At 47.1% G+C, this 111,367-nt stretch overlaps 3 protein-coding genes across 5 annotated transcripts; 1 reads left to right on the forward strand and 2 right to left on the reverse strand.

The window, feature by feature from the left end:
• Window positions 1-29,788: 29,788 nt before the first annotated feature.
• On the forward strand, window positions 29,789-71,830 carry ADORA1 (adenosine A1 receptor). Of its 2 annotated transcripts, XM_055581680.1 has the most exons (3): window positions 29,789-30,079; window positions 30,418-30,815; window positions 69,617-71,830. In XM_055581680.1, the coding sequence occupies exons 2-3, from the start codon at window positions 30,475-30,477 to the stop codon at window positions 70,254-70,256; spliced, it is 981 nt and encodes a 326-aa protein (XP_055437655.1). In that variant the 5' UTR covers window positions 29,789-30,079; window positions 30,418-30,474; the 3' UTR covers window positions 70,257-71,830. The 2 variants fall into 2 exon arrangements, with proteins under 2 accessions (XP_055437655.1, XP_055437654.1); XM_055581679.1 differs by having other exon boundaries at window positions 29,789-30,815.
• A 264-nt stretch (window positions 71,831-72,094) lies between these two features.
• MYBPH (myosin binding protein H) lies at window positions 72,095-80,270 on the reverse strand. 2 transcript variants are annotated; one of them, XM_055581677.1, is made up of 11 exons: window positions 79,947-80,270; window positions 79,705-79,839; window positions 78,815-78,982; window positions 76,308-76,396; window positions 75,756-75,951; window positions 75,464-75,603; window positions 74,747-74,906; window positions 73,408-73,544; window positions 73,112-73,298; window positions 72,754-72,804; window positions 72,095-72,233 (listed from the first exon to the last, which is right to left on the reverse strand). In XM_055581677.1, the coding sequence occupies exons 1-10, from the start codon at window positions 80,191-80,193 to the stop codon at window positions 72,788-72,790; spliced, it is 1,476 nt and encodes a 491-aa protein (XP_055437652.1). In that variant the 5' UTR covers window positions 80,194-80,270; the 3' UTR covers window positions 72,095-72,233; window positions 72,754-72,787. The 2 variants fall into 2 exon arrangements, with proteins under 2 accessions (XP_055437652.1, XP_055437653.1); XM_055581678.1 differs by having other exon boundaries at window positions 72,156-72,291.
• Window positions 80,271-83,230: 2,960 nt separating this feature from the next.
• CHI3L1 (chitinase 3 like 1) lies at window positions 83,231-93,331 on the reverse strand. The gene is made up of 10 exons (XM_055583531.1): window positions 93,235-93,331; window positions 92,982-93,011; window positions 91,878-92,079; window positions 91,303-91,359; window positions 90,383-90,533; window positions 88,319-88,440; window positions 85,400-85,523; window positions 84,654-84,836; window positions 84,036-84,152; window positions 83,231-83,863 (listed from the first exon to the last, which is right to left on the reverse strand). Exons 1-10 carry the CDS (start codon window positions 93,281-93,283, stop codon window positions 83,723-83,725), a joined length of 1,176 nt encoding a protein of 391 aa, XP_055439506.1. The 5' UTR covers window positions 93,284-93,331; the 3' UTR covers window positions 83,231-83,722.
• Window positions 93,332-111,367: the final 18,036 nt, after the last annotated feature.

Below are 111,367 nucleotides of genomic sequence, written 5' to 3' on the forward strand. Positions count from 1 at the left end.
AGACCCAAATCAAAATGACCGTGTGCCTCCAGACACACCCTTACCCTGAGCTCCTCATGTCAGCCACTGGATCCACTCAACCTCTGAGAAGGAAACCGGGAAGTCATCCTAGAACTCTCCTCCCTCCCTTCTCATAGCCCATTGATTCCTAGTCTCTCAAGCCTTCTCCCTCATTGGTCTGTAACTGGCTGTCTACCCATCCAACTTTCTCTCTTAAGACACTCTATTTGATCACTGACTGACTTGTCATTCAATTGCTAAGTTAGGTCTGACTTTTTGTGACCCCATGATCTGCAACATGCCAGGCTCCTCTGATTTCCACTATCTTCCAGAGCTTGCTGAAATTCACGTCCATTGAGTCAGTGATGCTAACCAGTTGACTCTCTGCCCCTTCTTTTGCCTTCAGTCTTTCCCACCATCAGGGTTTTCCCAATGAGTCAGATGACCAAAGTATTTGGAGCTTCACCTTTAACATCAGTCTTTCCAATGAGTATCAGGGTTTATTTCTTTTAGGATTCACTGATTTGATCTCCTTGCAGTCCAAGGGACTCTTAGGAGTCTTCTCCAGCACCACAATTTGAAAGCATCAGTTTTTTGGTGCTCAGCCTTCTTTATGATCTAACTCTCACATCCGTACATGACTACTGGAGGAAACCATAGCTTTGACTATATGGACTTTTGTCGTCAAGGTGATGTCTCTGCTTTTAAATATATTGTCTAGGTTTGTCACAGCTTTTCTTCTAAGAAGCTAGAGTTTTTAAATTTCATGGCTGTATTCACTGCCATGGGGCTTCCCATGTGGAACTAGTGGTTAAGTGGCACTAGTGCCAATGAAGGAGACACAGGTTCGATCCCTGAGTCAGGAAGATCCCCTGGAGGAGGGCATGGCAACCCACTCCTTTATTCTTGCCTAGAGAATCCAATGAACAGAGGAGCCTGGTGGGCTACACTCCATAGGGTCCCAAAGAGTCAGACACAGCTGAAGCAACTTAGCACAGCACAGTCACCGTCCAAGTGATTTTCAGTTCAGTCGCTCAGTGTCCAACTCTTTGTGACCCCATGGACTGCAGCACACCAGGCCTTCCTGTCCATTACCAACTCCCGGAGTTTACTCAAAATCATGCCCATTAAGTTGGTGATGCCATCCAACCATCTCGTTGTCTGCCAGCCCCTTCTCCTCCCGCTTTCAATCTTTCCCAGCATCATGGTCTTTTCAAAGCAGTCAGTTCTTTGCATCAGGTGACCAAAGTATTGGAGTTTCAGCTTCAGCATCAGTCCTTCCAATGAACATTCAGGAGTGGTTTCCTTTAGGATGGACTAGTTGGATCTCCTTGCAGTCCAGGGGGCTCTCAAGAGTCTTCTCCATGGTTCAAAAGCATAAATTCTTTGGTGCTCAGCTTTCTTTATAGTCCAACTCTCACATCTATACATGACTACTGGAAAAAACATAGCTTTGACTAGGTGAACCTTTGTTGGCAAAGTAATGTCTCTGCTTTTTAATATGCTTCCTAGGTTGGTTATTGGAGAAGGAAATGGGAACCCACTCCAGTGTTCTTGCCTGGAGAATCCCAGGGACGGGGGAGCCTGGTGGGCTGCCGTCTCTGGGGTCTCACAGAGTCGGACACGCTTGAAGCGACTTAGCAGCAGCAGCAGCAGGTTGGTTATAACTTTTCTTCCAGGGAGCAAGTGTCTTTTAATTTCAAGGCTGCAGTCATCATCTGCAGTGATTTTGGAGCCCTCCAAAATAAAGTCTCTCACTGTTTCCACTGTTTCCCCATCTATTTGCCATGAACTGATGGGACTGGATCCCATGATCATAGTTTTTTGAATGTTGAGTTTTAAGCCAATTTTTTCACTCTCCTCTTTCACTTTAATCAAGAGGCTTTTTAGTTCCTCTTCACTTTCTGCCATAAGGGTGGTATCATCTGCATATCTGAGGTCATTGATATTTCTCCCAGCAATCTTGATTCCAGCTTGTGCTTCATCCAGCCTGGCATTTCACATGATGTACTCTGCATATAAGTTAAATAACCAGAGTGACAGTATACAGCCTTGACGTACTCCTTTCCTTATTTGGAACCAGTCTGTTGTTCCATGTCTGGTTCTAACTGTTGCTTCTTGACCTGCATACATATTTCTCAGGAGGCAGGTCAGGTGGTCTGATATTCTCATCTCTTTAAGAATTTTCCACAGTTTGTTGTGATCCACACAGTCAAAGGGTTTGGCATAGTCAATAAAGCAGAAGTAGATGCTTTGCAGTGATTTTGGAGCCCAAGAAAAGAAAATCTGTCACTGTTTCCACTTTTTCCCCATCTACTTGCCATGAAGTGAAGGGACTGGGTGCCATGATCTATTTTTTGAATGTTGAGTTTTAAGCCAGGTTTTTATCTCCTCTCTCACGCTCTCAAGAGGCTCTTTAGTTCCTCTTCACTTTTTGCCATTAGAGTGGTATCATCTGCATATCTGAGGTTGTTGATATCTCTCCCAGCAAGCTTGACTACAGCTTGTGAGTCATCCAGTCTGTCATTTCACGTGATGTGCTCTGTATATATGTTAAATAAGCAGGGTGACAATATACAGCTTGTACTCCTTTCCCAGTTTTGAACCAGTCAGTTTTTTCATGTCAGGTTCTAACTGTTGCTTCTTGACCCACATACAAGTTTCTTGGAAGACAGGTAAGTGGTCTGGTATTCCCAATCTCTTTAAGAATTTTGTACAGTTTGCTGTGATCCACACAAAGGCTTCAGTGTAGTCAATGAAGTAGAAGTAGATGGTTTTTCTGGAATACCCTTGCTTTCCCCATGATCCAATTAATGTTGGGAATTTGATCTCTGGTTTCCTTTTCTAAAGCCAGCTTGTACATCTGGAAGTTCTCAATTCATTTACTTCTGAAAGTCTAGCTTGAAATATTATAAGTATAACCTTGCTAGCATGTGAATAAGAACTGTATGATAGTTGGAGCATTACTACTGGATGAAGCACAAGCTAGAATCAAGATTGTCGGGAGAAATATCAATAACCTCAGATATGCAGATGATACCACCTTTATGGCAGAAAGTGAAGAAGAACTAAAAAGCCTCTTGATGAAAGTGAAAGAGGAGAGTGAAAAAGCTGACTTAAAACTAACATTCAGAAAACTAAGATCATGCCATCCAGTCCCATCAGTTCATGGCAAATACATAGAGAAACAATGGAAACAGTGATAGACTTTATTTTGGAGGGGGCTCCAAAATAACTGCAGATTGTGACCGCAGCCATGAAATTAAAAGATGCTTGCTCCTTGGGGAAAAAAGGTATGACAAACCTAGACAGCATATTAAAAAGCAGAGACATTACTTTGCCAACAAAGTTCTGTCTAGTCAAAGCTATGGTTTTTCCAGTAGCCATGTATGGATGTGAGAGTTTGACCATAAAGAAAGCTGAGCACCGAAGAATTGATGCTTTTGAACTGTGGTGTTGGAGAAGACTCTTGAGAGTCTCTTGGACTGCAAGGAGATCCAACCAGTCCATCCCAAAGGAGATCAGTCCTGGGTGTTCATTGGAAGGACTGATGTTGAAGCTGAAACTGCAATACTTTGGCCACCTGATGCGAAGGGCTGACTCATTTGAAAAGTCCCTGGTGCTGGAAAGATTGAGGGTGGGAGGAGAAGGGGACGACAGAGGATGAGATGGCTTGATGGCATCACTGATGTGATGGACATGGGTTTGGGTGGTTCCAGGAGTTAGTGGTGGGCAGGGGGGCCTGGTGTGCTGTGGTTCATGGGGCCACAGAGTCTGGGTGGCTCCAGGAGTTGGTGGTAAGCAGGGGGGCCTGGTGTGCTGTGGTCCGTGGGGCCACAGAGTCTGGGTGGCTCCAGGAGTTGGTGGTGGGCAGGGGGGGCCTGGAGTGCTGCGGTCCGTGGGGCCAGAGAGTCTGGGTGGCTCCAGGAGTTGGTGGTGGGCAGGGGTCCTGGTGTGCTGCAGTCCGTGGAGTCTCAAAGAGTCGGACACGACTGAGCTGTCAACAGCAACTCAGAAGTTGCTCACTGAATGAATTAATGGATAAAGTTTTATTATTTCTACATAAAAATTTCATGGGTTAATTCCTCTACTCTTATCCCATTAATTGCCCCAGTTTAGGGTCTCACTCTTTCTCATCAGAACTCTTGCAGTGATGCCCTCATTTATGCTCCTTCTCCACTTTGTCTTACTGCCACCCAGTTTGCTCATTGCCGCAATGGTCATCATAAAGCACAAATTAGAGTATGATGTTGCTCTGATTAAATGTTTTAATGCTTCCCATTGCCCTTAGAATAAATTCAAGGCCTCATCTCTTACCTATGTTTCTCCCAAACCCAAAGTTTAACTATGCTGAATGATAGTGTGTGTGTTTAGGCCCTGGTGCCTTTGCACTTGTGCCTTCTGCCTAGAATGCTGCGCCCTTTTCTCTGTCTGATAATCTCCTGCCCACTCTTTGAAATGCAGCTCAAATGTCCCTTGCTTGTGAAGCCTTCTGGGACACTGCAACCTCCGCCTACAGAATATCAGACCTCTATTTGAGCTTTTGTTGACTGTCTATAATTGTTTGCTCACACACCTGTGCCCTCATCTCTCTCTAGACACTAGAATCTGAGTTCTTTAAAATCCTGTGCTTGGTATCCCTAACTTCTTCACTGGCTTTAAAAAATATCAAAGAAAAGAGGGTGGAAGGTAAACATCTGTGTACAGTGGAAACTGTTTTCCATCCAAGGAGCCTGGAAGAGCCTGAGTCAACACTATCGCTGACATTGCTTCTATGGCTAAAGATGGCCCAGCCTTCAAAACATGACTCCAATCCTTCTCTCCTCACCTCTCTTCTCCTTTCCTATTTCATCTCCCATGCCCTTCTCTCCCTCTCTTCTTCACCATTTTCATTTTATTTATTTTCCTTTCTTCTTTTTGTTACTATTTAACATCAAATATGCCCAAAATACTGTTATGACAATATTAATGTAAGTAAGCAATAATAATAGTATACCCACAATTCTGTTACTATAACAAATCAAATTGTTTTGTCTGTATTCCCTTTCCATCTTAATATGTCTGCATCATTTTACATGGTGGTTATTATTATATGGTTTTAATTTTATAGTCTACTTTTCAACTTTTTTAAAATTTATTTACTTTAATTGGAGGCTAATTACTTTACAATATTGTAGTGGTTTTGCCATACATTGACATGAATCAGCCATGGGTGTCCATATGTCCCCATCATGAACCCCCCTCCCACCTACCTCCCCATCCCATCCCTCAGGGTCATCCCAGTGCATCAGCCCTGAGCACCCTGTCTCATGCATTGGACCTGGACTGGTGATCTGTTTCACATATGATAATATACATGTTTCAATGCCATTCTCCCAAATCATCCCACCCTCACCTTCTCCCACAGAGTCCAATAGACTGTTCTATACATCTGTGTCTCCTTCCCTGTCCCACATATAGGGTTATCATTACCATCTTTCTAAATTCCATATATATGCATTAGTATACTGAATTAGTGTTTTTCTTCCTGACTTACTTCACTCTGTATAATAGGCTCCAGTTTTATCCATCTCATTAGAACTGACTCAAATGTATTCTATTTAATGGCTGAGTAATATTCCATTGTGTATATGTACCACAGCTTTCTTATCCATTCATCTGCTGATGGACATCTAGGTTGCTTCCATGCCCTGGCTATTATAAACAGTGCTGCGATGAACATTGGGATACACATGTCTCTTTCAGTTCTGGTTTCCTCAGTGTGTATGCCCAGCAGTGGGATTACTGGATCATAAGGCAGTTCTACTTCCAGTCTTTAAGGAATCTCCACACTGTTCTCCATAGCGACTGTACTAGTTTGCATTCCCACCAACAGTGTAAGAAGGTTCCTTTTTCTCCACACCCTCTCCAGCATTTATTGTTTGTAGACCTTTTGATAGCAGCCATTCTGACCGGCATGAGATGGTACCTCATTGTGGTTTTGATTTGCATTTCTCTGATAATGACTGATGTTGAGCATCTTTTCATGTGTTTGTTAGCCATCTGTGTGTCTTATTTGAAGAAATATCTGTTTAGTTCTTTGTTCCACTTTTTGATTGAATCGTTTATTTTTCTGGAATTGAGCTTCAGGAGCTGCTTGTATATTTTTGAGATTAATTCTTGGTCAGTTGCTTTGTTTGCCATTATTTCCTCCCATTCTCAAGGCTGTCTTTCCACCTTGCTTATAGTTTCCTTCATTGTGTAAAGCTTTTAAGTTTAATTAGGTCCCATTTGTTTATTTTTGCTTTTATTTCCAATATTCTGGGAGGTGGGTCATAAAGGATTATGCTGTGATATATGTCAGAGAGTGTTTTGCCTATGTTTTCCTCTAGGAGTTTTATAGTTTCTAGCCTTACATTTAGATCTTTAACCCATTTTGAGTTTATTTTTGTGTATGGTGATAGAAAATGTTCTGGTTTCATTCTTTTACAAGTGGTTGGCCAGTTTTCACAGCACCTCTTGTTAAAGAGATGGTCTTTTCTCCATTGTATATTCTTGCCTCCTTTGTCAAAGATAAGGTGTCCATAGGTGTGTGGATTTGTCTCTGGGCTTTCTATTTTGTTCCATTGATCTATATTTCTGTCTTTGTGCCAGTACCATACTGTCAATGACTGTAGCTTTGTAGTATAGCCTGAAGTCAGGCAGGTTGATTCCTCCAGTTCCATTCTTCTTTCTCAAGATTGCTCTGGCTATTCGAGTTTTTTTTGTATTTCTATACAAATTGTGAAATTATTTGTTCTAGTTCTGTGAAAAATACCGTTGGTCGCTTGATGGAGATTACATTGAATCTATAGATTGCTTTGGGTAGTATACTCATTTTCATTATATTGATTCTTCCGATCTATGAACATGGTATATTTCTCCATTTATTTGATTTGTCATCTTTGATTTCTTTCATCAGTGTTTTATAGCCTTCTATATATAGGTGTTTTGTTTCTTTAGGTAGATTTATTCCTAAATATTTTATTCTCTTCATTGCAATGGTGAATGGAATTGTTTCCATAATTTCTCTGTTTCCTCATTGTTAGTGTATAGGACTGCAAGGGATTTCTGTGTGTTAATTTTATATCCTGCAACTTTACTATATTCATTGATTAGCTCTCGTAATTTTCTGGTGGAGTCTTTAGGGTTTCCTATGCAGAGGATCATGTCATCTGCAAACTTGAGAGTTTTACTTCTTCTTCTCCAATCTGGACTCCTTTTATTTCTTTTTCTTCTCTGATTTCTGTGGCTAAAACTTCCAAAACTATGTTGAATAGTAGTGGTGAGAGTGGTCACCCTTGTTTTGTTTCTGACTTGAGGGGAAATGCTTTCAATTTTTCACCATTGAAGATATTTGCTGTGGGTTTATCATATATGGCTTTTATTATGTTGAGGTATGTTCCTTCTATGCTTTCTGGAGGGTTTTTATCATAAATGGATGTTGAATTTTGTCAAAGGCTTTATTTGCATCTATTGAGATAACATATGGTTTTTGTCTTTCACTTTGTTAATGTGGTGTATCACATTGATCGATTTGCAAATGTTGAAGAATCCTTGCATCCCTGGGATAAAGCCCACTTGGTCATGATGTATGATCTTTTTAATATGTTGTTGGATTCTGTTTGCTAGAATTTTATTAAGGACATTTGCATTTATGTTCATCAGTGATATTGGCCTGTAGTTTTCTTTTTTGTGGCATCTTTGTCTGGTTTTGGTATTAGGGTAATGATGGCCTCATAGAATGAGTTTGGCAATTTACCTTCCTCTGCAATTTTCTGGAGGAGTTTGAGTAGGATAGGTATAAGCTCTTCTCTAAATTTTTTGTAGAATTCATCTGTGAAGCTGTCTGGTCCTGGGCTTTTGTTTGCTGGAAGATTTCTGATTACAGTTTTGATTTCTGTGCTTGTGATGCATCTGTTAAGATTTTCTATTTCTTCCTGGTTCAGTTTTGGATAGTTATACTTTTCTAAGAATTTGTGCATTTCTTCCAATTGGTCCATTTTATTTTCATATAATTGCTGATACTAGTCTCTTATGATCCTTTGTATTTCTTTGTTGTCTGTTGTGATTTCTCCATTTTAATTTCTAAATTTGTTGATTTGATTCATCTCCCTTTGTTTCTTGTTGAGTCTGGCTAATGGTTTGTCTATTTTATTTATCTTCTCAAAGAACCAGCTTTTAGCTTTGTTGATTTTTGCTATGGTCTCCTTTGTTTCTTTTCCATTTATTTCTGCCCTAATTTTTATGATTTCTTTCCTTCTACTAACCCTGGGGTTCATCATTTCTTTTTTTTCTAGTTGCTTTAGGTATAGAGCCAGGTTTACTTGATTTATTTGATTTTTCTCTTGTTTCTTGAGGTAAGCTTGTATTGCTATGAACCTTCCCCTTAGCACTGCTTTTACTGAATCCCATAGGTTTTGGGTTGTTGTGTTTTCATTTTCATTCATTTCTATGCATATTTTGATTTCTTTTTATTTCTTCTGTGATTTGTTGGTTATTCAGAATCGTGTTGTTTAGCCTCCTTATGTTTGAATTTTTAATAGTTTTTTTCCTGTAGTTGACATCTAATCCTACCACATTGTGATCTGAAAAGATGTTTGGAATGATTTCAATTTTTTTAAATTTACCAAGGCTAGATTTATAGCCCAAGATGTGATCTATCCTGGAGAAGGTTCCATGTGCACTTGAGAAAAAGATGAAATTCATTGTTTTGAGGTGAAATGTCCTATAGATTACTTTTTAACTTAATATCAGAAGCTTTTTCATACTCTTACACAGTCTTCAAATTATTATTTTAATGCTACATAATATTCTGGTGAATATATATGACAAGTTTTATTTGTTTCTTTTCTGCTAGACATTTCCAATTTTACTCTGTTGCAGAGAGCGCTATTGTATACATGTTCTTTTACATCTTTCTCTTTCTTACTCTTTCCTGTTCACTTTCTTTCCCTTTCTACTCTCTTCATTCTCTTTTGAAACTCCTTCTACCTCCTTGGGTGCACTGTCTTTCCTAGAGCAGTGATTTGTCCCCAACTGGATGTAGAAATCATTTTAATGGGACCTAGGGTTTTTAAATTACTAAAAATGTGTTATATAGAGTTCTTAAGAACACTTCTACTATTTTTGCACACTTAAAACAGTATAAATGATAAATTTTCCCCTTTACAAGGGGTAGGAACATAGGACCAGGCAGGACAAGGTTGGAGAAGGCTCAAGCATGTGACAGAATACAATGTTTATAATGAGAGAAAATGACAGAACCTGGATGTCTGTCAACAAGGAGGTGGCTAAATGAACCATGATATGTCTATTCTAAGAATATCATGATATAAATCTATATGTACTGGTTTAGATATGACCTTTTTTTAGTGAATTTAGTTGTGAAATATTTGTGGTTTGCAATTTATGTAAAAAATAATAGCAAAATCCAAGTCCACATGACAGAATTATATATTTTCTATGTATATATTAGGCAAATATATATTCAAGCTGGTAACAGTGGTTACCTCTGTGTTGAGGGGAAATAGTCTGGATTTAGGAGACTGATCAAAGGAAATCTGAATCTGAAATGCAATGGTTTCATTTTTCTATTCAAGGAAAGAACATTTACATATTTCTTATATAACAAAAAAATTCATTTAAAAAATATTGCCACTGTGTGTCTTTCTGTTTACATTATACACTGAAACCCCTGATTCAGGTCCTGGCTACAAATAAATGAAATGTAATAAGAGAATGCTATTAAATATGCAAGTATCCTTTTGAGAAGAGTGGGCGTCTTGCTTTTTTTCACACTGCATTGGCAGTTTGTTTCAGTCAGTGTTGGTGGGTCTAGAATAGAGAAGAACCAGGCCTGCTCTTCCAGGAGATGAGGGTGCCCCTAACTCAGACTCTGCCTTTCAGCCAGTGCTGCCTACCTCAATCCTGGCAGGTGAAAGTTGGGGATTTTGAAGTTTAGCCTCTTGCCCTGGATTCCAGATGGAGGACAACAGATGAGGCCACATAGCCCTACTATTCACACCCAGTGAGACAGATGGAGACTCTGGAGCCAGCGTGTGAATGGTGGCGATTCATAAGGGGTACAGGCAGGCAGAGTGCCTAGCTGAGGGCCAGTGACAGCTGAGCAGCACATGGGATGGGGAGGGAGCAGGGGCGTGGGAGTGGGGTGAGTGGGCTTAGCCATGGGGGAGGAGGCAAGAGAGGGCAGAGAACAAGGGAGGGAAAGAGGGGGAACTCCTCCAGTCCTACCCCCAGGGTGGAGCAGGCTTGAGGTCAGAGGTCCCAGGCTGACCTGGAAAGCTTACAAAGTTGCAGGGTAGGTGGACATAATGAGAGAGAAGAGTGTTCCTTATCTGCCCCGTCGCCCTTCTCCCCCGTCCCCAGCTGTCCTCTACCTAGCTCTAAACCCAGGACATTCGGGCCGTTCCAGCAGCAGCCAGTCCCTTGGCTGGACCAGGGCCCGGGCAGGCGGACGGGGCAGCTGCCACCCCTGCCCGGGCAGACAAGGGGTCGGAGCACAAGGAGGTGGCTGGATGGCGGACATTTCAAGCACATGACTGGGCTCTCCACACTTTCCTTTCCATAACTCCTACCTGCCTACTGTACCCCTCACCCCATTCCTCTTAAGTAGAGTGACAAAATAAGAAAGGTAAAAGAATTATGAAAATAATCATTATTAATAATATTTACTGAAGTCACTATATGCATAGTGCTATTGATTTAATGATGTATCAATGAATCATCCCAACAGCCCATTATGAAAGTAAGGCCTATTTTATAGGTGAGAAAAATGAAGTTTCTTGGTTAAGCAATATGCTCAAAGTCAGACACTAAGAAGGGACAGAAGTGAAATTTGATGCCAATTTTTTTTGACATTACAAATAAACTCATAACCCTTGAGGAGGATTGAATTAACAAAATATCCAGCAGAAAGCCAGCAGACCCACATTTCCAGGAGAAATAAAAGGTGGATGCCTCTAAGCTAGGCTTTCTCACTGTTGGAACTGGCAGCTGCTGGATGAGGTGGGTGGGAAAGTAGAAGAAGCTAGAAAACCCTCCTCTCTAGAGATTTTGCTAAGTAGGAACCATCCCATCTTTTTGGGCTGCTTTAAACAGCTCTGCCTGGAGAAAGAAGAATAAAGGAGAGCAGTCTCTTCATTCCCTCTGGGTGGGCTCTCCAGAGGAGATCCGGGTCAAAGCCTGGAGAGAGAAGGGACTAGACACAGGCTGTCTCCCACAGGTCTGATCTGTTTTACCGTGCAATGTCCCACCTGAAGCCTTTTATAGTGTATTCAATCGTCCCCCTAGCCTTGAGCCTCCTCCCAGCCTTCGGAACTCTAGCTCAGAGCAGGCTCAGTGAGGAAGCCGGCACTCCGCAGCTCCTCAACCAACACCCAGGCTTTGGGCTGCCAGCAGGGGGACCCTGAGCCCCAGGCAACAGGGCTGAGCTGGGCAGCTTCTTCTGGATCTGGATCCCTTCTCTGAGCAGATCCACATGCTGCCCTGAGCCACAGTTTCCTGCTCTGAAAAAAGGAAAAATACGCTTACTTCACCAGCAATGCTGTGAGACTTAAATGAGTTCTAAATAAACAATAAAGCATTGCTAGACTTTTTCCTATTGTTGTACTCTTGTACAATTACTATATTACACTGAAAATTCAGCATTCAGCAAATGTTTCTTGAGCTCTATTATTCACCAGGAGTAATGTTTCTTGAGTTCTATTATTCACCAGGAGTAATTTTAAGCCCTAGATGGAATCTCTTAAACCCTTGGGTCAGGGGCTATGATTGAAATGGAAAAATCCAGCAACTGGAGGGTTCCACTATGTCTCCCACTCCATCTGATCAGCTGGATAGAATGGATGGCTCTTAGGTATAATTGGATACTTCTGGAAAGCTCCTGTTTGTTGTCCTGGCCTGGAATTTGGAACTTTTGGGTGGGATCACTGAGGAACCCGGGAACCCAGGCCAGAACCTATTTTTCCATCCATCCTGACTTCAGAAAATGTGCTTAGTGCAGAGTCTTTTCACACACCCAGTGTTCTCTGGTGAAAGTGTTTTAGACTCAGGATAGATGGTCAAGGCAGATTTGAATAGAATATTGGTATTCTTCTTAAGATCAGGGAATTAGCTTTCGGATAAAACTGGAGCTGAGAGAATGAGCTGAAGCCAGAAAAAGGTCTCCTGTCCAGTCTTTCCCCAGAATTATTTCCCGGGAATGTTTTCTCCTCAGTATGATGGGGTGCATACTTAGTGTTTTGACTCTGGTTCCATCCCTGCTGGGCAGGGCTTCAGTCAGACAAATCAGTAGGAAAACCTGTGTGTGGAAGGCTCTCTGATAGGCTCCCAGGGCCCCATAGGAGGAGAGGGGCCATTCCACTAGCCAGCACCTAATTAGGAGTTTAGACTGACTCTTCACTTTATGTTGCTTTTCAAAATTCACATGTTTCAAAGTTCTTGGAGAGTCATTGCTGACTATCTGAGAGGTATTCACTGTGCTGTGTTGGAAAGAACCCTAGACTGGGTTCATATTTCAGCTCCAGCATTTGGTGCTTTCAGGCCTCCCTCTGAGCCTCAGTGTTTTAATCTATTAAATGGGATCATACAATAGCCTCCCAGACAGGCAGCATGATGATATATGGAAATAAATGTGAGAAAGGGTGAGGCACATGGTTCTACTTTTCCTTCTCTCTGGATAGACTCAAAACAAATGAAGATATAGATTTACACAAAAACTAGTATCAATACATGAATGTTCATATTGGCATTATTCAAAGTAGTCTGAAAATAGAAACAACCCAAATGAACATTAACTGAAGAATGGATAAACAAAACGTGAGACATCCACACAACAGAATATCATTCAGCCATATTACGGAATAAAACACTGACAAGTGGTGCAATACAGACAAACTTTAAAAACGTTTTGCTAAGTGCAAGAAGCCAGAAACAAAGGCCTGCATGTTGTTTGATTCCATTTATACAAAATGTCCAAAACAGGAAAATCCATAGAGACCAGAAGTAGATTAGTGTTTACCTAGAGCTGGGTAGGGATGGGGAGGGGCTAGGTAATGACTGCTAAAGGGTTTAAAGTTTTGGGGGGAGTAAGAAAAATGTTCTAAAATTAAATTATGGTAAAGTGAAAGTCGTTCAGTCATGTCCAACTCTTTGCGATCCCATGAACTATAGAGTCCATGGAATTCTCCAGGGCAAAATACAGGAGTGGGTAGCCTTTCCCTTCTCCAGGGGATCTTCACAATCCAGGGATTGAACCCAGGTCTCCGGCATTGCAGGCGGATTCTTTACCAGCTGAGCCACCAGGTAATGGCTGCAGAATTCTGTAAATACACTAAAAACCATTGAATTGTACACTTTATATGGGTGAACTTTATGTTATGTAAGTTATATCTTATTAAAGCTGTTAAAAAATTTAACTGTTCCTAAAATTAATCTGGCAACTCTAGTTTTATCCTTCCTTCCTCTTTGCCCCAGTCTTTATGGACTTCTTCCCTTCCTCAGAACATACAGAAGGTAGTAGGCATATTCCTTTCTTGAGGGGACAAGAGCGCTGTTTGATGAGTGAGGAGTAAGGGAGGCATCAGGGAATCTGGATACCAGTCTGCTTAATCTCCAACAGAAGTCACAATTCCCCAGTCTTGATCTTTCTTTCTGCCCACTGAGAGGAGGGAAAGCAGAGAATCCTTGCCTCACACCCTTAGAGGTGATGTTTGAGGAGTCCAGGGAGATGGGTGTGAATATTCTGGCCAGGATAGGGTAGGCTGTGCAGGGAGGTGTGAACGCTAATGAATCTAGTGCATGGTAGTGTCAACACCACATCTTCCAGCCTGGCAGATGGATTGCCCAGAGGCACCTTTTGGGCTGCAGTCAAGGACCAGAGATATCAAGAAATTCATAGCCAGTACCGTGTGGGCTGGGGTCAGGAGTGAAGGCTTTGCCATGGGCCCAGATGAAGAGGAGCTGGTGCTGGGAGAAGACTGATTGCTTAATGGATGTGCAACAGGGCCAGGCAAACTGCTGGCCTCCTGTCAGGGGCGGGTGGGGTGGAAGAGTGGAGGGGCTTTGCAGAGAGACTGGGCTGGGGCAGAAGGCCTGGGCGCTTCCCCTCAAGATTCACTGGGGCTGGGAGAGAGGGCCTTGGAGCACTAGTGCTTCCAGGTTTCTGAGTATCTAGAACCTCATTCGCAGCAGTCCTAATCATTAATCACTTAGAAGTTTGACAAGTAAGGTGTCTTCTCAGTTTCTGATTCATCTCTTCCTTGCTACTACTTCCCTCCCTCTCACTATGAGCATGCTCAGGTCTCCCCATGTAAAACCAACTTCTTTTTGATGCCAGTCTCTTGCAGCTGGCAGTCCATCTTTTATTCTCTCCCCTGCGAAACTCTTTCAAAGCCTCATCTGCACCTACACCCCGTATTTCCCTGCCCGAGCCAGTGTTAACCTGTGAGATGGTACTTCTACCCCACTCCTCCTCTTTCTTGTTACCAAATCTTACCATTGCCCCCATCAGACCATTCAAGCTACTCTCCAGGCCTGAACCCCCCAGAACCTTTCTTCCTGAAATACCTGCTAGCCAGCACCTCACTTTGGCTGCTCCCCTTCCCAGGTGCTATAGGCACAGCCCTGCTTCCTTGCAGCTGCTCTTCTGAGTGATCTCTTCTCTACCAGACCTCAGTTGAGATGACTCAGATGGAGCTCAAGTTGTGCCCTTGGCCTGTCCCACAAGCCCACTGGACCCTGCACCTGAGTGTCCCTATTGGCACATCCCACCAACCTGTCCAGGAGCAGATTCCCATCCTTCCCCAGCTCTCATAACCAGCAGCTGCTGCTCCCTATCTCCCTTATAGGCATCAGCATTTCCTCAGGAGCCCACGCTTGACATCCAAGAGTCATCTTTGCCTGGTTGTTCTGCTTGACTGTCCAAGGATCCCAGGAATCCCACACATCTCTCTTGCTCATCTCCTCTGTTCTCACGGCTTCCTTTTATGTTTGACTTTTAATCTTCTTGGACCAAGACCGTTGTTACCTCTGACAGGTGTCCCTGCTTTTACCCTCTCCCTCCTCCAGTTCCCTCTGCACAGGGTCATAGAATTATCTTTCCAAAGCCTCATTCAGATCTGTCAGTCTCCTGCTCAAAACCTACAAAAGCTTCCTGTCACCAATAGAAGAGACCTCGATATCTATTTAGTGATTTACAACCTGAAAAACACTTCCAAATAAGTAAAATATGTTATGTGATCACCCCTCCTTTATGGATAAGAGAACTGAGGCTCAGAGATGCTGTGCATTGTTGGGGTTCACCAGGGCTGCAGGGTGGGCACGCACCCACTCCAGTCACCTCAGCACCACCCCCCACCAAGAAGCCTCAGAAAGGTGAGCCCTCAGCGTTGCCCACCAGCTCAGCTGGAGGCCAGTGCTCTCACTAAGTCCCTGACCTCGCCCAAAACATACCTCCTTTGCTCTGAACAGGTTGAGTTGAAGCTCAGATTTTCAATTTTTTTTAAGTCACATGGCCAATAAAATCTTATGTTTAAATAAAATCTTATATCAGCAACCCATATGTAATATAAGTCAGAACAGCTAAAGCAGGGGCAGCTCTCTGAGCCCCAACACCTGACCCTCCTTCCCAGCCTTTAGAGCCTCTTCTGCCAAGTCCTATGTATGGGGGGTCATTTATGCCTTCTGTCCCCCTCCTGACTGGGAGCTTTTCTTATCTCTATATCTGCAGTGCTCAGCTCACTGATACAACAACAGGAGCTCAATAACCCTCTCTAGAATAGATCAAGTGGATGGATGAATGAATGAATGAGCAATGAGTTTAAGAAGAAATGAAAGTGATATCTTCATTTCAGGATTTAGAAACAGTTCCATGCTGTCTGGAGGGACTAATTGGCCCTGGCCTACACCACAGCCCCCTCTCCTCACAAGCACACCGAGCCACAGGGAATTCTCCGCCTGTCTCCTTCCCATAGACCTAGCATCTCCAACAATGGAGCCTCTGATCCCAGAGAAGGGAGAGAGGAGGAAGGAGGGAGAAGGAGGCAGGGAGACCTAGATTCCAGATCTGAAGGGAGGAGGGTAGAAGAAAGAAGGAGAGGAAGGGAACTTCAGGAAAGCCGCTGCAGAAGCAGGCTTGGCTTGGGGTGGGCCCCACTGGAGAAAGGCCAGGGGCTTCCCTGCAATCTAGAAATTTTTTCCTTCCAAACTGCTTGTCCTTGCCCAGTCCTGTTCCTTTTCCTCCTCCTTGTATACATGATACTCAGAACAATCCTGAAAAATAAGGCAAGAACTGAAATAACCTCCTGCTGTTGGAAAGAGGAGAATCCTAAAACCTCATCTACCCACCCAGTCCCCTCAGAGCTAAACAGAGCCTTGACAGCCCCCTTTCCTGCTGGTGTCCTGGTAGGGGGTGGGGGGTGACTGAGATGGCTTCAGCCTCCCTGGGAGGCCCTTCCTGACTTGGGGTGTCTAACCCAGTCTGGAAAACTCCAGGAAGGAAGACATGCAGAGCTGCCCCTCAGGAGTGCTTCCACCTCAGCCCCCCTCTCCTCTATGCACCCTTTCCCCCACTGCTGAGACTGTGGGGGTGAAGGGTCGGGGGAAACTCAGGACAGGGGCCTTGGGAGGACAGAAGCAGGACCAAGAGGTAAGGGGATGAGGGCCAGGCCTTGGGGACCTGTAGACCCATGGTGATGTTATCTTGTTCCCAGAGCCACATGCCAAATATAAGCTTTTCATCGGGTATTTTAAGGACACCCAAACCTGGTACCTGTGGGACTTTAGCATGACTGGCTGCACAGAGCAGATTCCAGAATTTTTCACTTCGCTACTCATTCTACTGCCACTACTCCACCTGCTTGGTGCTATCTACTTGCCTTGTTGATAAAATATCTGTGCTAGACACTGCAAGTCAGCTCATTAAGCCTTCATAACTGTGCAATGAGGTGGTATTCTTATGCCAGTTTTATGGATAAGGAAACCAAGGCTAAGCTGTTCAAGGCTTGTGTAAGCATGGAGGTCATTTATGCTTTGGAGGTCTGCAAAGCATAAGTGGACCCTGGCCATAGGGATGTTCATCTATTAGGGTGCCCTGGACATATTGTGAAAGCCAGAGTTTTTCTCTCAGTGTAAACTCCAGACACCTTGGTTCCACTTGTTCGGCTAACACCTCTCTACACCATCCTCTGCCCACTATAGACCTCTGTCCCCCTTTTCTACTTCTCCCACCACAAACCTCCCCTCCTCTCAGCCCTGAAATCTGCCTTAGATAAAGTAGCTTGGATTTAGAAGTTTCCTAGATGGAAAATGGGCTTCCCTGGTGGCTTGGCTGGCAAAGAATCCACTGGCAATGTGGGAGACCTAGGTTTGATCTTGGGTTGGGAAGATCCCCTGGAGAAGGGAATGGTTACCCACTCCAGTATTCTGGCCTGGAGAATTCCATGGGCTGTATAGTCCATAGGGTCACAAAGAGTTGGACACGACTGAGCCACTTTCACTTATATGGAAAATCCAAGTGCCCATGGGTTCCGCATCCATCTTGGCATCTTTTCCACCTTGGAATGTACTCACCAGTTGTCAGAGCAGGACAGGATGGTAGGTGTCAATCGTCTGAGATGACTGATGTATAAACTGAAGCCAGCAGAGGAAAAGTAACTTGGCTGAGGCCACACAGCCAGTGAGTGGCAGAGTATGGTCACTAGAAGCCAGCTTCCAGCTCTGCTAACTCTCAAGTGCTCTTTTCAGTGCACCAAAGGGACCTGCTGCCAAAGACAGTTGACCACTGGCACCCCCACCATCTCCCACCCAGGAGACTCTAAGGAGATCGTGTGCTTTTCCCAGAGTTCTTAGGATGGACCCTAACTGAATCAGCTCTGTTCTCAAAAAGGCCAGTTTATTCCCCCAGGACACTAGACCCCAGAAACAGGCAGGAGTAGAGGGAGGGAGGGAAGGATGGGGGGAGGAAAGAAGGGAAAATTATTTTGGTTTATTTTACCCAGAGATGAAGAACAAACAAATTACCTACCGGTATTATGCAAATGTATCTATTACATGTCAAAAATCCATGGTGAGGTGAGAAGAATTGCAGATGAAAGTGTGTGGGGGGGAGCTCAATTGCCTCCAGGACTGAAGCAGCTGCTGGAGTCTCAATAGGGTGACCCAACCATCCACCCCAAGCTAGGTCTTTTGCAGGTTTGTATGACAGCTAGATTAATGAAAATTAGGAAGATGAGTGAAAATTAAGAGAAAGCCTTGAATCAAAAAGAATTTGAGTCAAGGAAAGGTCTGAGACACAGGTGTGTGGACACAAGGCTTGTATGTTCACAGGGCATGGGGAGTAAGCAGACCTTCAGGAATGTGAAGGAAATCTGTAGGAGAAGTGGAGGTGGATGTGGGTAGAAAAGTTGACATGTTCCAGTTTCTCCAGCTAGGTCCTAGGGGAAGATTGCAATTTTGCTCTTGAGGCATAGATTCCTTGCTCCCCCTGAAGGTAGAAACGGAAGTTAATTTTCCCCATGCTGGGCTTCCTCCTCCTCTTGGGAGATTCAATCTACCCTTCCCCTTCTCCTCCAAGCTATTCAGGTTCTAGCCCCACCTCAGGCCTCACTGTGATTCAGCACAGATTTCCAGAAGAAGCTATGGTCTCACGCTTGTTAACTGAAAAAATGTACAACATGAAAGTTGTCTGTTATGTTTTATTTGGGGCAAAAAAGAGGACCATAGCCTGGGAAACAGCTTCTCAGATAGCTCTGAGGAACTGCTTCAAAGAGGTGGGTGGGGGGAAGTCAGTATATATGTGATTTTGGTGAAGGGAGATATATACAAACAAGCACACATTTTGATAGAGGGTTGCTGTTAGTTATAAGAAGCAAATGCCTTCATTAATGATTTTAGTGATTTTCTAGATATGAGAAGTTGCAAGAAATTGGGCTCATAGAATCTTCTTCTGAAAATATCTATCTGAAGGGCTGTTTGGCCAGTTTTTCCCAGAGCACAGAGTACTTCATTCCTGATCTCTGTCTGAACTCCTGAGTTGAAGGTCAGTGACTACAGTGGCTAGTGACCTAATCTTCGTAGAGGCAGATGGCAAGTGACAATTTTTAGCTGGCAGGGACTCCCTCATGGTTATAAATTCAGCCATGATTTTTGGAGGCTTTTCATGCCCATTTTGTCCCATGGTGCTAGGTCAGGTGAGGATTTCATTGATAGGCCACTCAATGTGATATTATGGAGCAAACAGAAGTAGGGCTTCCCTAGTGGCTCAGAGGGTAAAGTGTCTGCCTGCAATGCAGGAGACCAGAGTTTGATCCCTGGTTCTGGAAGATCCCCTGGAGAAGGAAATGGCAGCCCACTCCAGTATTCTTGCCTGGAGAATCCCATAGACAGAGGAGCCTGGTAGGCTACAGACCACAGGGTCGCAAAGAGTCGGACAGGACTGAACGACTTCACTTTCACTTTTCAGCAGAAATAGAAGATATTAAAAAGAGGTGGAAAGACTACACAGAAGAACTATACAAAAAAGATCTTAATGACTTGTACCCGTGCTTGCATGCTTGTACCCATGCAAGGAATCAACTCATCTCTCTCCCTACCTATCTCCATCCTTGGCTGCATCTCTGAGTCCTGCCCGAAAAACAGCCTTGGGTGAGAGCATGGCAAGATGGACCATTAAGTTAAGTAGATTATGCAGATTTTCTTCAAATAGAATGACCAAGATCCACCACTAAGCTTCAAGAACTAGCTTCAAGGATTAGTATCTTGGAAAAATGTGCATGCTTAGTCGTTCAGTTGGACATCACTGAGCAACTGACTGGTGCCCGATATGCTACTGGAGAAGACTGGAAAAATAACTCCAGAACAAATGAAGAGATGGAGCCAAAGCAAAAACAACACCCAGGTGTAGATGTGATGGGTGATGGAAGTAAAGTATGATTCTGTAAAGAACAATATTACATAGGAACCTGGAATGTTAGGCCCATGAATCAAGGTAAATTGGAAGTGGTCAACAGGAGATGGCAAGAATGAACATCAACATTTTAGGAATCAGTGAACTAAAATGGACTGGAATGGGTGAATTTAATTCAAATGACCATTATATTTACTACTGTGGGCAAAAATCCCTTAGAAGAAATGGAGTAGCCCTCATAGTCAACTAAAGAGTCCAAAATGCAGTACTTGGGTGCAATCTCAAAAATGACAGAATGATCTCTGTTTGTTTCCAAGGAAAACCATTCAGTATCTAGTAATCCAAGCCTATGCCCCAATCACTAATGCCAAAGAAGCTGAAGTTGAATGGCTCTATAAAGACCTACAAGACCTTCTAGAACTAACACCCCCAAAAGATGTCCTTTTCATCATAGGGGACTAAAATGCCAAAGTGGGAAGTCAAGAAATACCTGGAATAACAGGCAAGTTTGGCCTTGGGGTACAAACTGAAGTAGGGAAAAGGCTAAGAGAGTTTTGTCAAGAGGACTTACTGGTCATAGCTAACACTCTTCTAACAACACAAGAGACAACTCTACACATGGACATCAACAGACGGTCAATATTGAAATCAGATTGATTATATTCTTTACAGCCAAAGATGGAGAAGCTCTATACAGTCAGCACAAACAAAACCAGGAGCTGACTGTGGCTCAAATCATGAACTCCTAATTGTAAAATTCAGACTTAAACTGAAGAAAGTAGGGAAAACCACTAGACCATTCCAGTATGACCTAAATGAAATCCCTTACAGTTATACAGTGGAAGTGACAAATAGATTCAAGGGATTAGATCTGATAGAGTGCCTCAAGAACTATGGACACAGGTTCATAACATTGTACAGGAGGAAGTGATCAAGGCCATCCCCAGGAGAAAGAAATGCAAAAAGGTAAAAATGGTTGTCTGAGGAGGCCTTACAAATAGCTGAGAAAAGCAGGGAAGTTAAAGGCAAACAAGGAAAGGAAAGATAAACCCATCTGAAAGCAAAGTTCCAAAAAATAGCATAGAGAGAAAAGAAAAACATCCTCAGTGATCAATGAAAAAAAAATAGAAGAAAACAACAGAATGGGAAAGACTAGAAATCTCTTCATGAAAATTAGAGATACCGAGGGAATATTTCATGCAAATATGGGCACAATAAAGGACAAAAATGGTATGGACCTAACAGAAGCAAAAGATAATAAGAAAAGGTGGCAAGAATACACAGCAGAACTATACAAAAAAGATCTTAATGACCCAGATAACTATGATGGTGTGATCACTCACCTAGAGCCAGACATCCTGGAATGTGAAATCAAGTGGGCCTTAGGAAGCATCACTACAAACAAAGCTAGTGGAGGTGATGGAATTCTAGTTGAGCTATTTCAAATCCTGAAAGATGATGCTGTGAAAGTGCTGCACTCATTATGCCAATAAATTTGGAAAACTCAGCAGTGGCCACAGGACTGGAAAAGGTCAGTTTTCATTCCAATCCCAAAGAAAGGCAATGCCAAAGAATGCTCAAACTACTGCACAATTGCACTCAAATTACACAAGGTAATGCTCAAAATTCTCCAAGCCAGGCTTCAACAGTACATGAACTGTGAACTTACAGATGCTCAAGTTGGATTTAGAAAAGGCTGAGGAACCAGAGATCAAGTTGCCAACATCCGCTGGATCATCGAAAAAGGAAGAGAGTTCCAGAAAAACATCTATTTCTGCTTTATTGACTAGGAAAAGCTTTGAGTGTGTGGATCACAATAAACTATGGAAAATTCTTAAAGAGATGGGTATACCAGACCACCTGACCTGCTTCCTGAGAAATCTGTATGCAGGTCAAGAAGCAACAGTTAGGACTCAACATGGAACAACAGACTTGTTCCATTCGGAAAAGGAGTACATCAAGGCTGTATATTGTCACCCTGCTTATTTAACATATGCAGAGTACATCATATGAAATGCTAGGCTGGATGATGCACAAGCTGGAATCAAGATCGCCAGGAGAAATATCAATTACCTCAGATACACAGATGACACCACCAACAGAAAAGAGTGAAAGTGAAAATGAAGTTGCTCAGTTTTGTCTGACTATTTACAACCCCATGGACTGCAGCCTACCAGGCTCCTCCATCCATGGGATTTTCCAGGCAAGCGTACTAGAGTGGGTTGCCATTTCCTTCTTCAGGGGATCTTCCAGAATGAGGGACTGAACCCAGATCTCCCACATTGCAGGCAGATGCTTTACCATCTGAGCCACCAGGGAAGCCCTTATGACAGAAAACGAAGAAGAACTAAAGATCCTCTTGATGAAAGTGAAAGAGGAGAGTGAAAAAAGCTGTCTTAAAACTCAACATTCAAAAACTAAAATTGTGGCATCTGGTTCCATCACTTCATGGCAAATAGATGGGGAAACAGTGGAAACAGTGAAAGACTTTATTTTCTTGGGCTCCAAAATCACTGCAGATGGTGACTTCAGCCATGAGATTAAAAGACGCTTACTCCTTGGAAGAAAAGTTATAACCAACCTAGATAGCATATTAAAAAGCAGAGACATTATTTTGCCAACAAAGTCTGTCTAGTCAAAGCTATGGTTTTCCAGTAGTCATGTACAGATGTGAGAGTTGGACCATAGAGAAAGCTGAGCGCCCAAGAATTGGTGCTTTTGAACTGTGGTGTTGGAGAAGACTCTTGAGAGTCCCTTGGACTGCAAGGAGATCCAACCAGTCCATCCTAAAGGAAATCAGACCTAAATATTCTTTGGAAGGACTGATGCTGAAGCTGAAACTCCAATACTTTGGTCACCTGATGTGAAGAACTGACTCATTGTAAAAGACCCTGATTGAAAGGAAAGATTGAAGGCGGGAGGACAAGGAGACAACAGAGGATGAGATGGTTGGATGTCATCACTGACTGGATAGACATGAATTTGAGCAAGCTCCAGGAGTTGCTAATGGACAGGGAGGCCTGGCATGCTGCAATCCATGTGGTCGCAAAGAATTGGACATGACTGAGTGACAGAACTGAACTGAGACCTTGTTAATGGTAGCCAAAAATCTCTGGACAGTTTGTCTTACTAGTCTGTTATGGTCCAGGAACCAATTCCCTATTGCTTTTTTTCCATATTAAAGTTACACTATTACAATCATTCATATATTACTACATAAGTGGTCAACTGCTTCAAGTCGTCTAGTTATTATTTTATCAGAGGCTCAGCCATACATCTGGTAGTGCAAGAAACAACAATTTTGTAAATCAGGGAAAACACAAATGCCAAGAACTTCCATTAGGTGTGGCCCAGTATATCCCTAGGTCATCTGACTTATTCTATTCTGTACCAATAGTATCTTTAACAGAAATTATGTATTATCATTATTCACTCAGGACTGATCTCCTTTAGGATGGACTGGATGGATTTCCTTGCAGTCCAAGGGACTCTCAAGAGTTCTCCAATACCACAGTTCAAAAGCATCAATTCTTTGGCGCTCAGCTTTCTTTACAGTCCAACTCTCACATCCATACATGGCTACTGGAAAAACCATAGCCTTGACTAGACAGACCTTTGTTGGCAAAGTAATGTCTCTGCTTTTTAGTATGCTGTCTAAGTTAGTCATAACTTTCCTTCCAAGGAGTAAGCGTCTTTTAATTTCATGGCTGCAATCACCGTCTGCAGTGATTTTGGAGCCCAGAAAAATAAAGTCAGCCACTGTTTCCCCATCTATTTGCCATGAAATGATAGGACCAGATGCCATGATCTTAGTTTTCTGAATGTTGAGCTTTAAGCCAACTTTTTCACTCTCTTCTTTCACTTTCATCAAGAGGCTCTTTAGTTCTTCTTCACTTTTAATCCTTAGTATGGTTTAATTGTTCCCAACTTAAGGACGACCTTGAATTTAAATGATTATATCTTGATGTTAGTCATATAAATCTATTCCACAACTGAGGGAGGTTATATTCCTTGGCTAAAATTTTACTCTGACAAGTTTGACTTTAGAAGAAAATTCCTATTTATGGTCAGAGTCAGAGCAGGTATTATTAAATGGCCAGGTGAGAGGAACCTACCTAATAATACGAATAGTGGCTTGAACAGAACTACAATTTCTTTCTTTTAGAATAATTTCCTAAGGTCCTTCCAATTAGAGCCTTGGGGTAGAGAAATCAACAAATGCAACCCAATTATAGGTAACTGACCATAAACCTAATAATTGGATGAACTTTAACTCTGCGTAAGATTGTGATAGACATTTGGTTCATAAGCAAAGGTGTGAGCAATTATAAAAGTAATTGGTGTACAGGCCTGGTCCAGCATCTTGGGTCAGCTGTCTACTTCAGTTGTTGTCTTCCTCTTATCCTGGTCTGGTAGTTTCTTCTCTGTATGAACATTGATTTAAGGTAATTTTAAGGTCAGAAGTCCTCTCTAAAGGCCAGTCCAATGCAGGGGCACTTTCTAAGAGGAAATGGTAATCCTAGAGTCAATTCTCTTCAGTTTCCTGTGTATGAGCTAGTTAAGAGTACCTGATAAGGGTCCTTCCATCTAGATTGGAGATAGTCTTTTAAACGACATCTTTTCAAGTGTGCATACTCCCCTAGTTTCAGGTCACAGGGCCTCTGATCTTAATTCAAAGAAACATTAATGAGATAACCTTCAGAAACAAACCTAGAGTGTCCTTTTAATAATTCAATTAAGCTTTACAAGAATATAACATAATAGCAAACAGCTGTGTGTGAAGTGAGTCTTAGGCAGTAAATACAGACCTCAATTAACAAATCTAGAATTTAATATTGACTGAAACACCATCTTTCTCTCTCTAGAATTACCCTCATTTCTAACAAATACTGCAAAATTGACTAATTTGTTTGCAAAAGAAGTCTGGTTTCAACAAACTTGGCCTGATTACATATATAACTGATCATATAGGCTTTTTAAAAATTTAGCTTTGCTGGTACTTGTCAAAAAGTTCTTGCTAGGGGCTTCCCTGATGGTCAGTGGTTAAGAATCACCTTCTAACCCAGGGGACTAAGATCCCACATGTCACACTAAGACCTGATGCAGTCAATAAATAGATAGATACATATTTTTTAAAGTTATTGCTATGAGTCTTCTTGAAGAGGAAACATTTTTGCAAAGGCATAAGTGTAAAACAATGACCATCTATGAAGGTACAGTTAAGTGCCTGATTATACAATGCCATTGACAAAGAAACTCGGTTACTGCTAAGTAACTCGGTTACATACAATGTTTTAAGATAATAACTAGAATTATGACTGATAATAGTTTATCAGAACATACCATATTTTTAGAAATTCTATATAATTTTTAAAATATCTATATTTAAAACAGTAACCCAGTACTTCCCTGGTGGTCCACCGGTTGAGAATCTGCCTGCCCATTCAAGGGACATGGGTTTGATCCCTTGTCCCGGAGGATTCCACACGCTGGAGGCAACTAGGCCCATGGGCCAAATCTGCTGAGCCCATTCTTCCAGACCCTATGCTCCACAACAAGAGGAGCCTCCACAACGAGAAGCCCTTGAAACGCAATTAGATAGTAACCCTCGCTCACAGCTAGAGAAAGTCCAAAGACTCAGCACAGCCAAAAATAAAATAAAATTTTAAAAGATGAGGTTTCCCTCATTAAAAAAGGATTACCCATACAATATAACCTAAGAACATTTATTACCCATTTGACACTACTTCCCATTAATTAACATACCAAATGAACCTAATTAGTTTAATATCTTTCTTTGGGATATTTCAGGGCCCCTTAACGCATCCCAAAGTAAGCTAGATGTTAAACTTCATTAGAATTTTATTTGGGGAGTCAGTCAAAAAATATCAAAGAAGTTTTAAAATTCTTGGTCAAATAGGATCATAGGTCACTGTGAAAAAATACTTATTCATTTAACCAATGTGACAATAAAATATATCAGAGGCAAATACAGAGCAAATCACTTAAAAGATAAAGAACTTAAAATCTGCTATCAAAGCAGATGAACATTTTAAGAAAACTTTGTTCTCTTAACAGAGAGAAAAGCCAAATTTAAATTTCCACAGTTTACTTTTAAAATTGATTTACTCAAATTAATTCAAAATTTAGTCCATCTTAATCATGCACAAATCTCTTCTCAAGGCTCCTTATCCATCACTTTCTATATCCATATTAGTTTATCCCTTATTTTCTCCATCCAGAAACAACCAGCTCTAGGACAAAATTTCTTTTCCTTAATGAAATGCAATTCCATTCTTCATATCTTCTTTTATTGAAAACATACATCCTACTTTCTTACTGCATACTGAAACTTTTATTATTTCCAGTAGCTTTAATGATATTTAAATTAGAATCCTCAACTCTTAAAAACCTTAATTTCTAGTGAAAACTAAAAAGTAAGCAATTGTGAACTGTCTACTACATTAACATCCTGTAGACTGGAAAGCATAAATACCAATAACAATTGCTAAAAACATGTACTTTTTTATATCAACTATCTCAGTATGGCACCAAATATATGTATTAATAGAGTGAATACCTTTGGTTTCTCTGTGTAAGGAGGCCGATGTTTAGTAATTAAAGTTTCAGTATCTTATTTTATTTGAGAATGATAAACTTCTATCATTTAATTTAGCACAACTCTAAAATTTTAAGTTACCAAATACCTGGAGAGATTATTTTTAAGTAAACATTCCTGGGGGGGCTTTCCCGGTGCTCAGCTGCTAAAGAACCTGACTGCCAATGCAGGGATGCAAGAGTTGTGGGTTCAATCCCTGGATCCCTTAGATAAGGAAATGGCAACCTCCTCCAGTATTGTGCCTGGAAAATTCCATAGACAGAGGAGCCTAGCAGACTACAGTCATGACATGACTGAACACACATACACAGGCACAGATATTCCTAAAATATAATTACTCCTAAAGAGTTCACCCCAAAGCTCTTATCTTGTTTATATTTTACTTATAAAAATTTCATCATACCAAGTTACTTCTCTTGCTGACAAATTTGCAATAGATGTTAAGACCTTATTTGACTTCTATTAAGCTTAGGTACAATATGAGTATTACACTAAAATATTGATGTCTCTAAAGACATGTCCATATTAATTAAATCAACAAGCTTTATTGTTGTTCATTCACTCAGTCATGTCCAACTCTTTGCAACCTCGTGGACTGCAGCATGCCTGGCCTCCCTGTCCCTCATCATCTCTCAGAATTTCCCCCAAGTTCACGTCCATCGAGTCAGTGATGCCATCCAACCATCTCATCCTCTGTCATCTCCTTCTCCTCCTGCCTTCATTCGCAGCATCAGGGTCTTTTCCAATGAGTTGGCTCTTCACATCAGGTGGCCAAGGTATTGGGGCTTCAGCTTCAGCATCAGTCCTTCCAGTGAATATTCAGGACTGATCTCCTTTAGGATGAACTGGTTTGATCTCCTGCTGTCCAAGGGACTCTCAAAAGTCTTCTCCAATACCTCAGTTCAAAAGCATCAATTCTTTGGCGCTCAGCCTTTTTTATTGTCCAGCTCTCACATCCATACATGACTACTGGGAAAACCATAGCTTTGACTAGACAGACCTTTGTCAGCAAAGTCATGTCTCTGCTTTTTAATATTCTGCCTAGGTTGGTCACAACTTTTCTTCCAAGGAGCAAGCATCTTTTAATTTCATGGCTGAAGCCATCATCTGCAGTGATTTTAGATGATATTAATTTAATACTAGGTAACTCAGCTGGTAAAAAATCTGCCTACAATGCAGGAGACCCCAGTTGGATTCCTGGGTCTGGAAGGTTCCCTGGAGAAGGGATAGGCTATCCACTCCAGTATTCTTGGGCTTCCCTGGTGGCTCAAAACTTTAATACCAGGTATTAATTTAATACTAAAAATTCCCAGTTCATGTGAATACAAAATTCATTCTGGCAAATTTTGTATTCTGAGAAATTTATATAAGCTCTTTTCTTTAAGCCAATTAAGTAGAGCTAATATCATCCAAAGTTAGATGATATTAACATACATAGGGACAGATATAACCAGAGATCCCATAGCTTCATTTTAACACTTAGCCATGAATCAAGTATTACAATATAAAACTGATTAGAGTGCCTTGTTCTTGATCTCTGCCCTGAACTCCTGTGTTGAAAGTCAGTGACTGCAGTGGCTAGTGACCTAACCCTCGTAGAGGCAGATGGCAAACGGCAGTTTTAGTAGGCACCCACCTCGCAACAGAACCCCTCTCTTGACATCCTGAAACCCAAGAAGAGTGCAGTGACCTCAGGGACTGGGGTGTGGCCAGGTGGCATTGGGCTCCCCCCACTTGACTCTTTGCCCTTTCAGAGCTCTTTTCCAATATCCATGAGCAAGGACTTCTCAGGTCGGGATCTTTGTAAGGCACCCGGTCTGAGTGAGCATCTTCCTTGGGGTGGTCCTGAGGCAGTACCAGTGGCCCACCTAAAGTGAAACTGTGGCAGGAGATCGCCAAGAGAGGGGTCAGGATGGAGGAGAGTGGAGAGAGCACTGTGCGGGGAGTCAGCAGCCTGGCTTCTTACTCCGGTTCTATTAGGACTTGCTATGGTAACTTACAAAAGTCTTTTCCTTCCACTGGCCGGCTTCTTTATCAATAACACGTGGACATTGGACTGGATACCCGTGGTTTACGTACTGTGCTATGAAGAGGGAGATAGAGAAAACAAAGGGGGCACAAGAGGAGGTGGCACTGATGGAAATGACCTTGTGAAGCCAGGTCACTTCTCTGCGTCTCAGTGCCCTCATCTGAAAAATGGGAATTGCTAATAGATTAAAATGTGTTCTGAAAGATAGAGGTAAAGCGAAATGTTGACTCAGGATAGAGCCTTCAAAGCAACGTGTGCTGGAAGAACATTCAGTCAGTTCAGTCGCTCAGTCCTGTCCAACTCTTTGCGACCCCATGAATCGCAGCACGCCAGGCCTCCCTGTCCATCACCACCTCACGGAGTTCACCCAAACCCACGTCCATCGAGTCGGTGATGCCATCCAGCCATCTCATCCTCTGTCGTCCCCTTCTCCTCCTGCCCCCATTCCCTCCCAGCATCAGAGTCTTTTCCAATGAGTCAACTGGAAGAACATTAGCGCCTAAGAAAATGCAGGGGCTGGTTTCATGGGAAAGGAGGGTTTCAGCGGTGAGGGGTAGGAGAATGTGCCAGGGCTTCCAACTGACTGTTGAGGCAAATGGAAAAGGGGCGTCCTAGAGACTCGCAGGTGCCATGGCCTGCTGTGACCTGGATTCGAACATCAGACCCTACGGAAAGGTCTTCTCTCACTCAGAATCACGGCCTTTGTTTAGAGGAGGGGATGAGGGAGGAGACAGAGGCCCAGGAGGGAGGGGCCGGGGCCGCCCCCGCCGCTCAGGCTGTGCGGAGCCGGGCAGCCTCGCTCCCGCGCCGGGGCGACGGAGGCGCCGGGCGCCAGAGTTGAGTCTCAGCCAGTTTACTCTCCCTCTGGATTCTTCAAGCATCCCTGGAGCGAGCGACTGCGCACGGCGTGGAGGTAGGAGGGCGCTTGGACGGAGCCGTTCAGGTGGCTCGGAGCTCTGCAGCTTTGGTAAGTCTGTACCTCGTTCGCAGGCCGGTCATCCCCAGTGGGGATGGAGGAAAGGGCTGACAGGGACTCCTAGAATTCCCCCCCACCCCACCCCCGGGACCGAGTGTTTACGAGGGTCCCTGGCAGAGCCGGACCGGGATTGGGGACAGCTAGGAAGCAGGAGCCAGCCGTGTCTCAGGTGGGGGGGCCTATGGCATGCATGCGCGACAAGGTGGGAGACGGGGATCCCCGCACCCTGGCCGCTGCTGGGCTCAGTCCTCCACACCCGCGTCTGCCAGACCAGTCCCAGGTGCGAAACTGGGGCGCTACCTCTTTAAAAGCGTCCAGTCTGAGCCTCTGCTGCACCATGTGATTGCTTGAAAGGCAGGGCTGGGAGCCTGGAGGATGGTGAACCGCTGCGCGGAGCCCAGAGCCCAGAGCCCAGCCCAGTCTGGCGCAGCCTCTAGCCTCAGGAGGCACCAGGTGCCCAGAACTTTGAGCACCGCCTCTGGGACTCGCTGGCCCCCAGCAGACAGCATGGTGAGCTCCCTGCATCCTGTTCTATGAACATGGGTAGGTAGAGTCAGGCACCGGGAGCCCTGTGGGTTGTGTGTGTGCTGGGAACTGCCTCACACCTGATAAAAAAAGCCAGTGGAGGAGTGAGTGCTGCTATTTTAAGTTGTTGAATGGATCCTCTGGGGTTGACAAGCAGAGGGGACAGAGATTAAGCAGAGAAAGGGTTAGCGTATCCCATCAGCTTGGGTAGGCACTAGATGTGCCAAGTGGGGCACCTCTCCAAAGGGCAGCTGGAGTTCCAGAGCTGCCTGGCTCCCCTCCCCCCAGGCAGGCCTTCCCACCCTAGGCTTCCGTGACCACAGGTGCTTGCCTCCTGCCCTTTGGCGCCTGTCTGCTGATGTGCCCAGCCTGTGCCCACCATGCCGCCCTCCATCTCGGCCTTCCAGGCCGCGTATATTGGCATCGAGGTGCTCATCGCCCTGGTCTCTGTGCCTGGGAACGTGCTGGTGATCTGGGCAGTGAAGGTGAATCAGGCCTTGCGGGATGCCACCTTCTGCTTCATCGTGTCGCTGGCAGTGGCTGATGTGGCGGTGGGCGCGCTGGTCATCCCGCTCGCCATCCTCATCAACGTCGGGCCGCGGACCCACTTCCACACCTGCCTCAGGGTCGCCTGCCCCGTCCTCATCCTCACTCAGAGCTCCATCCTGGCCCTGCTGGCGATTGCTGTTGACCGCTACCTCCGCGTCAAGATCCCACTCAGGTGAGTTTACAGCAGCTGCAGGGACCCATGCCGGGAGGCTCGAGGGCCACGTGAAGAGGGTAAAAGGTAGAACATAAAACCCCACGTGAGCCGGACTTTCCTTGGGCCGTTATGCCCCAGCTCTCACTCTGCAGCACCAAGCTGAACTGAAGTTGAAGCAGGAAGGGGCTGGTGGTTGGAAGAATGGGAACCTAGTAGTGCTTGGGCCCCCAGAGCTGAAGCTGCTGCTGCTCTCCTGATCCGGCCAGGGCACCCGAGGCTGCCTGTCCAGCCCACGGAGGCGGTGGTGGGGAGGGGCTAGGTGGTGGAGCTGAGCTCCACCTGTTTGAGGCAAGTAGAAAGAGCAGAGCAGGTTGCTCGGGTGGGCCGAGGGTGATGCACTGCAGACAGGGATGCCGCTTCTCTAGCCAGACCCGGGAAGGCTTCCTAAAGATACTCCATAGCTCTCCTGTTCTCCAGATACCCCTGCGCTAGCCAGCTCCAAGCTCCAGGGCTGTCCTATTGAACCTAAGCAGTCTGATTACCTCTGCCCAACTCCCACTTACGGAATCTCTGTCATAGGGAGGAGGAGACAGGCTCTTAATGATCCCGTTCTGTTGTGAAACTGGTGTTTTTCCAGTCACAGCAGAGGTCCTTACGCTGTGTCCAGGCAGCACTAGAGTGGTGGCCCAGTAACGGCCGTTTTCTCATGCAGGTGTCAAGCCCACACTGGGGTTCCTTCCCTGGGCCTGCCAGGCCATAGGCTCATCACCAGGCAGTGCCTGGGCCACCAAGTGCCAGCAAAGGCCTGGGCACACTGCCAGTGCTGCCTTGCTGGGACATTCTTGTGAGGCGTGCTTGCCTCCTCCTTAAATCTTCTCACTGGTAGGTTCCCTCTCTACTGTGAAGTTCTAGCCATCTTTGTCACCAGCCATCCCTGGAGTAGCTTCCATACCTGGGACATGGGGCCTCTGGCCTCACTTGATAATTTGCCCAAGCAAGCCTAGGCACCCACATTTGTCCTGTTTGTACATTTAATTTTTCAAAGCTTCTTTAATGCACCATTTTTTTTTTCCCTCTTTTCAACATGATTCTGTGAGGGAGGTGAAGTGGAACCTGGTCAAGGGGAAACAGATCCAGAGGCTCTCCTGGGGCTGGCTGGGAACGCAGCCTTAATCCCACAGCCTCCCTTCCTTCCCGACCCCCCGTGTCCTGCCCCTCCATGCCGTGCTCTCTGCCTTGCTTACCCCCCTCACAACACCCGAGTTTTCTAGGGAAGGTGAAGACTGCTGCTCAAGCGAGAGGGGAAGGCAGCCCAGAAAGCCTGTGAGTTGAGGGGCCTTCATGCTGTTATCAGCCCCAGATCATGGCTGGCCTGTGCTGACGAACCTGGTTTCAGTCCATTAGAGTGGTCTGGGCCTCTGAGCCTGGCCATTACAACAAAGTGTTGCCACAATCGGAAAGTCATGCAGATGTGTGAATATAGGAAAGCTGCTTAAGAAATGTGGTCTACTGAGTGGGTGCCAAGGGGAGACAAAGGCCTGGCCATGATGTAACAGTGATCACAGACTCACAGAATGTGCCCAACTAGTCCTGTGGGGGTGGGGATGGCTGTGCTGGCAGGAACTGCAGGCTCATTCCTGCAGAAGGCAGCTTCTGCCACTCCTTGCTGCAGCCTTGAGGCGGCGGGGTGGCGGCGGGGGAGGTGGTGGTCTTTAGGGGCTATCATTGGAGGGCCAAAGCAGAGGCTTTGGCGTAGAGGCTAAGACTGCAGGCCTGGGTTCAAATCCTTGCTATGAATTCCTAGCTTTATGACTTTAAGAAAGTCACTTATTCACCTCCTTCATTTTTAATTTCCATGTCAATAAAAGGAGACATTAATAATAGTACCTTCCTTCTAGGGTGCTTGGAAGAATATAATAAATTCCTACATATAAAGCACTTAGTACTGTATTATACAATTAGCATTATATGCAGTCCTTAAGTGGTAGGTTTATTTTGTTGCTTTATTATCATTATTAACATATGGGTCTGAATAGGCAAGCCCTGTACTCCCACGGCCCAGACACTCATGCTCTTATATAAACACATATGCCCATACACACATGTGCACACACACATGGGCACACACAACACACCACATTCCCCGGGAGGTGTCAAACTACTACGAAATTATATTTATACATGTTTCTTCTCCCTTGCTAGATTGTCATGCCTCAAGGGCGGCAACCTAGCAGTGACCACATTTTGTTAATTCTTATAGATTCTCTAAAATGACTAGCATAGTGTCTGGCACATAACAAATGTCTACTCAGTAAAAGTCAACTGAATTGGATGAGTGTTCAGAGTCACACGGTGAAGCCTCAGGCAGGCCTCCTAGGGGTCTGACCTCTAACCATCCTGCTGTGGCCTGTCTTCCTGGTTTCCCACCTCAGGGTCAGGACCACAACTGCCCATACCAGCTCAGGCAGCTGCTTCAGAGCCACGTATCAATAGTGCCTGCGAGAAAAAGACTGCCGGGCCTGGCTTCCAAAGCTGGGATCCCAGAGGCTGGGCTGAAGTGACAGACTCCTCCAGGTCCTTGCTGGTCACTGCCCGGGTCCCTCCTGCAGGAGGAACAGCATACACGGCTCCACTCTGGGCAGCTGGAGTCAGCAGGCTACTGGGCTGGGAGAATACCTCTCAGCCAGAGGCCCCCACGAGCCTGATTCCTTGCCCTGACAAGCCAGTCCGAGGCGGATGGGACCCTGGGAGCCAGGGAGTAGCATTGCCTAAGCATTGGTGAAGCATGTATGGGGCATTCAGTGACAGGAGTTAGCTGGACCCCTCACTAAGCAAGGCATGATTGGACCGGTCAACCACAACTTTTATTTCTTTCCATTTGGAAGTAACAGCAATTTTAAAAAGTTTAAATTGTTGATTCGTCAATAACCTGTGGTTATTTACATGTATTTTACAGGTTATTTGTGTGGTGCCTCCACATGTTTGGCAATGGGCACCCTATCCCCTCATTTCCTGCTTCTAGGGAACCCCTGGGTTTTCTTGGTGCACTGTGTCATCTTGATGCCTACACCAGGGGCTTGTTATGGTGAGGAGTGCCACTCCCCAACCACCAAAGCCCTCTCTGTGGAAAGGGGATCTGAGCACGATCTGTCTGTCATCAGACAGGTTGGTGTGGGGGGAAGGGGTGATGGGCATTTGGGAGTAAGAAATACATGAGTTTGAACCTTGCTGTGTTACAGACTAGCTGTGCAACCTTTAATAAGCTATTTGATCTCTCTGAGCCTCCTCTTTACCACCCTGCCCCCTGCTACCTGCGTTCTGGATTTGAGGTCTCTGAGGTTCCTTTCACCTCGAACTTTCTATGGTTATTTCTTATCATGACTCCTGCCAATACTCTGTTGAAATCCTAGGAAGATTGTGTTGTGTTTTTTAGCTCCTAGTGGTGATGAGGTAGACACAATACTATACTTTTATGTGTGTGTGCGCGCGCGTGTGTGCGTGCACTCAACCGCTCAGTCATGTCCAACTCTTGCTGCCCCATGAACTGCAGCCTGCCTGGCTCCTCTGTCCATGGAATTTTTCAGGCAAGAATACTGAAGCAAGTTGCCATTTTCCCCTTCAAGGGATCTTCCCAACCCAAGGATTGAACCCACATCTCCTGCATTGGCAGGCAGATTCTTTACCACCGGCCCCCTGTGAAGTAGTCATATATTTTTATTATTATTAAATGAGATAAAGCATAATGCTCATAGTTTCTTGCTGGTAGAGATTATTATCCCCATTCTAGATACTTCTATAGATAAACTAAAGTCTAAAGCTCAGAACATTTCAGTAATTTGCTCAAATATCTTATCAGGAGCAGAGAAAGGATTTGAATCCAGGCCTAGTGCATGCATGCATGCATGCTAAATTGCTTCAGTTGTGTCCAACTCTTTGTGACCCTATGGACTGTAACCCACCAGGCTCCTCTGTCCATGGGATTCTCCAGGCAAGAATACTGGAGTGGGTTGCCATTTCCTCCTCTAGGGGATCTTCCTGACCCAGCGATCCACATTTTGTCTGTTTTATCTCCTTCATTAGCAGGCCAATTCTTTACCACTAGCATGACCTGGGAAGCCCTTAACTAGTGAGCCCATGTGTGTTTTGAATCAGCCTCTAGAAGCTATAGGATTTATGGAGGAGTTGCCTCCAGGCTGTCAGTGGGGGTGATTTTGCTCCTCTTATTTTTGCCATGGACTCTACACTCTGCTCCAGCCCATGCTTAACGGCTCTCTCTCCCTCCTCACCTTCTCTCCAGTGGGCATTTGAGCCTCTGGCAGCCCTGCCTCTGTCCACAGCTGGAGGCCTGCCCAACTGGACTGCTGACCAGGGAAGTACAGCAGAGTGTGGGGGAGGCCAGATTACTGGACCAGAGCTCTGACAGGGAAAGAAATTTGATAGATTAAGGTATGTTTGCTCTTAGGCATCAATTTAGGCAACCCCAACTCTCCAGCTACCCTGGGCTTTTCTGGGCAGGTTAAGTGCCTCCTTTCTTGAACCAGCAGGCACTCATCTGTGGCCTCAGGGCCCCAGAATAATTGCTCTTCAGTGGTGCCATCTGCTTTCAGTAGACATAGGTCACCTCTAGCTCCTCTGTCTAAGGATGGATTAGTCCTTGGCTTAGAGTGTCTGAGACAGAAGAGGAGTGATAGCAAGCCCTGAAGCCCAACTCCCTCACATTTGGAGAAGAGGAAACAGAAGCACAGAATTCCAGCGTTTTCAAGGTCACTCAGCCACAGGCTGTTTTCTCCTCCTAATTCTGACTGTTGTTCCCCAGCCTCTGATGTAAAAAGCAATCATCCTCAAGGACTAGAACAGAGAAATTCAGCTTCTACAGCTTGCCAGCAAATTAATGGTGGGTCTAGAAGGGAAAAGTGATGGAGAGATGTCAGCTTTGTGATTAAAAAAGTAGTGTCTTTGCTTGGACTAGGGATAGCCTTCAGATGGGTTATGTTAAAGATCGTGCTAAGCACTCTGGATTAGATTCAGTGGTGAAAGCTCCCACTAGCTGGCATTGGAATGGCATCTAGGAAGCCTCCAAGTGCTTTAGGAGCAAGATACCCTGGTGGAAATGCTGCTTGGAAGCAAGGGAACAGCCAAGATACCTTCTGGATAACCCCTCTACCCAGAGATCATGGGGTAGAGTTTTAGGAGCTGTGCCATGACGTTTTATATTTATTTCCAAGCATAAAAGCAATCCATATTTATTGTAAAAATTTTGAGAAATATAGAAAAGAATAAAGATGATAAAATGTTGGTAGCTCAGTCATGTCTGACTCTTTGTGCCTGTAGCCCACCAGGCTCCTCTGTCCATGGAGTTCTCTGGGCAAGGATACTGGAGTGGGTAACCATTCCCTCCTCCAGGGGATCTTCTTAACCCAAGGATCAAACCTGGGTCTCCCACATTGTGGACAGATTCTTTACCATCTGAGCCACTCAGGTCTCCAAAATTACCAGTAATTCTGCCACCTGCACATCACTACTGTTAACTTTCTGGTGTTCCAGAAAATTTTCCCACATAGATGATAGATGGATAGATAGATAATTATTTTTATGTAGTTGAGTACATCATTACATAATTAGTACATTATGTAGTTGAGTATATCCTATTTTATTCACTTAATGTTATAAGCATTTCCCCCATCAATAAAAATATTTTCTAAGGATTTTTATAATGATATAATATTGAATTGGCTTTTTACTCATCTTTTAGGTCTTAGCTAAAACAGCACCTTCATAGAGAGGCCTTCTCTGACCCCCTCCTCAGCTAAACCAGTTTCATTTCCTCCGTTATTTACTCAGGTTGGATATATTTCTCCTTCCCATCTCTCCTGGCCCAGGTAGTTCTTTTTGGATTTAGTAAGCACCGAAAGGGCAGGAACACATCTGCTCACATACTGATGTCTATCCCATGCCTGGCACAGAGTAGCCATGCTGTAAACATTTTTAGATAAATGATTGTCACATTTTATTGATTCATTCTTATAATTTTGACTTTTTAGATTATTACTGATTTTTAAATTTTTACAAATGACACTGCAGTGATATCCACAGTGCACACTGTTTGTAGGATCAGGGCCAAGCCTAGAACTCTGGATTGTGCCTCCTAGTAAATGGCACAGCTTCTACCTGTAAGAGATTTTACAAGTTTAAATATTCCCCAACTCCTTGTCCTCCTACTCTCCCTGATCCTCCTGCCCAGTTTCATGAAAACTGCAAATCTCCATAGCTGCATCTGGCATTTCTCTGCTCATTTGCCCTTCTGGGCTAGGTAGGGCAGGAATGACTGGGCCCCAAGGCCAGTCCACAGGAGGCCTGGGCATCCTGTTTCTTTGTGTCTTGGTAAGGAGAGCACCCCCTAGAGGAGAGGGGCTTGGAGTATGGTGCTTCCTGGTTGGCCTCATCTGGCAGGGTGGGCACAGGACAGAGAGGAAGAAGGGTACCTAACTCCTTGAACTGCATGAATCACCTCTTCAGCCTCAGTCTCTTAACTCAAGCCCAGAGGAGGCTATCAGCTGCTGCAGAAGAAAGAAAAGGCTAGCAGCCGAAGGTGGGGTGGGATACAGAAGAGAGACAAGTAGGTGGGCCTTGGTATTCATATCTCCTTGGAAATACTGGCTTGGCGGTGGGCAGAGAGAGTGGGGAATCTGGCAATGGACTTCCCTGACCCCTTCCCCAAAAAACAGAGATCAGACATCTTATCTTGCAATGTTCCTCACCTTGGAATTTTTTTCTTTAGCAGGATCGCAGGGAGCTGTTCAGTTAGGGAGCTGGTTATATCCATTTATCTATTTCATAAACATACTTTTTTGTACTGACCATTTATTGGGTACTTTGTGGGGCCTCGGGATACAGAGATGGGTGGGTTGGTTTGGTCTCTATCTCTGTCTGGGGGTGCTTAGATGCTGCTGAAGTTGTGGATTCCTATATACCAAGGTGGCCAAGTAGAAAACCCCAACCTGTCTAGGGTGGGAGTAGGGGTAGCTGGAGAGCTGGAATCCAGCCCCTGACCCTTTGCAGTGCTTGGGCTGCATGTCTGGGCCTGACTCCACATCCACTCTCTGTAGCCCTGGTCATGGTAGAGAGGGCCTTTGGGACTATCTTCCTACCACCTGCTTTCAGAACTCTGTTCTTCAGGAGAGGAGGGTAACTGATTTGTTAACCCTAATTTGTCTCCACTATGGTTGGAGGTTCGTGACATTGTACAGTAGACAGGGATCAAGACCATCCCCATGGAAAAGAAATGCAAAAAAGCAAAATGGCTGTCTGAGGAGGCCTTACAAATAGCTGTGAAAAGAAGAGAAGCAAAAAGCAAAGGAGAAAAGGAAAGATATAAGCATCTGAATGCAGAGTTCCAAAGAATAGCAAGAAGAGATAAGAAAGCCTTCCTCAGTGATCAATGCAAAGAAATAGAGGAAAACAACAGAATGAGAAAGACTAGAGATGTCTTCAAGAAAATTAGAGATACCAAGGGAACATTTCATGTGAAGATGGGCTCAATAAAGGACAGAAATAGTATGGACCTAACGGAAGCAGAAGATATTAAGAAGAGGTGGCAAGAATACACAGAAGAACTGTACAAAAAAGATCTTCATGACCAAGATAATCATGATGGTGTGATCACTGACCTAGAGCCAGACATCCTGGAATGTGAAGTCAACTGGGCCTTAGAAAGCATCACTACAAACAAAGCTAGTGGAGGTGATGGAATTCCAGTGGAGCTATTTCAAATCCTGAAAGATGATGCTGTGAAAGTGCTGCACTCAATATGCCAGCAAATTTGGAAACTCAGCAGAGGCCACAGGACTGGAAAAGGTCAGTTTTCATTCTAATCCCAAAGAAAGGCAATGCCAAAGAATGCTCAAACTACCGCACAATTGCACTCATCTCACATGCTAATAAAGTAATGCTCAAAATTCTCCAAGCCAGGCTTCAGCAATATGTGAACCATGAACTTCCAGATGTTCAAGCTGGTTTTAGAAAAGGCAGAGGAACCAGAGATCAAATTGCCAACATCTGCTGGATCATCAAAAAAGCAAGAGAGTTCCAGAAAAATATCTATTTCTGCCCTATTGACTATGCCAAAGCCTTTGACTGTGTGGATCACAATAAACTGTGGAAAATTCTGAAAGAGATTGTAATACCAGACCCCCTGACCTGCCTCTTGAGAAACCTATATGTAGGTCAGGAAGCAACAGTTAGAACTGGACATGGAACAACAGACTGGTTCCAAATAGGAAAAGGAGTTTGTCAAGGCTGTATATTGTCACCCTGTTTATTTAACTTATATGCAGAGTACATCATGAGAAACGCTGGGCTGGAAGAAACACAAGCTGGAATCAAGATTGCCGGGAGAAATATCAATAACCTCAGATATGCAGATGACACCACCTTATGGCAGAAAGTGAAGAGGAACTAAAAGCCTCTTGATCAAAGTGAAAGAGGAGAGTGAAAAAGTTGGCTTAAAGCTCAACATTCAGAAAATGAAGATCATGGCATCTGGTCCCATCACTTCACGGGAAATAGATGGGGAAACAGTGGAAACAGTGTCAGACTTTCTTTTTCTGGGCTCCAAAATCACTGCAGATGGTGACTGCAGCCATGAAATTAAAAGACGCTTACTCCTTGGAAGGAAAGTTATGACCAACCTAGATAGCATATTCAAAAGAGGAGACATTACTTTTCCAACAAAGGTCCATCTAGTCAAGGCTATGGTTTTTTATTGTGGTCACGTATGGATGTGAGAGTTGGACTGTGAAGAAAGCTGAGCGCTGAAGAATTGATGCTTTTGAACTGTGGTGTTGGAGAAGACTCTTGAGAGTCCCCTGGACTGCAAGGAGATCCAACCAGTCCATTCTGAAGGAGATCAGCCCTGGGATTTCTTTGGAAGGAATGATGCTAAAGCTGAAACTCCAGTACTATGGCCACCTCATGCGAAAAGTTGACTCATTGGAAAAGACTCTGATGCAGGGAGGGATTGGGGGCAGGAGGAGAAGGGGACGACAGAGGATGAGATGGCTGGATGGCATCACTGACTCGATGGATGTGAGTCTGAGTGAACTCTGGGAGTTGGTGATGGACAGGGAGGCCTGGCGTGCTGTGATTCATGGGGTTGCAAAGAGTCAGACACGACTGAGCAACTGAACTGAACTGAATTTGTCTCCACACAGGGCCCTAATTTAGAGATATCTGTTCATTCATTCATAGGAGGCATCCTATGTGCCAGGCATTTTTAGGGACACTTGAAATACATTCATTAATAGAACAAAGATTTTCATGGAGCTTGCAGGCTAGTTGGGTTGGTAGACAGATGCTAAATAATAAACATAAAACCTAATATGTAGAGTTTAGAAGGTAAAACATAGGGAGCCCAGCCTGGCACTCTGTCGCAACCTAGAGGGGTGGGATGGGGTGAGGGAGGGAGGCTCAAGAGGGAGGGGATATGTATAGAATTATGGCTGATTCGCATTGTTGTATGGCAGAAACCAACACAACACTGTAAAGCAATTTTCCTCCAATTAAAACAGAAAACAGAGCAGGGCAAATGAAATTGGAAATGCCAGGATAGGGGCTGGTGGGCTGGGGGTGGTGGTGGTGGTGTTAGTTTTGCAATTATAAATGGAGCGATAATTGAGGCTTTCTTGAGAAGGTGCTGTTTGAGCACAAACTTGGGGATGAGGAACTCTGCCATGCAGATATTGGGAGAATAATCCACGTTGAGGAAATAATTAGAGCAAAGTTTCTGGGGAAGAAATGTACCCAAAGTGGTAGCAAGGAAGTCTGTGCAGCTGAGATAAAAGGAGAGACTGGTTGAAGATAAGGCTGAAAAGTTTATAAACTGATGGCTTGGAAGCCAGTGGAAGGACATTGGCTTTTACTCTGAGGGAAATGGGAAGCTATTACAGGTTTAGAACAAGGAAGTGACATGATATTAATGACTTAGGTTTTCAATGCTCACTCTGACTGATGTGTGGAAATAGAGTGGAAAGCAGAAATTCAGGCAAGAGAAGAGGGAAGTGACTTGAATCAGAATGATAAAATAGCAAGCAGAGGAGATGGTAAGAAGTGATTAATTCTGGGTGTGCACTTTCAAATTTTAACTTTTGTATTGTTTTTACTGTATCCTTCCCTGGTTGGCTGAGATGGTAAAGAATCTGCCCGCAATGAGGGAGACCTGGGTTCAATTCCTGGGTTGGGGAGATCTCCTGGAAGAGGGCATGGCAATCCACTACAGTACTTTTGTCTAGAGAATCCCTATGGACAGAGGAGCCTGGTGGGCTGCAGTCCATACAGTCCCAGAGTCAGACATGACTGAGGGACTAAGCACATCCTTTTTATTGGGATAAAATATTCACACAATAAAGTACATAGTCTTACATGTACAGCTAAATAAACTTTTTCACATATGGATATATCTATGTAACTACCACCCAGATCAATATTTGGAACAATTTCAGCACCCTAAAGGTACTTTCCAAAAGATAATCACTATTCTTTTATCCCCATAGATTGATGTTGCCTGTTTTTGAACTTTCATAAAGGGAATTGAGTAGTATATCCTCCTTTCTGTCTGGATTCTGAAGCTTAAAATTGTGTCTGAGATTTATCTGTACTATTGAATGAAATAGTAGGTTTTGCTTGTTTTTTTTATTTTTTCTCATTGTTATTAGAATTCCATTGAATGAATATGCCATGATCTGTTTAATTCTGGATATATTTGGAAGAAAGAAAGAATTGTTTATGGATTGGATGTGGACTGTGAGAGAAAGAAGAGTTGAGAATGACCAAGATTTTAGTTCTAAGCAACTGGAAGTATGGAATGTGCATTATCCAAGGTGGAAAAGGCTATAGGTGATACAAGTTGTGGGAGCAGTAAAAGGAGTTCAAATTTAGACATGTTGAATTGTCTGTATCTATTAAATACCTCAGTGAAATGTTGAGCAGGCAGCTGGATGGATATACGAGGATGGAGTTCAGGAGAGAAGTCTGGGCTGGGGATGTGAATGTGAGAGCCATTGGCATGTAGATTGTGTTTAAATCCGTAAGGCTAGATGAGATCACCAAGAGAGAAAGTGGAAATAAAGAAGAGGATGCAGATGATATGATACTATACATAGAAAATTCTAAAGACACCATCAGAAAACTACCAGAGTTCATCAATGAACTTGGTAAAGTTGTAAGATACTAAATTAATATACAGAAATCGGCTGCATTTCTATATACTAACAATGAAATATCAGAAAGAGAAATTAAGAAAACAATCTCACTTACCATTGTACCCAAAAGAATACAATACCCGGGGATAAACCTACCTAAAAGACAAAAGATCTGTCATCTGAAAACTGTAAGACATGGATGAAAGAAACTGAAGATGATGCAAACAGAAGGAAAGATACACCTTGTTCTTGGATTAGAAGAATTGATATTGTTTAAATGACTATACTACCCAAGGCAATCTACAAATTCAGTGCAATCGCTGTCAAAATACCAATGTCACTTTTCACATTTGTATGGAAAGACAAAAGACACAGAATATAATCTTGACACAATCTTGAGAAAGAAGAACAGAGCTGGAGGAATCACATTCCTTGCCTTATGTAATCAAAACAGTATGGTAGTCACACAAACACACACACACACACGGATCAATGGAACAGGACAGAGATCCAAGAAATAAACCCATGCCCATATGGTCAGTTAATCTGTGACAAAGTAGGCAAGAGTACACAATGGAGAAAAGATGATCTTTTCACAAGTGGTGCTGGGAAAACTGGACAGTTACATGTTAATGAATGAAATTACAACATTCTCTAATACTGCATACAAAAATAAAGTCAAAATGGATTAAAAGCCTAAATGTAAGACTGGATACTATGAAACTGCTAGAGGAAAAACATAGGTAGAGCACACTTTGACATAAATTGCAGCAATATTTTTTTTGGATCCATCTCCTAGAGTAATGGAAATAAAAACAAAAACAACAAATGGGACCTAATTAAACTTAAAGTCTTTTGCACAGCAAGGGAAACCATAGAAAAAGCAACCTACTGAATGGGAGAAAATATTTATAAACAGTATGAAACAATATGGGATTAATATTCCACATATATAAACAGCTCACACGACTCAACGTTAAAAGGTTAAAAAGTTGGCAGAAGAACTGAATACACATTTTTCCAGAGAGGAAATGCAGATGCCCAAAAGGCACATAAAAAATGCTCAACATCACTAATTATCAGGGAAATGCAAATCAAAACCACAATGACACAGCAACTCACACCTGTCAGAATGCTGTGGTTGTTGTTCAGCTGCTAAGTCAAGTCTGACTCTTTGTGACCCATGGACTGCAGCATGCCAGGTTTCCTTGTCCTTCACTGTTGCCTGGAATTTGTTTAAATTCATGTCCACTGAGTCAGTGATGCCATCCAACCATCCCATCATCTGTTGCTCATTCTCCTCCTGCCTTCAGGCTCTCCCAGCAGCAGAGTCTTTTCCAGTGAGTCAACTCTTCACAACAGATAGCCAAAGTATTGGTGTTTCAGCTTCAGCATTAGTCCTTCCAATGAATATTCCAATGAATATTAGGATTGACTGGTTTTAATCTCCTGTTGTCCAAGAGACTCTCAAGAGTCTTCTCCAGCACAGCAGTTTAAAAGCATCAATTCTTGGTGCTCAGCCTTCTTTATGGTACAGCTCTCACATCCATACATGACTACTGGAAAAACCATAGCTTTGACTATACAGACCTTTGTCAGCAAAGTGATGTATCTGCTTTTTAATATGCTGTCTAGGTTTGTCATATCTTTACTTCCAAGGAGCAAGTGTCTTTTAATTTTGTGGCTTAAGTCACCTTCCATAGTGATTTTGGAGCCTAAGAAAATAAAATGAGTTACTGTTTTCACTTTTTCCTCATCTATTTTCCATAAAGTGATGGGACTGTAGGCCATGATCTTTGTTTTTTGAATGTCGAGTTTTAAGCCAACTTTTTCACTCTCCTCTTTCACTTTCATCAAGAGGCTCTTTAGTTCCTCTTCACCTTCTGCCATTAGAGTGGTATCATCTGCATATCTGAGGTTGTAAATATTTCTCCTAGCAGTCTTGATTCCAGCTTGTTATTCATCCAGCCTGATATTTCACATGATGTACTCTGCATATTAGTTAAATAAACAGGGTGACAATATACAGCTTGTTGTACTCCTTTCCCAATTTTGAACCAGTACATTGTTCCAAGTCCAGTTCTAACTGTTGCTTCTTGCCCTGCATACAGGTTTTTCAGGAAATAGGTAAAGTGGTCTGGTATTCCCAATCTCTTTAAGAATTATATACAGTTTACTATGATCCACACAGTCAAAGGCTTTAGTGTAGTCAATGAAGGAGAAGTAAATATTTTTATAGAATTCCCTTGCTTTTTCTATGATCCAGTGGATGTTGGCAGTTTTATCTGTGTTTCCTCTGCCTTTTCTAAATCCAGCTTGTACATCTGGAAGTTCTCTGTTCATGTACTGTTGAAGCCTAGCTTGAAGGATTTTGAGTTTGCCACCATGTGAAATGAGTGCAGTTGTATAGTAATTTGAGCATTCTTTGCCATTGTCTTTCTTTGGGATTGAAATGAAAACTGATCTTTTCCAGTCCTGTGGCCACTGCTGAGTTTTCCAAATTTGCTGGCATACTGAGTGCAGCACTTTCACAGCATCACCTTTTAGGATTTGAAGTAGCTAAACTGGAATTCCATCACCTCCACTAGCTTTGTTCATAGTAATGCTCCTAAGCCCCCCTTGACTTCACACTCCAGGATGTCTGGCTCTAGGTGAATGATCGCACCATCATGGTTATCTGGGTCATGAAGATCTTTTTTGTTTTGTTCTTCTGTTTATCTTGCCACCTCTTCTTAATATCTTCTGCTTCTGTTAGGTCTATACCATTTCTGTCCTTTATTGAGCCTATCTTTGCATGAAATATTCCCTTGGTATCTCTAATTTTCTTGAAGAAATCTCTTGTCTTTCCCACTCTATTGTTTTCCTCTATTTCTTTGCTTTGATCAATGAAGAAGTCTTTCTTATCTCTCCTTGCTATTCTCTGGAACTCTGCATTCAAATGGGTATATCTTTCCTTTACTCCTTTGCCTTTTTCTTCTCTTCTTTTCTCAACTATTTGTAAGGCCTCCTCAGACAGCCATTTTGCCTTCTTGCATTTCTTTTTCTTGGGGATGGTTTTGGTCACTGCCTCTTGTACAGTGTTACAAACCTCCATCCATAGTTCTTCAGGCTCTCTGTCTACCACTTCTAATCCCTTCAATCTATTCGTCACCTCCACTATATAATCATAAGGGATTTGATTTAGGTCATACCTGAATGGTTTAGTGGTTTTCACTACTTTCTTCATTTTAAACCTGAATTTTCCAATAAGGAGTGGATAATCTGAGCCAGTCAGCTCCAAGTCTTATTTTTGCTGACTATATAGAGCTTCTCCATCTCTGGCTGCAAAGACTATAATCAATCCGATTTTGGTATTGACTATCTGGTGATGTCCATATGTAGAGTCACCTCTTTTGCTGTTGGAAGAGCATGTTTGCTATGATTAGTGCGTTCTCTTGGCAAAACTCTGTTAGCTTTGCCCTGCTTCATTTTGTACTCCAAGGCCAAACTTTCCTGTTACTCCAGATATCTCTGGACTTCCTAATTTTACATTTTAGTCCCCTACAATGAGAAGGATATCTTTTTTGGTGTTAGTTCTAGAAGGTCTTGTAGGTCTTCATAGAACCATTCAACTTCATCTTCTTTGGCATTAGTGGTTGGGGCATAGACTTGGATTACTGTGATGTTGAATCTTTTGCCTGTAAGAATGGATTTGTTCAAAAAAGCCATTGTTGATGTTGGATTTTCACATGTTGGAAAGGATGTGAAGAAAAGAGAATCCTCCTACATTTTGGTAGGAAGGCAAATTGGTGAAACCACTGTGGAAAACAGTATGGAGGTTTCTTAAAAAACTAAAAATAGAACTACCATTTGAACCAGCAATTCTACTACTGAGTATATATCTGAAAAAAACAAAAACACTAATTCAGAAAGATACATGCATCCCAATATTCTTAGAAGCATTATTTACAATTGCCAAGATATGGAAATAACCTGTGTCCATTAACAGATATGGATAAAGATGTGGTGTGTGCGTGTGTATGTGTGTGTGTGTGTGTGTGTGTGTGTGTGTGTGTGTGTGTGTATGCAATGGAATACTGAAAGTGAAAGTGTTAGTCACTGTTGTGTCTGACTCTTTGTGACCCTATGGACTGTAGCCCGACAGGCTCCTCTGTCCATGGAATTCTCCAGGGAAGAATACTGGAGTGGTTTGCCCTTTCCTTCTCCAGGGTAACTTCCTGACTCAGGGATCGAACCTGGGTCTCCTGCATTACAGGCAGATTTTTTTGTCTAAGCCACCAGGGAAACCCAATGGGATACTACTGAAACATAAAAGAGAAACAAAATTTTGCCATTTGCAGCAACATAGATGGATTTGGAAGGCATTATGCTAAGTGAAATAAATCAGACAGAGAAAGTCAAATACTGTATATCACTTATACATGGAATCTAAAAAATATAAGAAACTAGTGAACATAACAAAAAAGAAGCAGACTCATAGATACAGAGAACAAACTGGTGGTTTCTAGTGTGGGGAGCAGGAGGGGTGAAGGCAACACAGGGGTGGGTGAGTGGGGTGTACAAACTATTGGTATAACATAGGCTTAAGGGTGTATTGCACAGCATGGGGAATAGAGCCAATATTTTGTAATAACTGTAAATAGAAAGCAAACTTTCAAAATTGTATAAGTATATTTTTTTAATTTAAAAAAGAAGAGGAAAGGACCAAGGACTGAGCATTAAGAGGCTGGGGAGATGAGACACTAGCAACTGAGACTAAAGGAGAGCCACAGATATGGGAAGAAACCCTGAGTCCCTAGCATGGTGTCCCAAAGGCCAGCTAGAGACAGCAGGTGAAGGGGGACCAAAAGGCTGGCTGCCACATGCTGCCAGTGTGGCAAGGGAGGCGAAGACTGAGAATTACCATTAGCAGGAGCAATGTTAATAGACGGTGGGAGAAAAATGTCTAATTGAAGAGGACTCAGGAGAGAAGATGAACGGAATTGAAGGCAGCTGGCACAGATTACTCCTTTGAGGAATTTTGTTGCAGAGCACAAAGGCAGGAGGCAGGAGTTTCCAGGGGAAATGGGAGCGAGGCATTTTGCTCTGTTTTTGCTGAGGAGGGACATAGGTATGTTTGTGTACTTACTGAGACAATTTAGTAGAGAGTGCAAAACTAACAATAAGATAAAGATGAGAATTTCTGGATTGATGTTGTTGTTCAGACGAACAGAGCTGGGATCTGGGCAAACTCAGAGCGGTTGGCTTTAGAGGAGCATGGGTGTCACCTAACTGGCAGGAAGGCAGGGTGTGGGCGCTGGTAGGTGAAGTTCTCTTCTGAGTGTTTCGGTTTTCTTAGCAGTGGGAAGCAAGGTCATCAGCTGAGAGGGAGGAGGTGATGGAGAGAGTAGAAAGTGTGAAATAATTCTTTAGGAAATGGGAAAATGACTAGATTCAGCAAGTCTAGTACAATTGGAGGCAGCGTTAAGGGCCCACCTGAAGTTCATGGTGATCAATAGGAGTGTTCAGCTGCATGGGCACAGGCATAGAGCAGGTGAACAATTCATTCTTTCACTTAATCAGAAGTGCCAGATTCCTTGCCAGGCATTGTGTATCTTACAATGGCCAAGATGTCAGCCCTGATCCCTGCCCTTGTGGAATTTAGAGACTAGTGGGAGTGAACCAAGACCCAGATAGTATTAATCTAGAAAAATGGTACAGATGAACCTATTTGCAGGGCAGGAATAGAGACACAGATGTATAGAACAGACTTGTGGACATGGGGTATGGGTGGGGGAAGGAGAGGGTGGGACGAATTGAGGAGTAGCATTGACATATATATACTACCATGTATAAAATAGACAGCTAGTGGGAAGCTTCTGTATGACACAGGAAGCTCAGCTCGCTGCTCTGTGACAAACTAGAGGGATAGGGTGGGAGCAAGATTCAAGGGGGGATATATGTATACATGTAGCTGATATAGCTGATTCGGCTTTCCTGGTAGCTCAGTTGGTGAAGAATACACCTGCAATGCAGGAGACCCTGGTTCAATTCCTGGGTTGGAAAGATACTCTGGAGAAGGGATAGGCTACCCACTCCAGTATTCTTGGGCTTCCCTTGTGGCTCAGCTAGTAAAGAATCCGCCTGCAATGCGGGAGACCTGGGTTCGATCCTGGGGTTGGGAAGATCCCCTGGAGAAGGGAAAGGCTACCCACCTCAGTATTCTGGCCTGGAGGATTCCATGGAGTGTATAGTCCACGGGGTCACAAAGAGTTGGACATAACTGAGCAACTTGCACTTGCACAGCTGATTCACTTTGTTGTAGAGCAGGAACTAATACAACATTGTAAAGCAATTATACGCCAATAAAAAATTTAAAAAGCAAACATAAGAAGGTAGCTACAATTGCAACTTGAAAAGAATTTGAGGAAGGAAGCCATCCTGGAATCCACTGTAGCTGGCACTTGACTTTGGCTTCTGCAGACTTTGTGTCATTCCAGCTTGCTCGGGGTCCAAGCACTAAGGCAGGATCTTGTAGGCCCCAGGTGGTTCATGGTCAAGAGTTTGGTTTGGATTCTAGGTACACAGTGAAGCCTTTGAGTGCTTGAAGCAGGGAATGACATAGCCCAGATTACATTTTTAAAATGTCAAGTCCTTAACAAAAGAGAAGCAAATCAAATCCAGTGATACATAAAAAGGGTAATATATCACAACCAAACAGGTTTTATCCCAAGTATTCAGGTATGGTTTAACATTTGAAAAAAATGAGTATCTTTACCACATTACTGTAAGGTCACTCTGCCTGGTGTGTGGAGAATGGTTTAGAGCGGATAAGAGGAGACAGTAAGAGACCATGGCTCAGGCGGGGGTTGGGGCGGGCAGGTAGCCAAGGAGGCAGCGGTGATGGAGAGAACTGCAGAGACTGCAGGCGTGTTAGCATTAGAACCAGCTGGTAAAGAACTGGATGTGCAAAGTAAGAGAGGGATCAAGTGTGACTCCCCAAGATGAAGGATGAAGCCTCAGTGTGGACAGTGGTGCCACTTCTGGAGACAGGGAATGGTAAGGAAGGGAGGAATTGGGGAGGGGGCGATTCAAATCCTGGTAGGTATTCAAGTGGAACTGATGCAATGGCAGGTCTAGTGCTGGTCTCTCTCTTGCTGATTCACCAGCTTCTGTCCTTTTCATGTGGTCCAACAAACAGCCTTTTGGCCTCAAACCACCTTCTTTAAGGAGTCCCTTAAACATCGAGCAAGCTTCCCGGGTGCCTCCAGCTGCTGCGTGTATTGTTCCCACCTCAATTCTCAGGGGAAGACTGGCTTTCTTAGGCTGAAACCCCAGAAATAAGGACATGCAACTTTGGACTCCCTAAAGCTTCCAGAAGGAGGTGGCAGAGTTGGGGGTTTGTCCTTCTTGCCAGGCTTTATTTAGAATGAGGCACAGTGGCTTCTGTGATAGCTAAGGCCACCTTGAGTCTCTGCCCATCCTCGGTCAGCCGGGCGCTCTCCGCAGATGCTCTGTGTCCACGGCCTCATTGCCCACCCTCATCGCTGGAACCCGCCAGTGACCTGGCACTGTGCTGCTGCTGCTCAGTCACTCAGTCGTGGTCAACTCTTTGCGACCCCAGGGACTGAAGCCTGCCAGGCTCCTCTGTCCATGGGATTCTCCAGGCAAGAATACTGGAGTGGGTTGCCATTTTCTTCTCCAGGTCTGGCAGTGTGGACTGTGTTAATCCTCTGCACAACGGTTGTTCCTCTCCCACTCTACAGCAGGGTCCTCTCACAGCTGCTATATTGGGCACTGGGGGCCTGGTTTTAGCTAACACAGTAAAGAAGATGGTCAACCAGTAAGGAGGCAGTTATCAGCTCCAGACTAGCCCTAGTGGGCAGAGCAGGAGGGCTGGGGAAAGCCCCAGTCTGGCATAGGCCACACAGGGACAGGGTCTCTGTCGCCATGGACTGCTTGGTGGAGCACTGTTAACTCTTCTATGCAGAAACAATCTCCTTTAGCTTTGTGTAGCAGAGAAAGCTTTGCATTACAGTTTGTGGGGTTGGTGCCAGCCCTGAGGGCACCATGCACTTGTTCTTAGAGTCCACAGGCTTCCGGTTCTCTGCTTCCCACCCCTGGGAAAGCAGGGACAAGACTACAGGAGGGCAAGAGTTACTTCTTAGTCCTGTTTTTCTAGCCCAGTGGAACCAAGTGCTCTGATGCATACCTACCCAGTTGGAATGGGAACGTATCAGGCCATGATTCTCTTGGGGGCACCAGAGGGAAACATTTCTTGGAAAAGAGCCTCTTAGCCCAGATATATTTCACTTTTTATTGAGGTATAATTGATTTACAATATTATATTAGTTTCAGGTGTACAACATAGTATTTGATATTTGTATACATTATAAAACAATCACCAGGATAAGTCTAGTTGATTTTTTACCATACAAAATTATTACACTATTATTGATGATATTTCCTATGTTGTATATTACATTCCCATGACTTATTTTACCCCAGATATTTAAAATTTTTATTTATTTTTAATTGAAGGATAATTGCTTTATACTATTGTATAGTTTTAATTTTATTTATTTTTAATTGGAGGATGATTGCTTTACAATATTGTGTTGCTTTCTGCCATATATCAACATGAACCAGCCATAAGTATACGTATATCCCCTCCCTCTTGGATCTCCCTCCTACCTCCCACCCCATCCCACCCCTCTAGGTTGTAACAGAGCCTCCGGGTTGAGTTCTTTGAGTCAGATAGCAAATTCCCATTGGCTATTTTATGTGTGGTAGTGTGTATGTTTCCATGTTTCTCTCTCCACTCGTCCCACTCTCCTCCCCTGCCCCCCACATGCCCATAAGTCTGTTCTCTATGTCTGCATCTCCACTGCTTCCCTGCGAATAGATTCATCAGTGCCGTCCTTCTAGACTCCATATGTGCACATTAATATATGATATTTGCTTTCCTCTTTCTGACTTCACTGTGTATAATAGACTCTAGGTTCATCTACCTCAGAATGGACTCAAATGCATTCCTTTTTATAGCTCAGTGATTTTCCATTGTATATATATATACCACAGCTTCTATCCCAGATATTTTTAATGATCACCTTTTCAGAGAAACATCTCTCTGGTTCTGCTTTATGGAGGTACATGAGTAGAATGAGGGGCAAGAGCAGTATCCCCAGAGAGATAGTTCAGGTGCTTAGAACTAGTCATCTTGGAGTAGCTACTTAACCTTTCTGATTAAGGTTACTTAACTTTAAGGTTAATTAAGGTTAACTACTCAGCCTTTCTGATTAATGGTGGCTATTACTATCGTCAAATAACCCAAACTTGGTTTCACTTACCACTTGCTCTTCTGCGGCCACTGTGGCCCCACAGGGAGGAAGCTCTTGCTGAGACGCGTTGCCTGCTCTGTGAGAGAAGGACCTGGTTCTCTTCACCTGACTCACTGACTGTATTTCAGGACCGAACGACGCATGCCTGACTGGCACTCAGTAGGTGGCTGGATCAGCGTTTGGTGGGGGAAGGAAGCGTTAGTGGGGCAGATTGAGTAGCTAGATTGAGAAGAAGTCAGTTGGATATTTTATATTCACCTGCAGAGTGCAAATGCAGGTACTGGAGAGTGAAGAGTTATTTTATTAAAACATCCCCAGGAGATCAGAGGAATAAAGGGTCGCATCAAGCTTATCTGGCAAGTTAGGGGGAGTATTCTGGCCTCCTGATCCCCAGCTCAGCTCGCGTTGGTCTCCATGCTCCTGTTTCTATAAGGAAAGGGTGTGAAGAGTCCCTCCTGAGCTCTGTTTACCTTCCCAAAGCCTCATCCTTCCCTTTCTGGAGGGCTGGCCTCTGAGGGAGCTTCCGCAAGGGCTCCCCTGGGGGCCGGCAGATCCATAAATCCTCTCTGGGGAGGAAAACATTCAGTGTGTTAGAGGCCCGCTGTGCTCAGCAGATGCACCTGATGTGGTTCCCTATCCTCTGCGGAGGAAACACAACCCCACACCCCATGTTATGGGCTGCTGGTGCCGCCTCGATGTGGATGGTCCAGCAGGGCTGGGGAGAGACGCAGTCCCCACTCAGGCCCGGGGCTGACAGTCTGGGAGCAGCCAGCACGCCAGCGAGGGAGCGAGGGGTGTGAAGGATGACACCCCTGCCGTCATCACCACTCGTCCTGACAGGAGACCCCGGTGATTTTAGGCTCTTAGTGGTGTGTGTGTGTGTGTGTGTGTGAAGGGAGCTATAGCTTTTTATTTTTTAAGGTCAAGAAATTCTATTCTGAATTTGCAGCCCTTTCATTCAGTTCTCCTTGTTCACTCCTGCTCCCTCCGATTCCAGTCCTTCATTCAAGGCCTAGGGGAGAGGCCCAACAAGCTAATCTCTTTTCTGTTTGTGCCCCCACCCAATCCTCATGCCTCACCCCCACCTTCCTGATGTGCAAATGCAATGTGTTCAAGTCAAGAAATGTTTTCTGACAACACAAGTCCTGCCCTCAAGGGCACAGCCCCATAGGCTCCTGGGTGAGACTGGCAGTTTGCCAGTTGCACGCACCAGGAGGCCCGAGCAGCCTGGTTCACACACAAGCACACAGGGCCAAGGTTACTCCCCCAGCCTAGGACACCCAGCCCCATCCCTCTTTTTACCTATGCTCAAAACTTTCTCTGCCTCCTAGCCAGTTACAGCTTAATCTGTCCAAGCCTTGGAGTTGAGGAGAAATATAAAAGGATATTTAACATATAAGAACATGTCTTAAACAAATACACACACCCCTCAGAAAACTATTCCCTTCTCTTTTCTAATTCCTGCTCGTTCCTTAATAATCAACTCAGACAACACCTCCTCCAGGAAGCTTTCCTTGTTTTGCCACGTTTACGGCTCCCCATGCTCCCCTGCTGGGAGAGGACAATGGCACCCACTCCAGTACTCTTGCCTGAAAATCCCATGGATGGAGGAGTCTGGTAGGCTGCAGTCCATGGGGTTGCTAAGAGTCGGACACGACTGAGAGACTTCACTTTCACTCTTCACTTTCATGCATTGGAGAAGGAAATGGCAACCCACTCCAGTGTTCTTGCCTTGAGAATCCCAGGGATGGGGGAGCCTGGTGGGCTGCCGTCTATGGGGTCGCACAGAGTCGGACACGACTGAAGCAACTTAGCAGCAGCTAATTTGCTAATGCTCCCCTGTTACACAGCCCTTGTCAGATTGCGCTGAGGTAACCTCCTTAACTGGCCAGTAAGCAACTTGAGGGTGGGGCCCAAGGCTATTCATCTCTCCTTCACAGTGTCCAGCATAGTTTCTGCCCATTTTTGGTATCCAATGCCTGATCAATAAATGAATGGTAATAGTCCAAGTGACTCTTGAACACCTAATATTTGCTATGCCCTGTGCTAAATGCTTTGTGTGGATTCTCTTGTTTAAATCCTTACACAATTTTATGAAGAGGAGCTAATAGTATTTTATAGTAATAGTTATAATATGTTCCTCTTTTCCTTATTTTCTGTGGAAGCTAAGACTCAGAGAGGTTAAACAGCTTGATATTAGTCACACAGCAGCAAAGTGTAACTGGGGTTGTTGAATGAGCAACTGAACAGATGAATGAAAAGGCTTGTCTTCGAGCCTTGACTCCACCGTTAGTGCTGGGTGGTTTTGGATAAACCACTTACCTCTTTGGGTTTCAGTTCCCACATGTATAGAATGGGTGCAATTGCTAACCATACTGCAGAGAGCTGTATGTAAGACAGTGGTCTCAGAACAGAAGAGGACAAGGCTCCTTGCTCAGGGGTCAGCTGGCTCTGGGTGTGTCTGGGGGGAGGCAGGACCCCCAGTGCTCCAGCTCCACCTGCCCTCTGGCTGCAGCGCAGAGGAAGAACCACGAGTTGGGCAGCCGGGCGCACAGAAGGGGCAGAGGAGCTAACGCTGGCGGCAGGGCAATGGCTGGGCGAGGGGACAGGAACGCGTGAGGCCGACACAGCTGCAGCTGGGAGGCGAGAAGGCGGGAGGCGGGTGCTGCCACGTGCCTGGCTGGGGCCTCGCGTGTCTCTGGAGCCGACATTTAGAAAGAGCACCTCTTCCCTCTCGGGTGTTGTGCCGTGTTGTCTCCCCCTCACCAGAGCTGACACAGCTTCTGGCTGCTGGGAGGGGGCCATCCATCTCCAGCACAGTGGACTGGCGGCTCCACACCAACAACTCCCTGACCACACAAGGTCAGCGGGCACCTTGGGGCCAGTGGGGGGAACTCAGCCACTGGACGTGCAGGCTAGCATTGAGCTTGAAGTCCTCAGTGTTGAGCAGCTCTAGGGCCTCAAGGGTCTGCACAGGAGTGGTTGTCACCTCCCACTGCTGACGTCCACAAAGGCAAGAAGGGAACACTCTTTGGGCCCCTTTCTTCTGGTCAGAACATGGCCTGAGTCTGAGCTCAGTCTACTGTTGATTTAAAGAAAAGAAGGGAAACACTTGGGAGGAGAATCAAGGACAAGGGAACCCCTCCCCAACCAAGGAGACTTGATCCCTTCATTTTCCCAGGGCAGAGAGAGGCTGGAAGCCAGCAGCCCTGAGTCTGGAACTCAGACTGCACCCATCAGACTGCACCCACAGACTGCACCATCAGACTGCTCCCATCAGACGGCACTCATCATCAGACTGCACCCACCATCAGACTGCACCCACCATCAGAATGCACCATCAGACTGCACCCAACATCAGACTGCACCCATCAGACTGCACCCATCAGTCTGCACCCACCATCAGACTGCACCATCAGACTGCACCCACCATCAGACTGCACCCACCATCAGACTGCACCCAACATCAGAATGTACCATCAGACTGCACCCACCATCAGACTGCACCCATCAGACTGCACTCATCAGTCTGCACCCACCATCAGACTGCACCCATCAGACTGCACCCACCATCAGACTGCACCCATCAGACTGCACCCATCATCAGACTGCACCCACCATCAGACTGCACCCAACATCAGAATGCACCATCAGACTGCATCCACCATCAGACTGCACCCATCAGACTGCACCCATCAGTCTGCACCCACCATCAGACTGCACCCATCAAACTGCACCATCAGACTGCACCCATCATCAGAGTGCACCCACCATTAGACTGCACCCACCATCAGACTGCAGACTGCACCCATCAGAATGCACCATCAGACTGCACCCATCAGACTGCACCCATCAGTCTGCACCCACCATCAGACTGCACCATCAGACTGCACCCATCATCAGACTGCACCCACCATCAGACTGCACCCAACATCAGAATGTACCATCAGACTGCACCCACCATCAGACTGCACCCATCAGTCTGCACCCACCATCAGACTGCACCCACCATCAGACTGCACCCATCAGACTGCAGACTGCACCCATCAGACTGCACCCACCATCAGACTGCACCCATCATCAGACTGCACCCAACATCAGAATGCACCATCAGACTGCACCCATCAGACTGCACCCATCATCAGACTGCACCCACCATCAGACTGCACCCATCAGACTGCACCCACCATCAGACTGCACCATCAGACTGCACCCATCATCAGACTGCACCCACCATCAGACTGCACCCACCATCAGACTGCACCCAACATCAGAATGCACCATCAGACTGCACCCATCATCAGAGTGCACCCACCATTAGACTGCACCCACCATCAGACTGCAGACTGCACCCATCAGAATGCACCATCAGACTGCACCCATCAGACTGCACCCATCAGTCTGCACCCACCATCAGACTGCACCATCAGACTGCACCCATCATCAGACTGCACCCACCATCAGACTGCACCCACCATCAGACTGCACCCAACATCAGAATGTACCATCAGACTGCACCCACCATCAGACTGCACCCATCAGACTGCACCCATCAGTCTGCACCCACCATCAGACTGCACCCACCATCAGACTGCACCCATCAGACTGCAGACTGCACCCATCAGACTGCACCCACCATCAGACTGCACCCATCATCAGACTGCACCCAACATCAGAATGCACCATCAGACTGCACCCATCAGACTGCACCCATCATCAGACTGCACCCACCATCAGACTGCACCCATCAGACTGCACCCACCATCAGACTGCACCATCAGACTGCACCCATCATCAGACTGCACCCACCATCAGACTGCACCCACCATCAGACTGCACCCAACATCAGAATGCACCATCAGACTGCACCCATCAGACTGCACCCATCATCAGACTGCACCCACCATCAGACTGCACCCACCATCAGACTGCACCTATCAGACTGCACCCACCATCAGACTGCACCATCAGACTGCACCCATCATCAGACTGCACCCACCATCAGACTGCACCCAACATCAGAATGCACCATCAGACTGCACCCATCAGACTGCACCCATCAGTCTGCACCCACCATCAGACTGCATCATCAGACTGCACCCATCATCAGACTGCACCCACCATCAGACTGCACCCAACATCAGAATGCACCATCAGACTGCACCCATCAGACTGCACCCATCAGTCTTCACCCACCATCAGACTGCACCCATCAGACTGCACCATCAGACTGCACCCATCATCAGAGTGCACCCACCATCAGACTGCACCCATCAGACTACACCCACAGACTGCACCATCAGACTGCACCCGTCAGACTGTACCCACCATCAGACTGCACCCATCAGACTGCACCATCTGAACAAGCTGCCCCGCTTCTCTAGCCCCACATCCCCACCAGGAGCGGGGACTCGCAGCCCCTACTGACCTCTCAGAGTGGCTGCAGGGACCCAGGGGCAGCTCGTGTGCTGAGTCTGAAGAAGGGAGGCAAGCTGAGGGGCGCAGAACTGTGTGTCTCAGGAGTTAGGCTGGCAGGGCTGGTTTCCTCGTCCTGACTCTGAGGTTCACTTGTTCTGGGATCTTGGCAGAACTCTCTGAGCCTCAGTTCCTACATCAGAAAAGTGAACATAAGGATATCTACCTCACTGAACAGTTGAGAGGATTACACATGAAAATAATGTAAACCCACCATCTTTCTCTGGTACCACAGGGCTTGTTCCTCCCCTTTCCTGCTGTTTCATGGAAGGAAGGAGAATAGATGGATAGCAGCGTGTGTGTGTGTGTGTGTGTGTGTGTGTCTCTCTCTGTTGCAAACGGGGTGGACAGTTAACACACGCCTGCACCACTGTGTCTTGAGGGCTCCTTCACAAGCGTCCCATCTTTACCTTGGGGAGGTGGCTGCGGCAGGCTGGGAGGCGCGCTGAGTGTGAAGTGGTGCTCCGTCACTGTTCCGGGTACAGTGCCCAGGGCTCCTCCCTCTGCCTGAAGCTCCTCCATGAGCCCCGAGGCTGTCTGACAAAGGGTCCCGAGGAAGGAGGCGTGTGATCTTGAGGGGAGGGGAGGCAGCTGCGTGCTAAGTGTCTCCTCAATGTCAGGAGCAGCATTGGGTGACTTCTTTGGCAGCATATTCAATTTTATTTAGCTGTGCAAGGCTGGTATAAACATCATTTCTACAAATAAAGAAATAGAGAACCAAGGAGGTAAAGGAACTTGAAAATTGTTATCCAACTAGTAATTAGCAAAAGTGGAGCTTGAACACCTGCCTGCCAGGCACCAAAGTGAATGCTATTTGTGATACACCCACTCACCCGGCCACTGGCTCAGGGATTTCCAGTGGAGCCGCAGTCCCTGTCCTCACAGAGCTTCTAGGCTGAGATGGAGCTGAAACACACAAGATTTTTCAGATAAGAGAAACTGGCTGAGAGGGCTGAGACTTCCGGGACAGGGGCTGCTAGCAGTGGGTACAGGCCTGGCCTGACCCACCGTCTGGTTTCCTTTAGGCCCTGTCTGCTTTCTCTCAGGTTCCAGAGCCTGCGTGTGCTCATCTACACAGCTACTTCAATCACAAGTGCAAGGAAGCTAAATCAGGAGGTGTTGCTAGCCTCGTGCCAGTAGAAATAGTCCAGTGAGGTCTGTGGAAGTGAGAATGGAGGAGATGGGCTAAAGAGGCAGCCCAGTAGACGCTAGGCTTGGTCCTAGGGCTTAGTGTTGTGAGAGATTCTGGGAAACTCTCTGCCACCTGCTGGTATCAGGCACCCTGCAAAGAGCACTGGGCCACAGTCAGAGGAACCTGGTTAAGTCTTTATTTGTCAAAATGATGTTTATACCAGCCTTGCATGGCTGAACCCTCTTAGGCCTCAGTTTCCCTACCTGTGAAATGTCAACAACAAAAGCTATCCTTTTGGTCAGACAAGATAATGTGTGCAACAGGGAGGATCCTTGGTTGGAGGCTCCGCCCCACTGTCATTTCGCTGAGGTGGAAGCCTCTTGCCCTTCTTTCTCCCGTTCTGGCTCCCTGCCTTTGCTCCCTCCATATGGTGGAGGTGGCTCTCCATAAAGAGAAGCAAGCCATACTGGTGGTTTTGCAGGGGACTTGGCATGGATTTGAGTTCCTATTTCCTACAGGATCCAAAACATATGCCTTTCTTTTTCCTGGGCTCCTCAGACAGGCTTTTGCACAAACAAGGGTGGGAAGGGTTACTTTTGTGCCAACCATTCGGCTGAATGCCACTGGGCCTTGCTCCTTCGACACACACTGAAGTCTGAGAAGCTTGGACAGTGAGGGACACTGGGGACATAAGGCTACAGTCCCTGCTCTCAGGGTCTGCCCTGCCTCATGGGGATATGACTGTGTGAGACACCAAACCCTGGTCTTGGAGGGAGCTGACCTGAGATGCAATCCCAGTTCTGACCACCAGCTGTATGACTCTGAGAGAGTTACCCAGTCTCATCTGTGGAGATGCTGCCTTCTTCCCAGGAGGATTTTGAAAAGAGGAAAGGAGAGACTGCACGGAAGGCTCAGTGCCAAGTGGTTACTATGGAAACACTGGAAGGTGGGTGAGGCAGCTCCGGAGATATCAGCTCCATTTGATATCTGCCTTGCTAAGATTCTGAGAGGTGATGCAATCTGCTAACACAGCAAGTTTGAGTCTGATTCGAACCCAGGCCCTCTGATGCCTGTCACATGCCTGCCAGTGCTTTGTTATCTTGAGCTTCTTGCTTCCCTGGCCAACTAGTGTGACTCTGTTGCAGATACTGGTACCGGCTTCCCCAGGAGAGGGGGAATAGTGGGTGGTCAGATCCCTCTGTGGGGCACTTGAGTTGGACATTTCAAATGGCCCAGATTGTTGATATTAATATCAGCTGGGAGAGGAAAGCCACTTTGGTGTCCCCGCCACGTGCCTGGTATGCCTTTCCTACCTAATTCTTGCTTGGTTGAGTCCCCAGGGTCCATTATTGCCCACAATCTGCCTTTACTTTTTGCGGCTCTGAGCCCAGCACTTTGAAGTTTTTGTGAATGGTAGATGGGAAAAAAGGCTTTGATTTTTAATAAGCTTCCTCCTCTCCCACATACATCATAATGTGAGATTCCCTCATCCAGGGTTGTGGCAGATGTGAGTGATTTATTAGGCTTTGCAGAAGTGGAAGAAGTGACTGAAAATGAGGTCATTGATCAAGGCTCCGAGAAGCTGCCTCACCAGGTCCCTGCTCTGGGATGCTGCCAGTGGCTCCATGCTGCTCCATCATCCTGATGCAAGTCACGGGGATGTAGGCCAGCTTGCTGAGAACAGACTGTCCCCTACTTCCACCCAGGAGCAGCTGTAAGGAGAAAGTCTAGTCTTGCAGCAGGAGGAAGTGTAGTTAGACTCTAAATAGGCTAGAATCACCTAATTAAGTAGCTTAATGTATTAAGCTGGGTGACTTAGAATGGAAAGTGGGCTGGGTAACTGGAGCAGAAACTTAGGATTGGAAATCTCAAGGAGTCTATGGGAGGTTCCTCAGCTGGTGGGCTGGGTGCATGTTCTGTTCTTCTCCTTCCAGAAGGGATGCTGTGGCAAGAAGCAGAAAGCCTCAGAGCAGCTTCCTCTTCCTCTCCTTCCTGCTTTATTCCCATTTAAAATGGCCAATTATATCATATCTACCATGATAACATGTCTACCATGTTAGTGCCTGTTTTCTATTCATTGAGTTTGTTGTTTCTCTCCCACCTTCTCTTTTTCTGACGTCTCTGGTTTTAATTGAGCATTTTATGTGAATCTATTTTCCTTTCTAAAAATATTATTGTGTGCCTACTGTGTACGAGTACCATGGCAGGTGCTAGGAATACAACATTGAACCAGACCTGACTCCCGTCACTGGGGAACTTGCAGTTATATGCTCAGGGAGGAAAGCATAGTTTTAGTGATTGCCCAGCACGGGGAAGAGGACGATATCAGCCTCCACCTTGATCCAGGTGAGCCGACTGCGAGAAGGCCTGGGAAGGGCACCTGGGCAATGCTGGGTGCTTCCCCATCTCTCACTGCATCAGGACCCTCCTTCTCCCCAGCCCATCTCTGGAGGTGCTACAGAAAAGAGGAGAAAAGCCTGCAGTCCAAGAAGTCGGAAAGGCAGGGTGGGGCAGGGCTCAGGGCTGGCAGCCGTTGCTGAACTTTGCTCTGGCCTGCAGCTTCGTGTGAATGTCCTGCACACTGCGGGGATCAGTGAGTAGGCCTGTGGTGGGGCTCAGGACAAAGGAAGCGTGAAGAGGCACAAAGGAGGGACGATGGGAAGCTGCTGGGTGCTGGAGTTCTTACTGCTGTAATTGGGGCTCCAAATTTCCACCAACCTGAACGTGAGGTGGGAGCAAGGACAGGACCTGGGAAAATATGACTGCAGCTTCTTCCAGGTCCCGAGAGCAGTACTTCCTTGGGTTGGGATACAGCAGGAGGGACTGAAGTTAGATCCTGTGTAGGACTTTCTGGTGTAAAAGTACAAGCTATGGAATAAAGGCCTGCGGGTGAGATGGGCCCTCTCTTTGGCAAGATTTCCACAGAGGAGGGTCTCCCTGTTCTCCTGTCCTCCTCCCACATCTGTTGCGTCTTTCCTAGAGGGCTGATGCTGTGACTTAGGGGACCCTGAAAGCCAAAGCGGCTTTCTTGGTGGTTCACTGGTAAAGAATCGCCTGCACCGCAGGAGACTTGGGTTCGATCCCTCGGTTGGCAAGATCCTCTGGAGAAGGAAATGGCCACCCACTCCAGTATTTTTGCCCAGGAAATCCCATGAACAGAGGATCCTGGTGGGCTACAGTCCATGGGGTCACAAAAGAGCTGGACATGACTTAATGACTAAACAACACCAATGAGGCCCAGGCGGCTAAAGCAGAGTAAGGACCCGAGTCCTCTGAGAGCAGCGGCCTCCGCAGGGTGAGCACCACCACCCCCTCCAGGCCAGGGGAGGCCTGCAGGGCGCCCCTGTGACTCCATGCTCTGGTCTGCTCTCTGGTCTCAGTGGGCTACCGCTTTCGGGCTGCTCTGGGCTCTGCTCACTGTCTCTCTACCCAGGATGGGTCATGGCCCCTTGAGGGAAACAGGCCTTTGGGCAGATGTTGAGTACTCTACAGTTCCAGACAGACTAGAAGATGAGCAGAGGAGGGTGGGAGACAGCGCCGGAGCCCCCCAAGACTGTCCCCCCGTCTCCACTCTCTGCACTGGCCGCTTACTTGTGAGAGCTTTACTGGACTTAGCCAGGAATTAAGGTTTCTCCAGGGCCCTGTGTGGGGTGTAGTGCTGGGCTCAGCAAGCTCCCCATGCCCGTCCGCTCCCCACCCAAAGCCCAAAGACTCAGACACTAGTCAGAAAAGGGGACACAGACTAGTTCTGTACCAAGGCTGAATTCAGGAGGGGATCTGAAGTGAAACAAGTAACTTTTTGTTTCTCTGAGTTGCTGCAACCTGATTTGTTTCTCTTCAGGAGCTGACTGTGTTTTCTGGTAGAGCCAGGGGTGTCCTTGGGAGAGGGGCGGTGGTAAGAGAAGGCACCAGTTGCTACTATTCACAGAGGGGCCTTGTGGTCACAGTGAGCTTGCCAAGTAGGTCCTCTTGTGCCAGTGTGCTGAGGACAAAGCAAGGCTCAAGGAATTGTTACTTGGCCAAGGCCACAGACTGTTAACTGGTAGAGCCAAAGCTTAAACTCAGATCTGACTCCATAGCATTCTTCATTCATTGGAAAAGAGTTTCACCCAAGCTCACTCCCTCCTGCAAAGCCTGGACAAGAACTCAGCTCCGTTTTCCTATAACATCAGGTCTTTCCACTCTGTTGAAAAAGAATTTGACACCCTTTATCACCGTGTTCAAACCAGGAAGGCCTCACCGTGCCAACCACTCATAGGTCATCAAATCTATATGCAGAGAGGATTTTTTTTTTTCCATGCCACTGAATGAGTCAGAAAGTCTCCCACAGCAGGTGGGGTTATCTGGCCTTGGTGTTTTCACCATCCTGGCCTTACCCCAAGAACTGGAGACAATCAAATCTGAGAGGAGGAAATGGCCAGGAATGCTGAGGTCTGGGTCCTGTTTTCCTGAGTTTGCAGTTCAGGTGAGACACTCTCCTCCCTGAAGACCACCCTGTTCCTGGGATGTGGGGATTCACTGGTCTCAGGAGTCAGAGTACTGGGCTGGGGAGGAAGTGACAGCATCTCAAAGTCACCCAGGGGACTGTGTCAGAGCACAGTCCCGGGTCTCCTGCTGCCTGTGTGGGGACGTTCTGATATGCCCTGGACTGCAGGAAAGGTTGGGGATGTAGGCAAGGTTCCCTGGGGGCTCAGACAGTAGAGAATCTGCCTGCACTGCAGGAGACCCAGGTTCAATCCCTGGGTCAGGAAGATTCCCCTGGAGAAGAGAATGGCAACCCACTCCAGTATTCTTGCCTGGAGAATCCCATGGAGAGGAGCCTGGCGGGCTACAGTTCCTGGGATCGCAAAGAGTAGGATACGACTTAGTGACTAACACCTACACCTTCATACTTTGAGAGCATGCCTTCCCTGAATCATCCCACCCCCTGCAGCGTCTTCCGCATCAGATGCTCTGAAAAATCCCAACCCCTCTTCGTGAGGATGAGAGGACACAGCCAGAGAGGAGAGGGGCTTTGTCACAGGCTCCTAGGCCTCTAGAGGAGCTTGTGATGTCAGTTATCTGGACTACTTTTGAGTCTGGGGTTGAGGCCAGGAACTTTTATTGGCCTTGTATGTTTTATTTAGCCTGGACTGCTCTTCCATCAGAGATTTAGGAGCTATACCTCCCTTGTCAGAAGGGGAGTTCCCTTGGGGCAGAGAACAGCATGTGTCTTCCACTTATTCCCAGATTCAAGGAAGCTCTGAATCTGAAGCAGAGAGGGTGGGGGAAGTTGTTTCAGAATAGAGGACGTTACTGGGTCACATGCTGCTGCTGCTGCTAAGTCGCGTCAGTCGTGTCTGACTCTGTGCGACCCCACAGACGGCAGCCCACCAGGCTCCGCCATCCCTGGGATTCTCCAGGCAAGAACACTGGAGTGGGTTGCCATTTCCTTCTCCAACTGGGTCACATACATAGATATAATTGCTTTTCCTACCGGTCTGTTGAATTGTTTGTCCTCAGAACATGACCAGGAGTTATTTCCAAGGTCCATTACACTACTAGCATAATTAATTTATCCAGCGCTGTCCTTTCAAGGAGTTTAGTGTCTTCGCCCACTGTCTGTAGCTCTGCAAAGTAGCCCTGAGGGTGTCAGATGGACCCTCTTTTGGGGATCGGTGACACTGATATTTAGAGGTGGTGGGTAATGCCACGGGGCCTAGAGCAAGCAATATTCAAGGCAGGATAATTAGGACCCAGACATCCTGGTCCTTCCCTGGGGCTTCTGATCCAGACTCCCGGGGGAATGTTACTATTAAATATTTTGTCCCTGGAGTGTGCTTTTGATTGTATATGGTTTCCTGTTTCCTTTGAAAGGGAGAATTTCTCTGCAGGAAGTAGTTTAATAGTCTGAAAGTCTTACGTCCCTGATCTTGAGATCCAAGTTTCCATTTATAAGTAGCTAAGATCTATGATAAGAAGGGAGGCAAGGAAGGAGGTAACCCGAGCTGTGGAATATGACTCCTCACACGGCAAGAAAGGGAAGAGAAGATGGAGGATTCAGCCTCAGACTATCCAAACTGCATGTTGCAGAAAGGTGTGGACCCCTTCCAGTCCCCTACTCAGTCTGCATGCCTAAGGCCTTGGTGAGAAGCAGGTGGCGGTGGCCTGCAGACCCTGCCCTGGTCTCAGCAGTTCACAGGACACTTCGTCACCCCTGCCTCCAAACAGAACCATGTGTAGCCTTTTCCACACTCATTCTTTGGATTATCTCTCTTCTTTTGAGTTAACACACATTTATTAAAAGTCTGGCCAGGTCTTTCGTCTCTCTAGCAGGGACTTCTTTGTGACAACTACCTGGAACACAGAAATTATTAGGTGTTTACAACTGAGGGCTTTTAATGCCCTCATTGGGAACTGGTAACATAGGTCATGAAGCATCTGGAAAGTCAAAGAGGGGATAGTGCGGTAACTCAGACATTAGCAACAACAAGAAGCTACCCCTAGGCTGAAGGACAAAAGAAGGAGGTGGTCCCAAAACCCAGGGGCTGTGGGCGGTTAGTGGAAGCTGGAACCACAGTGGGCCTGATAGCGGGAGGTGGAGCCAAGGAAGAGATTTAACCTCTGCCTGAGACCCTCCTGTGACAGAGAGGTGGGTGGAAACATCCTTCCATCTCCTCCTTCCAGCAGTCCAATGCCTTCGATGAACCCAGTGACCCAGGCCCTTGGGAGATGTGGGCTGCAGGAGTTAGCCCCCATGCCCTGTGACTCAGAGCAGGGCAGGGGCGGGGGGTGGGGCGGGTAGGGTGCCCAGCTTGAGGACCAGCACACCCGTCTTGTCTGTGCAGGATGGAGCAGCTTCTCTGAGCGCCTTGCTCTGTTGGCCAGTTCTTTGTCCACCAAAGAGTTTTTGAGGATCTGTTTCCCTCCCTTCTCTTTCTTTGTCCAGTGCATCTTTCCTGCCTAGGTCCCTGGGTCTCTTTATCACCTGGTGGTATTCTGAGCTTTTTCTGTTCTAAGGAGCTTATTGTTCATGGTCTCAGAGTCCGCCTAAAAATTAGTCCACAACGGTGTCCCTGAAGAGCCGTCCTATGACGCTGTAGGCAGGCAGAAGCCAGGCCTCTCTGCAGTCGGGTCTCCAACCCATGAAGAGGGCTTATTCATAATGCAAAGGGCCAATGCAGAGCTCAGGCATGCTCATAGCTCCTGCTGGAATTTAGCTTGAGATGGAAATGCTCTGGGAGACTCTGGGGAGACTGGTTCTGGCTGGGGAAGCCTCTGCTGGTCTCACTGTGTGTTGGGAGCAGGACTGCTGTGTGTGTGTTGGAGTCTGGCTGGTGGCCTGGTGGCACTCACTCATACCACTCAGAAGAGGCCCTCGTCCTCAATCAATCAGAATGGTCAAATAAGTCATTTTTATTTGTCGCTGAATAAAATGTGGTTGCCACTGCATAAATCATAAAGATTGAATAAATGGATATATGGATTCATGTGTCCATTTTTACGTGTATTTATTCACGTTGAGGCATTGGGAGAGGAAACGGGCCCCTGGTGAGAGAGGGGTCAGGCTCAAGGCGGGGTGCCACTGTCCCCTCAGTGGTCGGGATCAGAAACTGAGCCTCAGCCTGATGGTGCTCTCTCTCACTTGGACATCCAAACTCAGCAGCAGGTCCTGTGGGCTCTGCTCCCAACACCTCTGACAGCCGGGAGCTCCTCCCCACCCCCTCCATCACCTACCCCAGGTCACCACCTTGCCTCTTGCCTTCATGCGTGTAAGTCACTTCAGTCATGTCCAACTCTTTGTGACCCCATGGACTGGAGCCCACCAGGCTCCTCTGTCAGTGGGATTCTCCAGGCAAAAACACTGCAGTGGGTTCCATGCCCTCCAAGGGATCTTTTCATCAAACCACGTCTCTCATGTCTCCTACATTGGCAGGTGAGTTCTTTACCACTGAGCCACCACAGAATAGGGAATCCCTACCTCTTGCCCAGACAGCTGAAATAGGCTCCCTGTGGTGTTCTTGCTTTCCCCACTGCACAAAGCCCACTCCACACCGCAGCCCGAGGTATCTTTTAAAAACCGAAATTGGATTATATTCTTGCTTTGCTTACAACAGCTTTCCCTGCACAAGAACAAAACCTTGAAATCTTTCATGTGACCTGCCCAGCCCAGGGGGCCGCTCCAGACCACAGCTCTGACTGCCCTGCCCTGTGTCTTGCCCTCACTAGGCTACAGGGGCGGGCAGGGCTCTCCCTGTCTCCTTCAGTGACGTCTTCGAAGGGCTGCCCACCCCGCTTGCCTGCGGTGGGGCCCCACGTGGTGTTTCAGTGCCTCGACGCTATTGCTTCCCCTTTGTCTGGGGCAGTCATCTCTCTGACTAGCTCTCAGCACAGCCCCAGGGGTGATGAGGCCTTAGACCATGACTTGGGGGGAACAAGCACTTGTCCTATCGAACATGTCCCACCCCATGTGCACCCCAGAACTCGCAGCCTCTGCTGCTCTTTCCCACATGTAAGGAGAAGTGAGTTTTTCTCCCAGCCCTGGGAGGTAGCCCTTCCTGTGAATGCCTGCCCCTACCCCACCAAGGTTCTGAGTCTAACCTTTTCCCACTATGGAAAAAAATAGCATGAAAAACAGATGAGAACTGATACCCTAGACTGCAGGGTCTGCTGGGACCTGGTCCTGGAGGAGCCCCAGGAAAGCTTTAACCCCAGGGCTCCAGGCAGTTGAGAAGGGTGCAGGGAGGAGAAAAGGGGGCACCTCTTTAGATAGAAGCGGACTCCTCCTTGTCTCCCATCTGGGACACTGTCAGAATTCAGCTCCTCTCTTGGTGGGTCATCATTGCCCAGATGTGAGTCCTGTGCTAGGCACCCCCTCCTCCAGTCCTCAGGCTGGATGGCAATATCAGAGCTCACCATGTCTACTTTTTTTCCTCCGGGTAGTACCGCCTGTGGACAGGCATTTTAAAGCTTGTCGGAAAGGGATATTCCGAATCTGCTTATCATCCACAACTAAACAACCCAATAGTCAGCCTGCAGAGTGGTCGTGCGGATTACCTGAGACATGAATGTGAAAACTTTATAAATGATACACATGATGTGAACACAGAGGTGACAGACTGTGACAGGGGATGCCTGCCTCCATCCTTCCTTCTGCGGCTGCAGCCGCATCTGGCCCTGCTGAGGCTCAGCCCAGGGCCCTGCCCCTGCTTGTGGCAGCTGTCACAGAGTGCCTTTCTCTTTTGTAGAATGATCTTCAGTCCTTTAGTCGCAGCCCATAGACTCTCCCAGAACTTCTTTCACCATGGGACACGTGGGAAAGCATTGGAGCTCATCAGAAACAAATCCTGAGCCAGATGATTGCGGACACATTGGGCTACATTTGCTGAACATCTAAAGATAGCAGGGTTTCCCAGGTGTGTGTGTTTTCAGGAGCTTTGGAGGGGTAGGAGCTCAGGCACAGGAATGTTGGTGGGGTGCTTAAAGAGCATTTCACATATATTAACTCATCTGAAGTAGGTCCCATAGTCTCATCTAACAGAGGAAGAATTGACCAAGTAGGTTGCAGACCTGGGACTCAGATATGGATCTGTGACTCCAAAGTATGCACCAGGCTTGCTATTCTGCTGGGGATTCAAGAGGCAGAAATAGGCTTTAGTTACAGCAAGAATGCAAGGATTCAGTTCAGTTGCTCAGTCGTGTCCAACTCTTTGTGACCACCCCCATCCATCACCAACTCCCAGAGCTTGCTCAAACTCATGTCCATTGAGTCTGTGATGCCATCCAGCTATCTCATCCTCTGTCATCCCCTTCCCTTCCCACTTTCAATCTTTCCCAGCATCAGGGTCTTTTCAAATGGGTCACTTCTTCCCATCATGTGTCCACAAAGCATTGGAGTTTCAGCTTCAACATCAGTCCTTCCAATGAACACCCAGGACTGATCTCCTTTAGGATGGACTGGTTGGATCTCCTTGCAGTCCAAGGGACTCTCAAGAGTCTTCTCCAACACCACAGTTCAAAAGCATCAATTCTTCAATGCTCAGGTTTCTTTCTAGTCCAAGTTATTTCTCACATCTATACATGACCACAGGAAAAACCATAGCTTCAGATAGGCACAAGCAATCTGGGCAGCTTTCAAGACTCCTCGGAGCCCTGGGGACACAAGATTACAGAGTAGGGGAGGGGTACCACGCTGTGGTGTTGGAGTGTTCTAAGGGCCTCAGTTTCCCCACTGAGATGATGAGATTGGAAACGAGGTTCCCAGGGTCCCTTCTAGTGCTCATTTTTTAGATGGGGTGGGAGTGAGTCCAGCTTCTCACATCCCCCAAATCATCCCCCTTCCCACTCCAGTAAAGTAAATATTGCTGTGGAGGAGAAAGCCGCAGATTCTCCAGGCACAGGACAGAAGAAAACAGAGCTAGAAGGAGGCCTCCGCCTTCACACCCGTGGGCCTCAGTAGCTGTTTACATGCTCAGGAGGCCACTCCATCCATCTCAGAAACTGCATCGGAAAATAACAACTGGGCAAGCTGCTGGCCCAGAGCCAGGCAGGCCCCAGCCTTTGGCGCTCATCCCAAGGCCAGTGCATGGGCCAAGGACATGCCGGCTGCTGGCTGAATTGGTTTAAAGGGAAACGGGGAGCCCCTCTAGACTGCATCTCCTCAACCTTGGGGACAGCGGCAGAGAGAGAGGCGTGGCCCACGGGCAGCCATGTCCATTCTTGGGGCCCTTCTAATGGTTTCATATCTGTGTGTGTTACAGCCTGAAGAGGGTTGGGGGCTCTGTCCCTTAACATGGTCCTGTTCATTTTCTTCAAAGGACATATCACAGCCTGTATCTGTATACTTTCTTTCTTACTTTTATGTTTTCTGTTTCTTCACTCAAAATGTGAGCTGTGTAGAGGAAGGGGTTCTTTATCTTGGTCCCAGCACAGGGACCAATGCCTGGCACAGAAAGCACTCAGAAAACGGATGACCGTGCCCAGGCATGCAGGCCTGAACTGAGGTCCCCTGCATGCAGTGCTTGAGGACCGTTGGTTCTCTTTCTTGAGAATAATTCCCAATTAGTTTGGGGGAGGAGAGCTGGTTCTTGAGATGAACCTTTCAGGAGATAAGCATTGTACAATGACTGAAAAAGGAGGGGAGGTTAGGATGGAGGTGGGGAGATGGGACAGAGCCATGGGAGGCGGGTGTGGGAGAGCTTTTTATGATAGTGAGTCAGCTGGCCCAAGGGGAGGGGTGGTTTGTTAATCATTTTGTTGTGTGGTAAGCTAGGAAGCACAGGATAGCCTGCACCCTCCGTGTGGCCTCAGGAAGAACACTTGATTACCTTGAACATCAGTCTTCTCAGCTGTCAAATGGGCCCTCATTCTGATGGTGCTTTTCTACCATGTGGGGACTGTCATGAAGCCATGATAAGGTCACCAGTGGGGGTGTGCCAAGTGCATATGAACAATTTTTACTTTGGTAATTTTAGTAAAACTCCTAAAGGAGTTCATCTGTTATTTCCTTCTAGATTTTTCCCACCCTCAGCAGGCGACATGGGCCAGTGCATTGCAAGTTCTGGCCTAAATTTTAGATCCCAAAGATTTTGCCCTCTAGCCAAAGACATGCACCTCCCCACTTACTGGGCCCTGGCTGAGCAAGGAGCTCCTCTTAGAGACCCCCGGGGCTGGGTGAACCAAGGAGGGGGCCTCACACTCTGCCCTCCTCTCCCTCAGGTACAAGACAGTGGTGACTCCTCGAAGGGCTGTTGTGGCCATCACTGGCTGCTGGATTCTCTCCTTCGTGGTGGGCCTGACGCCCATGTTCGGCTGGAACAACCTGAGCGCGGTGGAGCGGGACTGGCTGGCCAACGGCAGCGTGGGCGAGCCTGTGATTGAATGCCAGTTCGAGAAGGTCATCAGCATGGAGTACATGGTCTACTTCAACTTCTTCGTGTGGGTGCTGCCCCCGCTGCTGCTCATGGTCCTCATCTACATGGAGGTCTTCTATCTGATCCGCAAGCAGCTCAACAAGAAGGTGTCGGCCTCCTCCGGAGACCCGCAGAAGTACTATGGGAAGGAGCTGAAGATCGCCAAGTCGCTGGCCCTCATCCTCTTCCTCTTTGCCCTCAGCTGGCTGCCCTTGCACATCCTCAACTGCATCACCCTCTTCTGCCCTTCCTGCCACATGCCCAGGATCCTCATATACATCGCCATCTTCCTCTCACACGGCAACTCGGCCATGAACCCCATCGTCTACGCCTTCCGCATCCAGAAGTTCCGAGTGACCTTCCTTAAGATCTGGAATGACCACTTCCGCTGCCAGCCTGCGCCCCCCGTTGATGAGGATGCCCCAGCAGAGAGACCCGATGACTAGACCCCGCCTCCCACCCCCCCTTGCCCACATCTGGGGTGTCTCAGCCCGGGGCTCCCCTCCCTGCTATCCCACTCATCTCCCTAGTCTCTCCCTGCTGTGGGCTGTGGGCTGTGGCTGTGACCCACCCCTCACGGTCCTGGGGGAGGTTTGGGAGGTCAGTCCATGGGGAGAGAACCAGGTAACCTGAGGGAAAGAGGAAAGTGGCTTGGGCCTCCCCATCTGCCTCATCAACCCAAGGCAGCCCAGTGCCACGGCCTGAGTGGGCCTGAGACCCTGAGACTGCCGTGGGACCACGTAGGCCAGAAAAGCAAGCTCAGCTCCCACAGCAGGCAGGACAGCGGCTTGTCTGACTTGGGTGCTGGGATTGCAGCCCTGGGACCCAGCTTAAGGAGAGAAGCTCCCCGCAAAGACAGAGAGAAGGAGAGAAAGTGGATGTCCTGGCCTTGTTTTCTCTCCTGTTCTGCAGGAGAAGGTGGCCAGAGCCACTGACAGGCAGGAATCAAGGAGCCTTTAGTCCCCATCTCCCACAACCCTGTGTTCCTGGCCATGATGCTTGCCAGGGTGCCTGCTCTCCTCGCCCCAGGGATTCCAAGGTTATACTTGCGAGAGGCAGAAAGAATGGGTCCAGAAATCATTTCCAGTATTTGCTTCATTCTCCACTAGCCCTTGGTCCCTGAGTGGGAGCTCCATGCTCCCTGGAACTAGTGTGGAATGGCAGGTGTGGGCCTCAGACAGCCACGAGGCAGAAGCATTGAGCCCTGACTCTTGCCCTGAGCATCCCAAGTAAGAGAATGAAGCGTCATGGCTTGTCATCTGGGCCACCAGCTCTACCAGCTCCTCCGGTCCTCTGTGCTGGGCACCCTCCTAGGTGACACCCCTCTTTGCTGTGCACCCTCCTATGTGACACCCCCCTTTGCTGCTTCTGGGGAACTCCAGACCTGTCAACTCTTGGGAACATGCTGCCCGCCTGGGGAGGAGACGAACAAGGGAAAGTGGGCTGCCATGGGCACCATGGGATGAGTGTGACAGGCTGCTCAGGCCGGAGGAGATGCCCCTCTGGAGTGTGTGGACAGGAAGGTCTTACCAGATTTTAAGTACCCTAAGCACCCCTGGCACTTAGTACTATATTCACGGGCTTTGAGGCTCTGTTGCAGAATCTAGGCCTTTAGACTAGACCCTTCGGGAAGGGTCTACTCCTGGCCCAAACCAAAGCTCCTTATACAGAGGAGTGAGGGGCCAGGTTCTAAGTGTGAACAGCAACTCCAGGGCTGATTCCAGGCCCTTCCCTCTCTCAGGTGGAATGTCCCCTGGCTCCCAGGGAGGTCACTTGACTAATAAAAGACCGTCAACCCTCATGGAGAATGCACCCCACCACTGAGGGCAACAGGCAACCTCAACAGATAGAAATCAGTGGTGGTGTCAGGGGAGAAATGAAGGGAATCGGGAGGGCATGGAGGCATTTGGAGCAAGGAGGGTTCCAGAGAAGGGTGTGTCTGTTCCTGTAGTTATCCTCTAAGGGCAGCAAACTGAATGTGAAACAAGATCCTAAAAGATCTCATATGTGGAAAACCCCCATGAGATCACGAGTCCCCTCCCACTGGACCTTCCTCATGGTGTCAGAGGTAGAGACTCCATCATGGGGACACATTCAGCCCGCCCTCCTGGGGACACAGTGCCCATCACGCTGATTCTCACTGTCACAGAGGCGCTGCAGCATAACACCAAACACCTTTATTCAAGTGCTTCCCGCCCAGCATACAACTCTTTGCAGGAGGGCTCCGATCTTTGCACCTTCCAGGGCTCCTGGTGTCTAGAAGCCTGTCCAGAGGCCTACTAGGCCCGCTCCCAGCGGAGGGACAGAGGCGAGGCAGGTACCAAGGAGCAAAGCCATCAGCTGTCGCTGTGGGGTGAATACCTCGGGCCTCTGAGGCGCTCGATTCTGGGCCTGGCAACCCTGACCCCTCAGGCCTGTGGCACCTGGCAAAGAACGTTTCACGAGCCCCGCTGGTAGGCAGAGCTGGGAGACGTGCACCTGCTGAAGAGGTGATAAGGGGGAGAAGGCCTCCCTTCCCGGCCCCCCTCCCCTCAGGCCCTAGACCCACAGCCCGGGCTCCAGCTCTGCCCCCCGCAGCTCTAGGATACACCCTCACCCGTCCAGAACCTCAGATCCATCTGGGAAGGGCAGTCAGGGCATGGTTGTTTCTGCTACTTTTCTGGCTGAGGAAATTATCCCACGGGGATGCCCCAGCCTAAGGTCATTCAGAGTCGGGACTAGACTCTGTCCTGTGCCTGTCCCCTGGATGCCCACGCCTTCCAGGCCTTGCCGGCATCACCCTACTGTGCTGGGTCTCCGGAGCACCACCAGGACTGCACGGGTATCTTGCCTGTGGCTGCAGATTTATACTCAGAGCTGACTGCCACCGTCCCTTCTTAAGCCCACCGCTGCTCCAGGCCTCCACCCCCAGAGGCAGGAGAGGGGGTGCATGCAGTTACTTACCTTTCTCCTCTTCACAGCTTCCACCAGAGGCTCCTCAGTGTGTGGCTGAGGCTGGGAGAGACCTGAAGGTTAGCGCTCAGGGAGGGGGCGGGTGTCTGCTGGGGACCCAAGTGCAGGGTGGGAAGTAGTGAGTCTCACACCCTCACCCCGTGAGCCGTGTGTCTAAGAGGCAGACTCCAGCCCTCCTTTTTCCACACTTGGAAAGTCCTCCTGAGAGCCTGACCTCTATTTTTACTATCCTCATCTTGCCTTGATTTTCAGCGCTCAGCCTCATCTAGTCCAGCAGGAGAAAAGATGGCTTCTCCTGGTCTCCCATGCATCGGAAGATGCCTAAAAAGCAGCCTCTCTCAGGCCTCACCTTTCACCTCCAGCCGGCAGTCCACAGACGCCTCCCCCAGCACATTGATGGCCTTGCAGGTGTAAACTCCAGAATCGAAGGGGCTGGGTTTCCGGATCTCTAGGGTGCAGACACCCTGCTCAGAGAGAGCTCGGTATTTGGGATCACCCTGGATGTCCATCTTGTTTTTCATCCAGATGATCTTGGGCTGGGGGGGCAAGGTCAGAGAGAGCTTGGAAGGGTGTGGGCCAGGATGAAGCCCCCGAAGGCCACCCTCAGGCTTAGGCAGAGTTGTCTGCAAAGATTCTTCACCTCACCTTGGGGGAAGCTCGGACACTGCAGGAGAGCTGTGTGCTGTAGCCGGGGGTGGAGGTGTGGTCAGCCAGGGGCTGAGTGAACGAGGGGGCTTCTGAGAAGTCTCGCTCAACAAAGCTTTTAGGTTTGGCAACAATATCTGGTTTCAGAGGAGAAAGAGGGGATGAGTTTGAGGTTACAGGAGGAGACCTCTTAAGACTGACCTCATCTGTTTTCCTGAAATAATCACTATAGCTTACACCTAGGTATCCCATTTAATCTACACAGCATTCCTTTGGAAGGGTATGTTTATCACCCCAGCTAACAGATGGAAAACTAAGACCCTTCATGGACGAGGGACTTGCCAATCTCACACAGTGAGCTTGTGGCTTAAGAGGTGGAAGGCCACATGCTGGTCGTGGCTCTTTGAGCAGAGAGCCAGTGGTCTGGAGGAAGGCTGAGGGCAGGCGACAGCCCACTTCACCCCTGCCTCCACCTCTGGAGCCCCAGGGCAGGACCCCAGGCTCCTGAGATCTTTGGGAAGCCAGGCACAGCCAACATGCAGGAGCAAAGACAGAGTATCTCAGAGAGGCAGAGGAAAGCCAAAACCATGGCTGGGCGAGTCACAGGGAGGCAGGGAGGGGGGTGGTACTGACTGAGGGTGGGGACTAAAAACCCAGCAAGTCCACATGTTATTTCTCTTTGTCTTTGGAGACTTTACTGGCTTTCTATTTTTAAACAAAACCTTTTTCCTAATTCTGTGCAACTTAGGCTGGTGTTTAAAAGAGTGTGCTTTCTGTGGCCCACACGGACTGTGTGGGGCCCTTAGGCCCAACGTCCAGGTGACACGCAAGGTGACAGGAAGAAAGGACCGGGAATTTCACATTTGACGCAAGAGGACCATGTGTCTATGTAGAAACAGTAAATAACCATATCTCTGTTGTCCATGTTGCTATATTAGGCTTGGGAGTTTGCTTTTAGCAAACTCGCCAGTCTACCTAACCACACACATTGTCCTTCAGAGTGGTTCTCTTGGGACGCTGTACATGAGACCCAGTGACTGCTATGATGTTGGCAGCCACGTGGCATCTTTAGCATAAGTGCAGTCTCCCAAGGGGTGCTGCTCATTTGCATGGTTAACTCTGATGTGTTTGTTATGATCAGTCAACCACATCCATCTTTTACAGTCACTCTGTGAATGTGTGTGTCCGCATAGCGGTGGCCTGGGTGTGGAGAAACAGCCAAAGTTCTGGCAAGTGGACTCCCGTGAGACGCACCCAGGGAGGGGTGCCGACACTCCAAGGGACGGAAGACGGGCATGGCGATGCCTGGCTTGCTTTCTGGTCTTGGACCCAGACCCACCTGTCTTTACGATGTGGGCGAGCTCCTTGGTGACAGCTGCCGAGGCGCTGAGTCCACACAGGTTTTCTGAGAAAACTCGGAAGGAGTAGGAGTTGCCCACGATGAGGTCGGAGACAGTGCAGCTGGTGGGGTGGCAGCGCTCGAGCACTGTGAACCATTGCTGCAAGAGCCCGGCCCCGCCGTCCTCACTCCCATGCCCTCGCCCGCCCTGCGCCCCTGGGGCCTCCTCCTCTGAGGGGCTTGGAGTGCGGAGAAGCAACTCCTGGGAGAAGGCGGCCTCTCTGGGGACCTCAGAGAATTCTAGAACCTTACTGGTCCAAGTGTGGCCAGATGACCTGCAAAGTAAGAATCACCTGGGACCTTCAGAGACGTGTAGGATCTCAGTCCCCACCTCAGACCCACTGAATTAAGACCTGCATTTTAGCAAAATTCCTAGGTAATTCACATGTACATTACATTTTCAGAAGCACTGCTTTAGAGCTTGAAGGGCCCCAGAGAACAGTCCTTGCAGTCTTCAGAAGGAAACTGAAGTCCAGAGATTAAAGAGATTTGCCAAAACCCACACAACAAGTCAGGATGGCAGTGGGCAGACCAGAAGGCCTCAGTTCCTGTACTCTCTGTGGACAGGCCTTCCCCACCACCTCGGCCACTTCCTCTCCCCCAGACCCACCTCTAGTCAGACCCTCCTCCCTAACACCCTGCTCGAGCAGGCCTCACCCCTGTCTTTTTGTCTGCCTTCTGCACCGTATAGCCCAGGAGCTCTGTGTTGCCTGTGTCCTGGGGCGGTGTCCACTCGAGGGTAGCGTTGCAGTTCCAGACATCCAGCAGTCTGATGCTCCTGGGGGGTCCAGGTTTCTCTGCAGGACCACAGAGTAAGGAGGAGGGCTGGGCTCGCAGCAACCCCTCCCTCAACACGATCGGGCTCCTATCGCTCTCTCTTGGCCTGAGCCCCCTGACCATCAGTCCTGGGGCAGGCGAACCTCAGCCCTTGCCTCGCCTGGTCCCATACCAATCACCAGGATGTTGATGGCTGCCTTGGCCTCCAGGCCTTTCAGCTGCACAGTGAGCTCATAGCAGCCTGAGTCCGAGCGCTGGGCTGAGCGGATGAAGAGGATGGAGTCCTGGTCCCCAGTGCGAACGCTCACCCGCTGGCTGTCCAGGGCATGACCGTTGTGGGTCCACAGAGCCTGAGGCTTGGGATTCCCCTGGGAGGGAGAAACTCTCTGAGTGGGAGCAGAAGGTGGCAGGCCCCCACCACCGCTCCAGGGTTCTCTGGAGCTGTGCTCAAGGGAGCTGGCCGCACCAGCCTTGCCTAGGAAGGGCAGCAGTGGCTAGAGCCACAGGTGCTTCCTAGACCCTCATCATCCGGCTGTCCAGCCGGCCCCGGGGCCACCTGTCCTATTTGCCGGCTGGAGAATCGACTGAGTCATGTGCATCTTGATGGGTGGGTCTCAGCAGACCTCCAAGGGAACCCTGACACTTTCTGGGCTCCTCCAATACACCTCAGGCGGGGCCATGTATTTCCACCCATGCTCTTACCCTGGGAGGGAGGCATACCCACCTGGAACGGGATTTGCAGGTTAATCGACTCTCCCACCTGGCGAATGTAGGTCTGACGAAGGTGGCGGGGAACACGGATCTTGGGGGCCTCTGCATTAGAACCAGAGTCTAGGCTTAGCACAGCAGGGGGGCTGCTGAGAGGCTTCTGCGGCAGGGGACGGGACAAACAGTGAGGCTGCGCCCCGCAGGCGGGCTCCTGGGATGCTCTGAGACTGCCTCCTCGTGGGCAGGACAAAGCTCACTCCCCAGATTCAGGGGCCAGAATCCCCTGAGGCCCTTGGGGAGTTGAGAGACAGGAGGTTCCAGGAGGGCAGGACCTCCACGGTGTGAACTGGTAGGCATCCCAAGCACTCCTTTGGTGCTCCAACCCTGCCAGGCTGGGATTTGCCCTACAGCCCTGGCATTCCTGGACTCCAGATGGGCCCTGCTGGCTCCCTGGCTCCCCCTGGTGGGGAGTGCGTGTGCACCTGTCGCCTGCATTCCCAGGGAGGATGGCCAACTGTCTCCTTCCTAATGCCTCTGCCCTTCTGCCTTGCTCCAGCCCAGGCCTTCAGAGATGCCCCTGTGAGACCCATTTGCACATTGCTCTGTCCCCAGTCCAGGTGAGAGAACTGGGGTCTTTCCCTTGCTAAAGGGAGCCAGAGCAGGCATACCCCCGTCCTTCTCTTTTCCCTCCCACTACCTTTCAGTCTGCAGTTGGGAGGTCCTTCCTGACACCTTACTTCCGACCCGTGCTCCGGTGGAGAACCACATTCCTGACCATCACCTCATCGGGTGCAACCACTGAAGCTGTTGGGCATTCCACGGGGAGCTGCAACACCCTTGCAACTCTCTGCCTAGGCGGGGTTGGGGTGGGGGTGGCTGAGGCCCCTCAGTGGCAAACAGGTGGCAGCAGTTGGTTAGTGGCGTGCAGGGCGGAGAGGCAGGAGACAGTGAGAAGGAACACGGTGTCTCTGAGGATTAGCTGCGCAGGCACTTGGCCCTGGGAGCACCAGGGGTGGAATGTTCCAGAGGCAGCTGCAGGGGGCCAGGAATGCTTGGCAGCTCCAGGTGGCTGAAGAGGGACAGCTGAGCAGCTGAGGACTCTAGACAGGGTCCCCACCCTGCCCTGCCCCTAAGAAGGGCCTGGCTGCTCCCTGTTTATTCACGACCTCCTCCTGCCCTCTTCTCTCCAGGAAATCCCCTTCTTTCCTGCCAGAGGAATTTTAATGGAGTAGTGGGTGCCGAGTCTAGCCGACTCCTCCAACATTAGGCCTTGAGGTGGAAGGTCCTGGCCCCAATCAGAGTCCAAACTCCTTGTGCCATCAGGGAGGGTCCAGGATGCCTGCCAACGCCCCCTTCCCAACCAGGAGGTCTCCCCGCCACTTCCAGGCTAGAATCATACTGAGCTGCCAGGTGGGACCATGTCTCACCCAGACTCAAAGATGGACATGTCCTCTGGTTTTGAAATTCACCAGAAAAGATTGCTTGCCACCTGGTGGGACAGGAATGGTCCTCTGTGGGAGTCAGTTCTGGAACTGCCACTAATAGTTTGGGTGACCTCAAGGGAGTCCTGGGGTGTCTTGGCTTGGATGGACCAGCCATGACAATCTATAATTCTATATTGCCTAGCCCTGTGGTTCCCACATCTCTCAAGCCTTAAAGCTGAAAAGTATTTCCTTGAATCCAAACTTGACTCCCTTCTGTGGCCATGAAGCCCCCTCTTTCTGGCGGCCTTGTCCAGAGCTGCGGGGTGCCCCTCTGCCTCTGGGAGAGAGGAGGGGAGGACAAGCAGGAAGGTGGAGGAGGCCTCGGGCCACCTGCTGGACCATGTCTCTTGTCACTCTGGGGCTCTGGGCTGTCCCCAGAGACCTTGGATCAGACCAAATGACTCACTGCCATTAACAGACTGAAACCCGACCAGCCTTGGGAGGGGAGCAAGGGTAGGCTTGAGGCTAATGCACCCTACAAATAGAAATCTTAGCAAGGAGACAGCAGCTGGCCTCCCAGGTTTCCAGTTCAGCACTGGCCTCTGGGGATGGAGAAACTTTCACAGGTCTTTTGCAGGGTGTTCGTCTTCTTTCCACTAGGGACTTGGTACAGTAAGAGGCAAACAAAGATTTTTCTCTGTTCCAAAACCTTTGGGAGACTCTGGAACCCAGGTCATATGAAATGAGCAGAAAATGAGCTTCTATGGCTGCTGAAGGGATTACAATTAGATAGGAAGAATGAAATGACTCTAAGTGTTGGGACTCTGAGCAGGTGACCGGGGCAGCGTGAGCTTTCATTTCTGGGGGTCGGGAAGCCCTTCCTCCAATGCTTGCAAGCCGGACCACCCAGAAAATTGACCTCTTTGACCTCCAGAGACTCCTTGCTGCTGAGGAACCTGGAACTTTCTTAAGGCAAGATGGCGCCAGCAGGTGGCTTGTGCATGTGGGTGTGGGGAAGCGACTCTATCCATTGGGCTCCTTTTCACCATCCATTAGCTAAGGTGCCTGGGAAGGACTGGGGAGCAGGGATGGGCTTTACCAATGGTCTCCTGGATGTGGACGAGCCGCTCCAGCACCGCTGGTGGGCCAGCCCCTGCAGAGCTCACTGCAGCCACGCGCACGAAGAACTTGTCACCTACAGCCAGGTTCCGCAAGGTCTGCTGGGTCACCATCATGGGCCGGGCATTCACAGGCACCCAGTCCACGGCTGAGAGGAATGAAGACAGTACAAGGCCCTGGCCCCATGGCCGCCGGCACCCTTTCTCAGTGGGGCTTCCCTTCTCACTGACGGTCTGGGGAAGCTGGCCTCCCTTTCTGGGCCTTATTTTCCTTTTGCTCTCCCTCCTTGACTTCTCATGTATCAAATGGCATCAAAGACACCTTGTGTCAGAACCTTTGAGTGGTGGCCAGAGACGGGTTTCCTGAAGCCCAGAGAGGCTTGGACACGTTCACCAAGTCACACAGCAAGGCGGAGGCAAAGGCAGGAGCCGGACTGAACTTGCCTGCCGCGGAGGTGGACAAGATGGCGGCATCAGGAGTTTGGCCACAGCCCCGCTCCTTCTCCTCACTGTCTCTTGTTCTAACTTAGCCCTCTCCCTCAGCTTCTTTACAAGCAGGGTCCTCTGAGACTCAGAACCTCCTTAATTCTTACAGAGGAGAACCGCAGTGTCACCGACCATTTTACCCTTGTTACTCAGAGGCTTCCTGAAGCTGGAGGACAAGGCACCTGCTGAGGCCCCTTGGATGCCCTCCTGCTTTCAGAGATGCGTAGGTGAGCAAGACGCTGTCCGTGAGGCTTAAGCAGACTGCCTCCACTCCCGCTCTGCATCTCCCTCTGTTCTGACTCAACTGCAGAGTCTGGGGGCTTGTCCCTAACTGCCCCCCAGGCCCACCTCCCCTCCGTATACGAGGGCTTAACCCGGAGCTCACCTCCCTCTCGACGGAGTTCCAGCATATAGCCCTGAAGCCCCAGCCTCCCCAGCCTCTCTGGAGGCTCCCAGCTCACAGTCACCGAGCTGTCACTCACATCCTCCACGGCCAGCAGCAGCGGGGCACTGGGGACATCTGAGGGAGAAGCAGGGGGCGGTGAAGGGGTTTGCAGCCGAGACCTTGCCCCCCACCGCTCCCTGCCATGACTGCCTCCCCCCTCCGCCAGCCCCAGCTCTCATCACCTTCACGTGGAAGTGCAGGGTCAGTGGCTGCAGGGCCTGTGGGGGCTGTAGAGGCTGCGGGGTCAGGAGGCTGACGGGCAGACTTCTGTGGGTCAGAAGCCTGCTGTCCCCCGGGAGCCTGCTCCCCCCCAGGAGCCTGCGTAGCTGCCGTGTCTCCAGAGGGCTCTGTAAGGGGCACATGTGCAGACTCAGAGGCGGTCTCCTCCAGACCACAGGCAGGGGCCTTCGAGGTGGCTTTTTCTGTCATTGCAGTGCCCGCTGGAGGGTCAAGCTGGAGTGTGCAGGGATTAGCACTGGAGGAGCTGTGCTTCCAGGGTGCCTGGGACTACCTAGGTCCAGTCTTATATAGTCAGGGGGCTGCCCCACCCCCAAGCAAATGTTCCCAGCTGTGGGGTCAGGTCAGGCAGGGGGACTGAAGGGAGAGGGAGGCGCATAGGCCAGGAATAGCTCTGGGGGAGGAACTGCAAGGGTCCCTTGAGGAGCACACAACCTCGTCCATCATCCCGATTGAATCTTAGAGACAGGGTTCTTGTGCCCAGATGGGAGGAGGGCACAGATCAGTGAGATGGGACCTTGCCAGGAGGCTGTGCCAGGGGTCAGGGCATTGGGAACCAGAGCTTCCATCTGGATAATGAACCCAGATCAGGCTCTGTGTGTTTGGCCTCTGTGGGGCCACTTGTGCTCAGGGCTTCTCGGCTTGGGTGCACACAGCCTGAAGCAGCCTTCTCTCAGAGCACTCCCAACTTTGTTCCTGGGCTCCCACACTCCCCTAGTCCTCATATTCCCTGGGAATTTTCACTTGGGCTCTATGAGGCTGAGGGCCTAGAGAGGGAGGGAGCTGAGATGCCCAAAGTGGGCTGGATTGCAGGAAGTCTTCTAACAATGGGACCCCAGGAAGGGAGTCCAAGGCCCCAGGTTACCCAGCCTCTCAAATTCCTGCTCTGGACCTCAGTTTCCTTGTCTGTTACAGAGGGCACTATGACAGTCCCCTAGCCCTTGGGGTGAAATCAAGTCGTAAGACAGATCTGGAAGCGATCTTGGAGGAGGACAGCACTCAGAGACTTCTAGAGTCCTCGAAGCAGAACATGGCATGGACATTTGTGTGCCACGGGGGAAATGAGGCAGGTATGGCCAGATTTCTAGTCACTGAGTCATTCATCCAATAAAACATTAAGATATGTTGCTGGCAGGAGTGTAGATGGGAGCAATCTCTTTGAAAAAAGTGAGATGGTATCTAGTCAAACTGAAAATGTGTGACCCAGCAATTACAGTCCCAGAAACATGCATGTAAACATTCACAGCAGCATTGTGTATAACATTAAAGTTGGAGAACACAGCTCTGCCTCAACAGAGGAATGCATAAATAAGTGGCATATATGTGCACCTATAAACCAAAAATGGAATAAAATGAGCAAACTTCAGCTACACGGTTGATCTAACAGACATAACAGGGAGCGAAAGAAGCTGGGCACAGAAAGTGATGCGACCCCATTCATACTCAATTCAAACACGGGCAGCACCAGCTCTCTTCTTCAGGGAGCATCTTTAGGTGATAAGACCACAAAAGAAGTCAAGGAAGATTAGGATAGTGCTTGCCTCTGGGTGGAGGGACAGAGATATGGAGTTTCAGAGGCACAAATGAGGTCTTGTTTCCTGTCCTGAGTAGTAGTTATACAGCCTTTCACTATATAGTAATTCTTTAAATTAAAAAAAAGAAAATACATTTTGTGCACTCTTCAGCATGTATGATATATCCTACCATTTTAAAATCAATGCCCGTGTAATTTATTTCAAGCCATCAGTCGCGTTCACACTCTGCCCCTTCCCCAGCGCTGAGGGCACAGGAGTGTGGTGGCCACGTCCCATGGTGGCTGTCCTTGTTGGGAAAGGCAGTGGAGGGCCTCAGGAGCCTCTCCATCCTGCCCTGCTTGGGTGCCCGGGCCCTCTGCTGGGTGAGTCAGAGTCCTGCCAGGCAGGATTTAGGTCCTGGAGACCCGATCCCCATCCCTGGCCTCTGACTCTGCAGCTATAAGTGAATGTGACTAACTCTGTGGGACCCTGAGTCAGCCCTGCAGAGCCTGTCCCAGGATGGGGGAAGGGTGGCCGGGGGAGATGGGGAGGTGGGTAGCTGCACTGGAGGACTCACAGCTCCTGGCATTTCAAAGACCCCAGTGTGGTGGGGGGGGCTGTGGGCACAGATTGGGAATGCTGGGCCCACTGGCCAGCAGTGAAATGCCAGGCAACCTTGAAGCTCTGGCCAAGTTCTCACTCTTTGCCTTTAGCTTGGCAGTGACCTTGGGATTAGTTGCTTCTGCCCTGCTCCAGCTAGTTCAGATTTCAGGGAGGCCGATAGGTATTTCCTTTCCCCACACCTCAAACTAGTGCCACAAACCACTGGGCCAAGTCACAGATAATTCACACATCCGGGAATCCATAAATAAATTCTCTTTGATTTTGGAGCATGCAGATGAACTCTGGATACAAAGCTTGTCCAAGGTTCTTGGAGTGTGCAGGAACTGTTAAGAGCATCTGTACTTCATGAAGACTGGAAGCTTGGCTGATCTTCTGAGCTCATCCTGTCTGACCCACACTGTCTCATCTGGCCCCCACCTTGTGTCCCAGGCTGGGCCAAGGAGCCTTGATTTCTGCATGGGCTGAGGGCTAAGTGTGTCCTGAGAGGAAAGAGACAGAGGCCTAGGCTACAGCCCTACGACATCTGACCAATTTCAGTCCAGCAATGAAAAGGGCTCTTCTAAGGTGATGAGCAACTGCTCACTGAGAGTGTTAGGGGAGCTTGGAAGGCCAGCTCTCAAGATCTGCAGAGACTCTAGACCAGGGATTGTGGGACAGTGTGTGAGGTAACATTGGTGTCTCCTCCTACCTCTGAGTCCAGGGTCAGGGCTCTCTAACCTGGCCCTATATTGGCTCCTACCCCTCCCCAGGGTGAGAAGAGATGAAGGGCTGGAATTAAAGGGTTTCCTTTCTAGTGCCTGCTAGCCCCTGGAAACAGAAAAGGCTTCTTTCAACAAAGAACCATATACAGAAGTCTGGATGACAATGAATTTAAGATCTAGAAGGCCTCCAGCACTCTTGGGTTAAGCCCACATCCGATGAATCTGGTGATGCTTGCCACTTTGGGGGGTGCCCTGGAGGCAGCAGAGGACAGGGTGGTCTCACTTTCTGCACCTCAGGGCTCTCTCAAGTCTGAGAGAAAGGATTCCAGAAGAGAGGTGGGAGGTGAGCCCAGTGGGCCACAGATACTGAAGCAAGTGCCAACAACGGGTGAACCGTGGTGCTTTATTGAGCAGGTCCAGAACCAGCAGGGGGAAGTGGGATGGAGGTACAGTTATGTTCCCGGGAAAAGGTTTCAAGCCAGGCCTTGCAGACGGTGTAATTACTGTGGTTGCTGCTTCTTATAAGGCTGTGTGGCAGCCGAGCTTGCCAAAATGGCGTCCTTAGGCGTCAGGCCCAGGAGTAAGCAAGGGGAAGAAATCTCCTGGTGTCGGGCTTGGCGCTGCTGAGCATTCTTGTTCGTCAGCAGATTTGTGCTGACCCTGTGCTGTGCGCTGTGCGCTGTGCTGGCCCCACAGCCCCACCCCAGCCTGCCCCTCAACCAGAGCTGAGCTCAGACTGCGGAGCCTTGGCCCTCACATGGGCCCAAGGAAGGCAGGCTGAGGCTCAGTGGGGCCCCAGCAGGGCAGGAGATCAGGCTTCTGGTCAGTCAGAGCCAAGTGTGAGAGGCATCTCTGCCCCACTGTGAGCCCAAGGGCAGAAGGCTACACCCCAGCAAGCACATCCTTGATGGCATTCGTGAGAGGAAAGGCCAGGTTCTGCCCACAGAAGGTGCCCCGGAAGTCATCCAAGTCCAGGGCCCACACCATGGCGCCAGCCAGCTGCCTGTTCTTCAGGTACCGTGCCTGGTGGGGAGACCCAAGGTGGGCGTGGCTGGGTTCCCGTGCCAGGGTGCACATGGGGGCATGCTATCTAGACGACACTGGGACCGAAACACCCCTGTAGCCAAGCCCCACCCTCAGTGCAGGGGGCGTCCCTCTCGCTTTTCATCTGGGGGGTATGGCCTTGTGAACATACCTTGTTTTTGACGCTCTCCTGGTCATCATATGCCACCCACTGGTTGCCCTTGGTGGCATAGGGGACCTGCTGGTCACGGAATCTATGGGTGGTGGCTCCGTGGAGGAAGTCACAGATCTGAGCAGAGAACAGGGCAGGGGTGGCTGGAGAGCTGTGCTGAGACGTTGCCGGTCACTGGGGGGATGTTACCCCCCAAATCTATTGCAGCCCCTTGCTTCATCCTGCAGGTTGCACCTGCCCCCTAGAACCTGCAGATTTCATGCAACTTTACTTAAAACAGATGCAAATATCCCAGGGTTCTGTGGCTGCTCTCCACTGACACTGAGGACTGGCCAAGGCAACTCAGAGCAGCAGAAGTTGGGTCAAAACAAAACAGAACCTCCCTCTTGGCCATTGCTTTTTCCTGGGCCAAAAGGAAGGCCCCAACTTGGTGGCCAGAGGGGATGAAGACTTGATGTGCCTGCCCTCCTCCTCCCTCTTCTCTAGAGTGCTAAGTCTGCTGGAATTTTTTTTAATTTTTTTTAATTTTCAAAGGAGTAAAATGGGGGTGATTTGGAGGGCCAGCTTCCCCAGGGTTGCTGATGCTGTGGGAAATCTTACCTTCTTCCTAGCTCATACCTCATAATAGGCAAGGATCCCTTTCTCCTTGGTGAACTGGCCTGGTATTCCCGGCCCTGAGATGGGGGCTCCCACATCTGTCTTGGAAGAGGCCAGAGTGTAGCTCTTCCCAAAAGTGGGGATACCCATCACCAGCTTATTGGCTGGAGCCCCCAGCCTCAGCATGTAGCTCACAGCATAGTCCTGGGTGTGGGAAGGGCGGGACAGTTTGAGCAGTTAGTCTAGGAGGGAAAAGGTCGTGCAATTCCCACTGCTGCCTTGAAAGGAGTTCCAGATCTATATGCATCTGGAATTCCCTTCCTTCCGGAAACTTATAATGTCAGTCTAAAAAGCACTGTACAGTTTCCATCTCAAAGAAATCCTCTCAGGTATAGGAAAAGATGCTGTTTCGTAGTTGCAGAAATCAGGTGCCTGGCTCACATTTCACAGCAATCAAATGGCAGGGCTAGACTAGACTCTTGGCTTCTCAGCCCCCAGCCCTCTTTTGCTGTCTCCCACCTGCCCTGTGCCTTCACCCTATAGGCCCGTCAGGAGATATCTTGATTCTTTATGTACGTATCACCTCCTCAGTTCCCAGAGCCATGGAGAATGCATGAACTTTGCACCTCAGATTCCTCATCTGTGAAGTGGGCCCCTAACCCCTCCCTTACAGGTTTACCAAGCAGTGGAGAGGTTGGTGTGTGAGCTCTGGCAGGCAGCAGGCGTTTGTGGCCCCCTCTCAGCCTTCCCTCCTTTGGGAAACTCACAGCATTACTGAATCTGTCAGAACTTGCATCTTCCTGGCCTCGAAACAGGGGGCTGTGATGTCCTACTGTCTGGCGCCAGGCTCCATGAAAGTCATAGGTCAAAAGGCTGATGAAGTCCAGGTGTCTATAGAAGAGTGGATGCAAGGCAAGGAGAAAAGTTTAAAAGCACACCACCCCAACAGGATGTGAGCAAGAAAAACAGGCAGTCATTAATCCAAAATCTGGTAGAACCCAGTGACCAGACTAGGCTGCTGGACCTAGGCTCCTGCTCAGGGTCCCACAGGAGCATTCAAAGCAAGAACAGGGCTCTTCCTGTCTGCACCCAGGACACAAGTGGGAGCTGCCCTCCAGCACATCTCAATCCCTACTCTCCAACCACATTCATCTTTGAGAAAGCAGATTAATATCATCAGTAACTAGCCTTGTGGGGAAAGAGCAGGACCAAAGGATGGCCTGAAACTATGATTCCTTGTAATAGGGAGTAAGCTTTCTACACACACAGATTAGGGGTCTCCAGGTGGATTGCATGAATATGAGCTTTAGGTGTTTGGGGCAAATAATTGAGAGCCACCTCATTCCCACCCTCTAAGTGATCAATGATCACTTGACCACCCTCAGTGATCAAGGCAAAGAAATAGAGGAAAACAATAGAATGGGAAGGACTAAAGATCTCTTCAAGAAAATTAGAGATACCAAGGGAATATTTCATGCAAAGATGGGCACAATAAAGGACAGAAATGGTATGGACCTAATAGAAGCTGAAGATATTAAGAAGAGGTGGCAAGAATACACAGAAGATCTACACAAAAAAGATCTCCATGACCCAGATAACCACAATGGTGTGATCACTCACCTAGAGCCAGACATCCTGGAGTGCAAAGTCAAGTGGGCCTTAGGAAGCATCACTATGAACAAAGCTAGTGGAGGTGATAGAATTCCAGTTGAGCTATTTCAAATCCTAAAACGTGATGCTGTGAAAGTGCTGCACTCAATATGCCAGCAAATTTGGAAAACTCAGCAGTGGCCACAGGACTGGAAAAGGTCAGTTTTCATTCCAATCCCAAAGAAAGGCAATGCCAAAGAATGCTCAAACTACCGCACAACTGCATTCATTCCACACGCTAGTAAAGTAATGCTCAAAATTCTCCAAGCCAGGGTTCAACAGTACATGAACTGTGAACTTCCAGATATTCAAGCTGGATTTAGACAAGGCAGAGGAAGCAGAGATCAAATTCCAACATCTGTTGGATCATCGAAAAAGCAAGAGAGTTCCAGAAACACATCTACTTCTGCTTTATTGACTATGCCAAAGCCTTTGACTGTGTGGATCACAGCAAACTGTGGAAAATTCTTAAAGAGGTGGGAATACCAGCCCACCTTACCTGATTCCTGAGAAATCTATATGAAGGTCAAGAAGCAATAGAACTGGACATGGAACAACAGACTGGTTCCAAATAGGGAAAGGAGTATGTCAGGTTCTATACTGTCACCCTGCTTATTTAACTTATATCCAGAGTACATCATGTGAAATGCTGGGTTGGATGAAGCACAAGCTGGAATCAAGACTGCTGGAAGAAATATCAACAACCTCAGATATGCAGATGACACCACCCACGAAGAAGAAATAAAGAGCTTCTTGATGAAAATGAAAGAAGAGAGTGAAAAAGCTGGTTTACAACTCAAAATTCAAAAAACTAAGATCATGGCATCCGGTCCCATCACTTCATGGCAAATAGATGGGGAAACAATGGAAACAGTGAGAGACTTTATATTTTGGGCTACAAAATCACTGCAGATGGTGACTGCAGTCATGAAATTAAAAGATGCTTGCTCCTTGAAAGAAAAGCTATCACCAATCCTAGACAGCATATTAAAAAGCAGAGACATTACTTTGCCAACAAAGGTCCATCTAGTCAAAGCTATGTTTTTTTCCAGTAGTCATGTATGGATGTGAGAGTTGGACTATAAGGAAAGCTGAGTGCTGAAGCATTGATGCCTTTGAACTCTGGTGTTGGAGAAGACTCTTGAGAGTCCCTTGGACTACAAGGAGTTCCAATCAGTCCATCCTAAAGGAAATCAGTCCTGAATATTCATTGGAAGGACTGATGCTGCCACTGAAGCTGAAGCTCCAATACTTTGGCCACCTGATGGGAAGAATTAACTCATTTGAAAAGGCCCTGATACTGGGAATAATTGAAGGCAGGAGGAAAAGGGGATAACAGAAGATAAGATAGTTGTATGGCATTACCAACTTGATGGACCTGAGTTTGGTAATGGACAGGGAAGCCTGGCATGCTGCAATCAATGGGGTTGCAAAAAGTCAGACACGACTGAGTGACTGAACTGAAGTGATCAATTAAAGCAATTAAAACAATGAATCTACATGTGCCTGAGACCCTAAAGAAGATTCTAGTCAGAGTGAAGAGTCTTTGTCTCTTACTCTTGGGTTTCCTAAGATCCATGTTTTGTTCCACCAAGAAATCAAGCTGCTTGGCTGGAGACTGCACATCGCCACATGCATAAGGAGGCAAGGCGAGGAGAAGGGACAGGTGGACAAGAAAGGGGAGTCTCTGCAAGACAGAGTCCCTTGAGGACTCTCCAGCAGCCTAGAAATGAAAGGTATTATTAACTGCTGCTTTGCCCTTCCAGAGACTAGTGACTGGCTCATTTATATAACTCTCTCTACTTCTTTTCCCACAAACATACATTCATAGCAATTTTCTCAATTGGTCAGCACAATATCCCAAGTGAAAAGGAAAGATAGGGATTATTATACCCCTTTTGACAGATAGGAAGGCTGAGGCACAGAGAAGTGATGTGACTTGCTCAAAGTCACTCATCTCTGGAGAAATTGGGACCAAAAGCCTGGTCTTCTTATTGTACACAGACTGCCAAGGCGGAGTAGGTCAGGAGACTCACCGGGATATCTGGGCGATGTCATAGCCTCTGTCAATAGCAATCTTCCCTGCAGGCACTGCTGCGCTGAGCAGGAGCTGCTCTGTGCCTGCTTGGGCTTCCCTTACAAACTCAGCCTTCATTTCCTGGTTGGGAGAGAGGCAGGTGAGTGACAGCAAGCCTTGTGGAGAAAGATCTTTGAGGATGTCATTGGCCTTCCCTGTCTGCTGTAATCTCCAACCAGACCGGAGCTTAGTGGGAATGATAAAGTGGTCCCATCTGCAGGCTCACCCATCCTTTTCCTAAAAACAGTTTGGGCCAGTCTCATCCCTACACCCCATGTGTACTCATCAGTATTCCATTTTTCTTTATCCTGCAGGGACCATGAGAATAAAGAGTGATCCCGCTTGGTCCACAGATAGAGCTGGAAGACATTTGCTGTTGGTCTGTGCTTTGTTTAAGGTAGTAAATGAGAACACAAAGTTAAAGTGATTCATACTGACTGCTGTTCAGTCTGTTGTTCTACTCTGTTCAGTCGCCAGGCTGTGTCTGACTGTTTGCGACCCCATGGACTGCCGCACACCAGGCTTCTCCATCCCTCACCATCTCTTGGAGTTTGCCCAAGTTCATGTCCATTGAATCAGTGATGCCATCCGTCTATCTCATCCTCTGTCCCCCCCTTCTCCTCTGCCTTCAATCTTTCCCAGCATAGGGTCTTCTCCATTGAGTTGGCTCTTCACATCAGGTGGCCAAAGTATTGGAGCTTCAGCTTCAGTGTCAGTCCTTCTAATGAATATTTAGGATCAATTTCCTTTAGAATTGACTGATTTGATATCCTTGTAGTCCAAGGGACTCTCAAGAGTCTTCTCCAACACAACAGTTTGAAGCATCAATTCTTCAGTGCTCTGCCCTCTTTCTGGTCCAACTCTCACATTCGTACATGACTACTGGAAAGACCATAGCCTTAATTATATGGACCGTTGTCGGCAATGTGATGTCTTTGCTTTTTAATACACTGTCTAGGTTTGTCATAGCTTTCCTTCCAAGAAGCAACCATCTTCTAATCTCACGGCTGCAGTCACCATCCACAGTGATTTTAGAGCTCAGGAAGAGGAAATCTGTCACTGCTTCCACCTTTTCACCTTTTGTTTGCCATGAAGTGATGGGACTGGATACCATGATCTTCTTTTTTTTGATGTTGAGTTTTAAGCCAGCTTTTTCACTCTCCTCTTTCACCCTCATCAAGAGGCTCTTTGGTTCCTCTTTGCTTACTGCCATTAGAGTGGTATCATCTGCATATCTGAGGTTGTTGATATTTCTCCCGGAAATCTTGATTCCAGTTTGTAATTCACCCAGTCCAGCATTTTGCATGATGTGTTCTGCATATAAGTGAAATAAACAGGGTGACAATATACAGCCTTGTCATACTCCTTTCTCAATTTTGTACCAGTCAGTTGTTGAGATTCTAACTGTTGCTTATGGACCCACATAGTTCCTCAAGAGACAGGTAAGATGGTCTGGTATTCCCATCTCTTTAAGAGTTTTCCACAGTTTGTTATGATTCACACAGTGCAAGGCTTTATTGTAGTCAATGAAAAACAAGTACATGTTTTTCTGGAATTCCCTTGCTTTCTCTATGATCCAGCAAATGTTACTGATACTGTGAACAATTTGTTTGATTGCTCTGCCCCTAGGGTAACTAGAGATGCTTGGGCTGCCCCCAGATGGAGTTGAGTATCCCTGATTTAGTGCATGCTTGGGAGTGCACAGTGTCAGTTTGAGAATGAATAGAGGACAATGATGCTCGACTAAGTGGCAGTGAGGAGTAGGTGCCCCGGTTAGTGGACGCTGCCTCTTAGAACCCCAGCCCACCTCCCCCTGTTTTCAGAGGATGTCTTCCCTGCTGTGTCAGACCTCAGGACACAGGCCTGTTTGTCTTACCTTTGGTCCAGATCTCAGGACTCTGCAGCAAGGAGGCTTTAGTCTCCCTTTGCCTGCCTCAGGAGAACATGCCCGAAGATAGCTTCCTCCCTCCCCACTCCTTGGTGCTCCCCACCTCCCTGCCCCTTTCCCCGACCCGACCAGCACCTTGACCAGAGTGGTGAGATGCCGCTTGTCTCTCCACCCGGGGTAGAGCCATGCTAGGTCCAGTCCATCAAAGCCATGGGTCCGCAGAAATGGTGGCACCGACTTGATGAAAGTCCTGCGACTCTGCGTCTTGGAAGCTATCTTGGAAAATCTAGAACCAAAATCACCACAGTAGAGTGCTCAGCACCAAAATGCTGGGTGCCTTGGCCCCTTGGAGTGGTCTCTGGGGCATGTGCAGCTGGGAGCCTGAACTCACACAGCTATAGGAGGGCATGGTTTGGACAGGACCCACTTCTAATCATCTTATTAATAGAAAGAACATGTGCTTTATAATCAGATATCCCTGGCTCTGTCACCTAGTAGCCAAGCCATTTTGAGAAGATTATAACCTGAGTCTTAGTTTCCTCATCTGTAAAACAGGCATAAATGTAATATCTCACAGTGCTATTATGAGGATTACATGTGATGGTGGTTGGACAGGATGCCTGACACATAGCAACCACTCAATAAATGAGAGCTGTTATAGCCATTACTTTAACTCTTTTTAAAGCTGCTCCAACTCTACCCACTCCAGGAAGTCCTCCCAGGGTCTCCACTCCCAAATTCCCATTCATTCCATCTTGCTCCTTCCAACCCTTAGGACAGTATCCCCTCAAATTTCTTTGTTTTCATGTCTGAGAAGTAGTAAAAAGAGCATTGGCAAGAAATCAGAACATTGACTGCCATCTTGCTGTGTGTCTCTTGGCAAGTTCCTTACCCTTTCTGAGCTCTGATTTCATGATTGCATGTGATACAAACTCCTGACAACCATTCACGTCCCTGTGCCTGACCATTCTGGGGTCCCTGTGACCTTCATCCCACGGATGTAGAGAAACCTATGCTTCCTCTTATCCCATCATCCTCTGGGGGATGCATCCTACCTTTGAGAACCAAAGTTCCATCCTCCAACAGATAGGAGGGTCTTCAGCTTGGGGTTCCTGTGGGGCACAGAGAGGCAGGAAGGCTGGGGTTGAGTGAAGTTGCCGTGACATGGGGTAACCCCATGTTTAGGAAGCTGTAGTAGGCTTCTAGCTTTGGGTAGAGGCTGAATCAGGCCTCCAAGGCCCTTCCAACCTTGAAATTCACTATTCTAAGGTTTTCTAAGTATTTATGGCACATATTCTGAGATGTGTTGCCCATTTTTGTTCCCTCCAGTGGGAAGCCACAATATGGCAAAATAGAACCATGAACATTTTCTCTGTGGAGAGGCACCTACAGGGGACAGAGAGAGTTCCTTCTCCCAGGGGAGTTCAGCTATGCCTTTTTCTGCAGGCTTCTTCTATACCCTGACCTCTGCCCTCATCACTTCCTCCCATTTGAGCCAAGGCTCTCCAATTCTCCACCCAGAAGTGAGTCCTGGGGACCTTGCCCATCCCCTTGAGCAGGCGTACTCTACCCTGAAAGCAGCCCTCCTAACCTCCATCCTTCTCCTGCCCTGGCTAGTCAGTGGCCCAACCTGTTCTTGAGCGTGTTCAATGTGTCATAGAGCGTCACGTCATTCCACTCCCAGGTGTCGATCTCATTGTTGCTTATGTTGGCAAAGCTGTAGATGACATGGGTGCACAGGAAGGGGTCGATGGCGTCTGGGAAGCAGCTCCCATCACCCTCCCGGTACTGGGACCAGCTGGTGTAGTAGCAGATCAGCTTGTATGCAGCACCTGAGGAGAAAGCTAGGGTGAGCCCTGGGCCAAGGTTGAGCCAGGGACCCTCTGGCTGGGGCCCTGAGCTGAGCACCAGTGGGGTTTTGGGGAGGGGTGGGATGGATGGGTAGAATTGTGAGCATAGTTAAAATTCTCAGTGAAAGCAACTGGCTCAAGGGAGTTCTCTGTCTGGTGAAAATAAAACCTATTTTGAAAATGCTTAGGAAAGATCAAAGTATATAAATATACTGCAGACTAAGAACAGAACACTGTAGGGAGTGAGGAGGCTCTGATGAATAAAGATGAGATGGGACTTGGTACAAGTAAGGAAGGTTCCCTGGAGGCTTTGAAGGAAAGGAGTGGCCTAGCTCCAAACAGCCAGTGTTAGAAGACCTTTGCCTTTCAGGAGTCCTTGGTCTGAGAGGCTCTGGCCTGTCTCTTCTCTGCCTTCATGGGGAAGGTACCCCTGACTTGTAACCCACCCAGAATGGCAGTCTCCGGGCCCCTCAGTCCATCCCCCTAGCTGAGACACAATAACCCAGTGGGCTGGAAAGTTCCTGCTCTCTTCTTTTTCTAATTTCTGCTGCTGCGGAGCAGGCCTCTTCTGCCCTCTTGATTGGAGTGGGCATCACTCATACACGCTATTCCTGGGCTCCTGTTAGTGGTTCCCACTAGGCTATTGGTTGAAGCCTTCTTTGAACCTGAGCCTTTGAAAGCTTTTAATTTTGAAAAATAGTAAATATACAGAAAAGTAGAGAGTAGTATAATAAACATCTATATACTCATCACCTTGGTTTAACAAATGCTAATGTTTCTGAGCCATTTGCATCACAGAAGAAACTGGGAAAAAATGCCAAGTTCCCTTCCATATAGCCCTCACCACACCCCCACCTTCCATGAGTTAAAAGAAGGTTACTTACAGCTCTGGAGCAGCACCAGGACCACAAAACCTGAAGGGAAATCCAGGATGAGACCCCCTGCAAGCACCTCTGGTCCTCCCTCCTGCTCCCTGCACCCACCCTCCACCGCCACAGAATCCAGGGCCTCCTCACACCAGGAACCTCCTCTCTCTCCCCTGGCTCTGCACCGCCCCTTCTCCCGCCCACTGCCTCTCCCCACAGCAGGTAGGAGGCCAGTCTCTGCAAGCAGTAGCTCTGCGGCCAACCCAGAGACCTGTCTGAGCCACCCTCAGCCCCATCCTGGCTGCAGCAGAGGAGGGCATGGCGCGGCCTCTTCCTGTGCCTTCAGGTTCCTGCTCCCCAGCTGCCTGAGCAGGACACTTCCTGGGCCTCCAGCTTCCTCTTATACGTACCCTTCTCCACTCCCCTGCACCACAATCCTCCCTTTACTGGAAACCGAGCTGTGTGTCAGTGAAGGAACTGGCAGACTGTGAAGTGGCGGGGGAGGAGCACTGTGGGCCCCAAGAGGTGGATTGGGAAACCCTGGAGAGTCTTGAAAACTTGGGCCAAGTCTTCCTGAGGCATCTGCCAGTAGAACAGCCATTAGAAGGATGATCTGGGGGCTCCTGGGCCCAGTGACTCAGCCTCCCACTCACTTTTCTCCAAAAGTCAGCAGTTCCCCTGCTTTTCTGGCAACCCCTACCTTTGCCTCTCCAGCCCTCTGTCCAGGCCTTTGGCCAGGCTGAAACTGGGCACAATTGAATTCTGCAACCCACAGCACCTCCAAACAAGGCTGTTATTTCTTCTCTCCCTGATCCCGGCATCACCCTGCCTGACCTCCTCTCCTCCTCTCCAAGCCTGCTTCCCATAGCAGCCTGAAGGTCAAGGTGAGGGCCAGAGAGCCTTTCAGCAACTGACATGCTGATTGTTTAACAAGAAAAGCTAGGGAGGAGTGGGAAGTTGCTGAGTGGCACTCTGAGACCTGCTGCTGCTTTCCTTCCTTTTGAAATGCCAGTTACAATGAATGAGAAAGAATTTGGCAAGTCTGGGGCTTCAGTGAAATACCAAGAAGTAAAAATGCAGACAATTCAGTTTCCCTCAGGAGCAGATAATCTCAGATCAATAACCTCCATTCCCTTAGCTCCTCTCTTTTGAAACCCAAGTGTAATGATACCACCCCTTTCTAGATCCCTTGGCGATTTTTTTTTTTTTTTTTTGGTCACTCTTCAGATAAGAACAAAACTTCTTAACAAGGCTCTGCATGATTTGTCCTATTTGTGGATACATTTTGAGCCAAAGATCCTGGACAACTCCATTCTTCGTAGGCTACAAATGAATTAATAGGCAGGGAGTGAAAAATCCAGAACTCCAGTTGCTGGAATAGGTCAGAGGGCTTCTCAATAGATACCTTTACTTTGACACTAACATTCGGTACTAATCTGATGTTAGCCACACTGGTTTCACAGCCCTCTCTTGGTGAGGTCTATCTCTCTGTGCACTTCTCTTCCTTCCTCTCCCTGTAAAACTGAAACAACTCTTCACTGAAAGAAATGGTCAGAGAGCAGTTTGTCCAGAGTCATACTCATGAACACTAAAGGGTCATTGCTTCACCCTTTTAAAGTAAATAGCCTTCTTTTGTACCCTAGATAATTGACAGAAATGATAGTTCATAATAACCTTTCTTTGTTTGGGGCACTGGGAAATAGACTTCTTCTAATGTCTAATAGAAATATTACAGTGGTAGGTATGTAAAAATTTTCATAACAGGGTGCAGGATGTTAAGAAAACACCTACTTTCACTCTCCTCCTTTGTTAAAAATTATTTCATAGGCTTAGATTGGCCCACGCTTTATCCTGTGCTCCCCTAAACCCAGTTCGATCAGTTCCACATGTCATGCATGAATGTGGCCAGAAGAGGCCAAGACATTGCCTGGGGCTGCCCCAGCATGACTGGCCAAGGGTCCCAGAGCACCTCCCAACCTCATCTCATGTCCTGCCCCCTTCAGCCCCTGTAACCCATCCATTCATTCCATCTTTCTTTTTTTACTTTTTGTCCGCGCCACGTGGCATGTGGACTCTTAGTTCCCTGACCAGGGTTCGAAACCAGTGGAAGCACAGAATTTTCATTGCTGGACCGCCAGGGACGTCCCAATGCCCTCTTTCTTGAACTTTCTTATATTTGCTCTGCTCTCATCCACCACACAGCTTTTGCATATGCCATCTACTTGCATGTCAATAACTATGAAGGGCCTGAGATTTTATACTACTTGCAAGCTAATGAGATAGACAGCCAGTCTTATGGATTCCGGCAGAAGACACAGAACCTTAGGGCAGAGACAAAGGACTTTTCATGTCACAACAAGCAGCAGGAACTCCATGTTTGCATCATTTCTTGTGATGAGGCAGCTATTTGAGTTGCTGCCTAAGCATTTTACAGTATGAGAACTCTACTCACACCCAGAATCTGGCAATTTAGAGAAGAACCCGAGTTTAGGATTCCAGCCACAAGGTCCTGCTTTGCATTTCCCTGGGCACCTTTTAAAATAAAATTTTTAAGTTGAGCCCTCGAAAAGTAAGTGGTGCTCCTCAACCACCTTGTAAGTAAAAGGTGCTTGTTCTCTTTCTCCTGCCGGCTTGTGACAGAGCACTGCTCCTACCCCCAGCTCATTGCATGCCTCCCTCCTCTGTTTCTGGAGTCTGTAAGTAATCCTGCCACTTCACTTTCTTTGTGTATTGAAACTGTGCCTTCAATCAAAACAGCCCCAAGGTTTTCATTTCCCCAAAATCGTAGCTGATAGTGAAGGAGCTTCCTGCCCACCCTGTGTGCATGGCTCCTGCCTCCTCTGTCCGCAGGTCATAATCCGCATATTCTTAACTTAACACACTTACTCATCCTTCAGAATGCAGCTCAGCAAGCACCTTAAGAAAAGGCAGACTCCCCTGTGAGGGAAGATCCCTACTGGGGTTGTCAGAGTACTTTGTACCTCTCTTCCTAGCACATGACTCTTAGAATTTTACATCTTGTGTGTGAGTGCGGATGTCATTGATGTCTGCCTCCCTCACTAGTCTATAAACTCAGTAAAGGCAAAGACGGGGTCCTGTTCTACTCACATTTGTGTTCATCCCTAGTGCCTGCCACATAGTAGATGCTTAGGGAAGTATTTATTAAGTGACTGAATAAATGAAAAAATGACCTCAGGATGGTACAAAACTCCAAACTCTTCTGCTTTGAGTTTGGAACCTGAGGTGCTAGAAATTTCATTTTTTCAATAGTTATGTCACCTTGTGAATAACCAACTCGGGAGGTACAATGAAAACCCAGAGAAAGCACCCTGACAATTTTTCCCTGATCCAATCATTCTAATCGTCTGCTCTTATCCTTCATTTACTCATGCAACCAATGCTAATTGAGCACTTACAGTTGCCCTGTACTGTGGGAGGCGGTGGAGGCAGAAAACAGTGAAATCAGAGAATCAGCGCCTGTCCTCATGAAGAACGTGGTCTGCAAAGAAGATGGACATTAAACAGCGGCTCATATAAATCAATGATTTATTACAACTGTGAAAAGTTCAACAAAGTACTTCTGAGGGTTAGGAGAGTTTATAAATGCTGTGGGTGGTCAGGGAAGTCTTCCTTGGGAAATGATGTTTCAGTTGGAAGGGGAAGAACAGGTGCTAACCTGGCAAAAACATATGAGGCAGGAGAAACAGAAAAAGCCCATGATGGGAAGAGGCTGCCATGTTCCAGGACCCGCATGGATTTAAGAGGTTGAAGCACGAAGTATGGTAAGGGAGGCACCTTGGTGGCCCAGACAGTAAAAAATCTGCCTGCGATGCAGGAGAACTGGGTTTGATCCCTGGGACAGAAAGACCCCATGGAGAAGGGAGTGGCTAACATAACAACTCCAGTATTTTTGCCCAGAGAATTCCAGGGACAGAGGAGCCTGGCAGGCTACAGTCCATGGGGTCACAAAGGGTAGGACACTACTGAACGCCTTTCGCTTTCTTTCTTTCACTTTGAAGAGCAAAGTAGGGCAAAGGAGGCACAGATAAGGCTGAATCAGGAGGCTGTGGGCAGACAGAACCATGTCAGAGGACAACTTTCTGGATCCCAGGGATAGCCTCTCAGGCATAACTGTTTTGAGGATCCTTTCCTTTTGCATGGAGCATCAGAACAAATGAAGGTGATATTAACATCCTACCAAGTATTTGAGGGGAAGTTCTTTATTCACAGGCAGGTCTCTTCCTCAAATTCATTTCCAAATCCTCAGCTCCAGCATGGTATTAGTGCCAGCACGTAGTAAATGCTATCAAAGACTCAGACACAGAAACATCTGGACAAGTAAACAATTGCAAAAGTAACTTCAGAAAGAAAGCTTTGTTGAATACAAATTGCAACAAGTATTTAAAAAGTGAAAAAAGATGACTAAGGCTACCATGTTCATAGTAGAAATCAGCAGCTTTCTTAAGTGTCCATCATATTCAGTTTATCTTCACTTGTTAGCATGGTAAAAATCAAGGAGAAAATAGTTTTTGTCAAAAAGTACATATTTATGAGAAATAGTCAGAATTTACTATTTTGGAGTCTGAAACCAGTCAGGATAGCCTGTTGTTTTTGATTTATATCCATATAATGAACTTCTGTCTGGAGGCTTGTGAAACTCCTAGGCTGGGAATTACTTTTATGTGTCAGAGAAATTTTACCATCCTTATTAGGTATTTGTTAACATGTCTGCCAGTAAATGAAATTTTGGAATTTCACAAACCATAAAGCTGTCCCAGAAAACTTTTCCTGAGAAGACTTCATGTCATCCTTACATGTAAAATATAATCTTTGTTCCTTTAAAAAGGGCTTATCACACCTAATTAATTGGAATTTTTGGCATAGTCAATATTCAATTATATTCTGGTAGGAAAAATGGATAGATTCTTATTGAGCCTATATAAATAATCTACATGATCACAAGTATTAATTCTCTGTAAAGGTAAATAAGCTATATCAGTTTGGTTACATTGTCTCAAACTTATAAAATATGGAATTTGGCCGTGAAAAGTATAGGAAATCAGTAAAGACACTTTCCATACTATTTAACCTGTGTTATCAGTGTTCTGTAGACAAGCCCCATCAATACAGATCATTACAGTTTACAACATTGTTCTTTTTAAATTGTGCATTTTTATGATATATCAGCTTATAATCTATTTTAAGATAACTCAGGTATTATTTTTTTTCCTTTTGAAATCTGAAAGTTCAATTGGGACAAAATGGCATTCAAAATGTGATTCAGTAGGCTCTAAAGTATAAAAATAAACACTAGATTTAAAATAAAACTGAAGACAGAGAATTTAAAATATAGGCTATCTGTAATATTTTTTGCATTGATTATATGTTGGGATGTTAATATTATGGATTACATAGGGTTAAATAAAATATATTATTTAAAAGTTAAGTATATTCTAAGTTGAAGGTAATAAATAGATTAAAAAGAAAGGTTTTATCCTTATGCCAATTAATATAAATGTTAATAATATGATATCAGTCCATTTAGTCTATTTAACTGTAGGTAATTCATTTTAATTTTATTGATCTGGGGTTAGGCAGTCTATTTCTGGAGAAGGAAGTGGCAACCCACTCCCGTTTTCTTGCCTGAAGAATCCCATGGACCCCTGATGGGCTACAGTCCATAGGATTGCAAAGAGTTGGTTGCTGCTGAGTGACTTAGCCACAGCAGCAGTCTATTTCTACAAAGTTTTATACTTTTAAGTGAGTTGCATACCTTGTATGTAACCACTGAATTCTGCTGTTGTGGGAAGTGAGCCATAGATAACAGTGACTCAACGAGCATGTTGTTGTTCAGTCACTAAGTCCTATCTGACTTTTTTGCAACCCCATGGACTGTAGCCTGCCAAGCTGCTCTGTCCATGGGATTTTTCCAGGTAAGAATAATGATGATGGTTGCCATCTCCTTCTCCAGGGGATCTTCCCTACCCATGGATGGAACCTGCATCTCCTGTGACTCCTGCATAGTAGGGGGATTTTTTTTTAACAGTGACCTACCAGGAAAAGCCCTCAATGAGTGTGACTATGTTCCAAAAAAGCATTATTTACAAAAACAAACAGCTAGTTGGATTTCTCCTGAGGGCCATAATTTCCTAACCCTTATTCAAATCTAGACCAAAGTCACTCTAGAGAGTCTGACTCGGTGACTTGGCTCAACCTGATAGGCCTATGGTAAGGATGTCCATTTATTTAGGGAGATCAATGCAAAGAAATAGAGGAAAACAACAGAATGGGAAAGACTAGAGATCTCTTCAAGAAAATTAGAGACACCAAGGGAACATTTCATGCAAAGATGGGCTCGATAAAGGACAGAAATGGTATGGACCTATCAGAAGCAGAAGATATTAACAAGAGGTGGCAAGAATACACAGAAGAACTATACAAAAAACATCTTCATGACCCAGATAATCACGAAGGCGTGATCACTGACCTAGAGCCAGACATCCTGGAATGTGAAGTCAAGTGGGCCTTAGAAAGCATCACTATGAACAAAGCTAGTGGAGGTGATGGAATTCCAGTGGAGCTATTTCAAATCCCAAAAGATGATGCTGTGAAAGTGCTGCACTCAATATGCCAGCAAATCTGGAAAACCCAGCATTGGCCACAGGACTGGAAAAGGTCAGTTTTCATTCCAATCCCAAAGAAAGGCAATGCCAAAGAATGCTCAAACGACCGTACAATTGCATTCATCTCACACACTAGTAAAGTAATGCTCAAAATTCTCCGAGCCAGGCTTCAGCAATACGTGAACCGTAAACTTCCAGATGTTCAAGCTGGTTTTAGAAAAGGCAGAGGAACCAGAGATCAAATTGCCAACATCCGCTGGATCATCAAAAAAGCAAGAGTTCCAGAAAAACATCTATTTCTGCTTTATTGACTATGCCAAAGCCTTTGACTGTGTGGATCACAATAAACTGTGGAAAATTCTGAAAGAGATGGGAATACCAGACCACCTGACCTGCCTCTTGAGAAACCTATACGTAGGTCAGGAAGCAACAGTTAGAACCGGACATGGAACAACAGACTGGTTCCAAATAGGAAAAGGAGTTCGTCAAGGCTGTATATTGTCACCCTGTTTATTTAACTTATATGCAGAGTACCTCATGAGAAACGCTGGACTGGAAGAAACACAAGCTGGAATCAAGATTGCAGGGAGAAATATCAATAACCTCAGATATGCAGATGACACCACCCTCATGGCAGAAAGTGAAGAGGAACTAAAAAGCCTCTTGATAAAGGTGAAAGTGGAGAGTGAAAAAGTTGGCTTAAAGCTCAACATTCAGAAAACGAAGATCATGGCATCTGGTCCCATCATTTCATAGAAGTGACACTGTTTCAGTGTCAGACTTTATTTTTCTGGGCTCCAAAATCACTGTAGATGGTGACTGCAGCTATGAAATTAAAAGATGCTTACTCCTTGGAAGGAAAGTTATGACCAACCTAGATAGCATATTGAAAAGCAGAGACATTACTTTGCCAACAAAGGTCCATTTAGTCAAGGCTATGGCTTTTCCAGTGGTCATGTATGGATGTGAGAGTTGGACTGTGAAGAAAGCTGAGCACAGAAGAATTGATGCTTTTGTTTTGTTTTTTTTTTTTAATTTTATTTTTAAACTTTACATAATTGTATTAGTTTTGTTGCTTTTGAACTGTGGTGTTGGAGAAGACTCTTGAGAGTCCCTTGGACTGCAAGGAGATCCAACCAATCCGTTCTAAAAGAGATCAGCCCTGGGTGTTCTTTGGAAGGACTGATGCTAAAGCTGAAACTCCAGTACTTTGGCCAACTCATGAGAAGAGTTGACTCACTGGAAAATACGCTGATGCTGGGAGGGATTGGGGGCAGGAGGAGAAGGGGACAACAGAGGATGAGATGGCTGGATGGCATCACCGACTCAATGGACGTGCGTGAGTTTGAGTAAACTCCGGGAGTTGGTGATGGACAGGGAGGCCTGGCGTGCTGTGATTCATGGGGTCGCAAAGAGTCGGACACAACTGAGCGACTGAACTGAACTGAACTGAACCGTACCTGTGAGTGTATGTCCTATTGGGTTCAAGTCAAGAGTACCAACCAGATTCAGGGTTTTGTTTTGTTTTGTTTTATTGACGTTCCTTTGTTAGTTATTTCTTTCAGAAGACTGAATTTCTGATTTTTCAGCTTATAGCAGGGGCCTTTAGTAGACACAAGGAAAACTTATTTGTAATTATGATTAATAAACTATCATCTGTAATAATAAGATTACGTGGTTCTGGTTAATCAAAAGATGGGGTAGGATTGTAGAGCCTTTTTCATCCAAGTATAATAGTCAATCCATTTGTGTGAGAGAGTGAATGCAGAGCTACATGGATCTCTTATACCATAGCCAGGAGATGGTTCCTTTAAGGGCTTTCAACACTAAAACAGGCAACTAGAAACATTTATCAGAGATCAGTCACTCAGTCGTGTCCGACTCTTTGCGACCCCATGAATCGCAGCACGCCAGGCCTCCCTGTGCATCACCAACTCCCAGAGTTCACTCAGACTCACGTCCATCGAGTCAGTGATGCCATCCAGCCATCTCATTCTCTGTCGTCCCCTTCTCCTCCTGCCCCCAATCCCTCCCAGGATCAGATAGATCCTCCATTCTTAGAATCTTAAGCCAGGCACTTTGGACTAAGATAACAAAGTCTCTTTTGGAGCCTGGGAAATAGATGAAGTTTGAAAAGACTAGCTTATACACTAAGACATTGCAGTAGACAGAATATGGGTTCCCCAAAGATACCCACGTCCTGATTCTTGAACCTGGGAATATAGCACCTTACACACAAGAAGAGCTTTGAAGATGTGTCTAAATCAAGAATTGTGCAATGGGGAGATTACTCTGGATTATCTGGGTGGGTCTGATGTAATCATAATAATCCTTCAAACACAGAAAAGGGGATGTGATGATGGAAGCAGAGGTTGGAGTGATCAGCTCTGAAGATGGAGGAAGGTGCCACAGACCCAGGAATGCCATGGCTTGTTGACAGTAAAAAGGCAAGAAAATGGATTCTACCCCAAAGCCTCTAGAAGGAGTACAGTCCTGCTGATGCCTTGATTCTAGCACCACAGAATTTACCTCTAGAACTGTAAGAGAATAAATATGCTTCTAAAGTTTGTGGTAATTTGTTACAGAAGCAGTAGGAAACTAACACAGAGGTTGTTTTCTCCAACTAGCAACAAGGAAATAGAATAGGTGAATTCCCAGGTCATTCCTCCGCTGTGACAGAGCCTGCCCTAGAGCCCAGACTTCAGTTTTGTTCCAACAGGCACAGCCTAAAGCAGACCTGAGCTCAGGGACTATGAGGCCATGCCTGAAAGTGAGGGTTCTCCTACAAAGCCTTGGGAGGTGAAACCTGCACAGTGTGAAATGAACGCCCCTGGAATGTTTAAGGAGCCATTGCAGCTCCCTTAATAAAAGCAAACTTCAGGCAGGACTGCCTGAGTTGGCACTGGAAGAATTCATCCACGGGAAGGGCAACTGGACCACGTGATCCCACCTTGAGAGGCTATCAGCAAAGTGGCCTTGGGACACTGGTTGTCCCTCAATGAATACTCTAGCCCAGAAGGTGGCACGCCTTCCCTCTGCAGAGTTGGGTCTAAGCCACTGGATTCAATTAAGATGTTAGGGGCGGCTCTGGGGTGTCAAAGGGAAGTGAGCACTAAGCAATGGATTCCACAGGAAGCAGACCTTCCAGCTATGGTCTCCCACTGATGCTGCAGGAAGGGTGCCATCTCACAACCACTTTTCAGGGATGCACCCCTGTTCCTGAGCTGGGGTTAAGAGAACCATGCCCAAAAGACTGGAGATCCTTTATTGTCTGCCTAAAACCAGTCTTAGGAGCTCTGATTTCCAATAAAGATTTGCCCTTTCCCCACTAAAGTGCAAACCTGAGTCCCTAGAAGAAAAAGTCCCCGCACTTTCTTCCTCTCCTCTGGGAGACTGAACTCCTGACCTATAGACGTGACCTGGCTCACAACCCAGCCCGCAGGAATGTACCAGTCATCCAATGCCATATCATGTGTACACTGGTCAAAGCACTAAAGTGTTCACTAGAGCCTAGGATTCTGTCATACCATTTATCCATTCTGAGGGAAATGGGGGCACTTTTTTATGGGTTCCAAATACTTGACACTTATTATGCCAGTCATGGCTTTGGCAGTTCCTGGAATGGAGGTATTGTTCTTATCCTTATTTCGCAAATGAGCAAACTGAGACATGAAGAGGATAAGTAATTTCCCCAAAGTCATGCAGATGTTAATGTGGCAGAACAAGGGTTTGGACCAGACTGTGGCCTTTCAACTACTGAGGGTGGGGGTGGTTTAAGAAAGCCTGCTGTCTTGGGAGAAGAGCAGGAAGAGGTTAGAATGACCGCATGGTAAGAAGGCTCATGGTACATAGTCAAACACTAGAACAGATCGGTGGAAATCAGGGCTGTCCTAGATAACTGGTGGGGTCTTGCCAAGAGAGGCAGTCAGGAGCTAACTATAGAGCACGACCACGTCTCCGGGAACTGCACTGGGCTCTGGACTCAGCCACTTCTCCCTGTTGGTGATTTTCCATTCTCCCCACTGTTCCCCTGCAGTGACTAGCTTTTAAACCTGAAACTGAAGGTGACGGGCAGATAGCAAAGTAGTCTTTGTCCAATTTTGCAGCTAATTTTGGAGGAGAAAGAAATCCTACAATATGGTCCTTGTGTGGGCAGGTTTGAGAAACTGTAAAAATGTGGGGAGAGTGCTGAATCCCTGGTGGTATGGAAGGAGGAAGAAAAGAACTCACAGGAGATGGGACCCAGGGCTGCACCTACCATCCTTTCAGGAAGTAATTGCTGAACCCTATTAGGTGCCAAGTCCTGGGCTAAGCAGTGTGGGTAGGAGTGATGAGTGCGTGGAGGGACTTAAACTTTACCTTGCATGGCCAGGGAGGTCTCTCTGGAGAAGTGAGCTTAAGCTTAAATCTGAGGGATAGGAAGTTAGCCATGCCAAGAAATGGGAAAGTGAGCTAGGTAGATAGTACCATATGCGAAGTCCCAGGAGTGAGAAACAGCTTTGATATATTTTTTTTTTTTTAAGTAAGAGAAAGAGACAGTCACTGTGGCTATGGCAGAATGAGCCAAGGGGCACAGAGACAGGAAGCCCAGTGGAGAGAGAGAGGAAGCTCTGGGTCAGGGGGACCTTGTAACCCATGGAGGGAGTTTACTCTGTGTGCAATCTGATGACACTGAATGTTTAAGCAAGGAGATATGTGGTAGGATTTGTGTTTTTAAAAGCCACTCTCGTTGCTCTATAAAGAATAGATATAGAGTGGAAAGAGTTAAGAACATAAATAGCTATTAATGAGTCCAAGCAAGAGATGTCAAGGCCTGCACCAGGCTGGTAGAGATGGAAATGGAGGTAAGCGGGCAGATTCTAGACATTTATTGGGGGAGAATTAACAAACTTACTGATGAGTTGGATGTAAATGGATGATGGAAAAGAAGGAATCAAGAACCACCTTGGACTTCTAGCAACTTGGAGAGGATTGTGGTAATTTTCTAAAGTGAGGAATACTTCGGGTGAGGATAGGTTTTAGAGTGAAGAGTTCTGTTTCAGACATGGTAAAGATGAGCTGTTTACACTTCCTCTGGGTGGAAATAACAAGAAGGCTTATGGATATATATGTCTGGAGCCCAGAGGGGAGCCTTGGACTAGAGAGATAGAAGTATGGGAGTCGTTAGCATAAACATGCTATTTAAAGCCATGAGAATGGATGAGATCTTCCAGGGATGGAAGGGCAGCCAGCCCTTGTCCAAGCCCCGTGATGGTTAGAGATCAAGCAGAGATGGTAGCGCCCAGAAGGTGCAGCTGGAGCCACTTCATTCAGCCAAACACTTTGTCCAGCCTACAGGCTTGGCTGCACAGATGCTAGAGACACCAGAGGAGGAGGACACGGCCCCTGCCCTCAGGAGCTCACAGTGTGTGTGAGCATGTGTATGAGCCTGTAATTACAGCACAATGTGGTAAAGTAGTTGTAGAGACGGACCCAGGAGAAGGAGCTGAAAAAGGCTGCTGGTCTCTGAAACTGGGAGTATGGCTGAGTCTATGGGAGGGGCCATGAGCCTCTGGAAGATGAAGAGAAAGGATGCAGAGGCTTGGAATTATTCCTGATCTGGTGGATCTCCCTTGAACTTCAACTTCACCTTCAACTTCACCTCTCCCCCACCCTCCACACCCTAGTCTTCTTCCACCAGAATACCCACTGTCCATGCCAACTCCATACAGATCACTCTTAGTTTCCATCCCTGTCTCCAGCCCCAGGTCTCCACCCCTTCCCAGACAGACTAGCACCCTTACAAAGAAAACTGCTTTCAAAAACAGGATTGACTACAGAGCAAAATTACTCTGGCGCCTTGCCCTCTCTCAAGGCAGGATGTTGTCTCAAAAACTGTTGCTTAATTTCCTACTGTTGAGAAATCGTGTATGTCGACCAGCTTGTTTTTCACACTACTTGAAGAAGAGAAATGTGTCTCACTGAACTTCTCAGAGAGAAGCCAGTTCAGCCCCCGCATGACTGCAGGTGAAGACCCTCCTCTGCCCACCCTCCCCCACCCATCCACTGATGGGGGAAGGGAGCCTGGCTGCACTTGCTCGCTTTGCTTCTAGGTCAAGGCGCCCTGTGGCTCACTCTCCCCTGGCTAGGTCCAGTCCACGACCTTGCACAATCTAGCCCCAACCTCTACTTCCATCATTGTCTTGTGTGTGCCTCCTTTGCGTGTGCCATGTCCAGTCAGTCTGGCCATGCCCTGGGGATCCTGGCACTCAGTCCTTGCTTGGGTAATGCTCTGCCTCTGAGATTGAGGAGGATCTGAACCCACATCCAAGGCTCAGTCTCAGTGCTGGCACCTGTGTTAAAGCCCTCACCCAGCACCCAACCAAAGAAAATTTCTCTTCCCTTTGAACGTGTTTACTTTGTTCCTCTTTCATTCTTTCTGGCATTTTAACCTTGAAGTATAATGCTGCAGGCATGCATGTTGCCCCTTCTAGGCTCTATAAACTCCAGGAGATCAAGCCTTGTGTCTGGGGCCCAAATCTCATTTATCTCCATCCACAGTCTTAGCAGAGATCCTGTAAAGTTTGTGGAATGGGTGAGTTTTCATTAAAGTTGTAGGGGGAAACTTGAAATGAGGTGGGAAATGCAGCCTAGGACTTAATTTTATTGGTTCTCTGGGGAAAATTCATCTCTCTGCTAAAAGCAGTATATAAAGGGATAACATCCATTCATTCATTCACCCATCCATTCATTCAACAAACAATTATTAAGTATCTTCCATGTGCCAGAAATAATGTTAGATGCTGGAGATAGAGTAATAAGACTGCTAAGTTCTTACTCAGGCAGAGGTTCTGTTCTCACCCAGGGAAACAGATGATAAGCAAGGAAAACATCAGTTAGTGGTAAGTGCCATGATAAAGAATAAGTCAGAATGATGTGATAGTATGACTGGAAAATGAGTGCCAGGGCTCTCTGAAGAAGTGGGTCTTAAGGAAAGACCTGAAAGATGAGCACGAGTGGCCACAGAAAGGCAGAGAGAGCAGTCCGTGAAGGGGGGAACACAAAGCTCTGAGATTGGGGAAGGTGGGAAGAGAGACGGAGCGAGTTTAAAGGCTGTGAGGACTAGAGGGAGGGGAGAGTGACTGTGTCATGGGAAACAAGTGTTCAATAGGGAGCTGATAGTGAGATAGCCCATAAAAGATGGCATAGTATATAGAGTTTTAAAACAAAGGATGAATTTGAGTCCTGATTCTAATTATTAGTGGTGTGTGAACTTGGACAAATTTTCTTGGTCTTAATTTCTTCATTTGTAAAAGATCTCATTTTTAGAGTTTTTATGAAATTAAATGATATGATAGAAATAAGCATCTACCATGTTGACTCCTTACGAATGGTAAATTATAATCTGGGTAGTAACTTAGAAACAAGCTTAATAAGGTGAGGGATGACCAGGAACATGAAGCTCAGAAGGTGAGGCATTATTAGCAGTTGTCCTAATAAGTCTTCCCTGCTCTATCCTAATCCCATCTCCCTCTTCCTCCCTGACTTTTCTCACTCCTTCACCTTTTTTCTTACCCTTTATTTTTCTTTTCTTCCATCACAAATTTCTTATTTGTGCTTTCCTTCACATTATTTCAAGTCGTATCGTTTCAACTAACCAAACTTTAGATTAAAGACATATTTAAAAACATTGATTATTTAGTATAGCTTTGTTTACCTTTTAAAATTAGGTGTGTTTAATGCTTATACATCTCTTTAAGCTAAAAAGGAGCAGCAGCAGCATCCACACCTAACTTAAGCAATTTTATATGATTATATGACCCATGGATGTTTTGTTTTTTCCACTGAGGTCACTGTCTCTTAATAGAAAATGGTCCAACCTACTGGATTAAAGGATTGGAGAGAGATTGTTTCAAGGCATTTGAGGACTGGTGTGCTGAGAGATCTCTCCACCACTGGGGAGTGGAGGTCTGGATGTCCCCCAGAGGCCAGTGACCTCTGAATCACTCCAAGGATGCTCTGGAACACAGCCAGAACATTATGCTCAGCTGTTGGCTGGCTTTGGCTCTGAGGCTGCCCCTGCAGATGTGGAACAGGGCAGAGGCAAGGGCAAGGAAGGCCTGGATGAAGTCTGCTAGCGGAGATGGAGACCCTGAGAAATATGTTAAGACAGATTCTGGCATGAAGGGCAATGGAAAATCCCCATCCTGGTGTTACAGCTCCTTTGCTTGGCCAAGGAAGCACAAATTTCCTATGCATGTGTGTGTGTGTGTGTGTGTGTAGGAGAAATTCACAGGGCACGTTCCCAACATTCAGCTCAAGACTTATATTAAAAGTGGCCTTTCAGCTGGGAGAACAGGGTGAGGGAGAAATGTTTAAGCCAAAAGGAGATTCTGACCTCCCCATGCTGTTTCCTGGGAAGAGGTGTTTGGTGGTTGGCGGTGGCTGGTTGCGGCCAGTAAGTCTCACCCACCCACTGTACAGCAAGACGCTAATGACTCAGGATCAGAAGTGACTTGCCCAAGGCCACACAGGGAGGCCGAGGTAAAGCCTAGTATACTTTCTTCCTTATCAAGTCACTTTTCAGTCTGGGTGACAGTGGCAGGAACAAGATAGGGTGACAATCTCTCTGTACTCTGACTTTAGGGGTTCCAGACGTCTGGCTTCAAATCCTGCCCTGGCTCGTGTTACACAGTCTGAGCTCCTCATATTTGAAGTCTGCCTTTCAGGGGGGCAAGGGTGAGTGAAGGAGCCTTGGGTTGTACACTGGAAGGGAGCCCAAGACTTACACATGGACACAGAGAAGCCAAGAGTGCTAATTGAGGGCTTACTTTAAAAATCAATAGGGTGAAGTTTTCCAGACCTACAGAGGTCCAAATAAGGTCGTGTGAATTATTACTATAGCTCCAGGCTCTCATATTTAATGCTACGAAAGATCTTAAGGAAAACAAGACCCAAGGCCTGTGGTCCGGGCTGGTTTAGACTGGTCTGGCTCCCCAGTACCACAGCTGTTTTGTCTCAGAGGAAAGCCAAGAGCAAGTCACAGTGACGATGGAAGTTATGGACACTGAGTCCCTCTGCCCTTTTCGTCCAGGTGCCTCTCCTTCTGAGGTTGCCCCTTCGGCGTCCTTTCTTGGAGCGTGGTCTCCAGGAAGTGAGGGGGCTGAGAGGCTGGGAGGACTGGAGGACATCCTCAGCTAAGCCTGGGCTCCCGGCTGCTTTGAGTTGTCCATCTGCTATTGGCTCAGGCAGCAGCTGGAAATAGCGAAGGCGCTCTGAAGTGGGTGATGTCGGGGCCATCCTAAACGCCCGAGATTTCACATGCCGTATGCTGGGGGCCAAGGAGGAGAGGCGAGTGCCAGGAAAGTCTGTGTGTTTTCTTCTCCCTACTTCCAGTGCTAAATAAAATGAGGCAAGGCCCAAGAGAATTTGAACAGTCAGCTTTCAGAAGCTATGCTTTTCTACTTGAGATGTATTTAAAAAACACTTTTTTGTCTGAATGACTGAGTTAATTATTGGCTTAATTAATATATGACTGGCTATTTTCACTTTGCACCAAGATCTGAACATGAGGAAATGGGTTTTCTTAACAGCAGAGAAAGGTGGAATGAACTCCAGGAGTGCTTGTTAGAAGGGACTCCACACTGACCTGTGTGGCGGCACCCAGTGAAGATGCTTAGCACAAGTACTGTATTACTAGCTGCCCGAGCAGCATGACACGGCAGGGGTGTCCAGGGGTCCTTTAGCAGCCCCCAACTCCTGATATGGGCTCCGCTAGCCTCTTAGAAGCAGCTCTATCTAAAATGCCTTTCCATACCTCTCCATTTGTAGCTCTCATGGTGCTGATCCCTTAGCCACAATCCCTTCCAGTTTTCCCCAAACTCATCAATAGCAGGCCCTAGGGTCAAGAGAACTGCAAGTGTTTACCAGGTCTTACACTGGAGGGAGAGTGGCATCTGGAGGCTTTTGCCTTCTGGGTAGGGGTTGGGGTCAGGGCAAAGGAAGGAGGCAGAGAGGCATAGAGGAAGCTAGTTATTTGAGCCTGAACCCAACCCCCTGGAGATCCCTGGGGGTATCTGAGAACTCTTTAGTGGGAGGAGGTAAGGATGGTGTGTCTAGATGGGCTGCCTTTCCAGGAGACTTGTAACTGTCCATGGGACCTTCAACAATCTGAGTCCACCCCACTGACTTCTGAGATTATGGGTGTGCAACCTGACCCAATCCTCTCCAGGGCCACTTGGGAGGGACAAATGGGAAGAAGAGAGAACCAGTAACCTCCCCAACTTTATCTCAAATGAAGGCTGTACCAGAAGCACAGGATACTGTACTCTGAGTAGATAAAAGCAGGCTCTAGTGCCACCAGTTACAACTCTTAGATTCACTGAGGAGGAAGGGAAGAACTTTGGCCCAGAGAATAATAGAGTTTCAGCCATCAATCTACTAAAGGAAAACTAGAAAATTCAACAGTCCTGTAACCACAAAGAGACATTTAATTAGCAGTTACAAATCATCCTCTGTGAAAGTATGACACAAACATTCAAGAAATAGATGAGTCCTTCAATGAAACTCAGAGAATGGAAAGATAGAACCTCTCCAACTCATTTTATAAGTTTAGCAAAATTCAGTTTAAGCCTAGAAGGCAGCAAGAGACCGCAAGGACATCCTAGAATGTAAGAAAGAAAATGTACAGGCCCATCTTATTCATTAACAAATAAGTGCAAAAACACAAGACACAATATTAACCATATCCAGTAATATACAAAAACTGTAAGCTATCAAGACTCAGATTTGCCCTAGGAATGCAAGATGAGCTTAAGAGAGAAAACTGAGGACTGTAATTTACTATGTTAAGAGAATAAAAGCAAAAAGTGTTATAAATTAAAACCATATGATAAAATTCACAGCCCTTCTACTTATTTTCTAGAACATTACAATGTCTTAGCTTTATTCCTTAGATTTTTTCTTACAGCTTTGAGATATAATTGATATACAGCATTGTATACAAGTGTACAACATAATGATTTGACCGACACCATGGAACAATTATCACAAAAATTTAGTGAATATCATCTCATATAGGTGCAAAGCTAAAGAAACAGAAAAATATTTTCCTTGTGATAAACTCAGGATTTATTCTCTAAACTTTCATATGTAACATTCAGCAGTGTTATTTATATTTATCATGTTGTACATTACATCCCCAGTACTTATTTATCTTATAACTGGAAGTTTATATTTTTAGACTGTCTTCATCTAATTCCCTCTTCCCCCATCCCTGCCTCACTCAGTTCAGTTCAGCCGCTCAGTCATGTCTGACTCCTTGCGACCCCATGGACCGCAGCACACCAGACTTCACCGTCTATCACCAATTCCCGGAGCTTGTTCAAACTCATGTCCATCGAGTCAGTGATGCCATCCAACCAACTCATCCTCTGTCATCCCCTTCTCCTCCTGCCTTCAGTCATTCCCAGCAACAGGGTCTTTTCCAGTGAATTCGTTCTTTGCATCAGGTGGCCAAAGTATGGGGTTTCAGCTTCAGCATCCGTCTTTCCAATGAATATTCAGGGTTGATTTCCTTTAAGAGCGACTGGTTTGATCTCCTTGAAGTGCAAAGGACTCTCAAGAGTCTTCTCCAACACCACAGTTCAAAAGCATCCATTCTTCAGCACTCAGCTTTCTTTATGGTCCAGCTTTCACATCCATACATGACTACTAGAAAATCCATAGCTTTGACTAGACAGAACTTTGTCAGCCAAGTGATGTCTCTGCTTTTGTATTATGCTGTCTAGGTTGGTCATTAAC

The sequence above is a fragment of the Bubalus kerabau genome, chromosome 5 (genome assembly GCF_029407905.1).
Source record: "Bubalus kerabau isolate K-KA32 ecotype Philippines breed swamp buffalo chromosome 5, PCC_UOA_SB_1v2, whole genome shotgun sequence".
NCBI lineage: Eukaryota > Metazoa > Chordata > Mammalia > Artiodactyla > Bovidae > Bubalus > Bubalus kerabau.

What these genes read in the sequence shown, in the direction of transcription:
- ADORA1 (XM_055581679.1), top strand. Translation starts at nt 30,475, where the DNA reads ATGCCGCCCTCCATCTCGGCCTTCCAGGCCGCGTATATTGGCATCGAG. An exon ending in CGCGTCAAGATCCCACTCAG is followed by an intron (nt 30,816 to 69,616) that starts GTGAGTTTACAG and finishes CCTCTCCCTCAG; the next exon opens with GTACAAGACAGTGGTGACTC.
- MYBPH (XM_055581677.1), bottom strand. Translation starts at nt 80,193, where the DNA reads ATGACAGAAAAAGCCACCTCGAAGGCCCCTGCCTGTGGTCTGGAGGAG. An exon ending in CCCTGCACTTCCACGTGAAG is followed by an intron (nt 79,840 to 79,946) that starts GTGATGAGAGCT and finishes CTTCTCCCTCAG; the next exon opens with ATGTCCCCAGTGCCCCGCTG. An exon ending in CGCCCACATCGTAAAGACAG is followed by an intron (nt 73,545 to 74,746) that starts GTGGGTCTGGGT and finishes CTCTGAAACCAG; the next exon opens with ATATTGTTGCCAAACCTAAA.
- CHI3L1 (XM_055583531.1), bottom strand. Translation starts at nt 93,283, where the DNA reads ATGCCCTCCTCTGCTGCAGCCAGGATGGGGCTGAGGGTGGCTCAGACA. An exon ending in CCTGGTGCTGCTCCAGAGCT is followed by an intron (nt 92,080 to 92,981) that starts GTAAGTAACCTT and finishes CTTTCTCCTCAG; the next exon opens with GTGCTGCATACAAGCTGATC. An exon ending in AGGAGAGCGTCAAAAACAAG is followed by an intron (nt 83,864 to 84,035) that starts GTATGTTCACAA and finishes TCTCCCCACCAG; the next exon opens with GCACGGTACCTGAAGAACAG.